General features: G+C 38.1%; 1 protein-coding gene across 2 annotated transcripts; it reads right to left on the bottom strand.

Annotated features, from left to right (window-relative positions):
• Positions 1–76270: 76270 nt before the first annotated feature.
• On the bottom strand, positions 76271–140338 carry LCA5 (lebercilin LCA5). 2 transcript variants are annotated; one of them, XM_060167475.1, is made up of 7 exons: positions 139901–140338; positions 135139–135668; positions 89554–89691; positions 88528–88624; positions 87674–87816; positions 84994–85126; positions 76271–77192 (listed from the first exon to the last, which is right to left on the bottom strand). In XM_060167475.1, exons 1-7 carry the CDS (start codon positions 140097–140099, stop codon positions 76327–76329), a joined length of 2106 nt encoding a protein of 701 aa, XP_060023458.1. In that variant the 5' UTR covers positions 140100–140338; the 3' UTR covers positions 76271–76326. The 2 variants fall into 2 exon arrangements, with proteins under 2 accessions (XP_060023458.1, XP_060023459.1); XM_060167476.1 differs by lacking the exons at positions 84994–85126; positions 87674–87816.
• Positions 140339–144179: the final 3841 nt, after the last annotated feature.

Below are 144179 nucleotides of genomic sequence, written 5' to 3'. Positions count from 1 at the left end.
CTTATTTTTGTTTATTTCTAGTATTTGAATATGTCCTAAAATTTAATTAGACTCATCTGACAGGATAGTAGACCCTTTGCTGTGGTTCAGAAATAAAGGGAATGGACAGTATATAATCTGGCAAGGAGGAAGGAGTACGTGTTCTTAGCAATGAGGAGAGTGAATATTTTCTTAGAGGAGGTGACTCTGCAACTTGGAATACATTGCTGTCCTATTTGGTAAATATAAAACGTATTTCTGTGTCTATATGCACATGGAGACGTTTTGCATCCAAGGACTGTAAGAATATGTGTCAAATAGGGAAACTTTAAAGTTTCTTTAAAGACAAACAGCTTAAAAACAAAGCCATCTCTGCAATTAAAGCAGCATGTTATCTACAGAGTCAGTAAAAGGAAGAGGATTTGTCTGAACATAATATAGTCGGAGCAGCTCCCCCATTATCTTTCACTTGTGTCCTCATTTGGAAACAGACAGTGAAAACCACACTAATGGCAAGTTGAAATACTATTTAAATTTCCACTTTATTTCCCTCAGAGCAAATTCTTAAATGTTCACCATCATTAAGTGATCAAGTTGATGCTTTAGCTGCAGAATTTTACATTTTCCCCTGGAAGATAGAGACACAACAATATGGAACATACTCCTAATATTCCACTCTTTCTGATCCCTGCTGTATTTAAATGTTGAGAAATAAATATTCGTGACTTGTTCCCTTTAATATTAGATATAAGATTGGTAGATGGTTTACATTAAACATTGTAAAATATCTGGTCCCATATTTAATATTCTCTTTGAATTCAGTTTGAATTCTTCATTGCTTAAGTCGCGTCCTGATGCAGGTCAACCATTTCGGAAAGTGCGTGATCTCTTTCAGGATAGTGTTTGAAAGAGTGGATATATTTTCAAAACTGTCCAACTTAGTTTCCAAGTTCAGAAAATCTGATTCAATGTGTCACCCTGTGGATTTGAGGCTACTCATGCTGGTGGCATTTCTTCTCTATCATGGGAAGACTTGAGGACCAGCTCTCTCGTCTGCCTCTGTCTGCAAAGAGGATCCCTGAAACCACACTGGGAGCTTCCTAGGGGGCCCACTGTTCATAGGCAGGTGGCTTAGAGCTTTAGGAATACACCCATATTGGGCTGAGGGAAACTGGAGACAAAATCTGGGAGAAGTCCCAGGGTCTGTCACAGAAGCAGCCACATACAGCCTGTGGAAACCTCAGCGTGCCCCAGCTTTCCTTCTTAATATCCTCTCATTAACTTCCTGTTCTCAGGTGAATAAAGGTCAGGGCTGGTCATGCCTAGCTTGTCTGTAGAAGGGAGGCTAATCTTTAATTTATTCATCCCGTCATACTTTGTTTTTTAATAGAAAACTATAAAACCTTGCATGTGGGTGTACTTTTGGTGTTCTAAGTTTTTTTGTTCTTTGAGTAAAATTGCATTTCAATTTTAGAACTCAGTAAGAAGAAAATGACATCAATAATCATTGATTGGGGCCAGAATAATAGTTGCTAGGCTAAGTCCTACAGATGAATTAATTCTCACACTGTCACTAGGAAGTAGAGCCAGGCCTTTCTGGTGCTCTATAATTAAGGAGAAGAGATCATACCACACCCTCATTAAGAATAGATTAAACGTCTTAGTTAATTAGCCAGGGATAAAGAAACTCTCTGAGGCAGTGACCAATGTGGCCTGTCTTGGCAAGGAATTCCCTGGCCTCTGCTCCCTGAGAAAGTCCACCTGGAAGGCTATAGCCACAGGAAGTGGAAAAAAAAAAAAAAAGTCAGTGTCCAGGTGTCCCTAATAATACATCAGCCTCCAGCCTCCCAAATAATTATATCCTCATAATCAGGTATTATTATTTTCCAAATCCCATGGCCTTAACAATTACAGTAGTTCCCTGAATATTACATCTTGGCAGTGAGATGAGTCCTTTGAAAACAGGGGGACAAAAACTTATTTATTAAAAATAATCAGTTGAGATGAAAATACAGTTCGGTTTCAGTTCAATGACTAGGGCAACGAAAATCTGGTTGTTAGAAGAACTTGGGAGCCTAATGTCCAGTATAAAGATAAAAAGCTAAAGTGTAGAGATTTGAGACTATAATATTGGAAGTTGTCAGGATAGTTCGGGAGCGGTTCTTTCTAGATCAATGAATGGACTAAATAAGAATGTCCTTGACTTATGATTCTAGGATATGGTACTAGCCGTTTGCATATTGGGACTATCTTGGGGAAATGCTTTATTATAACATTTTCTCCATAAAGCTAGATTATACCTCTATTGAGAGGACCCATATGAGTCTAAAACGGAACAGGCAATACTTTCTTGGATCAACGTGATATGGCTTCCATACGTATAAGTTCCTTAGTGCCAGATATAGTAACATGAAAGAGTGCTTCCATTATTAGGAAAAGATACTCTTCCGTTGTCAGGTCTAAGGGGCATTGTCTAATTTATTAGCTGCCAGCCATATGTGGTCCTTTAAATTTAAACATAAATTCAATTAATTAAATTCAAACTTCAGCTCCTCAGTCATGCTAGCGTATCTCAACTGCTCAACAGCCACATGTGGCTAGTGGGTACCATATTGGACGCCCAGATAGAGAAATCTTCTGTCATTATGGAAAGTTCTACTGGACAGCGCTGGTCTAGAAGTTAGGGAGGTTTTTTTTTTTTTTGAATAAGTTCAATGAGAGCTTTTAATCATATACTTTCAATAAAGTCATCCTTGAACCAAGTTCTGTGGTAGATGATGAGAAGCGGGCTATATTATTATGCTCTCCACACAGAGATTCGATTTCTAATTAGAAGTTGAGGAAGTTCCTTCATTTACTACAGTGTCATTGGCACCACATTTTCCAACTGCAGTAAGAAGTTCAATTATCTCCCAGAAGATAAAAGATAGGGGAATTTATTCAACCATCTAGAAAAAATAAATATCTATGAGAGACGTGTCTGTGTGTGTGTATGTGTGTGCATGTTTGTGTTGACTGGAAACCAAGCTTGAGGACAGCGTGTCGCTACCTCCTAAAGTGAAAAGCTAGACAAACTGTGCTTATCTTGCAGCACTGCCAGGACTCTTCAGTCGAGTCCAGTGACCATCCCTGTACTTCTGGCCCCCATAAGGGAATCATTGGAGAGGATTCTTAGAAGGAATTACAAGGAGCAAAGAATTACCAGTGGCTCCTAAAGCTTCTGTTGGGAAGTGGCATACTGCTCACATTTCCCTGGTCAAACCTAGTCACATGAAACCTGATGTCCATGGGGTGGAAAGCACAGTCCCCGCACAGAGAGCAGTAGCAAACAGCTGGGGACAAGAATACATCTGACCATAAGGCCCTTTGCTACCAGTAAAATAAACAGCTCACTCATTCTCTTCTGTGTATCCTTTTATAATGGAATGGGTTCCATTATCTCTGACTAGAAAAAGGAATCTCATTTTTAGAACAGCTGAGGTTTTTGGTTCTTCACCATGATCCACCATAGGCCCCTGTGGTTTCTGGAGTCTGATCAGCTTCAATCTCTGGTCAGCTGCACAGGCCTCCCCCCCTCCTGTAATCTGAATCTGTAGAAGGAATGCAAAGCAGAGAAAACTTGTTCATAACACTACCCATTCCAATTGCAGAGGACCTCATCTAAAGTAAAAAATCCGTTACTATATGATTTGTTTGTTTGTTTTAATTTTATTTATTTATTTTGGTTACGCTGGGTCTTAGTTGCGGCTGGCAGGCACCTTAGTTGCGGCCAGTGGGCTCCTTAGTTGCGGCTCGCAGGCTTCTTAGTTGTGGTATGCAAACTCTTAGTTGCAGCATGCATGTGGGATCTAGTTCCCCGACCAGAGATGGAACCCATGTCCCCTGCATTGGGAGGTGGATTCTTAACCACTGCACCACCAGGGAAGTCCCGTGTTACTATATGATTTGAATAAAAGGTGTTGCTATGGCCATGAGGATGGAGCGAGAGTAACTGCCCCTGGGAACCTTTACAAATGATGTCATATTTCTTTCTCATTATCAGCATATTTCAGAGAAAGATGTACAGTGGTAGCTTTATATAGGCAAATGTAACCTGTCATCTTTTAGAAAAAGCTAGTATTAATCCACATGGAAATGATACCTATGAGACAGATGTTTTTATCCCTGTTTCGCAAAAGAGCCAACTGAGTACAGACAAACTGAACAACTTGCCCGGGGTCTTGCAACCCTCCAGAGCCAGATCTGAGATTTGAAATCTTCCTGATTCCCGATTTACACAGGGATCTGGTGAGCATCCTCCTACTTATATCAGGAAGTAGCATCTGGCAGGGGGGTATTCCTGCATTTGCCAGGACCTTTGCCAAGGGCATTACCTACATAAATTCATTGATCCTGAAAACCACCCTATAGAAATAAATATGATTTTTTCCTATTTTATGACCAGGGAAATTGAAACAGAGAAAGTTAAACACCATGTGCAATTTACACAACTACTAAGTGTTAGAGACAGAATTTGAAACCCAGTCTAACTCTAAAGCCAGTGTTCATCATTGCTTACTAACCTCTGCTGTTAGGGCTTCTCTGCAATGCTTAGATCTGCATCCGGAACTCAGGGTGCCCTGAAGGGGAGAGAGGCAGTAAACCCAAAGTGAGACCAGAAAGATAAATAAAAGGCCAGTAAAAAGGAGAACTACTTGAGAAACAATGTATGGGACTGGATGATGCTGTAGGTTTATAGCAGAAATGAGAATATTAAAATAAGAATGAGAAAAGAAAATAACTTAATCATGAAATAAAAATGGACTCCTGGGCTTCCCTGGTGGCGCAGTGGTTGAGAGTCCGCCTGCCGATGCAGGGGACATGGGTTCGTGCCCCGGTCCGGGAGGATCCCACATGCCGCGGAGCGGCTGGGCCTGTGAGCCATGGCCGCTGAGCCTGCACGTCCGGAGCCTGTGCTCTGTGGTGGGAGAGGCCACAACAGTGAAAGGCCTGCATACCGCAAAAAAAAAAAAAAAAAAAAAAAGGACTCCTGTCTCAGAAGCTCAATCACTAATTTTAACTTTCAGATCGAATTTTTGTCTTAAGCATGCTTATTTTGATTCTAATCCAGTTGGAGCAAGCTTATAGTTAAAGTGGCATTTACTCCATTGCGTATTTTTCAGAGTGATTAGATTGGAATGTCTAGAACAGAGGAAGGCCCTGGGATCCAGGCACATCCAATGTCTCGATCACACGATAGAAACAAGCAGCTGAAAAGCAAACTTGGTGGGTGACCAGTCTGAGTCACAGGCATTTTTAGATGGTAAGCTCAGGCAGGAGCCTTGGAGCTGAGGTACCTGGGACACATTCATTGCTAGCAGCTCTGTGTTTATTACATTCTCATCAGTGACCATTAAGAGAGGCAGAGCAGGAAAAATGAATAAAGGACTATCAGGATGACTGAATCATGTAACAATCGTGCACAGCTCAGACACGTCTGAAAGATGGGCTATTCTGACTGAGTTAGCATAGCTGACATCAGTTCTTATTACAGAGCATCTTAGAACCAATTTCTTTTTAAAGAATTGCTACCCAAAATGGTAAGATATTGAAAGTGGAATCCTTACTAGGCCAACTCTGAAAGGAGTTGGTATATAATTTCTTACCATTTCAACTAGACCTATGTACTGGGCTGCGTAGCTGACATCCAAATGACACCCGCAATGCTTAGAAGTCCCTCCTCAAGAGAATCATTCCCATTCCATACATTTCTGGAATGGTGCCCAGAATTTAAAATAATAGCCCTGTGTCTTGCTATTCATTTTAAACCAAGACATAAATGTCCTTGATATTGGCTTACTGGGAAAAAGGCAGAAAAACTGATAAAGATTTCTCTGGAAGACAAACAGTCCTACAGACCTTCCGCTAGGCCAGAATGGAGATAATTATTTACTGTTGGTGAAGCAGTTGGAGCTGTGGTTCTGGGCTTAAGGAAGATACATTTTTGGCCTTGAGGACCTAGAGAGTGCCCCTTGGAACAACTGGTTTTCCAGGATACTCACCAAAGTCTGCAGGCATTGAAAACACTGCGAAGTCTACCAGGTGTCGGATTCCACAGGAGAGGACTCTGTCCTTCCTGAGAGGAGCAAACAACCACGATGGAGATCCCAGACTCTGATCCCCCACTGAGACCAACAATTAGACAGCGATCCCTGAGTAAAAACAGCTCCAGGAGAGTTCTGAAGTCCACTAAAGATGTTTTAGTAACACAGTGAAGAAAAAAAATGGAGAATAAAAGCACATAAGGGGAAGGAAGAATAGCTTCATTTTGTCTGCATTATCCCATCCCCCAAGCCGGCGTTGCTCAGCACCAAGAGGAAACTCCCCAACCAGGAAGAGTTTTCCTTGCAGGGAAAGGAAAAGCAGGGTGGATGACCAGCTTTTCCCCAGCCTTCTGGGGGCACTGCACAAAGGTCCCACTTCAGTTTCACCGCACTCAAAGACCGGCAAAGCTGAGATGCATAGATGGCTAGAAACAAGGAGGGAAAGCATTAGCCACAGAGCAAGAGAAAGACTGAGAATTCCCGTGATCTGCTCCGCAAGTGACCTCAGTAGCTTTCGCCACTGAAGAAACCAATGGCCAGCAGCGCTGCCACGGACCCCCTGCAGATTTCACCAGCTTTTACCCCACAGGTATTTGTGTTGCGTGACACCAGCCACCTAAGTCCCACCCAGCTCTCTCCTCTTCCCTGCCCCCAGCAGAGCCAGGGAATCACACTGGCAGCCCAGGCCTCTGCAGTTGTGCAAGGGCAAGATGCCAGCCTAGACCCCACAGCTGACACTCACTACTGTGTATGCACTCAGGGCTAGCCCCTTCAGCTGTGCATTTGCACACCACGGGCCTCCACTGCCCCGTGCATAGCTGGGGAGGACTGTGAAGCCATAGTAGGAAACACCAGCAGCCAGGGTCCCCACAGCTGCCAGTGCACTTACAGTTAGCCCTGGCCTTTGCTGCTGGCCCTGGACCCATCACTAAATGTCTGTTTGCAATCAGCCCCTACCTACCTGCGGCTGGCCCTTATAGCCAAGTGTGTGCACACCACCAGCTCTGGCCAGTACTGCTGCTTGCCCTGGTCCCTAACCACTGGAGCTCAAGGCATCGCTGAGGACCCCAACATCCCTTGCAGGATCTGTAGATATGCTGCAGATATGCTGCATATAAGGGCTATGAAGTTGTCTGTGATGTGGACCTCTAAACCCTGAGCCAAAGAGTCAGCCTGCTCCCCCCACACCTGGTGCCACCACACACCCCAGCACTTGGTGTCCTACGTCACTAGACCTGTAGTTACAGAATGCTCCAGTATGGCCCCAACCACAGGTAAAAGTCATTTCCTACCAAAGTCAGTCCAGAAAGTCTGAAAGAGCTGACTGCTTCTTCAAATGTGTAGACACCTATGCAGGACTACAAGGATCCTGAACTATCAGGGAAACATGACTCCACCAAAGGAATATATATCAATAGTAAACCTCCAGTAACTGGCCCCAAAGAAATGGAGATGCAGGAATTTCCCAACAAAGAATTCAAAGTGATTGTTCTAAAGATGCTTAGAGAGCTACAAGAGAACCTAGATACACAATTTAGTGATATCAGGAAAACAATATAAGCACAAAATGGGAAGTTCAGCAAAGAAAGATAGAAAACATAAAAAAGAACCAAAGAGAAATTCTGGAGCTGAAGAATGCAATGACTGAACTGAAGTATTCAATAGAAAGCCTCAACAGCAGACTAGGTCAAGCTGAAGAAGGAATCACCAAGTTCAAAGATAGATCATTTGAAATTGTCCATTCAGAGAAGAAAAAAAAAAGTAATGAAGAATACCCACAGGTCTTATGGGACACCATTAAGAAAAACAATCTACATATTATTAAAGTCTGAGAAGAAGAGAGGAAGAAAGGGCTAGAAATCTTATTTAAAAAAATACTGGCTGATCCAGCAGTTGAGCGAGTAGACTGCATCAGGATCGCTGGATGGCAGGGACTCATTGCCGGAGCCCCAGGTGCATGACCTGATCCCAATACTCCTGGTGCGCATTTCTCCACTTGGGGCCGTGATGGGGACCTGGACCCAGCATGTTTTTCTTTGAACATCTCTGGGTGAGGTCCAACTGCTGGGTCGGGATGTGTTAACCACCATATAATATTATCACAGTAATCTAAAGGTTGAAGTACAAAATATAAATATGAATATAAAGGTTGAAGTACAAAAGTATTCAGAGTAGATATAGCTACAATAACTTGTTAATGGATACATAATATAAAAAGATGTGAAGTTTGACATCAAAAACATAAAATATGCAGAGGAAAAATAAAAGAGAAGAGTTTGTGTGTGTGATGAAAGTTAAATTGTTATCAGTTTAAAAAAGACTGTTATATGTGTAAGAGGTTTCAAGTAAGCCACAAAGTAAACCCAAAATGAAAACCTACAGTAAATACATATAAGATAAAGAGAGGGGCTTCCCTGGTGGCACAGTGGTTGAGAATCCACCTGCCGATGCAGGGGACATGGGTTCATGCCCTGGTCCGGGAAGATCCCACATGCCGTGGAGTGGCTGGGCCCGTGAGCCATGGGCACTGAGCCTGCACATCCGGAGCCTGTGCTCCGCAAAGGGAGAGGCCACAACAGTGAGAGGCCCACGTACCGCAAAAAAAAAAAAAAAAAAAAAAAAAGAGAGAAATGAATCATAGCATACCACTATTGAAAATCATCATTTCATGAAGGAAGACAGCAAGAGTGGAAGAAAGGAGCAACCAAACTAAAAAACAGCCAAAAAAATAATAAAAATTGACAAGATGGCAATAGTAAGTCCTTACCTAGCAATAATTGCTTTAAATGTAAATAGATAAAATTCTCCTATCAAATGGCATAGAGTGAATGAATGGATTTTTTTTTAAAGACCCAGCTATATGCTGCCTGCAACAGACTCACTTCAGCTTCAAAAACACACACAGGCTCAAAGTGAATGAATGGAAAAATATATTCCATGCAAATTAAAACCTAAAGAGAGCAGGGGTAGCTGTACTTGTATCAGACAAAATAGACTTTCAGTCAAAACCTGCAGCAAGAGATAAAGAAGGTCATTAGGATATCTGCCTGAACATATTTTTAATGCAGAGGAAAGAGGCTTATTCTGGAAAAATAATGCCACAAAGGACATTTATTAGTAAGGAAGAGAAGCAAGCGCCAGGATTTAAGGCAGGAAGGGAGAGACTATCTCTACTGTTTTGTGCAAATGTATTTGGGTTTATGATTAGGACTGCCCTTATCTGTAAAGCTGCTATTCCTTGAGTCATGAAGAGAAAATAAACACCAGCTGCTGGTCTTTTGGTTGTACAACAAGAAGGCCTAGACAATAAGAGCACTTTTTCTGGATTGGGTCCATCAATGCTTGGTCTCTGAGGACAAGAAATACCTTGCGAGTAAGAAACTGCCTTTTCAAATTCTCTTGATATTGGACAATGCCCCTGGGCACCTAGAACCCCATGAGTTCAACACCAAACATGTTGAAGTGGCCTAGTTGCCCTCAAACACAGAGTCTCTAGTTCAGCCTCTAGATCAGGGGGCCATAAAGACCTTTAAGTCTCATTACACATGGTACTCTATGGGAAGGATTGCCAACACTATGGAAGAGAGCCCCAATAGAGAGAATATCATGAAAGTCTGGAAGAGTTACACCACTGAAAATGCTATTATTGTTATAGAAAAAGCCATGAAAGCCATCAAGCCCAGAATAATAAATTCCTGCTGTGTCTAGATGTTGTGAATGACTTCACAGGATTTATAACAGAGAGCCAATCAAGGAAATCATGAAAGACATTGTGGATATGGAAAATTTTTTTAAAAGGTGGGGATTGAAGGGTTTCAAGATATGGCCCTTGGAGAAATTTAAGAGTTAATAAACACCAGATGAATTAACAGAAGGCAACTTGATGGAGTTGAGTGCTTCTGAACTGGTACCAGATGATGAGGAAGAAGACATATAAGGAGCAGTGCCAGATAATGAACTGACATTAGTCAACCTGGCAAAAGTGTTCTGATTATTCGAAACTGCTTTTGACTTCTTTTACAACATGGACACTTCTATGATGCAGGCACTGAACCTAAAGCAAATGGTGGAAGAAGGATTGGTACCATATAGAAATATTTTTAGAGAAATCAAAAATCAAAAATGTCAGAAAGAAAATTATGATGTCTTTGCATAATACAAGTGTAACTCCCCTTTTACCTCCTTCAACTCTTCCACCTCTACCGCCCCTGAGACAGCAAAACCAACCCCTCCTCTTCCTCATTCTCAGCCTACACAATGTGAAGATGACCTTTATGATGACCCATTTGCACTTAATGAATAGTAAATAATCGTCATGCCTTACAGTTAATAAGCTTATCTGTTGCGTATGTGTGTGAGTGTCTTTGTGTGAAAGTCTAATAACTGCATGACAAGAACTGTATGAGATGTTTTTGTGTCACCATCATCATCAGCATTGCTTAAGTACTCATCCTGTAGAACACTGTGTGCAAGACTTGTATTGAAGTGCATAGCCTATTGTTATATAGGCATAAAGTGAGTGATATTTAATATATAATTAATAATGTGTTAGTTTTCTTACTGTTTTATAACTTTCAGAGAATTACATTACCATACAGTATACCTCTCTCTCTTGTAATTGGAGAAACTACATATCAGCCTATCATCACATGTAAATGGTTTTTTAAAAAATGTAACAATGTTTCCATACTGTATTATGAATATGACTGTAATACTGTATGCCATAAAAATGTGGTAATGATTTATTCATTAATGAATAGACTAGGCTACTGTGAAGCAAGTATATTGATTACACTAGCCTACCATAAAGCAGTCATATTGATGCTTCTTCTTTATCAAGGCATGAATTTTTATACCTGTAAGTAAATATGAATTTCTTTTTCACATCATCTTTTCATTTTTCATGTCTGGTGTTAGTAATGTGTATAATGTCTACAGTATTCTGTATCATATAAGGCAATATGGATACAGGTACTTCAAGATGAATGACAGATGATTCATCTTGTAAACAGACGATGTAAACTCACAGCATCAATGAATACAGTACAGTACTGTAAATGTATTTTCTCTTCCTTGTGATTATCTTAATAGCATTTTCTTTTTTCTACCTTACCTTATTTTAAGAATACAGCATATAATACATATAACATACAAAATATGTGTTAATCAGCTATGTTATCAGTAAGGCTTCCAGTCTACAGTAGGCTGTAGTTTTGGGGAAGTCAAAAGTTATACCTGGATTTCTAACTGTGTGGGGGAGGTCACCATCCCTAACCTCCCACATTGTTCAAAGGTCAACTGTATGTGGAAATTAAACAACATACTCCTGAGCAACCAATGGGTCAGAGGTAAAAGCAAAAGGAAAATCAAAACGTCAAAATGGAAATATAACATACCAAAACTTATGAGATGCAGCAAAAGCAATGCTAAGGGAAGTTATAGTGATAAATGCCTACATTAAGAAAAAGGAAAGATCTTAAATACACAACTTAAATTTACACCTCAAAGAACTAGAAAAACAAAAACAAAGCCCAAAGTTAGCAGAAGAAAGCGATAACAAAGATCAGAGAAGAAATAAATGAAACATAATAGAAAAACAATAGAAAAGATCAACAAACTGAGTTGATTTTTTAAAAGATAGATAAAACTGATAAATCTTTAACTAGACTTAAGAGAAAAAGGATTCAAATAAATAATATTATAAATGAAGGAAGAAACATTACAACTGATACCACAGAACAACAAAGGATAATGAGATATTACTATGAAAAATAATATGCCAACAAATTGGACAACCTAGAAGAAATGGATAAATTCCTAGGAATATAAGACCTAGGAAGTATGAATCACAACCTACCAAGTATGAATCAGAAATAGAAATGAAATAGAAAACCTGAACATAACAATAACAAGTAATGAGATTGAATCAGTAATTAAAAACCTCCCAACAAAGAAAAACTCAGGACTGGATGGCTTCACAGGTGAATTCTACCAGAAAGTTAAAGAAAAATTAATGCCAATTCATCTCAAACTCTTCCAAAAATCAAAGAGGAGGAAACAGTTCAAATTTATTTTACAAGGTCAGCATTACCCTGATACAAAAGACAGTTAAGTATACTAAGAGAAAACACGTATATGTATAACTGAATCACTTCATTGGACCCCTGAAACTATCACAACATTGTTAATCAACTGTACTCCAATATAAAATAAAAAGTTAAAAAAAAAGAAAGGAAAAGAAAACTACAGGCCAATATCCCTGATGAATATAGAGGTGAAAATTCTCAACAAAAATATTAGCAACCAAATTCAACAGTACATTTAAATTCTCATACACCATGATCAAGTGAGATTTATCTCTGGGATGCAAGAATAGTTTAATATGTGTAAATCAATAAACATATATCACATTAACAAAATAAAGGATAAAAATCATATGATCATCTCACTAGATGCAGAAAAGGCATTTGACAACAATTCAACATCCTTCATGATAAAATGCTCAGCAAATTGGATATAGGAACACCATACCTCAACATAATAAAGGCCATATATGACAAGCCCACAGCTAACATCATACTCAATGGTGAAAGTTTGAAAACTTTCCCTCTATGGTTAGGAACAAGACAGAGGTTCCCACTCTCACTACAATTCAACATAGTACTGGAAGTCCTAGCCAGGGTAATAAGGCAAGAAAAGGAAATAAAAGAAAGAAAAAGAAATAAAGAATTTCCATCTAAATCAAAAAGGAAAAAGTAAAATTATCTTTTGCTGATGACATGATCTTGTACATAGAAAATCCTAAAGACTCCATGGAAAAACCGTTAGACCTAATAAATGAATTTGATAAAGTTTCAGGATACAAAATCAACATACAAAAATTAGTTGCGTTTCTATACACTAACAATGAACTATTTGAAAAAGAAATAAAACGATCCCATTTACAATAGCATGAAAAAGAATAAAATACTTAGGAATAAATTTAACCAAGGAAATGAAATATATATACACTATTACACATTGATGAAAGAAATTGAACACACAAATAAATGGAAAGATATTCCATGTTCATGGATCATGAGTTAATAGTGTTAAAATATTCATACTACCCAAAACCATCTATAGATTCAATGCAATCCCTATCCAAATTCCAATGGCATTTTTCACAGAAATATAAAAAAATCGTAAAATTTGTATGGAACAAAAGAAGGTCTCAAATAGACAAAGCAATCTTAAGAAAGAACAAAGCCAGAGGCTTCACACTTCCTGATTGCAAACTATTTTACAAAGGTGTAGTAATCAAAACAGTATGGTACTGACAAAAAACCAGATACATAGACTAATGGAACAGAAGAGAGAACCCAGAAGTAAAACCACACATACTTGGTCACCCAATGTTTGACAAGAGAGCCAAGAATACCCAATGGGGAAAGGATAGTCTCTACAAAAATGGTATTTGGGGAAATGCCCTGGTGGTTCAGTGGTTAGAACTCTGAGCTTCCACTGCAGGGGGTGCAGGTTCAATCCCTGGTTGGGGAACTAAGATCCCACATGCCATGTGGCACAGCCAAAAAAATTTTTAAATGGTGTTTTGAAAACAGGATATACACATGTAAGGATTGAAATTGGTTCCCAATCTTAACATTACTCACAAAAATTAACTCAAAATGGATTAAGTACTTAATTGTAAGACCTAAAAACCACAAAACTCCTGGAAGAAAACATAGGGGAAAAGCTCCTTGACATCAGTCACGGCAATGATTTTTTTAATATGGCACCAAAAGCAGAAGCAACAAAAGAAAAAATCAACAAGTGAGACTATCAAACTACAGATTGCTGCACAGCAAAAGAAATAATAATATGAAAAGGCAATATGCAGAATAGAAGAAAATATTTGCAAACCACATATCTGATAAGGGGTTAATATCAAAAATATATAAGGAACTCATAACAATAGCAAAAAATAAAAACAATTTAAAAACGGACATTTTTAAAAATAGACATTTTTCCAAAGAAGGCATAAAAAGGGGTCAACAAGCTTATGAAAAAGTTCTCAACATCACTCATAATTAGGGAAATGCAACTCAAAACCATGATATATCACCTCACACCTGTTAGAATGGCTGTTATCAAAAAGACAAGAAATAACAAATCTTGGGGAGGATGTGGAGAAAAGGGAACTTTGGTGCACTGTTGTTGGGAATGCAAATTGGTACAACCACTATGGAAAACAGTATGGAGTTTCCTCAAAAAAAATTAAAAATAGAACTACCATATGATTCAGCAATTCCAGTTATAGGTGTATACTGGAAGAAAATGAAATCACTATCTCAGAGAGATACCTGCACCCTCATGTTCATAGCAGCATTATTCCCAGTAGCTGAGACATGGAAACAACATAAGTGTCCCTCAATAGATGAATGGATAAAGAAAATATAAGATACATATATAAAATGTGAGATATGTACAAAATGTATTCACATATATAAATAAATGAAATATTCATAAAAAAGAAAAAAATTCTGCCATTCCGCAACAACATGGATGGAACTTGAGAGCACTATGCTATGTGAAAGAAGTCAGACAAAGACAAATACTGTATGATCTCACTTATATGTGGAATCTAAAAACATCAGCCTCATAGAAACAGAGAGTAGATTGGTAGTTGCCAGGGGCTGAGGGGCAGTGGGGGGAATAGAGACATGTTGGTCAAAGGGTACGAACTTTCAGTTTTAAGATGAATAAGTTTGGGAAATATAATATACGGCATGGTGACTATAGGTAACAAACTGTCTTGTGTGTTTGAAAGTTACTGTAAGAGTAGAGCTTTAATGTTCTCACCATAACAACAACAACAATAAAATGGTAATTGTGTAAGATAAATTATGTGTTAACTAACCTTATTGTAAACATTTTGCAATATATATGTGGATCAAATCATTACATTATATACTGTTTAAAAAAGTTTTATTGAAGTATGGTTGATTTACAGTGTTGTGTTAGTTTCAGGTGTGCAGCAAAGTGGCTCAGTTAAATATATATATATTCTTTTTCAGATTCTTTTTCATTATAGGTTATTACAATATATTGAGAATAGTTCCCTGTGCTATACAGTAACCCCTTGTTGATTGTCTATTTTATATATAGTAATGTGTATTTGTTAATTCCAAACCCCTAATTTATCCCTCCCCCCCGTTTGGTAACCATAATTTTGTCTTTTATATCTGTGAGTCTATTTCTGTTTGATGATAAGTTCTTTTGTACCATTTTTTTAGATTCCACATATAAGCAATATCATATAATATTTGTCTTTCTCTGTCTGGCTTACTTCACTTAGTATGATAATCTCTAGGTCCATCCATGTTGCTGCAAATAGTATTATTTCATTCCTTTTTATGGATGGGTAATATAACATTGTACATATATACCATGTGTTCTTTATCCATTCATCTGTCGATGGACATTTAGGTTGCTTCCATATCTCAGCTATTGTAAATATTGCTGCTGTGAACATTGAGGTGCATGTATCTTTTCAAATTAGAGTTTTCTCTGGATATATGCCCAGGAGTGACATTATACACTTTAAATTTACACAATGTTATATGTCAATTATATCTCAATAAGCTGGGGGAAAAAGAATATGAAGGATTTGGGGCTTAATTTTTAAGTACTCCGATCTTGGAGGCTGATTGTAAAGCTTGGCATCCCGTACCCATGGTGATCTACAGGTGGATTGGGTCATTAAGAATCTCCCCTCCTGTAATATGCTACTACTTTATGTAATGAATGACCCCAAGCATAGATTCTTATAGGTATTTAGAAGAGAATTTCAAACTAAAAAGAAAACATAGTAATTTTGTCCCACCACAAATCAGCCCATCTGTGATTTGTGTATCGAGACTTCCCCAGAGAGATTTAGGCAATTAAAAATTGCAAGCCCTTAATTAGGATGAAAGAGTCAGAGATGGTAGATGAAGATGCTGATGAGTTCCAGAAGGGCTCTGTGCATTGGAAGAGTTGGGTAGTCAATGCAATATTACATGTAAAGCAGAGTGGAACATTTCATTAGCAAACAATGTAATGATGCCCAGAGATTCCCCAGAGGGGCTCCTCGTGTGTCCTGATCTTGGGGGCCTGTTTCTTCTGGTGTGCTTTCGGGACCATTCAGTGGGTGGACGGCCCTGCTTTCCCCCAGTGGAACTAAAGAGGGCGTGTCGAATCCAACACCTTCCAGAGCTTGCACTGGACTTTGTCAGCCGTGACTTTGTCAGCCGTATGCTTTCTATAATCATCCATCATAAGCAAAGAAGAATTGTTTCTACCCCTCTCTCTGCCAGGCCTGCCTCTAGTACCCAAGATTCCCCTCTGCCACTGGGTGGTTTACATATCATTCTTTCTGTTTGGAACAACCTTCTCTGTTTTCCACACCTAAGTCTCTCCTGTTCTTTGATAGACAGCTTGAACTTCACCTCTTCCAGCAAGTATCTGCGGGTTAGCCTCACATTCTTAAAAAATTCTATTGTGAATTCCTTGATTATATGGTGGTGTAACTGCCTGGGTTCATGAAAACAGTACTAACCAGGGGTCTTTAATTAAAATGCAGTAATGGTGAGGCACAAGTGAGATGCCTGCTGGTCTGGAATTTAGGAGAACAAATGTCTGAAGGGAAAAGGAAAGTAGGATTCAAGTAGACTTTCTAACGATAAAGACTCCAAAGAAAAGACTGCATTTAGGAAATTTAAAATACTGTTAATCATAAATAGAAATCTAAAAATAAGTTTGGACGGGTATATGTGGGAGAGAGTGTAAAAGAATAACAATTAAGACTTCTGCAAAGTGACACAGGAAATGGAAATAATAATCTGAATATTTTAGGCCAACACCAACAAAACACCTAACAATTGTTTTTGATGTACTGGAAAAATAAACAGATTTCATCTTTTAGTTCCTGGGCAATATTAAAAAATTTTATTCTACCATTAGATATTCCCTCTGCCAACTTCCTAAAATGATTCTAGAAGTATTACTGACTCTTCTAACTTTATTTCCCCTGCTACTATTATTTTGTATGTTATTCTGTAAGCACCTTGCTTATTTTCTTGCCTATAGGGAATACTTTTACCTAAATATTAACATTAGTCATTTGAGCATAGTATTTCACAAACATTTTTACCCCTCTGCTTTTCTAAGACCATCCATTACTTTTATTCTGTTTCCTGCGTCGACATTTTTCATGCTGTTTGCAATGATTTTCAGTAGGAGAAAAAAGCTCAAATGCATACAATGATGCTTCCGTGAGACGGAATTTTCAAAGATATTTGTTGCCTGGATCTGTTGCTACAGTTTTAAAATAGTAAATGTTATACCCAGGAAAATAAGGGCGTATTTTGCCACTGTAGGTAGGTTCAAATTTCCCCAAATATTTTTATTGCTTTCTTTCCTTTTTTTTTTTTTTTTAGTTTCACAAGAAACTATTTGTGCATTCAGAATTTCTTTCTATTTATTGAGATCGTTTTTTACTCATTGTTCCTTGATGTCAGCTCACCAAAGTATCTGATTTCAGTATGTTTTCTGGTTGGATTCCTCAGAGCTGGCAACCTCAAACAGGTTTGTTTAGCCGTGTGATGCACAGAACTGCAGGAAGGAAGCAAAGACTGTTAGCAGAAGCCAGGAGGAAATCTTTAAAAGTGTGATGAGCCATGTCACACACACTAAGGACACAAAGAAATTGCATTCTGCACCCTCCTTAGAGATATTGATGGTAAGTAACAGAATGTTGGGAGCCAGAGTGCTTACGGAGGATCAATGCAGCCTCGGCTGCAGGTGAGAGGGAGCTGAGGATGCCAGAGCCGCCGGACACCAGGGTCAGAACTGCTGGTCCTGCAGCCTGGAAACTCTGTCAAGCTAGCCTTGAGTGAGAGCGTTTTTTTTTTTTTTTTTTAAGCTGGAGCGAGACAGCTCCTTGAGTGCAATGGCATTCTGGTCATCAGATCCAAATACGAGCTCAGCAGCTCTTTAAAAAAAAAATAAAAATAAAAAAGAATAGCAGATAGCTGCAGGGCCAGCCCTTCCCCCTGATGACTGTACACATTGATTTGCTTTGCAGATTGATTGCTTTTGGCATTTGCAGCCCTCCTGAACAACGGGGGGGAGAAATCCAGGGACTGGGCCAAATTCACAATGATGAATGTGTGTGAAGACACATGTGGCGTCACATAGCTTGCTCTGGATAACAGCACTTAAGAGTAATAACAGCTGGATTCAAGTTTTTTAAATGAAGGCCATATTATTATTGGGGGGTATTGGATCGATGGGAGTCAGAGGGAGATAAAAAATTATTTGACATGAATGGGTTGTACCTTGGGATAGCGGCCACCAGGCGGGCATGACACACTGCTCTGGGTCTTTGTGGGATGACTTTTCTCACCTGGACTTGGGTGTTATGCCTTAGTTTGCAACGAGGGCACAGAAGGAGCACAGAACCTCTTCCGTATTTATTGTGGGGATTTTGTAAAGTATATTGTCCAATAAATCTCACGCTGCTTTCTTCACGAAGATATGCAAGAGAAATTCCTCACAGACCTTAGAGACAGGAAAAGCTATGTTCTCCAGAGGAATGGTGCTGTTTCCCCGTTACAGGCGCTGCCTCTGGTGACTGCCAGGGTTTTCCTTCTGCTTTGACCCCTAAGACATAGGAACTGGGTTGAGGGTTAGGATCGGACGTTCCACACACCTTGTTCACTACTTTTATTCCTGACTTCATTTTGCTATCTTAACCTCATTTTCCTTTTAGTTTCATCTCTCTTTCTCATAGGCGTTTTTGCAATATAGCAGAGTATAAATGAAGAGTAAATACGAGTTCTATTTTTAAGTGATAAATTGTCATTTAAAACTTTGCCCAAGTGACGTTGTCATCATGAAGGAAATATCCTTAATTTTTAAGAGATGCACGCTAAAGTATACATGGGAGTAAAATGATATGGGGCTGTGATTTGCTTTAAAATACTTCAACAACAGTAAAAGGGGTAGATAAAGCAAGGATGGAAAATTTTTTTAAAGTGTTGAATCTAAGTAGTTTCTTTACCGTTCCCTCAATTTCTGTGTATGTTTAAAATTTTTAATTAGAAAATGTTTTCCATTTGGATCAAGTTTCTGACATAGTGGGAGGCCAGGCTCTTTGTGAACTTAACAGTTACATTTCCATCAGGAAATGCTTTGTTTATTCGTTGTTCATATAGTCTTCTGAACTGGCTTTGGTTGTTGGTTTGGTTGTTGTTTGGTTTGGTTTGGGTTTCCTCTCTGCCTACTCAGTTGACGCTTCAAGTCAAAATCTAAGACAGAATGAAGGCAGCAGGTCCGTAATCCAAGGCTACTTAAGTTGTGCTAAACTGAACATAGAAACCCTCCCATGTGCTTAGAAACACATCCTGCTTTCCTCCTTGATTGCCCAAATATGCCCTTCTGAGCTGCCTTTTTTTTCCCTCTCCACCCAATCCAGATCCAGATCTGGGAATTTAAATCTAAAGAAGCAGGAAGTGCTGATTCATGACAAAAGTGCTACACTAACTTACAAAGTTGGAAGCACATAACATACCTTGTGCTCTTCCTGTGTCATGCATGTTACTGAATTTGGTTACTTTCTCTGTCTCTGTGTGTTTCCACTCCTGTATAAGAGTGAAGATTTGAGATAAAGACTGGAATTTAAGTGTGCATTAGGAAGGAATGCATCTTGGTTTAAATATGAGTCTGAAAAAATCTGTCATGGGCACTCAGCTAGCTGCTTACTTAGGGAAATGGTCATCTTAAGAGAAATTTATCATATGGCTTCATTGTAGTCACCCCTCCATATCCATGAGTTCTGCATTGCAGATTCAACCAACTGACCAAGGATCAAAAATATTCGGGAAAAAGAATTCCAAAAGTTCCAACAGGCAAAACTTGAATTTGCCGTGTACAGGAAACAATTTACATAGATTTACATTGTATTAGGTATTATAAGTAATCTATAGATTATTTAAAGTATACTGGAGGATGTATATAAGTTCTATGCAAACACTATGCCATTTTATATACGGGACTTGACCGTCAGTGGATTTTGGTATCCACAAGGGTCCTGGAACCAATCCCTCCTCGATACCAAGGGACGACTGTATTGTCTGGGAACTGATGAAAGCAGGAGTAAAATAACCTCTGCTTTCTCTCCATCTGGCGATGGTATAATGGTTGAATAAATGCACTTTGCTTATGGCCTTGAAAAGCACAGGGGACTTCATCTTTCCAAGTGCTTTCATGCAATGCCCAAGGCTTATTCTTGGCATTTCATGCATAACTGGTCCTAATGTTTTATTTTCTTAACACCTGCTGGATCAACAAGAACCCACAGGATCATTGCTCCAAATTGTCTGAAAGAATTCTGACTATGAACCATTGATCACAGTGCAACCCCTTAGGCCACTAAAAGTAAAATGTCCTATCATTTTCAGCATCATCCACAAAATTTTACTTTCCTCTTGCACAGTCGTCATTCCAGATGTACTTTTTTTTTCTTTTCTTTTCTTTTTTTTTGCTGTACGCGGGCCTCTCACTGCTGTGGCCTCTCCCATTGTGGAGCACAGGCTCCGGATGTGCAGGCTCAGCGGCCACGGCTCGCGGGCCCAGCCGCTCCGCGGCATGTGGGATCTTCCCCAACCGGGGCACAAACCTGTGTCCCCTGCATCGGCAGGCAGACTCTCAACCACTGCGCCAAATGTACTTTTGGGGAAGCCCCAAATGTACTTTTTAATGAGCCTGATAGTGCTATTCTTATTATGATTTACAGTGGTAGCATTTCACCTAAAAACCGGTGCTATGCACACTATTAGTTAATAAACTTTGGGGAAATATTAGGTTGAACCATAGAAATTGACATTTTTACGCTTCAAAATGAACGAATCTTGAAAATTTGACATGGCTCAACTTAACAGTGATATCTCTTTCACGCAGATTATTCTGTTTGTTATTTTACTTTTCAGGACTTTCTTAGGTCAACCCCAGGCCGTTTCTTTCAGTCATGGCCTGATGGGCACATGTCGATTTCCTGGGTGTCATCAGTATTCTTGAGCCGTGAGGCCAGAGCTTCAGGGGCCAAGAAATGTGCTTTGTCACCTGCCATGTGGGAGGCAAGGACTGGAGTTCCCTGCAGTTGTCAGTGGGCCCTTCAATGTCCATGTGCCCTAACTTTATTCCCTCTCTTTGTGTTTGAGAGAGATCTAACAGCCACACAGAATGCTAAGGCTCTTAATCCTTGAGGAGATTACCTACCTCAAATTTTAAATTCCTGTCATCATAGGCCATGTTTCTCAAACTGGTATAAATTGTATGTCATGCAAAACCAGAAGACGCTTGGAAATTGTAGTCAGTCCTACCCAGTGATGAATGACTTAAATCACCAGTTTTCTTTGTGTTGAAAGAAACATAAATATACTATGAAATAAAATACAAAAGTCATGTGAATTTTTAAGACTAAATATGACACTTGTTAGACATGTTTTTCTTTTAGAGCTATTGCCACTCCCAGAACCATGCGATGGGAGTTCACTGTTCTCGGCCAGTAGAGGGACTTTAGTGGAAGATTTGAGACCCTGAGTTTAGGAAATGCTTAGATTTGACAGCAAAGCCCATGCAACACTCTGTAAAATTACACTGTAAAATTAGCATAGAATATTAGTCTATAATCATTTGTGGAATGAGTGAGGGTGTATATGACGATTATCATGATAAGAAAAGCCAGTATTTATTGAGTTCTTACAGTGGGCCAAAGTATGCGTGCACCAGTATCCCAGAGGCTGGCAAACTATGTCCTGAAAGCCAAATTCAGCCCACTGCCTGTTGTTACAAATAAAGTTTTATTGGAACACAGTCACGCCAAATCATGTACCTCTTGTCTCTGGCTGCATTCACTCTTCAACAGCATATTTGATTTGTTGCAACAGAGACTGTATGTCCTGCGAAACCTAACCTATTTATCATCTGGCTCTTCATAGAAAAAGTTTGCCAACACCTGTATTAATGCATTTATTCCTCAAAGCAAGCTTCTGAAGGACATTCTATTATTGACTTCATTTTCTCATGAGAAAACTAAGGCATGAGAGGTTATATAACTTACCCAAGGTCATAGAGCAGGTAAGTGGCAGGACAGGGTTTGGAATCCATCAGTCTGGTTCCAAAACCCATATGTCTTAACTCATTATTAGAGATCCTTCTATCTAAGAAGAAACATCTTCAAGGTCATCTTAAAAAAGCAGACCTTAAGTTGATAGCTCCCTAGTAGGTGACGCTGATATATGTATCTATAACTAAAAAAAGGTGCCAAGTCAGAAGGTGATCAGCAAGAAGCCTAGCACATAGCAACAGTGGTGCCTAAGAAGATCACAGCTCATCCACGTGCTGCCCATTCCCCTTCTGCCTGTGGGTAGACCAGAGAGTCTGAGATACCTGAACAAAGCCCCGTGGAAACCTTGGCTCCAGCCAAAATCACTCTTCCTGAACTTGGCTCATAAATCCCAATTCCACGCTTGTACGTTCCCCAAGTTGTTCTTTTCTACTTTAATGCCCTCCCAATGCCCACAGTGAAAGAGGTGGGGAGTTCAGACATTATGTGAGACGACGTTGATAATGGTGGGGAATGTCAGGTTTACCCTGTGGTGGTCATGACAGTGGCGTTCTTTTTTTTTTTTTTAAAGAAGATGTTGGGGATAGTTGTTTATTAATTAATTAATTTATTGTTGCTGTGTTGGGTCTTCGTTTCTGTGTGGGGGCTTTCTATAATTGTGGCAGTGGGGGCCACTCTTCACCACGGCGCACGGGCCTCTCACTATCGCGGCCTCTCTTGTTGCGGAGCACAGGCTCCAGACGTGCAGGCTCAGTAGTCATGGCTCACGGGCCCAGTCGCTCCGCGGCATGTGGGATCCTCGCAGACCAGGGCTCGAACCCGTGTCCCCTGCATTAGCAGGCAGACTCTCAACCACCGCGCCACCAGGGAAGCCCAGGGGCGTTCTTTTAACTTAATATTATTAATCTTTCCAGAGCACAAAGGTTATGACGACTTCATAAAATTCTTAAGATCCTGCAGTGTGCATGTGACCACATCATAAACAGAACAAATGATCTCGTAGTCAGGCTTCTATTAACTGAGATTGCTCTGTTCATTGGTATTCCTGTGCTTATAGAGTGGTGATCTCAGGAATTGTTGAGTGTGCTTCTTCATTCAAACCCTGCATTCATCATAGTTTCAATATTAAAGGTATTTGACTCTTCCTGATTCTGTTTAAAATGTACAATACATATGGTGAGCTATTTTCTTTTTAACTGGAAACAGGTCACTTAAAAAGCATTGGCAGTTTTCTCTAATGATGAAAATGGCGGCTTACCTTTGGAACTGGCTTCCTTTGGGGGGCGGACAGGGAAAGTCCCAAATAGTCCCTTGTGTGATATAAATGTAAAGGAAATAGCCACCCAGGTGTTGAGGGAGGAGATAGCCAGGTGTTTGTGGGGTTGAGCCCCAGGCTCTGGCTCTGTAGGTAGATGGGGTCTCATAGCCTGTCAGTGTCCAACTGGTTCCTCTGCTTTCAGGGTCAGAGCTGTCAGAGTGGCCTGATGGGACTCAAAAGCCCCAGTGGAGGCCAGATGGCCAGGCGGGGTCATTAAGTCCCAAGGTACAGTTTGCCATAAGCCGGGAGAGTTTGCACTGGTGACCCTGTTTCAAGGTCAGGGCTTTAATCAGCTGAGTGGAACACTAACTCTGAATTCAGTGCGTAGCCTATACTAGAACCTCTTTGGACCAGTAACCCAGTACTGTGTGTGCGTCCTGTGTAGAAATGGCTGTGGGTGTGATTCAGCAGAGCTGATTTCATAAAGTCCTTGAAGTCCAGGCCATATCTGTTGTGGGCCACGCATGGCTGAGTCTACGGAGGAAGATGCATCCCTCACTGCTCCCCAAGGAGCTCTGTGCAGAACAGGGACAGTGGGAGTGCAAACAGTGGACTGCCCTGTCCACCTGACTTCCTACCAGGGAGTGAAGGGGTGGGGGATGTCCAGAGTTGGGGTGTCCTCTTATAGATGGACAAGGGTCTTAACTTTTGACTTGGAGTAATGAGAAGATCCACTCATTATTATTCTCTAAATGATGTTATTTTCTCACCTCACTGTACTATGAATACTTCTGTGTACATGAATTTACTGGGCCCGTTGAGGACTCTTCATGAATGGAAATCTCTGCTGCTCCCTTCCTTCCAAAGAAAGAATGGATAATCTGCTCTTTGAAAATGTTTGAGTCATGAGTCTACAGTCATTTGGAGGAACTTTAAAATATAAAATTTATACTAAATAGAGTATGAGGCATAATTCTTTTCCACTGCTATGGGGTGTATGGATGTTTGGTAGACACAGGGATCTTACTGAAATAGTAAAGAGAAATCTTAAGCAGATAAAACTTTTCGTGTATAAGCCAGGAACAATCTAAAATATTTGCCCCTTCCACAATAAATTATATATGTAAAATCTATGTTTAGTTGAGTGCCTAGCAGTGTAATCTAATATTTTACTGATCATCTGATATTTCATCAGAATGAATATGTAACTACAACTTCAGCTGGGTAGTTCTATTAACAGTTTTTGGTCCTCTTCAAGGATTGCTACCTAAGGTTAGCATTTAGATAATAATGCCCCTTCTTCATGTCCAAAACAAATTTTTTTCAGTGCTAGCTATTTCTCTAGGAGTTAAGAAATATGTTTACCTTATGGTAACAATACACAGTCAGGAGTCTCTCCCCTTGCCTTTGCCCCTTACTTGCATAAATCTTTATAAAAGAACATCTTACTTAGAAAAAAACAGAGATTCCATAACTGTCACTGGGAAGTTGGAAAAAATTTCCAGTGCTTCAGAGCAGCTTCCTTGTACAGAGAGGCCCTACCTTATTATTATTATTTTTAACATCTTTATTCGAGTATAATTGCTTTGGCCCTACATTATTGATCCCTGCATGTCCTGGGGACATGGCACATAGAAGGTCCTCACATCTGGTAAACTGCCCCTTTTTGATTTTTTTAAATTGAAGTATAGTTAATTTATAATGTGTTAATTTTGGGTGGCCTGCAAAGTGATTCAGTTATACATACATATATATCTATTTTTTTTCAGGTTCTTTTGCTTATACACTGTTGCAAAATATTGAGTATAGTTCCCTGTGTTATACAGTAGGTCCTTGCTGGTTATCTATTTTATATACAGTAGGGTGTATATGTCAGTCCCAAACTCCTAATTTATCCCTCCCCTGCTTTCCCCTTTGGTAATCATAAGTTTGTTTTCAATGTCTGTGGGTATATTTCTGTTTTGTATATAACTTCATTTGTATCATTTTTAAAAGATTCCACATATAAACAATATCATATGATATTTGTCTTTCTCTGGCTTACTCCACTTAGTATGATAATCTCTAGATCCATCCATGTTGCTGCAAATGGCATTATTTCATTCTTTTCTGTAGCTGAGTCATATCCCATTGTATATATGTACCACATCTTCTTTATCCACTCCTCTGTCAATGGACATTTAGGTTGCTTCCGTGTCCTGGCTATTGTAAATAGTGCTGCTATGAACATTGGGGTGCATGTATCCTTTCGAATTATGGTTTTCTTCAGATATATGCCCAGGAGTGGGATTGCAGGATCATATGGTAGCTCTATTTTTAGTTTTTTAAGGAACCTCCATACTGTTCTCCATAGTAGCTGCACCAATTTACATTCCCACCAACAGCGCAAGAGGGTTCCCTTTTCTCCACATCCTCTCCAGCACTGATTATTTGTAGACTTTTTGATGATGGCCATTCTGACCGGTGTGAGGTGATACCTCATAGTAAACTGCCCCATTCTGAACACGATCATAGCTGGATAGATTTTGTGTTAGAACTCATTCAGGTGCAAGTGACAGAAAAACCCAAGTCAAACTGCCTTAAGCGAAGAATGAATTTTTGGTTCACGTAATTAAAATACCCCAAACCAGGTCTTTCGCCCCCTACCCCTCCCCTTCCCCCTCCCCATCTCCCTCTGCCATATCTCAGCTCAGCTTTCCTTTTGCATGTTATCACCATGTAGTAATTCCAGCAGTTCCTGGTAAAGATAATTTTTTTCTTTTCTCAACTGTTCTATAAAAGTCCCAGATTTATTTCATTGGACCAGTTTGGAGCATGTGCCTTTCCTGAACCAATCACAGTGGCTGAAGAATTTGAATCTCTTATTGGCCAACCTAGATCATAGGCCCAGCCCTGGAGCTATTACTGTCACTTGGATAAGATTGGAAAAGTTGTGGTTCTTCCCCCCAGTATGGGTTTTTTTACTAGAAAAACATAAATGGATACCAGGCAAACAAAAACAACTGATTCCAGGTTGCGTTTTGTTTTTTTTTTCCTTTACAACAGGTAAATATGTCTATGTCTTTCCCAAGTTAAGTAATCATTCCTCCATTTCCACAAGAAGGAAACTGTTCGCACAAAGACTATAGAGAAAAGGGAAACACGAAAGAGGTGAGAGCTGTAGCCAGGCTGACTTCACGTGCATATGCAGCTCTCCTCTTAAAATTGGAAAGCCCTTAAACATTCAAGGCTTTGATATTTTGGCTCAAATTATACATTTCAACACCTTACTGTTTGTGTTTGATGTCTGGGTTAGTAATATTAATGCAAAAAGAACCATCTGGGAAAACATTTTTTTCCTTTCTCACGTGGCTTCTTAATGGATAAGCAAAATGTTAATTATTTAAGCAAAAATGTTTATAAAATGAAGCTGCAATGTTGTTTTGAATAAGGGGTTTTATCACTGTACTATCCACTTCTAGTTACAGAAAAACAGAAGCAGATTGCTTTGTACTCATGGGGAAAGTGTGGAGATCATTGCTAGAAACGCATTTTAGAATTTGCCCCAAATATTAATCTGTAAACACCATTCTTTGTAATTAAGCTCTGTTATAGCATAAGAAAAAAACTCAGTAAACCCTTTTAAGTGATATCTCATAAGATTATAAAATTTCTGAAACCATTTTTGGATTAAGAAAGCCACAGACACACAATATTCACAGGGAAAAGAGGATTTTTAAAATAAAATTCTTGAAACTAACAGATTGGCATCATTAAATCAGGTGAGTTCTGGTAATTACTGAGAAATAAGACACCTGGATTCAATAAATATGGAAGCATTTAAGCATGTAGGAAAGCACAGAGAGACAGAGTAAAATGTGTAAATTTGAATTCTTATCCTATTGAAAGTCACAACAATAAGAATCACGTGAAATACTCTTGGCTTCCTGGGCAGAAATGAGCACATCAACACTTCAGGCTATGGCAATACGTATTAATGCATTACAGATAAACCAATTAAAGGGCTTGATTACCAAATGTAAGACAATGAAAAGCAGTGCTTCTCATATAAATGTATGTGGATATTAGCGTACAGGACACTGGCCCTAAAAGCCCTAAGGATCTAGATCCTCACTCTTCACACAAATTCTGTCCTAAACCCATCTGCCTACGGACACCCATCTCCTCCGCCACCACTATCCTCTTTCTCCCACTTCACCAAAGAAGAACAAACCTCTTATCTTCTTTTTTCTTGAATCTAACCATCCTGCATTCTCCCAGGGTAGAAAAACCTCTCATCTAACCAAAGGGACTACTTAACATATAAAATATAACGGGGACTTATAACGGTGGTGCAGTGGACAAGACTCCGTGCTCCCAATGCAAGGGACCTGGTTCGATGCCTCGTCAAGTAACTAAATCCCACATGCATGCCACAACTAAGGAGCCCACGAGCCGCAATTAAGACCCGGTACAAGCAAATAAATAAATAAATGTGTTTTTTTTTTAAGTAGGAAGCTCGTTTATAGAGAAAGGAAATTAATTTAAAAAAACAGATAAAATATTGCCACAGGAAAAAAAAATCATCAGCAAGAAATGAGGATCTCGATGCCTTATTTCATGCAGGTGACAAATGTATGAAATGATTTTTTTCATCAAAGGTTTTTATCTATCACAGAATTAGAATATTTAACTGTGAAAAACATGCTGGGAATTTACAGTCAGCTAAGAAGTGCGTTCTGTCTGCATTTTTACGATTCTCCACTGCGAGAATGAGCTTTGGTGATTCATGTTATTAACCTGTGTCTTGGTCTGTGTCTCAGTTGCTTATTTTGCATGATTTCAAGGAAGGATAAAAATGTCCATATTTACTTGCATCAGATTTCTAAAGGTTATAATATAATAGAAATCTTTGTGTTTTTTTTTAATATAGGCACACATCTCCTCCTGTCACTCTTCATTCATTCCATTTATTTATGTACTTAACATTGCTGTGCTGTAGATGGTGCACTTAACAGCAATCATTTTATTCACTTTTTGTAAACTCTACAATTATTAGGGACTAAATACCTTCTCTTTGCTGTTAATTCCCAGAAGAGTTAACTGCACTCTTTAAAGTAAAACATCTATTTAGGTATGGGTGTACGACAAAATATTCTCAAAATGCAATCTAGTGTGTAATACCCTGAACTTTAGAAAATCATCTTTATTTAATAAGGATTAGTTCCTTCCACTCAGATGTTGATATTTTAATACTGTCAAGTGTGTAATCATAAACTTAATAATTTTCATCCAGGAAATGAAATTCTTAAGCAGTCCATATGTAATAATTCTCAACTGTCTGTCTTTAAAGCCATCTGTCATGCCTTTGTAAGGTCCTTCAAATCAACCTAGAATATTGAAATTGGCATAAAATAGGGCTTTGTTCGTGAGCGACAGAAAAATTCTTATAGTCTCCAGTTTCATGAGGTTGTTTTTTACCAGGTTTGGTCCAAACCCAGCTCCACAAACAAGATGCCTCTAAAGAGAGTATAGCAGGTGTAACTAACCATCAATTGGTTAAGTCTTGATATAGCATGAAGGTATATTTACCAAAAACTGAGAAACTGAAAGGCTTTTAGTTTGTCTGGCAAAATACTGGATGATGTCTTGGATATACTGGGATATGTATCCCAGTATTATTACCAGTAGTTGAATGAAACTCACCTGGAATGGGTTTGGTAGGCCTCCACTCAGTACTTCCAACTTCTGACAGGCGTGTGCAGGGAAGAGAGCTCTCACTTTAGATCTGAAACATGGGTTAGATCTGAAAGACAGTCCATTCTCTCTTTTACTGACCCTCTTCAGACTGACATAACTAATACTCATCACCCATCAAAGACAGCATGCAGAGCTTTCCTGATAAAACAAACATGGTATCTTAGTCTTCTTGGGCTGCCGTAACAAAATACCATAAACTGGGTGGCTTGAACGACAGAAATTTATGTCTCGCCATACTGAAGGCTGGGACGTCCAAGGTCAAGGTGCTGGCTGATTTGCTTCCTGGTGAGAGCTCTCTTCCAGGATTGCAGATTGCACCTCCTCACTGCATCCTCACATGGCCTTTCTTCTGTGCTCATGTGGTGTCTCTTCTTATAAGGGCACTAATGCTATTGGATAAAGGCCCACCCATATGACCTCATTTAACCTTAATTACTTCCTTACAGGCCCCATCTCCAAATACAGTCACACTGGGGGGTTAGGGCTTCAACATATGAATTTGGGGGCGATGCAAATATTCAGTCCGTAACACACGGGAAATGATAATTAAGTGCATGCCAAATAAATGCAAAAAATAGAAACTGAGCAGTCCTGCATAACAAACCACTCCAATACTTATTGACTTAAAATAACTGTTTAATACTCACAATTCTGTTGTTCAAGGATTCAAAGAGTACTCAGAAGGGAAAGTTTATTTCTGCAGTTTGTGGTGTTGGTTGGAGAATCCCTGATAGCCTTCCTCACGTGTTTGGTTTCTTAGCTATTGCCTGAAATGGCTGGGGGTTGGCTGGGTCTCTCTCTCTCTCTCTTTCTCTCTCTCTCTTTCTCTCTCTCTCTCTCTCTCACTTCCCCACTCCCTCCCTCCTTCCTAATAGGCTTTTCTACTCCAGAGCCTCTTTCTTTCCACATGCCTCTCTTTACAAGGATTCTTTAGATGTCCTCTGATTTCCCCCATGATTGAAAACAGAAGCTATACAACCTCTGAAGTCCTGGGCTCAGAAATCCCAAACTATCATTTCTGCTGCATTCAGTTTGTCAAAATGAATCACAAGTCCAGTTCTGATCCAAGATACGGGGAGATAGACCTACCTTCTTGGTCAGAGAAGTTGCACAGGTGTACGGGGATGAGATTAATTGTTATTGGCTCTAGTTGCAGACAAATCTACCACAGTCTGCCCTCGGGCCACAAAAGTTTACATCACTTCCACATGTAAACCATAATCAACTCCTCCAAAGACTCCCAAAGTCTCATCCAATTTGACATCAGGTTCTATGCCCAGAATTTCTTGATCTGTGTTGACATATATTTTTATTTATTATTCTTTAGAAAAATTTTCTTTTTGAAAATGGTTTTTGAATTGAATGATTTTATAGGTCAACAAATATAAGAAAAATAATTATTTGTTTCATAAGTGAATTTTTCTAAAAACTGCAAATGTCCCGGTATAGATTTTTAATGTCATAGTCACCATTCCACAGTTGTCTAGTACACTGCTTTCTGCAGTGATAGAGATGTTTTGTAGCTGCACTGTCCAATGCTGTAGCAATTAGCCACATTCAAATATTGAGCACTTGAAATATGGTTTATGTGACCGAGGAATTAAATTTTAAATTGTATTTAATTGAATCAAGCCAAATGTGACTAGTGGCTACTATACTGGATGGTTCAGGTCTAACAAGTCCTTTTGCTAGTTAAGAGGTATATAATTCTTTTCTTTCAACAGACTTAAAGAAGAACATTATTGTGTTGTCCAGTGATAGACTGAATGAGTCATGGCAACCACCCATGGTCACATGGCAAGAAAAGTATGGCATATGCACATTAGAATAATTCCAGGAAGATTTAATACATGGACTATTGATAAATGTAAGCAGGATGTAGGGAAACTCCCAAAATAGTGTAATACATTAGGGATAGTAACAGGAAAGTTGTTACCATCTTTGGGCCAGAAGGAGTAGGAGAGGGAGAGTTGACCAGAACCCAGAAGGAAACAGGCAATGTAGAGAGGGTCACCTTGAAAGGAGAGAGACCCTTGCAGGGAAGGAGCTAGTAGAACAAATATTCGTCTCTTCTCTTCCTATCACCTCCTGCCAAAAGATCTTCATTGGCCAAATCCGACTGGAAGCAAGAAGGAAAGAAAGTACATTGGTGTAGTCTGTACAGGTCAGCCTCTGGACAGAAAGTGGGGTTAAAGAGGATGGCATCGATGTAGAAGGATAAGTAGAAGATGCCCCATACATAAAAACATTAAAATAATTTTGTACTATAAATTATTATATGTTTTTGGCATCCAACTCAAATGGAATTCAAGGAATTGAGTGACATTGCTATAATTAGACTCTTTCTATTTCATTTACTTATTTATGTAAGTAAGATTTTCTCAATCTGAGCTCTGTATAATTTGAGGAATAAGTGATTCATCCAAAGGTATACAAACTGAGTGGAAGGGAAAGCTCCATTCATCTCACATTTTACAAAAATATAACTAGACTTGGCAAATGTTTTGTGTATTTAGATTCTTAAATCAGTGATGAGTTTTATTATCATAATTATTAGCTTCAGGTGAGTGAGACTTTTCAAAGGAGGTGAATGGAAGCATCAGCAGTCCGTGATGAGAGGCAGCCAGTAGGGGCTCAGACTCTGGGCTGGGTGGCCTCGATTCTAGTGTGCCACCACTTGTTTGCTATGGAGTTTCAGGCAAGTTCATTAACTTCTGTGCCTCAGCTTCCTAACCATAAAATGGTGATGATACTAGTACTCACCTCATAGGGTTATTGTGAGGAATAAATGACCTGATGAACATAAAGAGCTTTAGACAGTACTGTATAAATATGTGTTGTATCAGTCAGCCATTGCCACAATAACACTGAGTAACAAAAAAACAAAATTTCAATGGCATAAAACAATAAGCATTCATTTCTCACTGTGCACTTGTGGATTGCTTAGAGTTGCCTCAGGCTTCAGGTTGAGCCCAGATCTGCTCCAAGAGTCTCTGATCCTCCTTGGACCAACAGCTAAACAGAGCATGTTCTTCTCATGGCAAAAAGCAGGAACATGAGGAGATCTTAATCTCCTTCTCTGAAGTTAAGAACTTTTCTGAAGTAACTTTTTGCTTAAGTTTTAAATTTTCTTTTGTTGCATGTGTCTTTCTGAAATCTTGTATTTTTATTGGAATCTCAATAGAGAATACATTGTTAACTGAAAAAAATTCCTTGATTTTGAACCAAATTCATGCTTCATTCAAAAGACCAGTATATTCCATTCTTTGCAAGAGTCTCCATCGTGTCTGCAGCAAACAAATGACATGAATCCTGGACAACATAAAAGAAAATGGAGAGAGATCATTTTCCTTGGATTCTAGATTCGTTTTGAAAATAATTTTTTCTCTCCTTCTTTTGATAAACCTGTCTGTGGACTATCTGAGCAATTTCATAGCATCTACTGAAGATAAATAATTTGGCAAACACATCACATGTGCTAGCTAAGAGATTAATTTTGCCCCTGGGCAGATGAAGTAGGATTCCAGGGGAAATTATGGATCTGTCCATCGTTTGGCCTGCATGTTTTATTATCAGAAGCCAACGATGTTTTAATTTCACCTTCTTCTGTTTTCTGGTGAGTAAACAACAACTGTAAACAGTGAGGCAATGAACACTGGGGGGCATGTCTCCTTTCGAACCATAGTTTTCTCCACATATATGCCCAGGAGTGGGATTGCAGGATCATATGGTAGCTTTATTTTTAGTTTTTTAAAGAACCTCCATACAGTTTTCCATAGTGGCTGTACCAATTTACATTCATACCAACAGTGTAGGAGGGTTCCCTTTTCTCCACACCCTCTCCAGCATGTATTGTGTGTAGACTTCTTTGATGATGGCCATTCTGACTGCTGTGAGGTGATTGATATCTCATTGTAGTTCTGATTTGCATTTCTCTAATAATAAGTGATGTTGAGGATCTTTTGATGTGCCTCTTGGCCATCTGTATGTCTTCTTTGAAGAAGTGTCTGTTTAGGTCTTCTGCTCATTTATTTTTTTTTAACATCTTTATTGGAGTATAATTGCTTTACAGTGTTGTTAGTTTCTGCTGTATAACAAAGTGAACCAGCTATATGTATGTGTATATCCCCATATCCCCTCCCTCATGCATCGCCCTCCTATCCTCCTTATCCCACCCCTCTAGGTGGTCGCAAAGCACTGATCTGATCTCCCTGCACTATGCAGCTGCTTCCCACTAGCTATCTATTTTATATCTGGTAGTGTATATATGTCAATGCTACTCTCTCACTTCGTCCCAGTTTACCCTTCCCCCTCCCTATGTCCTAGAGTCTATTCTCTACGTCTATGTCTTTATTACTGTCCTGCCCTTAGGTTCATCAGAACAATTTTTTTATTTTTTTAGATTCCATATATATGTGTTAGCATATGGTATTTGTTTTATTCTTTCTGACTTACTTCACTCTGTATGACAGACTCTAAGTCGATCCACCTCACTACAAATAATGCAGTTTCGTTTCTTTTTATGGCTGACTAATATTCCATTGTATATATGTGCCACATCTTCTTTATCCATTCATCTGTCCATGGACACTTAGGTTTCTTCCATGTCCTGGCTATAGTAAATAGTGCTGCAGTGAACATTATGGTACATGACTCTTTTTGAATTATGGTTTTCTCAGGGTATATGACCAGCAGTGGGATTGCTGGGTCATATGGTAGTATATTTTTAGTTTTTAAGGAACCTCCATAGTGTTCTCCATAGTGGCTGTATCAATTTACACTCCCACCAGCAGTGCAAGAGTGTTCCCTTTTCTCCACACACTCTCCAGCATTTATTGTTTCTAGATTTTTTTGATGATGGCCATTCTGACTGGCGTGAGATGATACCTCATTGTAGTTTTGATTTGCATTTCTCTAATGATTAGTGATGTTGAGCATCCTTTCATGTGTTTGTTGGCAATCTGTATATCTTCTTTGGAGAAATGACTATTTAGGTCTTCTGCCCATTTTTGGATTGGGTTGTTTGTTTTTTTGATATTGAGCTGCTTGTATATTTTGGAGATTAATCCTTTGTCAGTTGCTTCATCTGCAAATATTTTCTCCCATTCTGAGGGTTGCCTTTTTTTTTTTTACGGTTTCCTTTGCTGTGCAAAAGCTTTTAAGTTTCATTAGTTTATTAAGTTCATTAAGTTTCATTAGGTCCCATTTGTTTATTTTTGTTTTTATTTCCATTTCTCTAGGAGGTGGGTCAAAAAGGATCTTGCTGTGATTTATGTCATAGAGTGTTCTGCCTATGTTTTCCTCTAACAGTTTGATAGTGTCAGGGCTTACATTTAGGTCTTTAATCAATTTTGAGTTTATTTTTGTGTATGGTGTTAGGAAGTGTTCTAATTTCATCCTTTTATATGGAGCTGTCCAGTTTTCCCAGCACCACTTATTGTGGAAGCTGTCTTTTCTCCATTGTATTCTCTTGCCTCCTTTATCAAAGATGAGCTGACCATATGTGCATGGGTTTATCTCTGGGCTTTCTATCCTGTTCCACTGATCTATATTTCTGGTTTTGTGCCAGTACCATACTGTCTTGATTACTGTAGCTTTGAAGTATAGTCTGAAGTCCAGGAGACTGATTCCTCCAGCTCCCTTTTTCTTTCTCAAGCTTACTTTGGCTATTCGGTGTTTTTGTGTTTCTATACAAAGAGTGAAATTTTTTGTTCTACTTCTGTGAAAAAATGCCATTGGTAGTTTGACAGGGATTACATTGAATCTGTAGATTGCTTTGGGTAGTATAGTCATTTTCACAGTGTGTAGTCTTCCAGTCCCAGAACATGCTATATCTCTCCATCTGTTTGTGTCATCTTTAACTTCTTTCATCAGTGTCTTACAGTTTTCTGCATACAGATCTTTTGTCTCCTTATGTAGGTTTATTCCTAGGTATTTTCTTCTTTTTGTTGCAGTGGTAAGTGGGGGTGTTTCCTTAATTTCTTTTTCAGATTTTTCATCATTAGTGTATAAGAATGCAAGAGATTTCTGTGCATTAATTTTGTATCCTGCCACTCTACCAAATTCATTGATTAGCCCTAGTAGTTTTCTTTAGGATTCTCTATGTATAGTATCATGTCATCTGCAAGCAGTGACAGCTTTACTTCTTTTCCAGTTTGGATTCCTTTTATTTCCTTTTCTTCTCTGATTGCTGTGGCTAAAACTTCCAAAACTATGTTGAATAATAGTGGTGAGAGAGGGCAACCTTGTCTTGTTCCTGATTAGAGGAAGTGGGTTCAGATTTTCACCATTGACAATGATGCTGGCTGTGGGTTTGTCATATATGGCCTTTATTATGTTGAGGTAGGTTCCCTCTATGCCTACTTTCTGCAGAGTTTTTATCATAAATGGGTATTGAATTTTGTCAAAAGCTTTTTCTGCATCTGTTGAGATTATCATATTGTTTTTAATCCTTCAGTTTGTTAATATGGTGACTCATGTTGATTGATTTTTGTATATTGAAGAATCCTTGCATTCCTGGGATAAACTCCACTTGATCATGGTGTATGATCCTTTTAATGTGCTGTTGCATTCTGTTTGCTAGTATTTTGTTGACGATTTTTGCGTCTATGTTAATCAGAGATATTGGTCTGCAGTTTTCTTTTTTGTGACATCTTTGTCTGATTTTGGTATCAGGATGATGGTGGCCTTGTAGAATGAGTTTGGGAGTGTTCCTCCCTCTGCCATATTTTGGAAGAGTTTGAGAAGGACAAGTGTTTGCTCTTCTCTAAACGTTTGATAGAATTCGCCTGTGAAGCCATCTGGTCCTGGGCTTTGTTTGTTGGAAGATTTTTAATCACAGTTTCAATTTCAGTGCCTGTGATTCATCAGTTTATATTTTCTGTCTCTTCCTGGTTCAGTCTCGGAAGGTAGTGCTTTTCTAAGAATTTGTCCATTTCTTCCAGGTTGTCCATTTTATTGGCATATAGTTGCTTGTAGTAATCTCTCATGAGCCTTTGTATTTCTGCAGTGTCAGTTGTTACTTCTCCTTTTTCATTTATAATTCTGTTGATTTGAGTCTTCTCCCTTTTTTTCTTGATGAGTCTGGCTAATGGTTTATCAGTTTTGTTTATCTTCTCAAAGAACCAGCTTTTAGTTTTATTGATCTTTGCTATCATTTCCTTCATTTCTTTTTCACTTATTTCTGATCTGATCTTAATGATTTCTTTCCTTCTGCTAACCTTGGGTTTTTTAATTCTTCTTTCTCTAATTGCTTTAGGTGTAAGGTTAGGTTGTTTATTTGAGATTTTTCTTGTTTCTTGAGGTAGGATTGTATTGCTATAAACTTCCCTCTTAGAACTGCTTTTGCTGCATCCCATAAGTTTTGGGTTGTCATGTTTTCATTGTCATTTGTTTCTAGGTATTTTTTGATTTCTTCACTGATCTTTTGCCTATTTGGTAGCGCTTTGTTTAACCTCCATGTGTTTGTATTTTTTACAAGTCCAGCCTGTAACTGATATCTAGTCTCATTGCTTTGGGTCAGAAACAATACTTGATACAATTTGAATATTCTTAAATTTACCAAGGCTTGATTTGTGACTCAAGATATGGCCTATCCTGAAGAATGTTCCATGAGCACTTGAGAAGAAAGTGCATTCTGTTGTTTTTGTATGGAATAGCCTATAAATATCAATTAAGTCCATCTTGTTAATGTGTCATTTAAAGCTTGTGTTTCCTTATTTATTTTCATTTTGGATGATCTGTCCATTGGTGAAAGTGGGGTGTTCAAGTCCCCTACTATTATTGTGTTACTGTCAATTTCCCCTTTTATGGCTGTTAGCATTTGCCTTATGTATTGAGTTGCTCCTATATTGGGTGCATAAATATTTACAATTGTTATATCTTCTTCTTGGATCGATCCCTTGATCATTATGTAGTGTCCTTCTTTGTCTCTTGTAATAGTCTTTAGTTTAAAGTCTATTTTGTCTGATATGAGAATTGCTACTCCAGCTTTCTTTTGATTTCCTTTTTCATGGAATATCTTTCTCCATCCCCTCACTTTCAGTCTGTATGTGTCCGTAGGTCTGAAGTGGGTCTCTTGTAGACAGCATATATAAGGGTCTTGTTTTTGTATTATTCAGCCAGTCTGTGTCTTTTGGTTGGAGTATTTAATCCATTTACACTTAAGATAATTATCGATATGTATGTTCCTATTACCATTTTCTAAATTGTTTTGGGTTTGTTTTTGTAGGTCTTTTCCTTCTCTTGTGTTTCCTGCCTAGAGAAGTTCCCTTAGCATTTGTTTTAGAGCTGGTTTGGTGGTGCTGAATTCTCTTAACTTTTGCTTATCTGTAAAGGTTTTAATTTCTCCATCAAATCTGAATGAGATCCTTGCTGGGTAGAGTAATCTTGGTTGTAGGTTTTTCCCTTCATCACTTTAAATATGTCCTGCCACTCCCTTCTGGCTTGAAGAGTTTCTGCTGAAACATCAGCTGTTAACCTTATGGGGATTCCCTTGAATGTTATTTGTTGCTTTCCCTTGCTGCTTTTAATATTTTTTCTTTGTATTTATTTTTTGATAATTTGATATTTTTTGATAATATGTTTCTCGGCATGTTTCTCTTTGGGTTTATCCTGTATGGTACTGTCTGTGCTTCCTGAACTTGGTTGACTATTTCCTTTCCCATGTTAGGGAAGTTTTTGACTATAATCTCTTCAAATATTTTCTCAGACCCTTTCTTTTTATCTTCTGCTGGGACCACTCTAATTTGAATGTTGGTGCATTTAATGTTGTCCCAGAGGTCTCTGAGACTGTCCTGAATTCTTTTTTCTTTATTCTGCTCCCTGGCAGTTAGATCCACTATTTTATCTTCCAGCTCACTTATCCGTTCTTCTGCCTCAGTTATTCTCTTATTGATTCCTTCTAGAATATTTTTAATTTCAGTAATCATGTTGTTCATCACTGTTTGTTTGCTCTTTAGTTCTTCTAGATCCTTGTTAAATGTTTCTTGTATTTTCTCCATTCTTTTTCTGAGATTTTGGGTCATCTTTACTATCATTACTCTGAATTCTGTTTCAGGTAGGTTGCCTATTTCATCTTCATTTATTTGCTCTTGTTGGTTTTTACCTTGCTCCTTCATCTGTAACATATATTTTTGTTGTTTCATTTTTTTTTTTTTTTGATGTGTGGTGCTTTATTCCTGTCTCACTGGTTGTTTGGCCTGAGACATCCAGTACTGGAGTTTGCAGAAGGTTGGATAGAGGTGGGCCTTGGTGCTGAAATGAAGACCTCTGGGAGGCCTCACTCCAATTGATATTCCCTTGGGTCTGAGGTTCTCTGTTAGTCCAGCGGTTTGGACTTGGAGCTCCCACCACAGGAGCTCGGCCTGACCTCTGGCCTGGGAACCAAGATCCCGCAAGCTTTGTGGCATGGTTAAAAAAAAGGAAGAAAGAAAGAAGAAAAGGAGCAGTACAATATCAAAGAATAAAAAACAAAATAGAATTAGAAAGATTAAAATTACATTAGGAAAAATAAAACTGTAATTGAGACAACTGCAACAAGGTAAAATAAAACCACAACAGAAAAAAGGAAAAAAAAAAGAAAAGGAGGTTACAAGCCAAAAGGAGAGAACAATAATGAAGTATAAAGAATAAAACAAAATTAGAAAAATAAAAGATATATTAGAAAAAATACAAAAGAATCAACAACAGTGAATCAACAAGGTAAAACAGAACCCCAATCTAAAAGTGGAGAAAAGAAAAAAAAGCCTTGGCTATGGGGACGGAGTTTAGGCGGGGGTGGAACTTAGAGGCAGAGTTTAGGTTGGGACGGGACCTAGGTGGGTGGGGGGCTGATGTTTGAGCGTGGGGCGAGGCATTGGCAGGGCGACGTTCAAGCGGGGGGCGGGGCCTCTGCTTAGGACCTGAGTGGAAGGGGAGAGGCAGCATGTCAAAAGGAGGGCCTCTGGAGTGTGGAGTTCAGGACTTTGGAGCTAAGGCCCTGAGTGAGGGTGTGTGGGTGGGGTTTAGGCCCAGCTTGTTGGAAGGAGTCTCCCAGTGTAGAGGTGGGGCCCTGGGTGGGGCTGTAGGGGCGGGGCTTGGGTTCTGTGCTGTAGGAGGGAGGCTCGGAGGGCAGAGGATTAGGCCTGGGAACCCAACAGGCTCCTTGGTGCCTAAGTGGACAGGGAAAGCACTGGCCGCGTTCCCTTTCATTCCTCTATGCCCCTCCCCCATCTCCCCCACAGTCTCCCCCATCACTACTGGACCCCTAACCATGGGTGCGTCCTATTGGGTGTAGGAACTCCTCCCCTCCCCCAGCCACCCCTCAGGGGTGCTGGTTCCAGAGGTCCAGCCTTTACTTTTGCTCCCCCTTCCCTCCCTCCTACTCCTTCAGGACCCGCGTGGCTGGAGGGGGCCTAGGTGGGCAGAGGATCAGGCCCAGGATCTCAGCAGGTTCCTGCGGGCCTATGTGGGCAGGGGAAACCTGGCCATTCTCCCTTGTGATCATGTGCCCTCGCAGTGGTTCCCCAGTTTCCCCCTTTTTCCCTCCCCCAGCTGCCCCTCAGGGGTGCCATTCCTGTCCCGCCTCCACTTCTCCTCCCCCTTCACTCCCCCCATGCCCCACATCCTACCTGTTTGCTGGGGGTTCCTCCCATACCCTTAGTTGTCCGTGGTCCCCCTCCAGGGCCTGGTAGGTAGTTGTCAGGAGACATGAATTCCACATCCTCCTAGTATGCCATCTTGACTCAGCCCTGCTAGGTCTTCTGCTCTTTTTTTTTTTTTTTTTTTTTTGGTGTGTGAGTGTGTGTGTGTGGTACATGGGCCACTCACTGTTGTGGCCTCCCCTGTTGCGGAGCACAGGCTCCGGACGCACAGGCTCAGTGGCTATGGCTCACGGGCCCAGCCACTCCACGGCATGTGAGATCTTCCCAGACCAGGGCACGAACCTGTGTTCCCTGCATCAGCAGGCAGACTCTCAACAACTGTGCCACCAGGGAAGCCCCTGCTCATTTTTTGATTGGGTTGTTTTTTTTTTTAATATATTGAGCTGCATGAGCTGTTTGTAAATTTTGGAGATTAATCCCTTGTTGGTCGTTTTGTTTGCAAATATTTTCTTCCATTCTGTGGGTTGTCTTTTTTTTTCACTTAAGGTTTCCTTTGCTGTGAAAAAGCTTTTGAGTTTAATTAGGTCCCATTTGTTTATTTTTGGTTTTTTCTAGGAGATGGATTGAAAACAGTATTATGCAATTTATGTCGAAGTGTGTTCTGCCTGTATTTTCCTCTAAGGATTTTATAGTATCTGGTTTTACATTTAGGTCTTTAATCCATTTTGAGTTTATTTTTTTATGTGGTGTTAGAGAATGTTTTAATTTCATTCTTTTACATGTAGCTGTCCAGTTTTCCCAGCCCTATTTATTGAAGAGACTGTCGTTTCTCCATTGTATATTCTTGCCTCCTTTGTCATAGATTAATTGACTGTAGGTGCATGGGTTTATATCTGGGCTTTCTATTATTTTCCATTTATCTGTATATCTGTTTTTGTGTCAGTACCATAATGTTTTGATTACTGTAGCTTTGTAGTATAGTCTGAAGTCAGTTAGGCTGATTCCTCCAGCTCCATTTTTCTTTCTCAAGATCGCTTTTGCTATTCAGGGTCTTTTGTGTCTCCATACAAATTTTAAAAGTTTTTGTTCTAGTTCTGTGAAAAATGTCATTGGTAATTTGAATCTGTAGCCTGCCTTGGGTAGTGTAGTCATTTTGACAATATTGATTCTTCCAATCTAAGAACATGGTATATCTTTCCATCTGTTTGTATTATCTTCTATTTCTTTCATCAGCATCTTATAGTTTGTCAGAGTACAGGTTTTTTGCCTCTTAGGTAGGTTTATACCTAGGTATTTTATTCTTTTTAGTGTGATGGTAAATGGGATCATTTTTTAAATTTCTCCTTCTGATCTTTCATTGTTAGTGTACAGAAATGAAAGGGATTTCTGTGTATTAATTTTGTTTCCTGCAACTTTACCAGATTCATTAATGAGCTCTAGTACTTTTCTGGTCTCTTGTGATTTGATGACTAACTTTACTGTTGTGTTTGGATTCCTTATTCTTGAGTGTGTGTGTATCTATTGTAGATTTTAACTTTGCAGTTACCATGAGGTTTTGATATAGCAGTCTGTATATAAACAAGATTGTTTTAAGTTGCTGGTCTTTTAATTTCAAATATATTTCCAATATCCTGCACTTGTACTCTCCTCTTCTCATGATTGCTGGTTTTGATATCATATTTTCGTGTGGATGATTTTCTACCTTTACCGTATGTTTCCCTTTACTGGTGAACTTTTCCATTCATAATTTTCTTGTTTCTAGTTGTGGCCTTTTTTTGCTGCCTAGAGAAGTTCCATTAGCATTTGTTGCAAAGCTGGTCTGGTGGTGCTGAATTCTCATAGTTTTTGCTTGTCTTCTCCTTCTCCTTCTCCTTCTCCTTCCAGACACTACCTCTTGCAAATGCTTTTGTTAAAGGAATTCTTGCCAGGAGGCTCGGTGTGAACAGTAGGTTAAACACAGGGCTGCTTTGGTAGAGGTGAAGCGGAGATCCCCGCTTACCCTTCCCCCTTCCCACACCCGAGGGATTCTGCACAGACCAGCTTTCAAGGGCCATGTGGGCAGTGGGCCTGCGGACCTGTCTAGAGGTGGGTTGGAGAGGAAAGAGATTCTATTCATAAAAATGTAACATGCTCAACAATACCCCCCCCCTTTTTTTCTTTTCTAAATTACTTGCTTTTGTATTCTGGGCTCCCTAGCACTTAGACTGACTTGTAACTGAGCAAATACTTGTTTAGTTCTTGCTGAGCTGCTATCATGATGTGAGGTTTTAGAGAAATATATGGAGCAGTCCTGCCCCCAGAAAGTATATAATCTAATTGGGAAGCCAAGACGGTCACCGTCCTGAGAGTGGTTCCAAATTTACAGGTTTTCATTTCTGATCTCTTGCCTGAATTTTAGCTCTACTACTTTACCTGTCTGTCTGCCTCCTGGACAGTCTCTGCTTGGCTGTCCCACTCTCACCCGAACTCAAAATTTCTAAACCTGGAGCTATGCTCTTTCTCAGAAAACCCAGAAAGTTCACAACATCAACATCAGAGTTGTCTGCTAAGAGAACAAAAGCACTGAGGAGCATCAGGAGACAGCAGGGATCCTCAAAGTGACAAAAGCAACACAGATAATTGGGGAGAGTTGCCATTAAATATGTGAAGCCCATCATGCATGACAGGGAAGAGGTGTGTCCTGCAGGGAATGTATACGAACATCATCTCGACTAGTCTCAGACGTCTTGTGAGACTCTCTCTCTATTAATGTGATGGTAGTATTAAAAAACAGGTGTTTTATATATAAATGGCCTTTAATTGCTTGTCAACAACTACCACCACTGTTCAGCCACAGAAGTAGAAATCTGTTCCAAAAATGGAGGGAAAACTGGCCACGACAGATTTTCTCCAAGATGGTATTATGTACACAAAACCGTATTTACTATAACTTCTGGGTGGTGACTGGGATTTTCAAGGGTAATATTGACCTCGTCTGCTTACTTTATTTTTTAAATTTTTTATTGGAGTAGAGTTGATTTACAATGTTGTGTTAGTTTCAGGTGTACAGCAAAGCGAATCAGTTATACATATGCCTACATCCACTCTTCTTTAGATTCTTTTCTGCATAAGCCATTACAGAGTATTGGGTAGAGTTCCCTGTGCTATACAGTAGGTCCTTATTAGTTATCTATTTCATATATAGTATCATCTGCTTACTTTAAAATGAAAATACTCCATGAATTGTGACTTCATTGTATTTGATTTTGCTATAGAGGACAAACCGAGGCTGCAGGTAGCAGACAATTGCTCGGGGTAAGGGAGAACTGCTAACAAGACAGCTGCCCAAAGGCACACTGGGTGGCGGCGAGAGCAGTGTGCTTTCCTCCCAATTCAGACACAGGCCAGGATGAATTCCTGCATTTGGAGGGAGGCTGAATTGAAAAGCCTCCCAAGTTCCTTACAACTAAACATTTTATGAGTGTATGAATATGAGCTCCTTTGGAGGTCAGAGAGGTGAGAAACTAAAATTAGGAGACGTTTTCGCAGAGGGGCCTTCCTGATGGAGGAGGTTATTGGGGCTTGCTTTGAAGGACTGCAAGGTTGGGGAGGTGAGGCAAGGAAAAGCGTTATTCTGGGTGTCAGAGGTGTGGAAGAGACTAGGCAGGGGCAGGGGAATGAAGAGGCCAGCTGATGATGATGGAGGAAGAAAGAAAGATGCTAGAAAGAGCCCCCTTGAGAGAGAGGATGAGTTGAACTGTGTTTGAGGCAGTGGTGAGCTTAGCCAAAACCTGACAGCTGTTCATACATTATCTGAGAGACCTGACAGTTGCCTAAGGACACGTGAAGTTTGGAGCAGCTCTGAAATGAAAAGAGGTGGGAAAACTGTACGCTGTGTTAAAGCTTCCTCCGTAGAGCTGAAGAACTGGGGTTTTCCTAAACACGGGGCAGGGCTACCCATCAGAACTCCCAGTAGGTCCAAGGCCAAGTAATTTGCTCTTTTTAGGTATCTCACCCCTCTGTCTATATTGAGATGAAAGGGCAGCGAGAAAAATCTGTGAACATCCCACTAAAGTCAGGACATGACATTTTAAGAACTTTATTTCCCCACAGAGGTGAAAAGGATTTTTTAAGAATATGATAAAGATGTTTTGTTCGTGAACAAACAAGTACAGAAATGGTACAAGATCATTTATAACATAACTGAAAGCAATCCTGACATGGAACTGTTTCAAAAGGACCTTTGAATGATTATCCATTTAGTAACTCTACTCTTGTATTTATAATGAAAATCATACAATAAAACCATTATTGGATAGTTTGCAGTAGTGTGCAGCTTTGAGCGAGGGTGTATCCTCTGGACTATAAATGACCAATCTCTGTTGTCACCCAGTCCCACCTGAGCCTCTAGAGATATGGCTGTGCATGTTATGTAGGTGATCAAAGAAATATCATGATGGTCTTGTCAGAAACTCAAAAGCTGTGATGGTTCTAAGTAGTTTGCCTGTCCATGTTTTCGTGTTATTGGGTTACCACTGTGTAACTCTGTATTTTTATTTTATTCCTTTTATCTATACAAAGGAAAGAAAGGAATACATTCAGAAAATTGGGAGCGACACAAATAACGTTTCAATCAAAGAGACCTCAAATCTAGAAATATCATTAACCTGGAGCAGGTGAAGTCCCAAACGATCTACTACGACCATCCTGTTGTCCAGGTGTGAGGAAAACACTGGTGTGAGCACAGAGGACTAATCACAGCACTCATCATTGGGATAATGAGGCTCCTTGGTAGAATAAAACATCAGGAAATTATGCTCACTCTGAGGAATAGACATAAGACTTTTGTAGCTTGGATGCTGGCAATACCCAGTATTGTTTATATCCCATTACCTTCTGCTATAGAATATTATCTCTCCTTGGGTCCTACCAGTTTATGATGAACCTTGATTTCAAATGAGTTTTCCAAGACATTGTAGTTTTTCCTCCTCTCTTTTCAAATGTTCATACAAGTAGGATTTGGATGAGATGAGGGGAAAGGGACACTCAGGGCAAGGGAAGCAGCCTGAGTAAAGACAGGATATTCAGGTAGGAGGGAAACCAGAGGGGGAGCAACCAGGTTGGGACAGATGATTCCTCCTGGAGGGGGAATAGTGGAAGGTTAAGGAGAAATATTTTGGTGGGCGATCTTATATAGCAGTGGACATGCTGGGTTATAGAGCAGTGAGATGGGGGCCAAAGAGGGGATGTGGCAGAGGAGAATATGACAACTCCTAGGCGGGTCATTATGAGGAACAATGTGGGCAACTGGGTGGCTACTAAGTGCGGAGCTAGGGAACAGTCCACGAGACCACCCTCATGCAGACAACGAGTTCAAGTTTGGGGGACCCCAAGACCAACTTCAGTTTCAATATTTTGCTAGCAAGACTCACAAAACTTACTGAAAGTTGTTATACATGTTAAACCATGGTTATGACGTATTACAGTAAAACAATACAGATGAAAGTGAACCAATGGAAGAGATGCATAGGGAAGAGTCCAGCAGAGTTCCAAACTCAATAACTTCCAAATGGAGTGTGGAAAGCATTAACATTTCCAGGAACAATGTGAGACAATGAGCACAAATTATTGCCAATCAGCAAAGCTCACCTAAGCCTTGGTGTCCAGAGTTTTTATGGGAGCTCAGTTACATAGACCTGAATGGCCACCCACATTGCTGACCTCAGTATCCAGCCCCTCTGGAGGTCTAGCTGGTGCCACAGGACCCAAAGCCTCCATCCTTAATCACATTGTTGGAGTATTGGTGTGGCCCATGGCCCTCAGACACTCTGATCAGACATGACATTCCAAGGGTTCAGAGGTCACCTCCCAGGGACCAAGGGAAAAAGCCAGACCTCCCTTTCGGGTGCAGTTAATTCTTTACTACACACTGAGGTAACACACTTTTGCTCCTTTTTTCTTCTCCCTCACATTTCTGTCCCTTCCTTCTTCCTTTCCCTAAATCTTTTAACGTTCAAAATGATCAATGTTCCTAAGGACCTCTTCTCAGCTGCTGTCAAGTCAGGCTACAGTCATAGTGACTGGCCTCCAAAAAATGAGAGCAGAGTCAGTGGCGTGTCTTCCTCCTCAGCCTGACAAACTCCATGGAGGGCACTGGGTAGATCTCGTGGTGCCAGGTCCCTGGAGAATGTTATCTACAAGGATGACTTCTACTAACTTGGGAAATCACAACAAATAGAAATTACCTCCGAGGCCAAGGACTAAAAGTCTGATTTCCATGGTAACATAGAGATCGCACCTCTCTGCGAGGGATGGAGAATATATGGCCCCAGAAGACTTATTCTGGGGCCATATATCCTCAAACAATGAGATTTCTTTAAAACAAAAATTACCCCAAAGAAAGTGACGATGTGATTTAGATCAGGCTGCCTCAAAGCCTTAGGACAGTTCCCTTTAGAGCTCTCCCAGGTGGCTTTTTGTTTTACTTACGATTTCTTTCTTGGTCAACTTGTTCCCTTCATTGAATGCTTAGCCCAGAGAAAGCCTTCTCAGATAATGGGGAGCTTTTTCTGCCTGCAGATGTTGCCATCGTGAATCATAGTTCATCTTCAGGCTTGCTTAATCATCTGTAGAGATTTCTATGAGGGTTGCCTGCCTTAAACATTTTTTTTTAATTATTTGGAAAAAGCAGGTTTGTCTCAGCTTTGGGCTTAGGGCTGCATGATAAATGCTAAAGGGCTTTATTTGCAAATAAAATGTTTTCCACAAGCACTTGTCTAACCAAATCACAGAGCACAAAAATAAGAGGACTTGAATTGACAAAAACGATCATTATTTGCCAAGGGAAACTCTTTCAAATGTGCTTATACCTATCCACATCTGGTTTTTGATCTTGGGGCCCAAAACCCTCTTGATTTAAGTGTTTTGCCTAGGGTGCACTTATCTCAGAATTGTGACATGAAATAAATAGGGAAAGTAAACAGCATTATTTTAAAATAATGCAATTTGTACCTAATGTGGTCATGTGTGGTACTCTAACTTATTATGTGGAGCTGTAATTTGAAATACTTCATATCCTACATTTTAAAACTAACCTAGGGTTTTCTCCGACGTTTTCAAAAGTCACTATTATATTTTCATATTGTCATTAACATTGATTATGCTACCATTCTAGTGTTCTGCTTTATATATTTTAATTAAATGTTTTATATTGTGTACTTGAACCCTGAGGCAATTTTAACATGAAGGGGACAATTTTATAAATGGAAAAAAATAAAACCTTACAAAATGATTGGTGTGTTCCCTGCTGCACAGAACATTTAAGAGCCAGAATTCCTGCCTCAAAATGTTTCCAGGCTAAGTAAAATTATAAGGAGAATTAGGTGCTTTCAAAATGTCAAGAGTTAGCTCTTTTATTTGGTTTGATTTTTGGTTTGTTTGATATAGGCATGAAACCTTTTCTCCTTAAAGAGGAGTCCCTTTTTGCTGAAGAGAAGGTAGTATAAAGGTTTATTATATGATTATTTGTAATCATTTAAAAATTGGATACAATATAGGTGTCCCAAAATAGGGGGCTAGTTGCATGGTTAGGTAGCATCCACACCACATAATAACACGTGTTTACTATATGTTCAGAGAAAAAATCAGATCATAATCAGTATGCACAGAAGAGTCCTTATTTTATTAAGAAAAAATATGCAGAATATGAATAATATGTGTAAATATGCATGGAAAACCCTGAAAGTCTATTTACACCAGGTTAGTAGTGGTCTCTCTGCGTGAACGTGACATGATTTGAACGATCATAAATCCCTAAATCTTAGAGTTGAAGGGACTTGGAGATCATTTAATTCAGTTTCTCATTAATTCACCAGATAGCTCATTCCATTTACAGACTGATCCAAGTATTCGGGAGTTCTCTCTTAAATGGAATTCCTACCTGCCTCCCTGTAGGTTCCACTAGCTGCTGCTCTCTCTGCCCTCGGGAGACGTGTGGAATAAATCCAGTTCCTTATACATCACTGCTCTTGAGCTATTTAAAGACTGCTACTCCTTCTTCCTAAATCTTCTTTTCTTCAGGGTAACATCCCTAATTTATTCAATCATTCTTTGTGATTTCCCAACTCCTCCTATGGCCCCGATTCATTTTTCTGGAGGTCAGGGAATTGTTGGCATATCCCTCTTAAGATGGGTCATCCAGAACAGACCCCCATGTTCAAGTGCGCTCAAGCCAGCCCAAATCCAGTGGACCTTGTTTGCTCCTTTGATCTCTAACCAGTAAAGGCCACGGTTTGTATCAATTTGAAGTCAACGAAAACTTTTCCAGAGATCTTCTATATGAGCGACTGTTAAGGGCCATGTTCCCCAATTTGAATTTATTCTATTAATTCTTTGACTCCAAAGCAGGATCTATACAGCTATAACAAGCTGCAATTCAGCTTCCAGCCTTTCTAGTAATCCTTACTAAGCCATATCTTATTTGTTTTATTCTATATCCAAGTCTGTCAAACTCATTTCAAATCTTGATTCTGTCCAGCAATGTGTTACCTCTTTTTCAGGTTTTTGTACTTCCTAGATTGATAAGTAAACCATCTCTATCTTTAGTCATCTCTGAAAATCATTTTTAAGGGCAAAGACTAGAAGTCTCTGAAATCCCAAATCTGCTTTTCACACAGCACTTGATGGTACAGTATTCCATTGGATGTCCCCCTCTATTCACGACCTACAGCTCTGGGGTGAGCCAGCAAGCATCCCCGATGAGATGCCACGGGCAGCAGCTGGGGAGGAACGCAGCCCTGAATTTCCTACCACTGGGCACAGTAAAAATGTCTTGTGCTTTTCCCACCACCAGGCACTGGAAAAAGAATATGAAAGCCAAAAGTGGAGACAAAACTAAAGAGAGGGTATTTTCCTGAAAGAAAGGAAATGTAGTAGAAGAACGGAGTTCCTGGTATCAATCAGCGCTTCCATGCCACTGACAAGCTAAGACCCTATAAACAGAGTAACGGGTTGGACCCCTGCCTAGTTTCCCCTGTAAATGCCACCCATGTCTGGCCCATTTATTTGAAATGTGGTCTCCAGAAAAATCTTGGATGGGGGAACCAAGTTCCTGGGAGAATTAGTCAGCTGTGAGTTTCACAGACTTTTGTCTTTACTGATTCTGCAGCGTCCCCATGGAGCTCTGGTTCCACACGTCCAAGGTGAGGGAGTTGAACGTGACCCGGTGACCTTCATGTCTTCTCCGTTCAATACTTTTGATATGCAGATAAGTTTGATGCATGGTCAAGGGGCAATTTCCAGTTTTTCCTCATTATGCTGTTCAAGGTTATCTGTGGAACACAGATTTGATATTTCCAGAGCTTCTCTCCTTTTAAAAAAATTTTATTTTATTGAAGTATAGTCGATTTACAATGTTGTGTTAATTTCTGCTGTACAGCAAAGTGATTCAGTTATACACACATATCCAGAGCCTGTCCCTTGCTCAGCAGTTCTCTCACATATCTCAAATAGGCTCCCTTCTTTTTCCACGTCCCTCAGGCACTGCTTTCTGCCCCTGCATCCTCCCTGTTTCCTGAGAAAATCGCAGAGATCTAGCGTGATGGCTAAGGGCAGCTGCGGCAGCCTCTCAGGCCTGGACCTCTCAGGCCTGGACTGCACGCCCCTCAGCTGTGAATTCTGCTCCTTCCTGTGAGGGACCCAGCCCACCACTAAATTTCTTACAGCCTCAGTTTACTTATAGAAAATGGGGATGATAATTCTCACAGGACCATGGTGAGGCTATGTCAAAGAAGGAGTGTAAACTGTTAAATAAATATATTGTCTGGCACATAGAAAACACACACATAGAGGTTAGCAAAAAAAACCAAAAAAACTTCACATTTCTCTGCATCTTCACCCTATCTGGTCCGAGAGGAAGTAGGATACATATTCTTTTTCTGAGGTGATCACAGTTCCATTTGTACTGATTACTGGCTTAAAACAATAGAGAGGAATTACAGGTTTATGTAAGCGGAGGTCCAGAGAGAGGACAGAATACTGACAGCAACTTGAGGTTCAGGTGAGGGCCCCTCGGGGTCATGAGATGGCTGCAGAAGTTCCAGCACCTCATCCTTCATTTTGCACATTCAGCAGAGAAAGAGAGTTGCTTCCAGAACTTCACTCAGAAGAGCAAAGCAGCTTCTTTTTCAAAAGTCTAAAGAAAACTCGTCTCGTATCTCACTGGTCTAAATGAGATGAAATGCCTTCCCTGGGCTTCCCTGGTGGCGCAGTGGTTGAGAGTCCGCCTGCCGATGTAGGGGACACGGGTCCGTGCCCCAGTCCGGGAAGATCCCACATGCCGCGGAGCGGCTGGGCCCGTGAGCCATGGCCGCTGAGCCTGCGCGTCCGGAGCCTGTGCTCCGCAGCGGGAGAGGCCACAACAGTGAGAGGCCCCGGTACCGCAAGAAAAAAAAATGCCTTCCCTAAATCAGTCGGGTGACAAGTTCATGCTATTTTAGGCTTGAACCCCATACTCTATTTCTAGAAACAGGGTGGAGTCAAATTTCCCCATTGCATATAGGGTTTGGGGTACCCAGGCAGCATTGTCCAATTATACAGTTTCAGGAGGCCTGATCCCTATGGATTTCTCTTCTGGAACTGTGTTCTATGCTATCCACATAAAATGCAATGGGAATAGTGCTCTGTGGAGTTACTCAGCTGGAAGCATTGGACTTGGAAAGAGGTACATAAGTCCCCTACCTACAAACCTTCAAATTGTGAACTTTCAAAGATGTGACTATGCGTTCGTATGTCCAATCACGTAAGTTAGTTCATGTGTCTGGTGTATATTGTCATGTGCGTGCATCCTCTACAAGTGGTTGTGCTTTTGTATCGATCTGCAAGAGGATGACTTCATTGAACTCCTTGCTGTGCAACACAAGGGGCTTACTAATGAAGACCTGATGGAATTGGAGGCCCAGAGAAGGGACGAAGAGAGACAAGAGGAAGAAGAAGTAACTGAAGAACTGAAGAGATTCACGTTGCAGGAAATGGCAAGGGGATTTTCTGTATTTGAGGAGGCACTGTTAGTTTTTGAGGCACAGGACCTGAATGTAGACGGTACACGAAGGTTGCAGCAGCCGTTCAGAATGCAGTCCAGTGCTACTGTGTCATCCATGGTGAGAAAAAAAGAGCTACTACCCAGACATCCCTGGGTCATTATTTCAAGAGGGTAGATAGAATTGAATCCAGCAAGGAACCAGAACCTGTGCCGTCAGCGTCAGGTGTGAGTGAAATTGAAGCCTTCTGTCTCCTGTTGCTGACGATCCTTCAGCTCTACCATCTCCCACCTCCTCTCCCTCCTCCAGTCAGGAACTCTTCTTGCCTCTTCCCTCGATGCCAGCCCCTGCATGCCAGCTGTTGTACTGGACTACTGTACTTTTCAAGGGACTGTACTGTAAGATTAAAAATGTTTCTTTATTTTTGTGTTTGTTTTTTATGTATTATTTGTGTGAAAAAGTATTATAAACCTATTACAGTACAGTACTATATAGTCGATTGTGTTAGTTGGGTACCTAGGCTAACTTTGTTGGACTTAAGAATAAATTGGACTTACGAACGTACTCTTGGAATGGAACTCGTTCGTATGTAGGGGACTTACTGTACTTGAAGTTCAAGGAAGTTACCACAGAGGTACTAGATATTGGCTAGCTCATCACAAAGGTCATTCCACTAGGTGCCTGACTCCATCTCCTCCTCCTTTTCCTACGGAACATTCTCCTGTTAATTTATCCTTTTTCTTGAATTGGCATCAGCTCCCTTTTTTATTGGGTCACTTGCTTATGCTGATTCTTCTTCATCCAAAACCAAACAAAAATTAAAATTAAATTAAAATTAAAAAATCAAAGCTTCCCCAAACCTGCTATTCCACCAAGCTACCTTAACTTCCCTATCACAGTTCCTGAAAGCACGGTCTGTATTCATTGCCCCAGGTCAATCATCTTGCTTCTGCCTCAACCTCTCCGCTGAATCTGCTCTCTCAGAATCATTTCTCTGTAAACTAATCGAAATGTCAGGCCAGTTCCAACTTCTCTGATCACCACATCCTCCTTCGTGAAACTCTCTCCTCCTTCCTATCCATTTATTTGATCAATATTTATTGTTCACCTGCCACATGTTAGACACCGGGGTAGATGCCGAGAATGCAAAGATTAAAAGAATCTGGTTCTCAAAGAGGTTATAAGGCAGTGGAAGGGCAGCCAATGAAACAACAGGTGAGAGCCTGAGTGGAGGAAACATCTAAATCTACTAGGAATAGGAGAAGCTTCTAAAAAGGCAATTCTTGGACTGTTTTTAAAAAGCTAGGCGCCTGTTGATTGGAAAATGTCAAAGGCACAGGGAGAAGCATGGTACAATCAGGAAACTACAAGTGGCTTGGTATGGTGTGAAGGATGGCAGAGACTCTGGGGCGGGAGGGAGATAAAGTTGTTCAAGAAGGTAGAAGCCAGGTCGGTCAAGGGTTTGGACAATGTGACGTAGATCGTGGGCAGCTGCTGAAGAATTCTGAGCCTTTTAATGACATGATCCAATTCATATTTTACGAAGATCATTCCAGTGGAGGACAAAATAGGCAGGCCCAGAAGCTGGAGGGCAAGTAAGGAGGTTGCTAAAGAATTTGGATAAAAATGATGATGTTTCTGAACTACAACTATGGTGGGGGGGCTGTTAAGGTGGTAGAACAAATTCAAAAGATATTGAGGAAATGAAAATATACAGCATATAATATGGGATAGGAAGGTAGGACCAGTAAAAAATGTGAAACCAAGTGGGAAGAGAAATGCAATAATATAGTGGAGAGGTTAGTCAAGAAAAGAACATAGAATATTCTTGGTTTCCTCGTTACTTCTATGATCAGTTCTTACTCATGCTTGGGTTCTTAGCCCTGCCCCTGAGCAGGGGTGCTTCCCAGTGAAAAAGCCGGAGCAGATCTGCATTCTTCCCTTCACAACACCATCTGATCTTATGGCTTCGACCATCACATCTATGTCCTAAGCGCCGATTCTACTCATCTGAGTCCAAATTGTTTCTCAAATTCCAGTGTCAGTTTTCAGTGCTTCCTCGGTGTCTTTTGCTTGGATGTCCATCTCTGCATTCTAACTAAACTGAAATCATTGCCTTTTCTCCAAACATATTCCTTCTCCCCTCTTTCTTATTCTGTTAATGCTGCTGCCCTCCTTTTAGCTGGACAATTTACTGTCACCTTTGCATCCTTATTAGTTCATTCATTCACTCATCAAATATTATCGAGTGACTATGATATCTCTTGAACTCTTCTAAGTGCTGTAGATATAGTGATGACCTAAACAAAGTTCCTGCCCATATAGAGCTTCATTCCAGTAAGGGAATACATATCGTATTAGATAAGTGCAAGAGGGTAAGAGTGACAGAGTGCTTGCTTGCGACATTCAATAAGTTGGTGAGACCTTTCACTTTAATGTCTTTTGCATTTATCCTCATCCTCTATTCCAACACTGTACCAAAGTTCTGCCTTCAGCGTCCCTCAGACAAATGGTAATAGTGTCTCAGTTTAATCCAATTCATTTGAAGTAATACGTAGGGAGCCCTTACTACATGCTGGATGCTTGGCTCGTTACAGATCCCGAAATGAACTCTAAAAACTTTGCAATTTAGAAAAAGTGATGAAATGACCACCTAAACCACTTAAATACAAAACATTGATAAAATTCCACATGGAAATTCTACCTAACTAGCCAGGGAAATTCACAGGATGGGTAGATCACTTCTGAAGTGGGCTCAGTTGAATTAGGGGTATTCAAAATGCCACTCAAAGGATAGATTGGACTTTTATTGGGTCTGGGGTGGCAGCTGGGGAGGAAAATGCATTCCAAGGGGAAGACACTGGGTGAGTAAAGGAAGGAATGTGGGAAGGCATGAGTGTCCAGGTAATAGTGGGGAGTGCCATTTTCTGGGAGCGTCAGTTACTGATAGAGGAAGCTGAGGCTAGGAAGACAGACTAGGACCATCCTGTAAAGAAGCATAAAGGCTGGTCTGATGAATTTATATTTAAATTATGAAAATCCATCATTTTTTCTCTTATTTTTATTACACACATGACCTTTTTATTTGTTAATTTGCTTATTTATAGAACACTTGTGGAATTACTACCCACTACTATCCCAGAATATTGGTAATTTAGTAAAAAATTGCTATACAAGACCCATGTGTTGAAATAGTATCTTATGATATGAAAGTTAAATGAACTCTGGTAGACGGTGGCATGAATGTATTTGTAATCTGAAAAATTATGTTTCTGAGCTTTGAAATATTTTGGGTTTCCCATTATTTTGAAACTAGATAAAGACTAATTTGGACGCTAGCAGTGAGCTAGCTTCCAAACTTCTATTTTTGCTAACTTCGTAGAATGAAAAAAAAGAAAATTTCTCTCCTGTGGGCTTTATCAAAATTCTATGAATTGGCAAAGGCTATGAAACATGAGAAATTTGAAGAACAAATCTGAGTAGAATATCTCCAGACTTTAATAAATGTCTGAATGAAAATACCAAAACTATGGTTTCTTCCAAAAATATGTTAATAATTATCCATTTCTAGAATGAGACATTAGTTTCTAAAGAGGTGCTAATTTGTCTTTCTAAATAAAAGATTGAGTTGTTTTAAGTTTTACATCACCTTATGAAAGGAAATTCCCATTCGGAGGATTTTCAAAAACAAATAAACCAGTTGAAGTTTCCAAATATAGAACTATGTGTGTTCTATTGATGACATCTCCTAACAACCAGCTTTCTGGTTTAGCTTCTGAATTATTCTGTACATGGACAATCTCTTGAAAGTATATATTTGGTAATGAGTATCATACTAATATGCTCCTATGTGAGTAGATTTGAAACCCAATATGATTTCAAAATTGGCCAACTTTACCAAGGAAACATGAAGGTTTCCATGGTTCCAGAGAATCAATAGTGCCCTCTAAAGGAAATCCACGTGAGGTGCAGCCCATATCCAGGTTGAATTCAGCAGTTAATCTGCCAAAACGTTACTCAATTGTAAATCCAAAAATGGATTCAAAATTATAAAAAGAATGCAGGCCAGCCCTCATCGTAAGTCCCCTAGGTAGCTGCCCACCCCACTTTGGGACTGTTGGAGCAGAAAGACCATTCTTCAGCCCTAGTTGCTTCTTCGTGCTGAGAACTGTTTGTCACCACCCTGGGGGAAAGTTCCTGGAAAGGGAAAAGGTGATGGTTTCTAAAGGGAATCCAGGTACGTGTCTTGGGAAAGTGTGTTACGTGTAAGGAAAAATGTGTAGGATAGAGTTTCAAGGAAGCCTTGCCAGCTTTATGCCCTGGGCCAGCTCAGAAAACCCGAATATCGGGAAGAGAGCCCGATCAGCTGAATTCCAAGGGGACAGACAGTGTGGTCTGGCTGAAACGCATGGAAATAAGAAGAAGTGATAGGAAACATTTGTGGATATGTGTCTGTCCATCTAATTTTGTGGTTTAATCTTACATTTTTGTCTTCTATCCATCTTGCATGATACACAGAGAAATAGCCACAAATGACTTGATAATGTTACAAGAAATATTGGGCAAAATTTTATATTGTTACTATTGATCAGTAGCAGGAGAAGCCTTGGAGATTAATATCTGCCTTAGAGGCATAAAAAGTCAATAAGTACAGAAGATGTTAATCCCAAATATAAATTGCTGAAGCAGGTTATTATTGTCATAATGAGATGGCTGAGAATGAAGTTTACAATATTTCCTTTCTTCTGTTGCCAAAACTACATGTATAGAGAATTGGTTATATTTTTAAGATTTTCCTTCAGCATTCAGGTCCCGTTTTGTCAGACAATAAATATCACGGTGAAGTTGGCACTCGGCACATACACCTGTAACAGGTGAGACAGCTTACCTGGCACCTCCAAATGTAAGACTTCACCTGAGCCTCACATTGACCTTGTAAGGTCAGCAGGTCAACTATTTATTTTCAATTAGTTAATTATTTATTTTTGGCTGCATTGGGTCTTCGTTGCTGCGCGCGGGCTTTCTCTAGTTGCGGCGAGCGGGGGCTACTCTTCGTTGCAGTGCGCGGGCTTCTCATTGCAGTGGCTTCTCTTGTTGCAGAGCATGGGCTCTAGGCACATGGGCTTCAGTAGTTGCGGCACACGGGCTCAGTAGCTGTGGCGCATGGGCTTAGTTGCTCCATGGCATGTGGGATCTTCCCCGACCAGGGCTCGAACCTGTGTCCCCTGCATTGGCAGGCAGATTCTTAACCACTGCGCCACCAGGGATGTCCCAGGTCAACTATTATCATAGCAGAGATGGAAAGAAATCTCATGAGCATTTAATTTCCCAAGATCCTTTTTTCTACTTATTGATTAGAATATTAAAACACCTGAAGATACATTAGGTTAAAGATGAAGGGAATTTTAAAATCTGCTAAGATGATCCATCAGCCACAGCAAAGCTTTCCCCTACCTTTCGGGACAGTCCAGTTGAAGGGACACATTTCCACAGATATGGCTGTGGTTAGTAGAGTGAGTACCATCTTAATTAGACGTGACCCATTCGTCTAAAGGAATCTGAGAATTATGGCAATTAGAGTCATTCTTAGCAGGTTCCTCAAACTACGAGCCAAGCTAAAAGGTGCATCGTCAGAGCAAGCAGGTGTGCGAGAGCTGACAGGACATGCTGGCTCACTTATAGCACTACGTCTCCTCACAAGCCTCCTAGGATGCATTTGAACTTCACAGGCTAGAAGTTAAAAGGGGTTTTAAGTGTTCATTTAGGTTTCCCTTCCAAATGGCTCTTGGAAAAGACAAATCCTGGAAACTACAGATTTCTTCAAATCTCCAGGGCAGGAGGTTACACAAAATCCCTCCTCCTATGACTTATCCTTTTCAGCTAAGAGGCTATTTTAAAGTAGGTGCCAAAGATGTACTTCTAAGGGTTTATCACCACCACAGCCCCGCACAGTGGCTGGCGGGGCCAGGATCACAGAGCTCCCTGGGTCTGACTGCCCGTCTCAGTGTGGAGTGGGATGTGGGCAGCCTTCTTCCAGCATTTTTGGAATTCTTTTCTGGAACCAAGGCCCCACTTTGGGAACAATGGCTCTTGATGGAGTTTCTGCTCACGGGGGGGCCTCTGGCGGGGTGAGCAAGAAAGCTTCTAGCCTGGGACACACAGAAACAGCCTAGGTACAACCGAGGGTCAGAAGCCGTCTGCCTTCAGTGCCTTGGCCACTGAACAGAAACAGTACTTTCTATTTTAGGCACTAAACTCTGTATGAGGTCAGAGCCCATGGCTCCGAGAAGGGTGCTGTTCAGTTCGTACTGACTCCGTAACTACTGGGTCTTCTCACTGTCACAGACCAGTTTCTCCTTGTCCTGAGAATTATTATTATCATGCTGTTCTGTGTGGTTGTCATACTTGGACATGGCATGGACGGCAACTCCGGAAGTTAGGAGGGCAAGGACTATTATCCCCACCTCGCTGCTGGGAAACCAAGGGTGAAATGAAATGATTGGGCCTGAGGACACTCTGCTGGCTGAGGACACTTGGCCCCACCCTGTAAGCAGTGCTCTTTGCTTTATATCATCTACCCACCCGCCTTCCCTCCTGGGCCATGTGTCCATGAGGCAATGTGATAAAAGAACTAACACGGATAGGATGAGATCAAGTGATTCCCCCTTGGTCTCTCTTCTTTAAGATCTTTCTGGAGAGAGTATCTTTAAGTGTTCACTGTCTTGGTAAGAATTTGAGGCTGGAAAGGATAGCATTTTCTTGTGGCTTTTGGGGATGATGAAAAGCAGTGAGGAAATGCGCACCTTTAATTTTCTTGTATAGGATGTTCAGGAACACACTACAGGTCTTCCGGCTGTTCAAGAAAACTGGCCCAGGTACTAGGATTCTGCTCTGCGTTGGGCCAGGGGGACTGGGTGACAGGGCATGGGCGCTACATCGGTTAGACAGAGGATTGGGACCTGTATGTATGGAAACCTTCTGCCAGAACACTGTAGTTGTTCAATGATAGAGTCACTCAGGATGTTTCGTGTGGATAATGGGGCAATGATCGCTCATTTCATTTCTATTTTACTGGATTTGAACATTGCTTTGGTGACTGGAAGAGCAGGAATAGTTTGGGGGACGGTTTTGAAGTGCAGTGAGAGGGTGAGGAAAGAAGAGCAGGCAGGAGTCAGTGGACCCTTTACCTAGATGAGTGGTTCAGAATATGCATGGCCCACAGAATTGCTTTCTCAGTCTGCTGCTAGAGAAAGCAAATAAACCCTGAGGACTATTTCTGAAGTCTTACCCGTTACAGGGTCAATCACTGGAGGCACTGGCCTCCATTAAACTGGCTCATCCCAGTAGTCTAAGATTCTACCAATCAGAAAACCACCATTTTCCTGACCTCCCCAAACTGGAAAGCGAAAAATGACATTCCCCAGACTTGTACGTACCTAGGCTTCTGGACGCAATGAGGTGAAGGTTATCTTCTTTCAGTTTGGGGCACTTTTTTTTTCTGCTGGCAGCCAAGACTGTGGAGACCTCTACATATACCCTCTAGATGCTGTAGGGGCAGCAGGAACTAGACTCCAGGCTCCAGTGTCCAGCAATTGTGGTGATGTTGCTTTCCAATAACGGCTTTTAATTCCCTGAATTGAAGCAGGGATAACGCGTTCTTGAAGTCGGAGGGCCCTGCCTGTGGCGAGGAAGGGGTGCCCTGGGGGATGAGTTAGGCAGTGTTCTGGAAGTCAGCTGTAGGAGCCCAGTCTACAGTCCACTCCTCCAGTTCTTCTGTTTTCATAAGCACTTCATTCCCAGTGTTAAATCCTTTCTGTTCAAGATCTCTCGAGTGGTTTCTGTCTTATGCTAAACTTGTTCTGATACGCAGGGTACCAGAAAAAATAGGAGAGGCCTTCAGTAAACATGGCCCATTGACATCTTTATTTCAGTAATAAGGAAAGAAAATCTAGGCAAACAAAGAAGTTACTAAGGGGAGGAGATTTGAATTAGAGTAATAGTTCTCTATAATACTAAATAGCAAGAGAATTGGAGTGCTATCAAATTTAGGAAATGACGCACACTCCACTTACAGATTCATAATATGTAATTGCCTGGTACAGACTCGGAGAAGCTTGCAACAAAGAAGCATGCTTAATTTTGTTTACCCTTGTATTTCCCAAAGTCATTCAGAATGACAGTCATTATTTGGGAAATGCTAGTTTACTTCAATCTGAGGTAAAAAATATAGTCTTAATAACTATTCTTAAAGTAGATTAGTACTTTGTAGTAACTTACTAAGGAAATACTTGAAATGCACACACACACAAAAATCATGATTTAAAAAGCAAAGACAGGCTATAGAAGAAAAGTCAGCAAGCCATAAAACCAATAAAATAGTGAATGTTGAACTAATTGTTAATGTGGCTACTAAACTTAAAATGCATATTAAGCAAAAGTCTTGAAAGATAAAGTAAAATGCTAATAATAACTATAAATTTAAAATCCTCTAATATTTGAACAAAAAACTAAGCAGTAGGAAAGGAAGAATGAAGAAAGTATGTTAATGTTTATATTCTACACTGGGGGGCAACAGATTTGGATTTGTTCTCGATGCTGATAGGAAAATTTAGGAAATACATACATACATACATATTTAATGCTTTAAGTAACAGAAAAGTATTTGGATTAATAGCTTTTTAAAAAAGAGAGAGAAAGAAAGAAAACCTAATAGAGAAATAATATCAAGAAATTCTAGCATTAGATGACAAACATAAAATAAAACCCAGTAGTGACACCTGTAAGTGTAAAAAGCAAAAACACTTACACTGGCTTTTAAAGAAATCCAAATATATGTTCTTTATAAGCAATCTATCAAAACCAAAATCATATAGAAAGCAGAAAATAAATCAAGGGATAAACAAAGATATCACGAGAAATGCAAACCGAAAAGAAGTAGGATGTCTTGGTATCAACACCCAAATAAAACTCAAGGTAAAAAAAATTAACTGGAGAAAAAAAGGAGATTTTAATGTTGCTAAAAATTACACAGTGATGACAAAGGGGAGAGATGCCATTGTCTCCCTCTCTGAAATAGGAGCTCCCCAGCTCTCAGAAGTGTTAAGGCCCAAGCCTTCAGAAGTGCTTTCCCCTTTGCTCTCCTATGTCCCTTCCAAGGGATGCCTCATTTGATCAATGAAATCAGAAAAGGATCATGTGTACTCATGGACTCCACTCTTGGCACACTTTCTTAGAGCCGCCTACCTAAAAGCACAATGAGTTCCACATGGAAATCTCCCTGGAATATAGAATGATTCCATTGGCGAGTGGCTTTGGAGAAATCCAGCCCCTGCTCACTGAAGCTACTAGAATGAAGAGTGAAACAGTGTGCTTGCTCTGCAGACACGGCTTCAGGATCTGCTCCCTGGCATGCTGTGCCAACCTCACTATACAGAACCACCCCAACTATATAGAAATTCTGGGCTACTGCCTTTTCTGTCCTGGCTACTCCGTTAATGACTAAATGAATTCAGTGAGTAGAGGAAGGTCTATTTTGGCTAGAAATCCAAGCTAAATCCTCCAATTCAGTTTAGTATGCAATGAAGCTAATATTTTATCCCAATCTGATTTCTGAGTATCTTTACCAATTAGTTTATAAACTAGAAAGGAGAGAGCTGTGGGTACTTAGAGCCTCCAAACCTCCAAAATGGGGGCCATTAACTTTAATGAAAATATATTAAAGCAATATATAAGAAGAAATTGACAAAACCACATTCTAGAAGGGATACTTAAAACACTCTGTTTCAATCCTTAACTGAACAAAAGGACAAAGATTACGACAGGAGATAGAGAATTTGAACAAATAATAAGAATATGAATACATCAAAATTTGTGCTCTATGAACAGAGAGGATATGCATTCTTTTCATATATTTATGGAAAAATTTACAAAATTTGATCATATACTAGCCCCAGATAGAAACTCAATAAAATTCAAAAAGTGACAGTTCTTCCTGCTATATTCTCTGACTGTAAAACTAAAACTGAAGATTAACAATACAAGCAACAGTAAAATAAAATTTTAAATGAATTAAAAATATTGAGTAATCCTAAACTTCCGGTCAAAGAGACAATTCAAATCACAGTTTCAGAAAGTTGAAATAAATTACATCAGATGCCGCCTGTGTACCTTACATCCTTCTTGGTTTCACCTCTGATTCCATCTGTATCTGAGACAGATATTTCCACACAGGTTTCAGCCTGTTATGTGCAGATAACCATGCCCCTCAGGGTGGGTCATACTTAGTACTCATGGATTCTCAACCAGGACGTGTGGGGAAGTTAAGGCCTCAACCAATGGGGATAGGAGTCAGTGGAGAAATAGTTCTTCCTTTTGTCCTTTGGGGAGACAATTCTACGACACTTTCAGTACAGTCCTCAGAATGTCCCTATGGGATCAAGGACCACTTTCACATACTGATCATCAACTCAATAACACATACACACCTTAAACGTCCCTCTTTTCCCTGTTTCACTCTCCCTGGTCTCTCACTCCTACTCCTGGTATCACTTCCCAAATAAACTACCTGTACACATCTCTTGTCTCAGGCTTGCTTTTCCCTTTCCCAAGAACACAAGGTAGGTGAAGCATGGTCCTAGAAAGCTCACCCTTGGGATGGTATCTGGAACCCAATTCACCAGGCAGATGGCAATAAGAACCCCACTGTGGTGAAATGAACTTCAGGTAACTGCAGGAGGACTGAGAATATCACCACGAAAGGATTGCTCCCTATGAGCACTGAGTATATTTACCTATAGAATTAAGACTAAAGCAAATGAAGTATAGGGTATCAGAACAGAGTGTAAATGTTTTATGTCCTGATATTACGGAAATTATTAAACTTGGGAAAGGAAGGGAGAAAAAAATAGGAGCTATTGTAAGAACATTAATTTCTTAATCTGTAATAGTTTAGAGTTAAAAGATATCATTTAAAGCTGATGACCCAAGAATCAGAAATATAATAATATTTAACAATACAAAAATAAGATATTATCAACTAAAATTTGTTTTTAGAGAAAAGGGGATGGGGGAAGAAATATGCTATTTTTTTTTAACACTGCAGGGTAGGAAATTAATAGATATTGTCCAAAGTAGTAGAAGACTAAGTAAGGGTATTAGGTAGTAGGGAAAAAACTCACAAACCTTTAATATCAGAAAAAGAAAACACACACACACAGAGGCATATGCATGTACAAAGAAAACAAGCCACATAATGAAAGACATTTTAAAAACTGCTAAAATAGAGTACATAAAATAATACAAAGATCATCTGAATATCAATAAATGTAAATTTAATTTACATATTGAAAGAAAGATTTTCAGATTAGATCACAGAATAATCCCCAACTCTATGCTTTATACAAGAGGCATATCTAAAACAAAACAATCTAGAAAGGTTCAAAATAAATACTAAGCAAACACTTCCCAAAATAAAAATAGGGTCAGGATCTTAATATCAAAAAAGGTGGAATTCATACCAAAAATCAGTAAACAAGACACACAAAAAAGGACTTTTTTAAACCTAACGGGCACAATCCACAGTGAGTGTATACTTAAGAATCTTTCATGTACCAAATAATGTTGCTGCAAATGTTATAAAGCAAAAATTGCAGAACCTACAAGGAGAATTAGAAACACAGTCTACTAATATCGTTCACCACGTTATTAGACCATTCATATAATCCTATCTATTGTTACGAAAAAAGCATTTGGAAAACAACTGAACAATCATTCTTGATTACAAATACTTAAGTAAAATGGGAAAATATGATTACTTGCTTAACATGATAAATCTATTTCAGCCCAAAAGTCAGCATCATGCTTAAAGGGAAAACAATAGAAGCATTCCTACCAAAAATTATGTGCAAAACGAGTATGACCACTGTCCTGACTATTATATAAAACTGTGCTGGAGGAAGGAGCCAATGCAATCAACCAAGGAAAAGAAATTAGACACATGTGGAATGAAAACAGATAAAGCTACCGTTACCAACATGATCACAAACCTGGAAAACTCAAAGAGTCGCTTTGACATATACAAATAGTAATCAGATAAAATATATGATATGAAAGTAAAGTTGCTATTTACAGTAGCAGCAAAAAGATTAAAAACCTAGGAATGAACTTAACAAGAAATGTGTGAGACCTTTACAAAAACAATAACAACAAAACTTTAAAACATACTGAAAGATACAAAAAAAATTGAACAAATGGAAACACATACTATATTCTTAGATAAGTCAGCCAAATATTAAAAGCATCAATTTAACACAGTTTTAATAAAAATACCAAAAATTTTAAAAAAATAGACAAAAATGATTCTAAAGTTTTTAAGGCAAAAAGCAATATATATCAAGCAAAACTCTGAAAAACATGAGGTGAGAAATGCGGTGGAGGGTCTAGTACCACTAGATATTAAAATATATTTTATAGTTTCAAAAGTTAAAACAATGTAATATTGGCAAATGAATAGACAGACAACCAAAGGAACATAGAAATACCAGAAATACATTCAAATACATAAAATAATTTAGTATATGATAAAGGTAGAATTTCAAATCAAAGTTCAAAAACAAACTTTTAACAAATAGTGTCAAGACAATTGGATAGCCATCTTGAAAAAAAAATTACGTTGAAACCCTGTCTCACAGTATATACAAGTATTGATATAAATTCTATCGAAAATGAGACTAAAAATTGTTAGATGAAAATAGAGGATTCTATTATAACTCTGTGATTCAAAACAAAAGACTGATAAATTTTACATAAAAATGAATCATGCATGGTGAAAAGAAAAAAACACATAAGCAAATCAAAAGACAAGGGATAACCTGGGGGAAAAGTTTCCAAGTCATATCACGGGTAAAGAGCTAATCTCCCTAATATGTAAATAAATCCTAGAAATAAAGAGTAATAACCTAATAGAAAAATGGAAAGATTATGAACAGTCAGTTCAGAAATGTAAATGGCTCTTAAACACAATCCCACACTTACTAAGGGAAATGCAAATGAAAACCATATTGAGAGATCTTCAGAAAGGCAAAACAGGCACTTACATTGCTGAGTGTGTAAACTGGTTAAAACCATGGAGGGTAATACTGTAGTATCCATCAAAATAACAAATTAAATATCTTCTGGCCCATCAATTCCACTTCTGGGACTTTGTCCAAATGAAGATATACTTAGATATACATAAAACTGATGTACAAAGTCATTCAATGAAGCATTGTTTGTAAGAGCAAAGACTGGAACAATACAAATGCCCATCAATAGAGGACCAGTAAATTAACTCTGGTTATTCCTCACAATGGAGTACTGTGAAGCTATTTTTTAAAAGCAAGGATGCTTTCTATGTAATAATGTAAAAAGATCATCGTACTAGTTTCTCAGGGCTGCTGTAACAAATCACCACAAACCGGGTCGCTTTAAAACAACAGAAATTTATCCTCTTACTGTTCTGGACATAAGAAGTCTGAAATCAAGGTATTGGCAGGGCCACATACCCTCTGAAGACCCTAGGAAGCATCTGCTCCATGTCGTTCTCCTAGCTTCTACTGGTTGCAGGCAATCCTTGGCGTTCCTTGACTTGTAGGCATCACTTTAGTATCTGCCTCCATCCTCTTATGGTGTTGTCTTCTAGATTAGTGTTTGATTGAACAACTGGGTACTACAGCTAGCCAAGTTGACACATAAAATTAACCATCACAATCACCAAGAAATATATTAAGTGAAAAATAATTCAAGATACACAGTAGTATGTAAAATATGCTACATTTTATTTACAAAAGGGTAAGAATAAGAATTCATATTGCTTGTATTTGCATAAGTTCCGGAAGGATTCTCGTGGTTATCTGTGTGCATGTGTAACTGGTTAGATTAGGGACAAGGAAAGGAACAAGAATTTACTATAAACCTTTTCATATTATTTTAATTTTTGAACCATGGAATGCATTACCTAGGCAAATGTTTAACTTAAAAAAAAGAAGATGCGACAGTGAGATCTGCGGTACTGATGTAAGAAAAGGCAGATCATTAGAACAAGATACAAAGTCCAAAAATAGACACATACACACACCCCGTTTAATTTTTTTTCCTATCCGTATTTTTTATTTCCTCAGTGAACTTGTTTCTTCTGTGGCGCTAGAAAAACAATTAAATGTCCTTAATCCCTCTCGGAAAGTTTAGCAGAGACGATGATGGATCAAAGCCTTTTGAGAATCAGAGAATTAATCTTCACAAAAGTGTTTAAAAACTGATAGCCTCTCCTATTTTTTTTAAAAGATATACATTTCTTACCTTGAAGGATTTGAAGGGTGAAAGAAAACAGGTCCAGCAACTTCATTATCTGTACAGTTCATGTATTTATGAAACTCAGAATTAAAAGTGAGAACTGATCTTTAGGGAAACTGACACGATCATCTCTGCTATTACCGACGTTTGCATTTGCATCTTTTACATATTTCGTAACCTTGTGCACACCCATGGCTACGAATTCCAGACATGTGTGATTGAGTCCCAGATCAGTATTTCTGGTGTGTCTCTTCCTTCCGTTTGCCAGACATGTCCATATGGACAACAAACTCAACATACTTAAACTGCAGTCACCCACCCCACCTCCTACCTCACACACCTGCTCTTTTCAGTCCCCATTTCAGTCTGTGTCACTCACCTCCTCAGTGACTTGGGGCCTCTTCTCTCTCCCGCCCTCCTGTATCTAATGGATTACCAAGTGCTGTCAATTCTCTCTTAAAAAATAACTCTACAATTCATCCATAGTGTAGTCCTATTGACTCTGTCTCTTGTTATTTCTATTTTTCCAGTTTTATTGAGATATAATTGATATACAACACTGTATAAGTTTAAGGTGTACAGCATGATGGATTGACTTACATGCTTTGTGACATGATGAGCACAATAGGTTTAGTTAACATCCATCATCTGATAGAGTTCAATAAGAAGAAAAAGCAAAAAAAGGAAATTTTTTTTTCCTTGTAATGAGAACTGTTAGGATTTAATCTTCCGAGAACTGTCATATGTAACGTACAGCAGTGATAGCTACAGTCATCATGTTGTACGTTATATCCCTCATACTTACGTTTCTTATAACTGGAAGTTTGTGTTTTTGACCACCTTCCTCCAATCGCCCCCGCTTCACCCTGCCTTCTTTGATAACCGCATACATCACCTTTTTCTATGAGTTTGTTTGTTATTATATTCTACATATAAATGAGATCATATTTATATAGTCATTTATAGAATGACTTATTTCACCTAGCACAATGCCCTTGAGATCCGTCCATGTTGTTGCAAATGGCAGGATTTCCTTGTTTTTTATGGCTGTTTTATTATATCTGTATATCTACAGATACAGCTATAGATATATCTATATAAATATATAAATATAGATATATCTATAGTTATGTCTCACAACTTCTTTATCCATTCATCCATCAATGGACACTTAGGTTGTTTCCATGTCTTGGCTGTTGTAAATAATGCTGCTATTACATGGGGGTACAGATATCTTTTTGAGTCTGTTCTCATTTCCTTGGGATCTAGTCCCAGAAGTGGAATTACCAGGTCATATGGTAGTTCTATTTTCAATTTTTTGAGGACCTTCCATACTGTTTTCTACAGTGGCTGTACCAGTTTGCAATCCCACCAACAGTTCACAAGGGTTCCCCTTTCTCCACACCTTCGCCCGCATTTGTCGTCTCTTGTCTTTTTGATGGTGGTCATTCTAACAGGTGTGAGGTGATCTCTTATTGTAGTACTGTTGATTTGTATTTCCCTAATGCCTAGTGAGGTTGAACATCTTCATGTACCTGTTGGCCTTACATATATCTTCTCTGGAAAAATGTCTATTCAAGTCTTCTGCCCATTTTTAAATTGCATTATTTGAATTTTGCTATTGAGTTGTATGAGTTCTTTATATATTTTAGATATCAACCTCTTATCAGATATATGGTTTGCAAATATTTTTTCCCTTTCCATAGGTTGTCTTTTCAGTCTGTTGATCTGTTAAGAAATCTGCTCGTTGTCTTACGGGGTTTCCTTTGTATGTAACTTCTCACTTTTGCTGATTTTAAAATTCTTTGTCTTTGACTTTTGACAATTTAGCTATAATGTGTCTCGGTAGAGCGTATTAGGGTTCAACCTATTTGCATCCTTTGGGCCTCTTGGATGCAGAGGTCTATTTCTCACCACAAGCCTGGGAAGTTTTCAGCCATTATTGCTTTAGATATACTTTCTGTCCCTTTCTCATTCTCTTCTCCTGCTGGAATTAGCTTCCCTACCCAGGCTCATCAGCTAAGTATCTCTAAGGCCACTAATGATCTTTGTGGTCTTGACTCAAGTCAGCCTGCACCCCAGTTTCACTGGCTGAACAGGTGCTACTGACTTTGCTCTGGGGGCCACCGGTTCTGCCCACTCACCTGCCTGTCAGCTCAAGAGTTGCTGGGTTGTGAAGCTTCCAGATGTTCTTGTCAGCCCTTCCCGTAAGATAGGAGTAGGTAAAGACCACACTCTACGGTGGGCGGGGCTGTGACCCAGACTTCTGCCTGGGTGGGACTGGGAGAGCCCACTTCAGGCAACTCCCTAGTTTTTTCTGAACAGGATTTCTGGTAGGGAGGCTGGGGGAGGAGCTAAGACTCAGCTCTTCTGCTGGGCGTGGGCAGACCAGGCTCCAGGGCTGGCGGATCTCCTCACTGGAAGACCCGAATTAGGCAGACTTGCGCCCCAGCAAGCTCCGTCGTCAGACTGTGCCACCAAATGGGCTGCAGAAGAGCAAAGCTGCTGGTTGGGTTGACTCTTTGGGCTCTGCAGGCAGGAGCTCAGTCTGCCAAGATCCGAGTGCTGCTTGTTGGAAGCCCCTCCTCCGTTTCTCCATCACAATCAGATTCCCAGTGGTTGAGCCCACAGATGCTCCTGTGAGCCCCATGGGGTGAAACCAGAGTAGGGGTTCCCATGAAGTGACCCCCGGTGCTGGCGGTGCTGGGTGTCACCGCTGTGTTCTCTTTTGCCACTGGAGGAGCTGTAGGCACGGTGCTGTGCCGGCCCAGGGAAAGGGCCATGCGGTCAGCGTGTAGCTGTTCCTCTCACCCTTGAATTCAGTCTGTCTTGGTCTGTGTGGTGCAGGAGGTGCTTCAACCTCACTCCCGTGTTCTGAGATTCTCTGAGTGATGTTTTATTCTTGCATAGTTCTTAGTTGTTCTTCTTGTGAAACGGAGTCAAATCAGGTATGACCTATGTCACCATCTTGGTGATGTCATTCTCTCATTATTTCTGATCTGCAATTCCTTAACAGTTTAATCCATTTTCCACATTAGTATAGAAGTTATTGCTCCACAATGAAACTCTTATGTCATCAAAACTCCTCTTTTGACTTCTATTAAGTTCCATTTTGTATAATAGAATCTCCATAAACTCTTGTTAAATGAATGCAGAAGTGGACAACTGGATGATGGGCAGTGAGTAGATTTAGGCACAGTTATTTTCAGACTTATTAGCCATAAAACAACTGTTAGAAGAAATGCCAGCTAGTTAAACCATTTGCTAGAACTTAACCTCTGAAACAACTGTCCATATCACATCAAACTATTACAGATGAAGTTATTTTTCTTTGTAAGTTTCTTGATTTTATTTCATTAAATCAACCAAAGACAATGATGGCAACTTTATGAAATGTTGGAATTGAAAAGACCAGTAAATAATAATCATAATAATCACAATAGGATTTCTGCAGTACTATAGACACAATGGAGATGTATTTCCTAGTGGTGATTTAAAATTCAGAATTCTTTCAGCTCCAAATCCATATATGTTGTGCAACACAAAGGAACACTCTCCCTCAAAAGAAGTGACGAATTCTCATCCACTAAATTGTTTCAAAACACATTCTTTATAAGTGTACCTGCACACATTTCTGTAAAGCTAAAAGCGTCCAGAGATATAGAGCGCTCATCTTGCTATAAATTTAAATGTAATCCTGACCTGTATTTTTATGAATTAATAAAAATTTTACTTGGGCCATCTGGGTTTTGCAGTTAATCAAGAGAATTGTACCTTTAAGAGAGTATCCTAGCAACCTCTCAGCAGCTAAGGAAAGACCCAGCTGACAATATACACAGATTTAATTACTCTGCTGGTCTCCATCAAACTTCGCAGTTAATCAAAAAGATACTTAAAAACAGAAACAGAAATTAAGCCACAGCTGAAAATGAGAACTATTGGTAAAAGGGCATAAGGGAAGAATTATCTTGACTATAAAGAGAACTTTTTATTCTGGAACATGTTTATCAAGAAGCAGAGGAGCAATGAAATTGGTAAAGTTATGATTGCAGTAGGGGTGTCAGAACCAATATATTATTACTCTAAGAGATTGCTAGTTCCAGGGTCAAAATTACATTGGAATAATCATAGCTTTATAGATATTCTCAAACTTGAAACCCCACTACATTTCAAGGCACTGTCTAAATGTACACTTTCTAGTGGTGATGCATTTTAAGGGAACTAAGCCCTGGAGAAACATGTTTCCCTGGAGCACACATTTGGAAACAGAGCTAATTTCATCACCGCTACGTCCTATGTCCTTCAACCACCAGTCCAAACTCCCCATAATCACCACCGTTATTCTACATGGCCTGATATTCGGGCCCATCTTTATCTCTTTATATCTATATATGTTTATAACAGATTACACAGAAACAGGTCTGTCCGAGATGAGGTAGGGGATTTTTGGGTAACAGATGCATAAATCAAGGAAGCCAGAGAAAGACAGATGGAGACTTTGTACAGCAAACAAAATCCAAACTTGTGAAAACATGGCCTACTTTGTCTAGAAATAAAAACTTCCCCTGGATGTATATAGGCATTCTTGTTTATATACATGTCTTCAGCAACGCTAAGGAGTGGACATGAGAAATCTGAATACTTCTAATTTTTCTTTTATTTAACATATTCCCTGTATATAGGCTAATTTAGATAATTTTAATATTTCTTAAACCTCAGGCACAGAAAGCTACTTGCCTGGATCATCAGGTACACACACACACACACACGCACACATCTGAAACTCTGAGAAAGCTGAACTTTTAGATGTAATGTCAAATTTAAACCACATTGATTAGTTTTCCTTCAGGGAGTGCTGGAGGATGTTTGGAAAGTTTTTCTGGAAGCTTGGGGGTTATAGGCTGTGATGGAGGAATGACATATGAACTAACTAATCTTTTTGGTGCTGGTTGTTCCAAAGGCGTTTCTCTTTCTGACTAGTTCAAATCTTCTGATATATTAGCCACAGAGAGCTAACAGTTAGACCATATCTGGTTATAGCCATAAAGAAGTGGCTTATTTCTAGTCTAGGTGGCACGCAGTGTGAGGGGCAAAGGTGAGTCCAGATCCAGCACCTGCACACTGTAACGCCAAGCCCTCAGTGCTAAGATTCGAATTTGCAAAAACTTGCAGGCAGCCACTTCTGTCTGTGTAGGAACGTTTCCCCTCACCACCACCTCCTATTGTTAGCTTAGAGCAGTAGTTCTCAAACTTCAGCTGCAGTGCGATCTGAAGGGAGGTGGAGGGCCTCTTCAAATACAGACTGACCCACCCCTGGACTTTCTAATTCCAGAGGTCTGGAGTAGAGCCCGGGAACTAGCATTTCTAACAAGTTCCTCAGGGGACACTGCTGCAGCTCTGGGTGGGTTTGGGGACACACTTTGAGAACTACTGCCTCAAGTTTAAAGCAAATGTGTCTATTTAAATGATGCTGAATCTGTTCTTCAAGAGAAAAACCATGGTTATTGTTCAGAGAGATGCCATTATTTCCTGCTTAGAACCAAGGACTGCGTATTTATGATAAAGCTCGACTTCAGAGTTACGCGTGCCATTGTTTCTGGACCCCGGTGATAATGTTTGAGGTGATAACATGACAGATGTTCCTGGCCCCTGTTCTTTGGTTCTACTGATTCTAGTTTTTACTGAAAATATTTTAAATAAGGAACAGATACGTGCTGATTAAGTCAAGGAGGTCCTCTGTAAGTGCTTAGGAGAGTAAATAGTACAGATACCATTGAAATTAGAAGCAAATATTGAAGCGGAATTTAAGATTTAGGGGTAAGTTCTTACAGAAGAACAAAAGGACTTCAATCAACCTTTGTTCCCAGGTGTACCCAGAAATTTTCAGTATCCACGATTGCCTAGGTAGGGTAACTCTTGGGTTCTTTTTATCAGGATAAAAAAAAAAAAAGATGTGAAATCTATGATGTCCTGTTATATATATAGATTGTATGAAAAGTATGCCTAGCCAGGATCAATACCCACTGGGACAGGAGTTCTGAAATTTGATATTTAGGTCAGTTACACAGAGAGAGGCAAGGCAGCTGCTTTCGGCCATGCTATTCAGGGCGATCCTCGCTCTGTGGCAGGGAGGCTTCACCCTGAATTTCAATGCCCTGTCTTCAGAACACAATGTGGGCTCCGGATTTCCATCTATTCCTCCTCCATGGAAACGGCTAGTGAAGCAAAACTATGTGTGTAAAACTGCTTCTCCCACAGGCGGCTTGTTCCCAGAAGCAGCAAAGTGCCTTCTGTGGAAAAACTGTAACCTCCGCGTGGCTCTGTAAAGACAAGAGCCACTTCAAAGATGGCAGGTTATAGGGTGAAATAGCACGTTTAGTTTTTAAAATTCCATATTAACAAGCATCTGCTATTAAACAAAAGTTTGGGGCGTTGATACGGAAGTAAAATACTGACGAGGTGACGCTCTCCCTATGCTGACATGCCACACTGTTTCACTTATTCTCTTCTCTCAAGAATACATCCTTTTATTAATCCTCACAATAACCCTTGTAAGATACGATCTGCCCTACTCCCCATCCAAGGAACCTTAAGTCAAATTATTTGACCAAGGTTGTAATTAGCAAGTGACAAACCCCAAAGCCTGTGTTCTTTCTACCCTACCCTGGCTACCTATTTCTAATTTTTGTTTTGTGCTGGACTGAGACAGAATGTCTTCATTTATATACAGATACAGATTTCGCAAATGTAGCATTTAGTATGGGAAAATATGTATCTGGATCTCTAAGCCTTTTCTATGAATGTAGAAAAGTGTAGTTTAAATGTCTTGCAGACTCACCTACCGCTGAAATTGCTCACCTTTAACAACAAAGTGAACTTCATAACACGAGCATGGTGAAATGCTATCTTATCACAGAAATGGCCTGTTTCTAGGAATAAGGCGTATGGAGTAAGCAGCTAAAGCTTATTCAATTAAGAGCCTTTCAATGTTGTTTTCTGTTAAGAGCCATTCATTTTTTTAATTAATTGGGAAATACAGTAAATATGATTTTCTTTTTTATGCCCAAAGTGTCTTCATCAGGGAAAAATGCCTCCCCCACTCCACAGAAATACCAATCATTCCAGGAAGAGGGCTAAGAGTAGGGAGTCCACGCCTCCCATGCACATGCCACCAGCCCTACAGGCGAGCACGTAACGTAAACCAGCCAAGCAGACCTTTGCCAGAACTACAGGAAAGATTTTCTCTTTCTGAGGTGGGTGCCAGCTGAAGGGATGCTAGGGCTTGGGGCTGCCAATTGCAATACTGTCAGCAAATGCAGAAGTTATCGGGAAATGGTACCCAGCAAATGATATGCTAAGACGTGGACAGAGTAGGCACTACCGTTTCAACCTCCAGAGCAAACCACATTTTCTTGAGCTTTCCAGATTCAAGCCAAAATTAATTTCCTTGCTCTGCTTCAGCTAGTCTTATTTGGGTTTCTGCCACTTACCACTTAAAGAGCACTACTGCAAAACTCTTCCTAAAATACTTTATTTCTTTGGACTTCTTAAATTGAGAATATTGAATGCAGCCTGTTGCCTGTGTAATCTATCATATATTACAACCCGTTAGTCTCAACTGTCACATGGGAGCAGTAGTAAGCGCCTTTAGAAAAAGCTTTGGGAGCATCACGTGAAAAAAGCACCAACCGCCAATTCTATATATAGAATTCAACAATACCACTTCATCCCCCCTTTTCTGCGTTACCTTTCCAGACATCAACAATTTGTGCATCAAATGGTTCTAAGTTTTTTCATGTAGCAACTCATTTACTGTATGCAACTACCATGAGGTAGGTACTGTCATTAGCCCCACCTCATAGAGGGGAGGGGCGGTATGCAGAGGCTTTGAACATATCCAAGGACACACGCAGACACTGACGGGGGAGGGAGCTGGGCTACAAATGGTCACATTCTGCAATCCAAGTCCGGTGTTTTCTGGATTTCATTGTCTTTTTGCTATGAGGCTAACTCTCTACCTCTCCTTATGTCACTAAGACTGTCTTCAGAAAAGCTTTCCAAAACTTAGCTGTTCTACTTACTCTTTTGTAGATTAGGAAGCCAGCTCATCAGTCATACACAGTTAGTGCCGAATAAAGGGACATTCTAAGTGCAGACCTAAGAGGCACACTATATTCAGTACAGATATTGTATGTTAATTTGGAGGTTGAGAAGCTCTTTTTGCTTGTGTCTTACTCAAAGTATAATGTCAGTGTATTTTGTATACATTACCTATGCTCTATTTTTTCCAAGTAGTCCCTAAAGGAAACTCGTAACAACTGTGATAACAACAGCTGATGTTTACTGAGTGCTTATAATGTATCATGCACTCTGCCAAACATTAACCTAAGTATTTAAGGTACTCCTCACAGCCACCCTAGGAAGCATTATAAAGCATTATAAAGCCACCCTAGGAAGCATTATAAAGCATTATAAAGCATTATAGCAAGCACTAGTGATTGCTAAGTAGCCCAAGGACGCCCAGGGAGTGGATGGAAGGGCAGGGATGCAGCCCGGTTCGTGTCCACACTGAGGGAGAGGCAGGGCCTTACTCTCCCGGCAAGGTAGTGCCGCGCACCCCGCAGGGAGCATGCAAACAAGCAGTCGGTGAATGAATACATGATGTGCTCTTTGCTCAAAACCCAGAACAGAAAAACACTTTCAAGTGATACGAAAGGGGACTTGAAGGTGAAAGGGGCATTTACTGTGTAGAAAGGAAAAAGCTTTAAAAGCAGATCTTTTCTTGACAATTTATGGTAACTTCTTTAATCCTAAAAAATCCACACTGTCACCGTAATACAAGTTTCCCATCCCCTTTTCACCAGACGGACTTGCAGGCTCTACCCAGGTTAACACCCAGCCAGGGACAGCAGAAGTTTCAGCGTGTCTGAAAGTGAGGTGGGGATGAGCATCAGAAAGCCAGCGCGTCAGCCCTGAAGTGTTTATTTTGATTCAATCTAGTCCCCCTTACCGCCGCCTTTTAATATTATAAGCAACATATGCCATTATGACAGCTATTAAGCGTGAAAGAATTCATTAAGACTATAATTATCTGATAAGGCTAAGCATACTGTCTAACCCGACTTAGGGCAGATTCATCTACTTCAACTAAAAATACTGAATAGGAAAATTTTAAAAGGTGAATAATGAAATAAAAACCCTGCAGGTCCTATTTCCACTATATATTTCCCAAGTGACCTTAAGGAAGGTACCATTCAAACAAAGAGTCAGTGTGTTTTACATTTTTATTAATAAGAGTTCTGAGTGCAAATAAATTTAACTTGACATTTAGAAAAAAACAGTTATTCACTAAGGTTTGTTCATAAAGAAAAACTTGTTCTGTATAATCTCCAATTTTAATGCTTAACACTATAATGCTAAGTCTATAACTTAATTTTAGGTTTAATTTAATAATTCTGCCTTATTGCATCTGGTTAGAAAGACTAGAAAACATCAGGTAGAAAAAAGCAAGAGACTAACTAAAATGACCTGAATATAAAACTTTACTAAAGGACTTTTTACAAAAGCCTTTAGAACAAAAAAAACCCCTAAAAATTAGAATACTTTTGGCTGAAAAATTAGCAGCTATGAACAAAATTAACATTACATAATAATATTTTATCAAGAACTGCACTACAATAATATTGTGGTTTACATATATTAGAATGATTTACAATATACTAAATGCTTATTTATATCAGTCATAGAAAACTCTTTATTAAAAAAATTTTTAATATAGTTTAGCACTTTTGAGAGATTCAGTTCCCAGTAAATAACAGGAACACAATTTAGAAGATGCTAGGTGGTAACATCTTTTAATTAGAGACCTAACCAGGTCAGTGTTGTCAAAGAATTATGAAATTATATTCAATAATAAGCATTTATAAGAACTCAAGATAAAACAGTAACTCTAGTCCCCTCATCAGTATGTATGCTTGGCATGAGAAATCGTACTATGAGCAAATATGTAGTAAATTCTTGAAAACAACAGTTCACTTTAGAATTAGTGCCAATCAACATTATTTATTCTTCCCCTGACGCACTATTTCCACCACTCTTCATCTGAACTGTGTTTTCTCCTTGCTTGGTGGTGTATTACTGCTTCTTAAAGACCAATCATGCCCAGCATAACCCAAGGTCATCAGCTCCTTTGCAGCTGAAGTGAGCTACAAACAGCAAAAGACCAAACACTTTTCAACAGAAAATCAACCACCCTACTCCGCAAGGCAGGAGCCCCATCTCTTAAACAATTTTTACCAAGGTTGCTTTAAAATTAGCCCTGTAAGTCCAATAGTATCACACTATCGTTGTCTCTTTGGTTTGACAGTAAGTTCAAATCTTAAAAGTACGTATTAAAATTTCCTAGTTATGTTACTCTGGAAACATAATTGAGTTGAAAATCTTGCTATTTTGGGATGAAATTTCTTCTATTCCGTGTATTTGGTATGAACTCTCACATCTAGTCACTGAGATATAAAAAGCGTAGGAGATCAAGAAGACGAATTACTGATTACACTGCACCCAAGCCTCTGGGAGCCATGACAGGGAACTGTCCACCCAAACAAACATCTTCTGAATTCAACCTAGTGTATTAGCACAGTTGTAGGTAAGTGATTTAACGAGACTCTGTAATTGGGAAATGAGTAGCATTTAACTGTGGTTGCTTCCAGAGGAATGGGAAGTCCCCATGTTGTCACTGTTCCACTTAAGAGTACCCTCAGCCTTGCCACACTTCCCAACAGAGCCTCTCACTCTTCATTTCCATTCGACAATCAGCAGGAAGACTGTATTTAGCTCGGAGAGGATAGGGCCAAAAATAAAATAAATAAATAAATAGGGATAAAATAGAAAATGAATACGTACGCCAATGGAGTAAAACTCCCCACTGAGCTGATTCAGAGGTAAAACCCATTTGTAAAAAGAAAGTAAGATGCAGCTCTATTTTCGGTTTCAGTCAAGAGAGCATGCTTCATTCTTGGCAAACTAGCTATGCGGTGTGATAGGATCTACTTTTTATTTCCGCTGTATTTATACTTTAAAAACTATTGCTTAATAAGGACTTCTTAATATTTATTAAAAACTCTGTTTATAATAAATACCGTATTAAAACATTTTAATATTTACAATTGGAAAAAATATATACTCTAGTCAGTCATCTCAGTGCTACTTCTTCAATTTCATCTTCTACAGAATCACCTTTTACTGCTGGTTTATTGTTTGCATGTTTTAATTGGTGTCTATTTGGATTAAAACTTCTTCCTTCGCTGAAGAAAAGGTCATTGTCATTGTCATCATCATATTCCCTACCCCTGCTGCTTTTATCCCCAGGGAGAAACTTTAGAGGGTCAAAGTCTCCACTGGTGGCAGCCAGAGAATGTGGGCCACTGCGTTTAGAGGAAACGCTGCTGCCACCACTGGCACCAAATAGCTGTTCCATCAGATTAGCTTTTTTCTCTTTTCTTGTAATTAAATCGCCACTGTCTTTACTAAATTCCTCTGTATTGTTTCTTTGGAAATCCAAAAGGCTACTCTTGTGGCTAACTGGACTTGACTTGCCTAACGTTTTCGCAAATGAAGGCACATAGCTACCAAATGCAAGCCCATCTGGCGAGGCTGGTTTTCTGATACTGCCCGGATTCTGACCATCGCCTTTTGTACTGAAAAGCCTGATGTCTTGCAAATGATGCCCATTAAATAATCTCTCCGAGGATTCAAAGAATGTGTGTGTTTTGGGGTTTCTCTCTGGGGAGCGCAGTTTTGATTCCAAATCACGAAGCAATGGCAGAGAAGGATATTTTAGATTCCGAGAACCTTGGAGTTCTCTGCTGATTTCATTCAGTTTAGCAAGTAGCATTTCTCTCTTTAGCCTTTCTTCTTCCTCTTCTTCCAATTTGTCAGTATTTTGAATTTGGTACGTTTCCATTCGGTATCTTCCAGTTTCCAACACTGGCTTTTCTTCTCTCTCCAACAAAGATGTCTTTTCCTTTTGCTTTTTAGCAAGTTCTTCTCTTTCCCGCTCTGTATAAAATCAAATTTTAAAAATGGGATTTTACAGTAGTCAGTATTTTCAAATAAGAAAACTCAACTCTCATCTTTTACAAAACAATAGCTTTATCTAATTTGTGTATGATCAGTACATTGAGGGTGGACACCATAAATTTCATTTTTATACTTGATATTTAGGGTTTCAAAAAATAATATATACTTAACATATATTTAAGATTCACAATTATAGAAAAAATTTTGTTCTTCAAGTTAGGGGTGAGAAAGAAGGTTCTCTGCCTATTTTTTATACCTAATAGTGTGCTGTACACTGAATGGAGGATGGTGGGATGGGTGGAGCAAAAACTTTTAAATTTAAAAATAAATTGAACCTTTGGATGTCATACCCAGAGAGGGACACAACATCACTTATGTAGTGTTCTGACAGAAGATGCAATAACCTGAATTTAATTAACAGAAAACTTCAGATAAACCCCAAACAAGAAACATTTTATTAAAAAAAGGGGTCGGTGTTCATGAAAAATGTTAATCTCACAAAATATTTTTAAAAGGCTGAGAAGCTGTTTTAGATGAAAGCAGATTGAAAAGATATGAGACCTGAATGCAATTCATGATCACATCCTAAAGGGAAGAAAATGCAGAGATGGCGAGGAAGATGGCAGACGAGTAAGACACGGAAATCACCTTCCTCCCCACAAATACATCAGAAATACACCTACACGTGGAACAACTCCTACAGAACACCTACTGAACGCTGGCAGAAGACCCCAGACCTCCCAAAAGACTCGACTGGTGACTGGTGTCTGAAGCAGGAGGGAGGGCAGTCGCAAAGGACCGAGCCCTGGACCCGTGGAATCTGATGCCATCTCCAGCCATGTGGATGAAAGGCTCTTGGTGCTACAGCCAGGAATCAGTGCTGTGCCTCTGAGGTGGGAGAGCCAACTTCAGGACACTGGTCCACAAGAGACCTCCCAGCTCCACATAATATCAAACGGCGAAAATCTCCCAGAGATCTCCATCTCAACACCAACACACAGCTTCACTCAACGACCAGCAAGCTACAGTGCTGGACACCCTATGCTAAACAACTAGCAGAAGAGGAACACAACCCCACCCATTAGCAGAGAGGCTGCCTAAAATCATAATAAGTCCCCAGACAGCCCAAAACACATCACCAGACGTGGACCTGCCCACCAGAGAGACAAGATCCAGCCTCATCCACCAGAACACAGGCACTAGTCCCCTCCACCAGGAAGCCTACACAACACACTAAACCAACCTTAGCCACTGGGGACAGACACCAAAAACAACGGGAACTACGAACCTGCAGCCTGCAAAAAGGAGACCCCAAACACAGTAAGATAAGTAAAATGAGAAGACAGAAAATCACACTGCAGCTGAAGGAGCAAGATAAAAACCCACCAGACCTAACAAATGAAGAGGAAATAGGCAGTCTGCCTGAAAAAGAATTCAGAATTATAGTAAAGATGATCCAAAATCTTGGAAATAGAATAGACAAAATGCAAGAAACATTTAACAAGGACCTAGAAGAACTAAAGATGAAACAAACAACGATGAACAACACAATAAATTAAATGAAAAATACTCAAGATGGGATCAATAGCAGAATAACTGAGGCAGAAGAACGGATAAGTGACCTGGAAGATAAAATAGTGGAAATAACTACTGCAGAACAGAATAAAGAAAAAAGAATGAAAACAACTGAGGACAGTCTCAGAGACCTCTGGGACAACATCAAACGCACCAACGTTTGAATTATAGGGGATCCAGAAGAAGAAGAGAAAAAGAAAGGGACTGAGAAAATATTTGAAGAGATTACAGTTGAAAACTTCCCTAATATGGGAAAGGAAATAGTTAATCAAGTCCAGGAAGCACAGAGAGTCCCATACAAGATAAATCCAAGGAGAAATACGCCAAGACACATATTAATCAAACTGTCAAAAATTAAATACAAAGAAAGCATATTAAAAGCAGCAAGGGAAAAACAACAAATAACACACAAGGGAATCCCCATAAGGTTAACAGCTGATCTTTCAGCAGAAACTCTGCAAACCAGAAGGGACTGGCAGGACATATTTAAAGTGATGAAGGAGAAACCTGCAACCAAGATTACTCTACCCAGCAAGGATCTCATTCAGATTTGATGGAGAAATTAAAACCTTTACAGACAAGCAAAAGCTGAGAGAGTTCAGCACCACCAAACCAGCTTTAAAATAACTGCTAAAGGAACTTCTCTAGACAAGAAACACAAGAGAAGGAAAAGACCTACAATAACAAACCCAAAACAATTAGGAAAATGGGAATAGGAACATACATATCAATAATTACCTTAAATGTAAATGGCCTAAATGCTCCCACCAAAAGACAGATTGGCTGAGTGGATACAAAAACAAGACCCATATATATGCTGTCTACAAGAGACCCACTTCAGACCTAGATACACATACAGACTGAAAGTGAGGGGATGGAAAAAGATATGCCATGCAAATGGAAACCAAAAGAAAGCTGGAGTAGCAGTTCTCATATCAGACAAAATAGACTTTAAAATAAAGACTATTAGAAGAGACAAAGAAGGACACTACATAATGATCAAGGGATCGATCCAAGAAGAAGATATAACAATTCTAAATATTTATGCACCCAACATAGGAGCACCTCAATACATAAGGCAAATACTAACAGCCATAAAAGGGGAAATCGACAGTAACACATTCATCGTAGGGGACTTTAACACCCCACTTTCACCAAAGAACAGATCATCCAAAATGAAAATAAATAAGGAAACACAAGCTTTAAATGATACATTAAACAAGATGGGCTTAATTGATATTTATAGGACACTCCATCCAAAAACAACAGAATACACATTTTTCTCAAGTGCCCATGGAACATTCTCCAGGATAGATCATATCTTGGGTCACAAATCAAGCCTTGGAATATTTAAGAAAATTGAAATTGTATCAAGTATCTTTGCCGACCACAACGCTATGAGACTAGATATCAATTACAGGAAAAGATCTGTAAAAAATACAAACACACGGAGGCTAAACAATATACTACTTAATAACCAAGTGATCACTGAAGAAATCAAAGAGGAAATCAAAAAATACCTAGAAACAAATGACAATGGAGACACGACGACCCAAAACCTATGGGATGCAGCAAAAGCAGTTCTAAAAGGGAAGTTTATAGCAATACAAGCCCAACTTAAGAAACAGGAAACATCTCGAATAAACAACCTAACCTTGCACCTAAAGCAATTAGAGAAAGAAGAACAAAAAACCCCCAAAGTTAGCAGAAGGAAAGAAATCATAAAAATCAGATTAGAAATAAATGAAAAAGAAATGAAGGAAACAATAGCAAAGATCAATAAAAGTAAAAGCTGGTTCTTTGAGAAGATAAACAAAATTGCTAAACCATTAGCCAGACTCATCAAGAAAATAGGGAGAAGACTCAAATCAATAGAATTAGAAATGAAAAAGGAGAAGTAACAACTGACACTGCAGAAATACAGAAGATCATGAGAGATTACTACAAGCAACTCTATGCCAATAAAATGGACAACCTGGAAGAAATGGACAAATTCTTAGAAATGCACAACCTGCCAAGACTGAATCAGGAAGAAATAGAAAATATGAACAGACCAATCACAAGCAATGAAATTGAAACTGTGATTAAAAATCTTCCAACAAACGAAAGTCCAGGACCAGATGGCTTCACAGGCGAATTCTATCAACCATTTAGAGAAGAGCTAACACCTATCCTTCTCAAATTCTTCCAAAATATAGCAGAGGGAGGAACACTCCCAAATTCCTTCTACGAGGCCACCATCACCTTGATACCAAAACCAGAGAAGGATGTCACAAAGAAAGAAAACTACAGGCCAATATCACTGATGAACATAGATGCAAAAATCCTCAACAAAATACTAGCAAACAGAATCCAACAGCACATTAAAAGGATCATACACCATGATCAAGTGGGGTTTATTCCAGAAATGCAAGGATTCTTCAATATACGCAAATCAATGTGATACACTACATTAACAAATTGAAGGAGAAAAACCATATGATCATCTCAATAGATGCAGAGAAAGCTTTCGACAAAATTCAACACCCATTTATGATAAAAACCCTGCAGAAAGTAGCCATAGAGGGAACTTTCCTCAACGTAATAAAGGCCATATATAACAAACCCACAGCAAACATCATCCTCAATGGTGAAAAACTGAAAGCATTTCCACTAAGATCAGGAACAAGACAAGGTTGCCCACTCTCACCACTCTTATTCAACATAGTTTTGGAAGTTTTAGCCACAGCAATCAGAGAAGGAAAGGAAATAAAAGGAATCCAAATCGGAAAAGAAGAAGTAAAGCTGTCACTGTTAGCAGATGACATGATCCTATACATAGAGAATCCTAAAGATGCTACAAGAAAACTACTAGAGCTAATCAATGAATTTGGTAAAGTAGCAGGATACAAAATTAATGCACAGAAATCTCTGGCATTCCTATACACTAATGATGAAAAATCTGAAAGTGAAATCAAGAAAACACTCCCATTTACCATTGCAACAAAAAGAATAAAATATCTAGGGATAAACCTACCTAAGGAGACAAAAGACCTGTATGCAGAAAATTATAAGACACACTGATGAAAGAAATTAAAGATGATACAAATAGATGGAGAGATATACCATGTTCTTGGATTGGAAGAATCAACATTGTGAAAATGACTCTACTACCCAAAGCAATCTACAGATTCAATGCAATCCCTATCAAACTACCACTGGCATTTTTCACAGAACTAGAACAAAAAATTTCACAATTTGTATGGAAACACAAAAGACCCCGAATAGCCAAAGCAATCTTGAGAACGAAAAACAGAGCTGGAGCAATCAGGCTCCCTGACTTCAGACTATACTACAGAGCTACAGTAATCAAGACAGTACGGAACTGGCACAGAAACAGAAATATAGATCAATGGAACAGGATAGAAAGCCCAGAGATAAACCCACGCACACATGGTCACCTTATCTTTGATAAAGGAGGCAGGAATGTACAGTGGAGAAAGGACAGCCTCTTCAATAAGTGGTGCTGGGAAAACTGGACAGGTACATGTCAAAGTATGAGATTAGATCACTCCCTAACACCATACACAAAAATAAGCTCAAAATGGATTAAAGACCTAAATGTAAGGCCAGAAACTATCAAACTCTTAGAGGAAAACATAGGCAGAACACTCTATGACATAAATCACAGCAAGGTCCTTTTTGACCCACCTCCTAGAGAAATGGAAATAAAAACAAAAATAAACAAATGGGACCTAATGAAACTTCAAAGCTTTTGCACAGCAAAGGAAACCATAAACAAGACCAAAAGACAACCCTCAGAATGGGAGAAAATATTTGCAAATGAAGTAACTGACAAAGGATTAATTTCCAAAATTTACAAGCAGCTCATGCAGCTCAATAACAAAAAAACAAACAACCCAATCCAAAAATGGGCAGAAGACGTAAGTAGACATTTCTCCAAAGAAGATATACAGACTGCCAACAAACACATGAAAGAATGCTCAACATCATTAATCATTAGAGAAATTCAAATCAAAACTACAATGAGATATCATCTCACACCAGTCAGAATGGCCATCATCAAAAAATCTAGAAACAATAAATGCTGGAGAGGGTGTGGAGAAAAGGGAACACTCTTGCACTGCTGGTGGGAATGTGAATTGGTTCAGCCACTATGGAGAACAATATGGAGAACAGTATGTAGTTTTTTCCTTGAAAAACTACAAACAGAACTACCATATGACTCAGCAATCCCACTACTGGGCATATACCCTGAGAAAACCATAATTAAAAAAGAGTCATGTACCAAAATGTTCATTGCAGCTCTATTTACAATAGCCCGGAGATGGAGACAACCTAAGTGCCCATCATCGGATGAGTGGATAAAGAAGATGTGGCACATACATACAATGGAATATTACTCAGCCATAAAAAGAAACGAAATTGAGCTATTTGTAATGAGGTGGATAGACCTAGAGTCTGTCATACAGAGTGAAGTAAGTTAGAAAGAGAAAGACAAATACCGTATGCTAACACATATATATGGAATTTAAGAGGAAAAAAAATGTCATGAAGAACCTAGGGGTAAGACAGGAATAAAGACACAGACCTACTGGAGAACGGACTTGAGGATATGGGGAGGGGGAAGGGTGAGCTGTGACAAAGCGAGAGAGAGGCATGGACATATATACACTACCAAACGTAAGGTAGATAGCTAGTGGGAAGCAGCCGCATAGCACAGTGAGATCAGCTCAGTGCTTTGTGACCGCCTGGAGGGGTGGGATAGGGAGGGTGGGAGGGAGGGAGACGCAAGAGGGAAGAGATATGGGAACATATGTATATGTATAACTGATTCACTTTGTTATAAAGCAGAAACTAAGACACCATTGTAAAGCAATTATACCCCAATAAAAATGTTAAAAAAAAAAAAGGGAAGAAAATGCTATAAAGGACAATACTGTGTCAACTGACAAAACAGTACTGTGTACTGCAAATTGAAGAAATGTGTTGTATCAAAGTTAAATTTCCTGAAGTTAAACTATACTGGAATGATAGAAGAGAATGTCCTTATTTTGGAGAAATACATATGATAGTATTTTAGGATATGGCCATGAAGTATACAACTTACTCTTACGTGGTTCTCTGGCTATTATTGCCACTTTACTATAATTTTGAAAGGATTTCTAAAAGAAAAAACTAAAAATATTAAACATGTAAGAACACTATGCATTTGGTAACTTTATAAATGGCACCTATTCTCACTGATAATCAGATCATTCCACACAGACTCCAGGAAAAAAAAAATCAGTCAAAAATGACTAAGAAGAGACAGTCTTCTGCTACTTTATTCCTTTTCCTGGTTCCTAGACAGAACTGACCATAATACCTATTTTCTACTCTATAGTTTAATATGTTGCAAGCGTGTCTTCCTTTGTGGTTTAGCCAACATTGATATAAATGTGGCTTATATTTCAACTGTTAGATTGTTTTAAATACACACACAAAAATATACATACTCTAAGCAATAATTAGGTCATGATTTTTTGTTAACTTTAAGGGAAAAACAGTATTTCTCTGTAAGCAGCTAATACATAATTAATAAAATACATGCAAAGGATTAGAGTCTGGGATCCTTCTCGCTTATACCTTTAAGACATTTTATCCAAATGGAAATGAATTTATTCCTAAACTTCATTTCCAGTATCTGAAACTATGTGAATTGGTTCACTAAACTTCCACATTAATGGCTGAATATGTTAAAGGTTTATTTTATATATTAAAACTGAAGAAAAATTATAGAAATATATTCAAGGCCTCACAATTCATTGATTTTAATGTTTGGGCTGGTCTACAGACTAGACAGGCTCAAGGTCAAGCCAATAAACAGGGCTGTCTTTCAGTTATCTCTTCATCAGGCTTTAGTTATACATAAAGAATTTTTTTCCCCTTTCAAATGAATTCTACTTTATCTGAATTTTCTGAAGGTAACTTGTTTCTATCCCCTAATCCCAAATAGCAACTGACTTACAGTCTTCATTCTTTTTCTTTCCTTAGTAACTTCATTCAAAGGTTTGTGACTGCTTGATAGACTCCCCCCACTACTGTATCAACCTTTTCTTGTTCTGTATAACCAATTCACTGTTCAGCTGGAAGATATTAGGGGATATTAACCCTTTCTTTTCCAAGGCATGCTGACTTATCACTTGCTTAAACTCTTTCTTACCATCCTCCAGCTTCTCAGCCTCCTGTTTCACAGCATGGAGTCCTTGATCTTTAACAAATTTGTCTTCTCTTTCCACAATTGGGTTTAGAATCCCAGCTTCTTCATGATCACCTCTCTCTTGAGATTCCAGATCCTATTATACATTTTTTTTAAAATGCAAGTTCACATGCAGGAAAAGGGGGAAAAAGCAATTTAAATATCATAGATTTATCTCCCATTAAGCACAATCCCAACTGTTAGAAATTAAAGCAAATTTTCCATTTCTAAAGCAGCAAGCTACAAGTTACCACCTTTGAAAGATTTTCAAAAGCACACAAGATTATTTCTTACTTTAGTTAAAATTTTTAAAGAGGCATTTGGAAAACATATCAGAACCAATATAATGGAAGCAAAGCCAATGCCCTACATAAAATTCTTAACAGACAAGTATCAGAAGTATCCTTACTGGGCTTCCTTGGTGGCACAGTGGTTAAGAATCCACCAGCCAATGCAGGGGACACAGGTTCGAGCCCTGGTCTGGGAGGATCTCACATGCCGCAGAGCAACTAGGCCTGTGCGCCACAGCTACTGAGCCTGCACTCTAGAGCCCATGAGCCACAACTACTGAAGCCCATGCACCTAGAGCCCATGCTCCGCAACAAGAGAAGACACTGCAATGAGAAGCCTGCGACCGCAACAAAGAGTAGCCCCCACTCGCTGCAAGTAGAGAAAGCCTGCACGCAGCAACGAAGACCCAACACAGCCAAAAATAAATAAAATAAATGTTTATTAAAAAAAAAAAGAGGTATCCTTACTTTGCATATTTCACAACAAAATCTGATGAATTCAGTTAACCAATAAAGGCTATTCATCAACTATTAAAGGCCAAGTGTTATGGTGCTGAGCTGTAACACCGACAGTGACAATGGCATAGAATCTTTCAAGTTTATACTATGCCCAAGGTCTCCAATTAATAAATCTTATAATATTTAAATCAAATAAAAATGTAAACTTAAAATTTATTGTTTCTTCTGGTCCCTTTCACGTGTGTGTGTAATTTTTCTTAATAAAAGTAAAATTTATTACTAGTGGATTTGTAGAGAATTGTCTCCTAGTATCCATTTTCCCCTTCTTCCTTTTCGTTACAGAATCCCTTAAGTTTTAGCAGAGCACAGGGCTGCCTAACTGGAGACCACATTTGCTAGCCTCCCCTGCAGCTAGACAGGACCAATGGAATGTAAGTGGACATATGTATGCAACTTGTGATCACATTTATAAAAACAAAAGCTGCTTGCCCTCCACTTCCTCATTCCTCCTTCTCCCAGGTATGATAAGACAATTGCAACCACACAGATGTGGTTACACGCTTCATGAGAAAAACAATGAGATAGAGAATGGCTACCATGGAACAAAGGTGTCTACCTATCCTGGGGACTACCCACTGACCTTCAGTTTATTACAAGAGAAAGAATCTTATCTCTTACTTGAGCCACTGTATTCTGGGTCTCTTTCCAATAGCAACAGCCTATACTTTTACTAACAGAGCTCCCATTTGCTGGGACCCCTCAAAGTGACAGGATTAGTCTTAATGGCTTTATAAACTTCGTGATTAGTTATTACCACAACCCTGAAGGGTAACCCACCCTTGTTTTATAGATTAGGAAACTGAGGCTCCAACAAGTCACACAAGTCACTAAAATGTTAGAACTGTAATTTAATTAAAATGCAGTGCTAACTCCAGGGCTATATCCTCTTTCACTATATCAGGTTGCTGCTTCTGCTGAATCTTATAAAGGGCAAATTTTTTAACCCTTCTAAAATTAAGAATTACTTTGCTATTCCACAATTTGCCTTTTAAAAAAAAAAATTAACATGATCTAGTCTCAAGGATTTGTAAATATAGGAAGAAACACACTTAGCAGATACAGCTAACTTATCTAAATTGTAAAACAAAAACAAAATAAAGGAAAAAAACAAAACAAAACTAGAGTACACACAGGAATCAATTCAGTCCACACACAGGTGATCTCAGGATCCCTGGGATACTTACAAGTAGTATCAAAAATACAGCATTATATGAAATATGCAGGATCCCTCATATATTGTTTTCTTTAGAGTTTCAACTGTAAACACTAAAGATAAAACCCTATTAGAGAAAAGGACCTTCCAGTACTCAGTATGAGTTCTTTTAAATGAAGATGCAACACAGACCTCCTGAATTCCACTCTAATTTGAATGATATAAAGTCAGATTCCACTGCAATTACTTTGCTCGACATTCAGCTAAACTATAAAATTCTCTTACATAGGAAGCCAAAAAAATTAAATGTAGTCAAATTCTAACAAATCATTTGAAAGCTACTATAACTTGCTATTAAACATAAAAGCCAGAAGGATTTTTAGAGACTATCTGGTAAGAGACATAAAAGGTAAGAAACTTAGATAATTTTTTCTTCTTCCTCCAACCTAGAGAGTACAATTGACATTTCTGAAGCATCTGAAAGATGCAGTGTTAACTAAGTCAATCCAAAGGAGTTTAATAAAATGCACAGATGTTATCTCTCTCCCTGTAAAAGGCTAGTTGCGTATTTATACAGCTATGGCACTAGCTTCATTGCTGAAATTTTAAAATGTTTGATATTGTGCATTTAGGAATAACTTCAAACCTAGAGTTTCGTACCTAATCATATTGCTAAACTCACCAAAGAAAGACGTTCAGGTTCTTTCCATTTGTTTTCATAACACATAACTGTTTGTGCTGTTATAGGATATTCCTCCAGCTCGAAGTCTTCACTGGTTTGTACTTCTTTTGTACACTGGTTTGTAAAATCACTCTGGCATGCAGCTACCACGAAAATTATAAAAGAATTTTTCTAATCGTATTGAACAGTGCTAAGATATATGGAATTCAATTGGTATATGTTCACCCTCTAAATGAGAAAATGCACATTTCTCAGCTCCATTGACTACTCACTATTACTGTTTTTATTTCTAGGATTTACTGGCAATTTTGTCATTTGAGGACAACTCTGAGGGATAAATCTATTAAACTTTTACAAAGTTTATGTTTTTAACTTTTTGCAAACCAGAGAAGAAGGAAATTATACTTTTGTTTTTTGAAAAGGTAAGAATATGCATAAAAATAGCAAAGTATTTATGAGTGAAATGAAATGACAGCTGGGATTTGCTTTAAAGTACTCCAGAAAAAAAGTAGAAAAAATAGGTGAAATAAAATTAGTAAAATGTATAACTGTTAAAGGTGGTGATACCTAAATAAAGGTTTATCATACTATAATCTCCTGTTTAGGGTATGCTTATAGTTTTTCATAAAAGTTTAGAAAAATAAGTTATAATTAGAAAAAACATTTTAATTATGTAAAACATAACTGTAATGACCTCAAGGGAAAAAACTGAGAAAGTGAAAGGATTTCTGAAAAGTACCTATAAGGAAATCTATTTTAATAAAGTTCTTTCCCTTCATCTTCCTTCTACTTCAAAATTAATTTATTTTATTATTAATAACTACAATATTTTTCAACAATAATAACTACTATACCATTTTTTTTTGATGTAATTTCTTTTTCTTTCTTTGGAGAAGACTTCGGCAGACGATTAGAATATATGTTTTTTAAGTCCAGTTCTCTCTCCTTTTCCTGAAAACAAACCCAACACAATTAAGAATGTAGAGTCTCAGTTTAAAATAAAACAAAAATCCTCATCTTTTCAACTGGTATTTTCCTCACCAAATTGGAATATACCTAAGTTCAGCTTCCCTTTGTAACTACCAATTATAGAAAGGAATGTCTTTAGGACATTTAGGTTATGGTAGAGCAATGATTCTCCATTGAAAGTCCAATATGCACTAGCAGTCATGAAAATCAGAATAAGGCCGAATTCATTTTCTACCCACTCCTATAGTGGGTATAGGATATAGTAATGTCTTCAACTGACTTCCAGGCTTAGCCACACAAAGAATTTAATTAGCATCTCTCAAATGTGGGTTCCAAATTAATGGCGAGTTAAAAATTAGACCATTTTTTAAAACACAAGTGTTCTTCACCATTTTGCAGCTACGGCTTTCTCTGAGAATTTGATTAACAAAATGAAAATTCTATGCAAGATAATGCATAAACACTTAATGTTGCACAAAATTTCAACCCATCAATGACCTCTGGATAGAATTAAGAAACACCTACTTTAACAGAATTAATTAATTCTAATGCTTCTTCTAAACACTGTGAAAAGGAAGGGCATTATTTAGAACAACTTTAAAAATAATCAGTCATGGGGTTATCTGAGGAAGAACACTGAACTATTCAACCATGCAACACAGAAAAACTCTAGTTCCCATAACTTTCTTGCAGGATTTTATAACTTTTTTCAGTTATATCATTCCTATTAGTGTATCTAATGTCTCATTTTAACAAATATTTTCTTTATAAGTGCCAAAGAAAATATTAGAATTTTGTAAATGATATTGTACCAAAGTTGCAAATATAAATGATAACAATGTTTTAAAATAGAGTCTTCATCTAATATATAACATAGGGAGAAATGATGACATTTAAAATAAAATGCTTACCTTTAATTTGTGATGTAGTTGTTGTAGCTCATTTTGAAGAATTTTATTTTCATCATGCGCCTCATATGCCCTTTTCCTTTCAGCAAGCAACTGTCGCTGGAAACTGTTAGTACTTAGCTCAAGGTTTCTTGATAGTTCCTATGATATGTGTATAAATACATTAAAAAATAGTACCTAAAAAATAATTCAACAGTAAAATACTGCACTTAGTGTCAAAATGACATTTTTAGTAGTACTAAACAAGACATACAAATCAGGTTGGCCTTAGTGTTCATAAACATACAATAAAACAGAATATAGATTTACCAACAATTTAGTAAGATACTTCACCTATTATTCCTCTCTTTGTTTTCCACAATGATTTGTAGATAAATTCTTAAGCAGTTGCATCCAGAGCACAGGGATAGTCATTTAAGTTGGGAGCAAGAGACAGCCAAAGGATGTGACGAGAAGCACTGGCTTTTGGGAATCATTGTTTGGGCAAACAGAACCTGAGGCAGCCGTGTAAAATTACACAGCACTATTCAAGGTGCAGCGACCATCATCCCAGTTTTTACTTATTTCAGCTCTAAAGACACACAGGATCAAAGTGAAAGGATGGAAGATGATATTTTAAGCAAATAGAAACCAGAAGAAGGTGGGCATAGTCATACTTAGATAAAATAGACTTCAAGGCAAAAAGGGTAACAAAAGAAAAAGAAGGTCATTATCTAATGATAAAGTGGTCAACACATAAAGAAGACAACAATCATAACACATACACTCCTGGGACTTCCCTGGTGGTCCAGTGGGTAAGACTCTGCGCTCCCAATGCAGGGGGCCCTGGTTTGATCCCCACATGCATGCCACAACTAAGAGTCTGCATGTCGCAACTAAGAAGTCCACATGTCACAACCAAGAGTTTGCATGCCACAACTAAGAAGTCCTTATGCCACAAGTAAAAGATTGCACATGCTGCAACTAAGACCCAGCATAGCAAAAATAATAAATAAATAAATATTTTTTAAAGAACACATACACTCCCAACACGCAAGCACTGAAACATATTAAGCAAATACTGATAGATCGTAAGGGAGAAATAGACAATAATACAATAATAGTAGGGAACTTCAATACCACACTATTAGCAATGGAAAGACTGTCCAGATAGAAAATCAGCAAGGAAATGTTGGAACCACACTTTAAAACAAATGGACTAACAGACATATACAGAACACTACATCCAACAGCAGCAGAATACACATTCTTCGCAAGTGCACATGGAACAGTCTCCAAGATTGATCATACTGACCACAAAACAAATCTTAGCAAATTTAAGAAGAATAAAATCATACCAACTATCTTTTCTGACCACAATGGTATGAAAATAGAAATCAACAACAAGAAGAAAGTGAAAAGATTTATAAATATGTGGAAATTAAACAACACACTTCTAAACAACCATTAGGTCAAAACAGAAATCAAAAGGGAAATTTAAAAATTATCTCAAAACAAATGAAAATGGAAATACAACATACCAAATCTTGTGGGATGCAGTAAAAGCTGGAAGTTTAGAGCATTAATGCATATATTAAGAAATTAGAAAGATCTCAAATAAACAACCTAACTTTACACTTCAAGAACTCGAACAAGTTAAGCCCAAAGTTAGCAGAAGGAAGGAAATAATAAAGATCAGAGTGGAAATAAATGAAATAGAGACCAGGAAAGCAATAGAAAGGATCAACGAAACTAAGAGCTGGTTCTTTGAAAAGATAAAATTGACAAACCTTTACTTGGACTAAGGAAAAAAGAGAGAATTAGAAGTGAAAGAGGAGACATTACAGCTGAACTACAGAAATGCACTGAATCATAAGCAACTAGTATGAAAGATTATATGCCAAAAAGCTATGTAACCTAGAAGAAATGGATACATTTTTAGAAACACACAACCTACCAAAACTGAATCAGAAAGAAACAGAAAATCTGAACAGACTAATGAGTAATGAGATTGAATCAGTAATCAAAAAACTCCCAACACGGAAGAGAAAAGATCAAGATGGTGGAGGTAAGGGGACGTGGTGCTCACCTCCCCCCATGGACACATCAAAAATACAGCTACAGGTGGAACAATTCTCACTGAAAACTAACTGGAAACTGGAAAAAGGACTGAACAAGGCTGTAAGGAAGAGGTAATCACACAGGAATGGAAGAAAAGCGATCAGGTAGGGACCTGTGCTCCTGGGAGGGAACTCAGAGGAAATAAGAAATTGCAAAGGTGGATACCCACCCTGGGTATCCAGGAGTGAGTGGGTCAAGCCACAGACTGGGTGTCCCGGTCCTGGGGTCCTATGTGGAGGAGACAAGCCTCCTGGACTGCTTGGACAGATAGAAAGGCTGGAGAAGCCTGGACTCTATTCATGAGGTGTGAGCACTGGCCTGCCTCTGAAGCAGGGTGAAGAGAGGTCTGCTCTAGCAGCTGCCGGATTTCCCACAACCGTGCCACTCTGGGCCCCACTGTACCACACCTCAACACCTCCCTACCCCATAAACGCAGAGAAACCATTCAGGCTCCCCTCCCCTGTAGAGCACAGTGGAGGCTGGGAACAGCAACCAGCTGTGAGGGGAAAAGGGGTCTTGCCTCTGAGGAGAGGTCTGGGTGGTTGCTGGGTTTCCCACAGCCACCTCACCGTGCACCAGTGAATGCTTTGGCTCTACTCAGTCTGTGCCACAGTGCGGCACTGGATGTGGGACAGCCACGACCAGGAAAGACTCTACCATGGGTTGCATCTGAAGGAGCCACAGACACCTACACAAGCAGTGCGTTGAACCTTTGTATGTGAAAGGCCCCACTTGCTGCAGCACTCCCTACTCTGGGGCAAAGGTCTTGGTGCTGGGAGAGAGAAAAACACACACGTAAAGGGAACAGAGGCAGCTTGAGCCTGACACAAAGGGCTTCTGCTTCAGCAACTTGGGATCAGACCCCGCCCCTGACAGAGAGGTGACAGCCACTGAACAGAGAGAAAGTCCCGTCTCACACCAGGAGCCAGCTCTAGCCCCTCCATCCCCAGTCACACCCCACTACCAAGGTAAGAGCTGCCAGCACAACATCAGGAAAGATGTGACTGGCATCCACATCAAATCCAGCCCTCCCACCAAAGGCACTGGGCATGTGCAGTCTGCATAGGGACACTCCCAAATAAGAACACCCCTTCAAGTCCACAAAAGGTCACTGCTTCACCTTAGTTCATAGAAGCAGAGAAAAGTAAAATTAGGACTTCCCTGGTGGCACAGTGGTTGAGAGTCCGCCTGCCGATGCAGGGGACACAGGTTTGTGCCCCAGTCCGGGAAGATCCCACATGCCGAGGAGAGGATGGGCCCGTGAGCCATGGCCGCTGAGCCTGTGCGTCCGGAGCCTGTGCTCCACGATGGGAGAGGCCACAACAGTGAGAGGCCCACATACCGCAAAAAAAAAAAAAAAAAAAAAAAGAAAGAAAGAAAAGTAAAATTAAAAGGCAGAGGAACTATTCTCAATTCAAAGAGCAAGAAAAACACCCTGAAAAAATAATGAAATGGAAATAAACAACAGATAAGTAATTGAAAACAATTGGTAATAAAAAGCTTAACTGAATTAGGTAAAACAATTGATCTAAACACTGAACATTTTAACAAGGAATTAGAAACATTAAAAAAACCCCACCAATCAGAAATGAAGAACTCAACAGCTGAAAAAAAACACACTGAAAGGAATGAATAGCAGGTTAAGTAATACGGATAATTGCATAATTGACCTGGAAGATATAATCATGGAAATCACCAAATCAGAACAGCAGAGAGAAAAACACATTTTATAAAGTGAAAGCAATCTAAGAGATCTCTCCAATAACATTAGGTGTTCCAACATTTGCATTATAGGGGTTCCAGAAGGAGAGAGAGAGAAGGGGATCAAAAATGGATTTGAAGAAATTATGGCTGAATACTTCCAAAACCTGAAGGAGGAAATATCCAGATACAGGAAGAAGAGAGGGTTCCAAACAAGATGAACCCAAACAGACCCACACCAAGACACACAATTAAAATGGCAAAAGTTAAAGAGAATTCTAAAGGCATCAAGAGAAAAACAAAGTGTCATATATAAAGGAATCCCCATCAGGCTATCAGCTGATTTCTCTGCAGAAACTTTGCAGGCCAAAAGGGATAGGCATGATATATTCAAAATCCTGAAAGGGAAAAACCTGCAACCTATGATACTCTGCCCAGCAAGATTATCATTTAGAATAGGAGAGATAAAGAACTTCTGAGACAAGCAAAAACTAAAAGAATCCAGCATACTAAACCTACTCTAAAAGAAATGTTGAAGGGTCTTCTCTAAATGGAAAAGAGGTAAGAATCTGTAGGAAAGGGAAAATCCCAGTAGGAAAGTCAAATACACAGTAAGGATTGAAGATCACTTAAATAAGCCAGTATGCAGATTAAGACAAAAAGACTATAAAAGTAACTATAACTAAAATTAAATAGTTAAGGGATAATCAAGAAGATGTAGAATATGATATCAAATACACAAAATGTGGGTTACGAAGGTAAAACATGTAGATCTTTTAGAATGTGTTTGAATTTAAATGATTACCAGTTTAAAACAAGTAGATATAATTGTGAGTCAACATATATGAACCCCATGGTAACCACAACTGGAAAACAAGTAATAAAGTGGCAGTAAGTATGTACCTATTAATAATTACTTTAAATGTCAATGGACTAAATGCTCTGATCAAAAGACATAAGGTGGCTGACTGGATTTAAAAAAAAAAAACAAGACTCTTGAATATGCTGCCTACAAGAGACTCACTTCAGGGGTGAAGACACACAGAGTGTGAGAGGATGGAAAAAGATGTTTCATGCAAACAAAAATGACAAAGTGTGGGTAGCAATACTTATATCAGACAAAATCATATCAGACTTTAAAATAAAGACTACAATGAAAGACAAAGAAGGCCTTATACAATGATAAAGGGATCAATACAAGAGGGTATTACACTTGTTAACATAAACACACCCAATACAAGAGCACCTAAACATATAATGCAAATACAGACATAAAGAGAGAAGTTGACAACAATACAACAATAGTATGAGATGTTAACACTCCACTGACATCAATGGACAGATCATCAAGACAGAAAATCAGTAAGGCACAGAGGCCTTAAATGACACAACAGACCAGTTAGACTTAATTGATATCTACATGAGACTACATGCAAAAAAAGAATGCACATTCATATCAAGCACACATGGAACGTTCTCCAGCAGAGATCACATACAAAGTCACAAAACAAGCCTCAACAAATTTAAGAGGACAGAAATTATTTCAAGCATCTTTTCCAACCATAGCAATATAAAACTAGAAAATCAACTACAGAAAGAAAAGTGGATAAAGAACAAACGTGGAGATTAAACAACATATTACTAAAAAAAAAAAGGTCACTGACGAAATCAAAGAGGAAATAAGAAAATACCTCAAGACAAATGAAAATGAAAACACAACTTTCCAAAATCTATGAGATGCAGCAAAAGCAATTCTAAGATGGAAGTTCATAGCAATACAGGACTTCCTCAAGAGCAAGAAAAATCTCAAACAACCTAACCTACCACCTTAAAGAATTAGAAAAAGAGCAAAGCCCAAAGTCAGCAGGAGAAGGAAATAATAAAAATCAGAGGAAATAAAGATTTAAAAAATGTAGAAAAAGATCAATGAAACCAGGAGCTGCTTTTTTATAAAGATAAACAAAATTGATAAATGTTTAGCCAGGCTCACCAAGAAGAAAAGGGAGAGGACCCAAATGAACAAAATAAGAAATGAAAGATGATAAATAACAACCAATACGACAGAGATACAAAAAATCCTAAGAGAACACTGAACAGTTATATGCAAACAAACTGGACAATCTAGAGGAAATGGACAAACTTCTAGAAACAAAAAGCCTGCCAAGACTGAGTCAAGCAGTTTTTTTGTAATAAAAAAAAAAAAACCCAGCAAACAAAAGTCCAGGACCAGATGGCTTTACAGGGAAACTCTACCAAGCATTTAAAGAACTTATACCTATCCTTCTCAAACCATTCCAAAAAACTGAAGAGGAGATAACACTGCCATATTTATTCCACAAGGACACCATTACCCTGATGCCAAAACCAAAAGAAGACACTACAATAAAAGAAAGTTACAGACCAATATCTTTGATGAATATAGATGCAAAAATCCTCAGGCAAAGTACATGCAAACTGAATCCAGCAATATGTAAAAAGGACTATACAACATGATCAAGCTGGATTTATTCCAGGGTCACAAGGATGGTTCAATATTTGAAATCAATGTGAACACCACATTAACAAAAGGAAAGATAAAAATCATATAATCATCTCAAAAGATACACACAAAAAGCATTAGATAAAATTCAACATGCATTCATGATAAAAACTCTCAACATAATAATGGCTATTTATGACAAACCCAGAGCCAGCATACTCAATAGTGAAAAGCTGAAAGCCTTTCCACTAAATTTAGGAACAAGACAAGGATGCCCACTCATACCACTTCTATTTAACACAGTATTGGAAGTTCTAGCCACAGCAATCAGACAAGAAAAATAAATAAAAGGCATCCAGATTGGAAGAGAAGAAGTAAAACTGCCACTATTTGCAGATGACATGATACATTACATAGAAAACCCTGAAGTCTCCAACCAAGAACTATTAGAATTAATGAATTCAGCAAAGTTGTAGGATACAAGATACATATACAAAAATACATTGCGTTTCTATACACTGATATTAAACTATCAAAAAGAGAAAGTAAAAAAAAAATCCTGCTTAAAATTGCATCAAAAATAATAAAATACCTAGTAATGAACTTAACCAAAAAGGTGAAAGACCTACACTCTGAAAACTATAAAACACGAATTGAAGATAAAAAAAGAAATGGAAAGATATCCCATACTCTTAGACTGGAATAATTAATATTGTTAAATGACCATACTACCCAAAGCAATCTACAGATTTAATACAATCCATGACATTTTTCACAGAACTAGAACAAGTAATCCTAAAATTCATATGGAACCACAAAAGACCCCAAATTGTCAAAGTAATCTTGAGAAAAAAGAACAAAGCTGGAGGTATTACCCTACGAGATTTCAGATTATATTACAAAGATACAGTAATCAAAACAGCATGGTACTGGCACAGAAACAGACACATAAATCAATGGAACAGAATAGAGAGCCCAGAACTAAACCCATGCACCTTTGGTCAATTAATCTATGACAAAGGAGGCAAGAATATACAATGGAGAAAAGACGGTCTCTTCAATAAGCTGTGCTGGGAAAACTGGAAAGCTACATGTAAAATAATGAGATTAAAACATTTCCTTACAACATATACAAAAATAAACTCAAATGGATTAAAGATCTAAATGTAAGAACTGAAACCACAAAACTCCTAGAAGAGAACATAGGTGGAAGCCTCTTTGACATAAATCCTAGCAATATTTTTTTGGATCTGTCTCCTATGGTAAAAGAAATAAAAGCAAGAGTAAACAAATGAGATGTAATTAAACTTAAAAGTTTAAAACTTAGAACCCATTCCATAGGTTGTCTTTTCATTTCAACAGAAATGAAACAACCAAAACCAAACAATCTGATCAAAAAATTGGCAGAATACCTGAACAGACATTTTCCTAAAGAAGACATACAGATGGCCAACAGGCACATAAAGAGATGCTCAACATCACTAATTACTGGAGAAATGCAAATCAAAACCAAAATAAGATATTGCCTCACACTTCTCAGAATAGCTATCATCAAAAAGAATACAAATAATAAATGTTGGCAAGGATGTGGAGAAAAGAGAACCCTTGGTGGGAATGTAACTTGGTGCAGCCACTATGGAAACCAGTATGGAGTTTCCTCAAAAATCTAAAAACAGAACTACCACATGATCCAGCAATTCCACTCCTGGGTATATGTCCATAAACAAAAACACTAATTTAAAAAGATACATGCACCCAATGTTCATAGCAACACTTTTTACAATAGTCAAGACATGGAAACAACCCAAGTGCCCATCAACAGATGAATGGATAAAGAAGAAGTGGTATGTATATATGTATGTACGTATGTGTGTGTGTATACATGCACACACATAATGGAATATTCCTGTCATAAAAAAGAATGAAATTCTTCCAACTGCAGCCACGTGAATGGACCTAGAGGATATTATGCTCAGTGAAAGAAGTCAGAAAGACAAATACTGTATGATACCACTTATATGTGGAATCTAAAAAACAATACAAATGAATGTGTATGCAAAACAGAAACAAACTCACAGATCTAGAAAGCAAATTAGTGGTTACCAAAGGGGAAATGGAAGGGGAGGGGGCAAATTAGGGGTACAGGATTAAGAGATATAACCTACCATGGGTAAAATAGACAACCAACAAGGACATATTATATAGCATAGAGAATTATAGCCATTATCTTATAACAACTTTTAATGGAATGTAAACTGTAAAAATACTGAATTACTATGCTGTACACCTGAAACTAATATAATATTGTAAATCAACCATACTTTAGTTTTAAAAATTTTAATTAAAACAAACCAGGGCTTCCCTGGTGGCGCAGTGATTGAGAGTCCGCCTGCCGATGCAAGGGACACGGGTTCGTGCCCCGGTCTGGGAGGATCCCACATGCCGTGGAACGGCTGGGCCCATGGGCCATGGCCACTGGGCCTGCACATCCGGAGCCTGTGCTCCGCAGCGGGGGAGGCCACGGCAGTGAGAGGTCCACATACGGCAAAAAACAAAAAAACCCCAAAAACCTCCCAACATGGAAAACTCCAACTCCACGATTTCACCGGAGAATTCTACCAAACATTTGAAGAATTAACACCAATCCTCCTCAAACTGTTCCAAAATATCGAGAATGGAACACTTCTGAACTCGGAAATTCTAAGAAGCCAGAAATATCTTGATACCAAAATTAGATAAGGATACCATATAAAAAAAAGAGAAAACTATAGACCAATATCCCTCATGAATATAGATGCAAAAATTCTCAACGAAATATTAGCAAACTGAATTCAAGAACACATTAAAAGGATTATACACCATGGCTTAGTGAGATTTATCCCTGGGATGCAAAGATGCAAATACAAAGATGCAAATACATCACATCAATAAAATAAAAACTAAAATTCATGTGATCATCTCAAAAGATGCAGATAAAGTATTTGACTACAATATCCTTTTATGATTAAAACCCTTAACAGATTGGGCATAGAGAGGATGAATGCATCTCAACATAATAAAGGACATATACAACAATACACCACAGCTAACAATATACTCAGTGGAGAAAAACTGAAAGCATTTCCTTTAAATCAGGATCAAGAGACAAGGATGTACACTCTCACCCCTACTATTCAATATACTACCAGAAGTCCTAGCTAGAGCAATTAGGCAAGACAAAGAAATAAAAGGCTTCCAAATCAAAAAAGAAGAAATAAAACTGTCACTATCTCCTGATAATATAATCATTTATATAGAAGACCCTGAAGAGTTAATCAAAAAACTGCTGGATCTAATTAATGATTTCAGTAAAATGGTAGGATATAAAATCAATATACAGAAGTCAATTGTGTTCCTTTACACTTAAAATGAAGCAACTGAAAAAGAAATAAAACTATTCCATTCATAATAGCATCAAAAACAATAAAATACTTAGGAAAAAATTTAACAAAGGATGTGAAAGATCTGTACAATGAAAACTACAAGATTTTGCTGAAAGAAACCAAAGAACACACAAACAAATGCAAAGACATAACATATTCATAGATTAGAAGAATATTGTTAAAATGGCTATACTACCCAAAGCCATCTAAAAATTCAATGCAACCCCCATCAAAACACCAAAGACATTCTTCACAGAAGCAGAAGAAACAATCCTAAAATTTATGTACAACCACAAAAGAATCCAAAAAGGCAAAGCAATGCTGAGAAAAAAGGACAAAACCAGAGATATCACACTTCCTGATTTCAAACTATACTACAAAGCCAAAGTAATTAGAACAGTATGGTACTGGCACAAAAACAGATACCAGGATCAATGGAACGGAACAGAGAGCCCAGAATTAAGTCCCAGCACATACGGTCAACTAATATTTGACAAGACAGCCAAGAACACACAATGGGGAAAGGATACTGTTTTGAACAAATGGTACTGGGAAAACTGGAAAAAAGACATGCAGAACAATGAAGCTGGACCTTTATCTTACACTGCTCACAAAAATTAAACTGAAACGGACTAAAGACTTAAATATAAGACCTGATACCATAAAACTCCTAGAAGAAAATGCAGAGTAGCTCATTGTTATTAATCTTGGCAATGATTTTTTGCAAATGACCTCAAAAGCGCAAACAATAAAGCAAGAAATCAACAAATGGAACTACATTAAATTCAAAAGCTTCTGAAGAGCAAAAGGAACAATTTACAAATTGAATAGACAACATACAGGATGAGAGATATACAGGATAAGAGGTCAATATCCAAAATATATAAAAAACTCAGTCAACTCACTAACAAAAATACAAACAATCCAATTTTTAAAATGGGCAGAAGAACTAAATAGACATTTTTCTAAAGAAGGCATCAAAATGGCCAACAGGCACATGGAAAGATGATCAATAAAGGAAATACAAATCAAAACCACAGTGAGATATCACCTCACACCTGTTAGAATGGCTCTCAAGAAGGCAAGAGACAATAGGCGCTGGCAAGGATGTGATGAAAAGAGAACCCTTATACACTGTGGGTGGGAATGTAAACTGGTCCAACCACTATGGAAAATGATAGGGAGGATCCTCAAGAATTTAAAAATAGACCTACCATACAAACCAGCAATTCCACTTCTGGGTATATACCCAAAGGAAATAAAAACAGGATTTTCATGAAATACATGCACTCCAATGTTTATCACTGCATTATTCACAATAACCGAGATGTGGAAACAACCCAAATGTCCATCAGTGGATGAATGGATAAAAAGATGTGAATATATATACACATAACAAAATTTTTTTAGCCATGAAAAAGGAGGATATCCTGCCATTTGTGACAACATGGATGTACCTTGAACACAATATAGTAAGCAAGATAACTGAGACAGAGAAAGACAAGTACTGCACAATATCACTTATGTGTGGAATCTAAAAAAGTCAAACCTGTAAAAACAGAGTGTAAAATGGTGGTTACCAGGGGATGAGGGCTGGGGGGATAACTGATGGTGTTTAAGGGTACAAACTCGTAATGAGGAGTAAATAAGCCATAGAGATCTAATACATCATATAATGAATGTAGACAATAATACTGCACTATAATTATGTAACACTGATAAACATCACTACAGTGAATCATATTACAATATTTAAGTGTTATCAAAGTAACACACTATACACCTTAAATTTATTTAAATTTATTATACAATGTTACATGTCAAATTTATTCAATTAAAAAATTTTCTTTTAAATAACTTAAGTTGTCAAGATACCATTTCTAACATCTGGATGAAAAAATGCCTTTTATGATATAATTATAAAATTTTACTACAAATGTAATAAGTGTTTACTTTAAAATATTAAAAAATCACAAAGAATAGAAAATTTTAAAAAGTGACAGTCTATCACTCTGTGATAATCACTGCCACCATTTTGGTGTGTATAATTTGAGACTTTTATACATTTTTCTCAGTAAATAATATCATAAATGTTTTTCTATGTCAATAAAAACACTAATATCACAAAACTTTTTAAGGAGATAACATTCTATATTATAGATTATTAAAATTTATTTAATCATATTCTGCTCAACATTTGAGTACTTCCAATTTTTCCTATGGTGAACATCCTATTACACATAAATTTAAGCTTATTTTTTATTATTTCCTCAGGGTAAATACTAAGAAATTAAGTTTCTGGGTTGACAGACATTTATACGATTTTAACGCTTTTCAAAAGCATTACCAAAATGACTGCTGGAAAGATTGCAACAATTTACATTCTCTTCAAAAGTCTACTAGCCTTTATTTTACTATATTCTTGAAATAACTGGATATTGAAATTTTTAAATCTATTGGACTAGCAAAAAAGGATATTAATATTTTAATTTGTATTTCTTGGATTAATACTTAAGTTAATTTTTATGTTTATTGGCCATCCATATTCTTTATAAACTTTTTATATAGTGTAATAGGAATTTAAAAGATAATGACACAATAGGGGAAAAAACAATATTGAAAAACAAAACAAAAAGACTAAGAATTTCCAGAAAGAAAAATATAAAAAGAAGATATAAAAAGAGAGAGCTGGAAAAACCATCACAATTAAGACTGGATCAGGAAAGAATCATCAATGGATGTTAAACTTTGATGGGAAATAAGATATATAAATTCCAAGTGGCTCATCACAGACTGCTTATTGGTTTCACTGAAGGGGAAAAATAGTAATTGTATATATGGTGTACAAATCAAGAAACATCGGTAAAGTGATCAAAATTAACATCAACAATAAAGGATAGGTGAAGATCATGTACCTCCAGCTGTGATATCTTAAGAAGGAAATTACATCACCTATTCAGTATTCTAGCCAAGAATACAAAAACCTCAGTCTAATAACAATAAAACATCAGAGGGCTTCCCTGGTGGCGCAGTGGTTGAGAGTCCGCCTGCCGATGCAGGGGACACGGGTTCGTGCCCCGGTCCGGGAAGATCCCACATGCCGCGGAGCGGCTAGGCCCGTGAGCCATGGCCGCTGAGCCTGCGCGTCCGGAGCCTGTGCTCTGCAACGGGAGAGGTCGCAACAGTGAGAGGCCCGCGTACCGCAAAAAAAAAAAAAAATCAGAGAACTGCAAATTAAGAACATTCTATTAAATGAAAAGGGATGGGGTACCATATTCTTCAAAAAGGTGAATGTTGTAAAAAAGACAACAAAAGTATGAGGAAATGCTCCAGATTAATGAAGGCTAAAGACATCTAGACAACCAACACACTACCTGACTCTAGACTGGACCTTGTACTGAAGGAGTAAAGTGGCATAAAAGACAATATTAAGTCAACTGAAAAAACTATATTGTGGAGAGATTCGAGAAAATTATTTTACAAATGTAAATTTATATCATAATTATACTATGTTTATACAAGGGCATATCCCTATTATTAGGAAATAAAACCAGTGTATTTAGGGGTAAAAAGCATGATGTGTGGAACTTGCCCTCAAATCGTTTTTTAAAAATTTACCTATGTACATGTATGTCTGTGTTCACATGACAGAGAGATAGCATGTGTACATAAGACAAATGGGGTAACATGTTAACAAAAGGTGAATCTGCGTAAAGAGTATGAGAGTGTTGTTAGAACTACATATATATTTACAACTCTCTGTAACCTTAAAATTAATCCCATATAAAAAGTTTATTTAAATAAGTGTACCCTTCGATATTTGGAGGCAAAACAGGAAACCACTATACATAAAGAAAAAATGTTGAAAGCTACTGGAATTAAAAAAAAATCAAGTTCTAAGTGATAATAACTGTCAACCTAGACTCCAAGACCCAGTAAAATTATCATTCAAGAGTGAAGATAAATTATGTACAAAGACTAGAAAATTTTACCACTCAGAAGCCCTCACTGAAAGAATCACCAAAAGATAAGAAAGACAATGAACCGTGAATGAAAGGTGCAGTAATGAGCAACGATGATGTGCAAGTAACAATGGTGAGCAAAGAAACTAATGGTAAACCTCATAAGCATGGTTTAAAAATTGAGGAGTTTCAAAATAAGGTAAATTAAGACAGACAATAATAATGTGGAAGATGACATGAGAAGAGACTGGAGAAAGAAAGTGTTCTACTGTCCTGAGAGAATTTGAAAAAAAAATAGATATTGATTGCTTTAGATTTCCTTAATTCAAGTACACATATCTTAAAAATTCAAGGCTAAACTCTAAAAGAATAGTAGAATCTGTCATTCTGAAATCAATGGAAAGTCAGGGTAAAGGGTTAAGAAGCAGGAAGTAAAAAAAAGCAGAGAGAAAAATGATAATTTTGTTTTTAAAGATAACCCACGTAGATCTAACAATCTCAGTAATCCCAACAAACGTAAATAAATAATTTTGTGGAACGAGATATTCTTATGTTGGATCCTTTTTAAAAATGAATTTAGTCAAATATTGTACAAGCACAGAGATAAAACATTCACACACAAAAAGATGAAAGTAAGGGGCCTCCCTGGTGGCGCAGTGGTTGAGAGTCCGCCTGCCGATGCAGGAGACACGGGTTCGTGCCCCGGTCCGGGAAGATCCCACATGCCGTGGAGTGGCTGGGCCCATGAGCCGTGGCCGCTGAGCCTGCGTGTCCAGAGCCTGTGCTCCGCAACGGGAGAGGCCACAACAGTGAGAGGCCCGCATACCGCAAAAAAAAAAAAAAAAAGATGAAAGGAAAAGAAAAAATATATTACGCAAAAAAAAAAAAGTAATGTAGATTAAATAGGCTTTAAGACAAAAAGCATTATTAGGGAGAGAGAGGAATTTTTATTCAACATTGAAAAAAAAAATCACCAGAAAGGCAAAACAACCCTGAATATGTTTTAGTTTCAATTCTGAACCTATAAATAACACAGCTTCCAAACATGCTACGTTTTTTGGCAAGCTTTATCAAGAAAAAGAAGAGGTACATATTAACTACATTAGGAATAAGAGTGGGGTATGTAACTATAGAAGTGACAGAAATTTAAACATCATAAATACTATGAAAAACCTAATGCCAACAAATACAAAACCTGAGATAAAATGAATAATTTCCCAGAAAAATATAAATTATTAAAACTAAAAATATAAGATCTGAGTCAATCTACAAATGAAGTGAATAAGTAGAAAAAATTAAAAAAAACAAAAACTAGATCCAGGTTTCAGAAGTGATAATCTACAAATTTTAAGATAGAGATATTTCCTATCTTTTATAATCTGTGAAAGAGAACAGAAAGAAGAAAAAGCTCTCCAAGTCATTCCCTGTGAGAACTTATATAACCTTGATGCCAAAACTGGATCAGGACAGCTTGAAAAAATACATCATTTTTACATATCATTTTTATATTTTCCATTCTTACATATGCATATTGCTGCAAAAATCCCAAATATTAGCAAAAGGAATTCAGCAATGTACAAAAATTACATCACAAGCAGCACTTCTCCCATAAAAGCAAAGCGTAAGAGTAATGTAACAGTAAAAATATATAAATGTAATTTTCCATGTTAATTAAATGAGGAAAAAATACTTGATCACTTTAATAGTCGCAAGAAAAGGCATTTGAACATTTGACAAAATTCTCCACTATCTGTGATTTAAAACAAAAATCTTAGGAAGCTAGTAATAGAAAAGCTAGTAATTCTTCATCTATAATACATATTATACACATACACAGAAAAGATCAAGAAGGATATACGGGCTTCCCTCGTGGCACAGTGGTTAAGAATCCACCTGCCAATGCAGGAGACACGGGTTTGAGCCCTGGTCCGGGAAGATCCCACATGCCGCGGAGCAACTAAGCCCGTGCGCCACAACTACTAAGCCTGTGCTCTAGATCCCACGAACCACAATTACTGAGCCCATGTGCCACAACTACTGAAGCCCGCGCGCCTAGAGCCCGTGCTCCGCAACAAGAGAAGCCACTGCAGTGAGAAGCCCATGCACCACAACGAAGAGTAGCCTCCGCTCACCGCAACTAGAGAAAGCCCACGCGCAGCAACGAAGACCCAACGCAGCCAAAAATAAATTTAAAAAAAAAAAGGATATACACTAAAATGCTAAAACTGATGATATCTGGGTGTAAGAATGTTTTTATTTTTCTCAAGATTTTAAAAATGTGTATGTGCTACTTATATAAAATAAAAGGACAATTTCTAAAAATACATTTAACTGTAAAAAGTCAAATAGGAAGAAGATATATCAACTTCAGAATAGTTACTTCTGAGGAGGGAGAGTAGAAGAGAGATGTTTTGGAGAAAGTGTACAGGGAAACTTTAACATCTTATTTTTTAAAATATGACCTAAAGCAAAATTAACAAAATATCAAGTAGGTAGATGAATGTTTTAAATATTATTCTTTTTATACGTTCAAAATATTTCATAAGAAAAAAATTAAAAGTGCTTTAAGAAATTAAAGATATGGAATAGAAAAAGAGGAAAAATTTTTGGCTGGAAGGACTATGGGTGTTTTTCCCCTACTTCACTGTAAGTCTAAAAATGTCTTTAACAAACATTTTTATAATACAAAAAAAAAGTTAAATAACTTATTTTTTTCCAAAAGGAAAGAGCACAGAATTCTAACTGTTTAAAAGAGAGAAATAAAGGTTTACATAATTTAATTTTTGCAAGCAAACCCAAAGGATAACTGAACTTACCTTCACTTATTTTATTAATTAATAGAGCAATACATACTTAAATAACAACACTCCATTTGTTAAAACAGGTCTATAAATGTCAGTTGTTTTATTCATTGCTCAGTGTTACTGTAACTCAATTCTGAAGGCTTAGACCCTTCTATAAGCAAGGAACCTATAGCTGTGGTCCCCAACCTTTTTGGTACCAGGGACCGGTTTCGTGGAAGACAATTTTTCCACGTACTGGATAGGGATGATTCAGGCGGTAATGTGAGCTTCACTCACTCGCCTGCCATTCACCTCCTGCTGTGCAGCCCGGTTTCTAAGGGGGCGGGGAACCCCTGCCCTATAGGAACAGTTTTTACATTCCTAGTAGGTGGTCATGCAGCCTCTGTACAAATACCTGTGGTGGCAGAAAAGCTCAATAATATAAAGGGTACTGATTTCATTATCATTGGACAATTCCAACTATTAGGAAGCTCTTGTTTATAAATGAGTGGAAACCTGCTTCCCAGAAATATCCATTAGGTTCATGTTGCCTTCAGGAACATCCAAAAGCATATCTGTTTCTCCTCTTTCACACAACAGCTCTTTAAATACTGAAGTTACATTTTCCCTTAATTTGAATCTTATCCATAATTTCATGCTTCTTCCACTGTTCCTTATATGCCAGTTCTTTGACCCCTTGGTTCTTCTGCTTGCTCTCTACAGGTCAGTTTGTTACCTAAAATTGGGTACCTGTTATCAGATGTGATCTGGCCAGTAAAATAAGTTATTATTACCTTGAGAGCCTGGGCACCACCATACTCAATTAACTTTTTTCTTTCAGTTATCTTTTTAAACAGTTATATGATTATAGGTTCCTCAACTGAAACCTTAGACTTTTTAAAAAACTGAATAACTTTCAAGCCAGGTCTCCCCATATGGTATCCATAAAATGGATGGAAAAAAATTGAGGACTCAACAGTTAACTTGATTAAATTTTATCTTGCTTGTTTTTTGCCAGATTTTGAACCTAAGGAGATCAATTCAATCTCAGTCTTCTCATCCATCAAGTTAGCTGTCCCTTCTATTTGTGAACCTGTCCACGAATGCCACTTTATTTTATTGATCTATCCATCCATTCATTCCTTTAAGAGACACTAAGTCTAGCCAGATAGTGTATCAAATGTTGCAAATACAAAATCAAATAAGACTTGTTCTTGTCCTTAAGGAGCCCACTCAAATACACTGATAAACATGCTGAAAGGGGCAGGGCCTAACATGGCACCCCAAACACCCACCTAGAAATGTTCTCTCCAAGCTGACAGCTGTGTGTTTATTTGCACTCTCTGGGTTCAGTTACTGATCCAACTGTAATGCTTTCTAACATTATTTTCAACCAGTCCACATTTCTCCACTAAATCACAAATATGAAAGATTTACTGTATCTACTGTATATCAAGATATATTCTACTTATTATATATCAAGATATACCTATTAGAATCCAGTAGATATAGTATATACCTACAGAATATAGATGTATGTAGTATATATACTATATAAATGGTATAGTATAATCTGTAGTATATATTGTATAGTATAGAGCATATAGTTTAGAATATGGATGTATACATATACTATATGTAAATAGTAGAATATAATAAAGTATACCTCACTGTACCAATCTACCAACCTCATGGGGAAAAAAGTGAGGATACTTCTAAGTGAGAAATATTTTCCAAAACATACTCAAAAATTTGGTAGAGACTGGCATTAAGTATACTGATTGATAATTTCTAACATCTACTTCCACCTATCTTTGAAAACACTGGTACTTGTTTTTTGTTACTTTTCTTGCCTTTCTTACTCTTCCTAACTCCACAAAGAATACTGACAAAGATTCTGAAATCACATTCACAGGGTTCTTCAGTCCTCTGAGGTATAATTCATCTAAATCTGGAGACTGAGATTTTTAAATGAGTTACCCATCACTTATTATTTCTTCATCTGCCTCGAGCAGGAAAAGAAAGAAGCAAAACATAGAATCCAAAAGTTATGTTTCCTTTGAGCATTTCAAGTGTTGAGTTTTGGTAGAATTACTCTAATGAAACTTCTACTGTTTTCTTTTAAAATGTTTGCAAGCCTTTGCTTACTCTGAGTTTTTGTCTTCCAACATTGTTAGATTTTACTCCACAGTATTCACCACAGTTAGCGCCAAAAATAAAACAGATTTCCGAAGTGTTACCTACTCAACAAACTGCATATAGAAAATTAATATGAGAGATTCTGAAAAAATGATTTGTTTCTTTAACAGCATGTGGATACTGATAAAACAGCCAAGGTTAATTTTAATCTTAATTCATGCTATCGTTAAAAATTATGAAAAAAACACAAATGCACTATAAGAGGAACATATTATTCAGCATTTAGATACATGATAAAATCCTAAGGCTTTTACTAAAATGATAATAAAATAATAGAGCAACAGAATGGGAGACAAAAGACTGCAGCTCTAGTTCCAGACATGTGGTCCTAATGACCTGTGCGACTCTATGTAACCTAGAACATGGTAAATAACATCTGTCTGTCATAACCTCCTCAACTGTAAAATGCTTGAGTTGGACTAGAGAGTGCCCCATGAAGGAGCTTCATGGGCTGCCTCAGATTGCTGGGCAAGTGACTTTCTAAAGCCCTCTCTGCAGCCTGACTCACCAATCACCACACAGAATAGTTCAAGTTCACCCTTTGTCTGGTTTTCTATGAAGAACTGCTAAAATTTGAAAAACAGATGGACCAAATCAGTAGTTGTAAACTTAAAAAAAAAAAAAAAGAACGCTTAAAGTCCACTGAGCTCAATTTGAAAACCAATGCACTAAACCATTTCTATGGTCCTTTCAAATTGTAGGATACTAACTGTAATGTACTTATTTTTAAATAGTGTACTTTTCCCTCAGTGTATTTTTTCTTTTTCAATTCATATATTAGGTGCCTGATAAATACCAGGCACTAAGCCAGACTCTTTATGAATTTTATCTGTAAAATGGTTCATCACCACCTGCAAGGTTTTACAGACTGAAAACAGAGGTTCAGATAATCTAAGTGGTAAAGCACATCATAAAGCTAGCCCGGTATAGAACAAGACTTGGAACCTGGTTTATATAATGTATGTCCATAAAATTCCAAGTTTCATTAGGATATAACAGCTTAACAGGTAGGTATTAATTAACAGAATAATTAAAAGAAATAATTGTTATGTGGCCTTGAATGCTAAGGCCATATTTTCTAACAACTAAGTTACAAAATTCAACAGTTTTCATATTAAAGATGCTTACATAAAAATGCATATGTTTTAAAATCTTAGGTGATATTAATCACAAGGAAGGCCAACTTGATCCTTCAAAAAACAGAATAATTTACTTTATTACTCCAAGAAAAATAATTATCCAGCAACATTCTTTAGGACCTTATATTAACAAGTAGCAAAAATGATTTTTAAATGACTTGCTGATCCAGAGACTTTAACTTGCAGAAATTTTGCATTAGTATACTTATATATGCATGCAAAGACTTATGTTCCCTGCCATGTATATTAGACTACCCCCAAAACAAGAAACTAATATATATATTAATAAGGAAAAGGGTCAACATAATATATATACACAATTGAATAATACAAAACCTTTAAAAAGAATGAGAAGGTTAGAATGACATAACCAAGATGATGATGTAAGTTGTTCCTGACTTGGCTCTGCTTTACAAGAAAAACAACTAACAACTATGCAAGAATAAGACATTACTTAGAGAGTCTCAGAACACGGGAGTGAGGCTGAAGCACCTCCTGCACCACACAGACCAAGACAGACTGAATTCAAGGGTGAGAGGAACAGCTACACGCTGACCGCATGGCCCTTTCCCTGGGCCGGCACAGCACCGTGCCTACAGCTCCTCCAGTGGCAAAAGAGAACACAGCGGTGACACCCAGCACCGCCAGCACCGGGGGTCACTTCATGGGAACCCCTACTCTGGTTTCACCCCATGGGGCTCACAGGAGCATCTGTGGGCTCAACCACTGGGAATCTGATTGTGATGGAGAAACGGAGGAGGGGCTTCCAACAAGCAGCACTCGGATCTTGGCAGACTGAGCTCCTGCCTGCAGAGCCCAAAGAGTCAACCCAACCAGCAGCTTTGCTCTTCTGCAGCCCATTTGGTGGCACAGTCTGACGACGGAGCTTGCTGGGGCGCAAGTCTGCCTAATTCGGGTCTTCCAGTGAGGAGATCCGCCAGCCCTGGAGCCTGGTCTGCCCACGCCCAGCAGAAGAGCTGAGTCTTAGCTCCTCCCCCAGCCTCCCTACCAGAAATCCTGTTCAGAAAAAACTAGGGAGTTGCCTGAAGTGGGCTCTCCCAGTCCCACCCAGGCAGAAGTCTGGGTCACAGCCCCACCCACCAGAGTGTGTGGCCCCCAGCCCCATCTGGAGGAAGGGCTGACAAGAACACCCAGAAGCTGCACAACCTAGCAGGTGAGTGGGCAGAACTGGTGGACCCCAGAGCAAAGTCAGTAGCACTGTTCAGCCAGTGAAACCGGGGCACAGGTTGGCTTGTGTCAAGATGACAAAGAGCATTAGTGGCTTTGGAGATACTTACCTGATGAGCCCGGGTTGGGAAACTAACTCACAGCCCCACTTATTGCTGAAGACAGACTTCAGCCCGCCTGACCAGGGAACCTCACCAGAGCACACAGGGGGGCTGCAGAGCCCAGCCAACATCCCTGCTGACAGTGGCACTTGAACAGAGAGCACGGCCCGTGGCTTTCCCTGTCTGCAGAGCAAAGCTGATGGCCTCACCTGATTAGGATATTCAGCGCACACTCTTGCCTGATCTGGGTCCCCAAACAATGAGGCACCCAGGCATCCTGTTACCCCGCCAGGGCAGGGCCACTAATTCATAGTCCTATCCACTGCTGAGTGTATCTCCCAGTCTGTACTGTCTGGTAAGCCTCTCCAGAGAATCCAGGCAATAGCGAGGCCATCCTACAGCCTCACATGGTCAGGGAACCAAGCCAGCAGGCCTACCCGGCTGCTCTCCACCAGTGGCACACCCCGCCACTCCTGACCTCAGAACTCAAGTAGTTGCCTCAGCCAAAAGTAGACCCTAAAAGCAGGCCCTGCCTGCTCAAGGATGTGACCAGCAGAAACATCCAGAAACCCAAACTGAGCTGACGGGTGAAGAACTGTCTCTGCCAAAGCAAAGCTGCAAAGTCTGGAAGAAGGCACCACTTAACGCAAATGCACAGACAACCAATGCAGGAATCAAGGATCTCACTCACACACACACACACACACACACACACACACACACACACACACACACACACACACACACACACACACACACACACACACACATCAGGTAAATATGACACCACTGAAGGGAACTATTAAAGCTCTAATACCTGACCCTAAGGAAACGGAGAGCTATGAACTGTCAGACTAAGAATTCAGAATAATCTTCTTAAAGAAGTTTAGTGAACTACAAGAACACACAGACAACTAAAAATATTAGGAAATCAATGCATGAACAAGACAAGAAGTTTATCAAAGAAACAGAAACCATAAAAAACAAATGAACAAACTGAAATTCTAGAGCTGAACAATACAATAACTGAACTGAAGAATTCAATAGAGAACTTCAAAAGGAGAGTCAACCATACAGAAGAAGAAATTAGCAACGTGGAATTAGGACACTTGAAATTATCCAGTCATAGGAGTCAAAAGAAAAGGGAATGAAAACAGTGAAGAAAGCCTATGGGACTTATGGGACAAAATGAGAAGAAACAATATTCAAATTATGGAAATTCCAGGAGAAGAGAATGAGAAAGGGACAGAAAGTATATTTAAAGCCATAATGGCTGAAAACTACCCAAGCTTGTGGCGTGAAACAGACCTCTACATCTAAAAGGCCCCAAAGACCCCAGATAGTCTGAACACTAATAAGGCTAGACAGAGACACATTGTAATTATATTGTCAACAGTCAAAAACAAAGAATTTTATAAACTCAACAACAACAAAAAAAGAGACGCTACATACAAGGGAAACCCCACTAAGACTGCTGGCAGATCTCTTAACAGAAACTATTCAGGTTGGAAGAGAATGGAATGACATATTCAAAATATTAAAAGAAAAAAATCCCAACCAAAGATACTATACCTTGGTTATAGGTTATAAAGTTATCCTTCAGAAGTGAAGGAGGGAAAAACACTTTCCCAAACAAATGAAAGCTGAGGGAATATATGTATACCTGAATCACTCTGCTGTACAGCAGAAATTAACACAACATTGTTAAACACTTATACTTCAGTATAATAAATTTTGAAAAAAACTGAGGAAATTCATCACCAATAGACTTGCCTTACAAGAAATGACTACGGAAGTTCTTTGAGAAGAAATAAAAAGATGGTATTAATGTCATAAAAACAGAAGGTAGTAAAACTCACTGGTAATGGTAAATATATAGTCAAATTTGGATTCTGTAATATGGTAATGGTGGTGCATAATTCACTTACAATTCTAGTTTAAAGTTAAGGAAACAAACTCAGTAAAAATAATCATTACTACAATAATCTGTTATTAGTTACACACTATAAAAAGCATGTAAACTGTAACATCAATAACCTAAAATGGGAGGTAAGAGAGAAGTGAAAGTGTAAAGTTTAGGAATTTTACTCAAATCAAGTTGTTACTAGTTTAAAATACAATGTTATAACTTTAAGAAATTTTATGTAAGCCTAGTGGTAACCACAAAAGAAAACTCTACATTTATTGCCTCAGAGAACATGATAAAGTCAAAGCATAATGATACCTCAAGATATCAAAACACACACACACAAAAAGACAGCAGGATAAGAAACAAGGAAGAGTGGATCTACAAAACAACCAGGAAACAGTTAACAAAATGGCAATAGTAAGTCCTAACTTATTAACAATTACTTTAAACATAAACAAATTAAATTCTCCAATCAAAAGACACACAATGGCTGAAAAATTAAAAACAAGATTCAACAATATGCCACCTACAAGAAGCCATTAGCCTTAAAAGACATACATAGACTGAGAGTAAATAAAGGGATGGAAAAAAATATCTCAAGCAAACGGTAATAAAAACAAAGCAGCGGAGAGAGGGAAGATGGCGGAAGAGTAAGACGTGGAGATCACCTTCCTCCCCACAGATACATCAGAAATACATCTACATGTGGAACAACTCCTACAGAACACCTACTGAACGCTGGCAGAAGACCTCAGACCTCCCCAAAGGCAAGAAACTCCCCACGTACCTGGGGAGAGCAAAAGAAAAAAGAATAAACAGAGACAAATGAATAGGGACGGGATGTGCACCAGTGGGAGGAAGCTGTGAAAGAGGAAAGGTTTCCACACACTAGAAGCCCCTTCGTGGGCAGAGACTGCGGAAGCTTCGAAACTGCGGAGGAGAGCGCAGCAACAGGGGTGCGGAGGGCAAAGCAGAGAGACTCCTGCACAGAGGATCGGGCCGACCAGCACTCACCAGCCCGAGAGGCTTGTCTGCTCACCCGCTGGGGCGGGCGGGGCTGGGAGCTGAGGCTCGGGCTTCGGTCGGATCGCAGGGATCGCAGGGAGATGACTGGTGGTGTGAACACAGCCTGAAGGGGTTAGTGCACCATGGCTAGCCAGGAGGGAGTCCAGGGAAAAGTCTGGACCTGCCAAAGAGGCAAGAGACTTTTTCTTCCCTCTGTTTCCTGGTGCAAAATGAGAGGGGATTAAGAGCGCTGCTTAAAGGAGCTCCAGAGACGGGCACAAGCCGCGGCTAACAGCGCACGCCCGAGAGACGGGCATGAGGCACAAAGGCTGCTGCTGCCGCCACCAAGAAGCCTGTGAGCGAGCACAGGTCACTATCCACACCTCCCCTCCTGGGGGCCTGTGCAGCCTGCCACTGACAGGGTCCCGGGATCCACGGACAACTTCCCCGGGAGCTGTGCAAACAAAGAAGGGAAAGGGAAATTTCTCCCAGCAGCCTCAGGAACAGTGGAAAAAATCTCCACAATCAACTTGATGTACGCTGCATTGGTGGAATACCTGAAAAGACAACGAATCATCCCAAATTGAGGAGGTGGACTTTGAGAGCAAGATTTATTATTTTTTTCCCCTTTTGCTCTTTTTGTGAGTGTGTATGTGTATGCTTCTGTGTGAGATTTTGTGTGTACAGCTTTGCTTTCAACAATTGTCCTAAGGTTCTGTCCGTCCATTTTGTTTTTTTCACTTTTTAAAAAATTTTTTTCTTAATAATTATTCTTTATTTTAATAACTTTATTTTATTTTATCTTACTTCATTTTATTTTATCCTCTTCCTTTCTTTCTACTTTTTCTCGCTTTTATTCTCAGCCATGTGGATGAAGGGCTCTTGGTGCTACAGCCAGGAATCAGTGCTGTGCCTCTGAGGTGGGAGAGCCAACTTCAGGACACTGGTCCACAAGAGACCTCCCAGCTCCACATAATATCAAACGGCGAAAATCTCCCAGAGATCTCCATCTCAACACCGACACCCAGCTTCACTCAATGACCAGCAAGCTACAGTGCTGGACACCCTATGCCAAATAACTGGCAAGACAGGAACACAACCCCTCCCATTAGCAGACAGGCTGCCTAAAATCATAATAAGTCCACAGACACCCCAAAACACACCACCAGACGTGGACCTGCCCACCAGAGAGACAAGATCCAGCCTCATCCACCAGAACACAGGCACTAGTCTCCTCCACCAGGAAGCCTACACAACCCACTGAACGAACCTTAGCCACTGGGGACAGACACCAAAAACAACGGGAACTACGAACCTGCAGCCTGCAAAAAGGAGACCCCAAACACAGTAAGATAAGCAAAATGAGAAGACAGAAAAACACACAGCAGATGAAGGAGCAAGATAAAAACCCACCAGACCTAACAAATGAAGAGGAAATAGGCAGTCTACCTGAAAAAGAATTCAGAATAATGATAGTAAAGATTATCCAAAATCTTGGAAACAGAATAGAGAAAATGCAAGAAACATTTAACAAGGACCTAGAAGAATTAAAGAGGAAACAAGCAACGATGAACACCACAATAAATGAAATTAAAAATTCTGTAGAAGGGATCAACAGCAGAATAACTGAGGCAAAATAACGGATAAGTGACCTGGAAGATAAAATACTGGAAATAACTACAGCAGAACAGAATAAAGAAAAAAGAATGAAAACAACTGAGAACAGTCTCAGAGACCTCTGGGACAACATTAGACACACCAACATTCGAATTATAGTGGTCCCAGAAGAAGTAGAGAAAAAGAAAGGGACTGAGAAAATATTTTAAGAGATTATAGTTGAAAACTTCCCTAAAATGGGAAAGGAAATAGTTAATCAAGTCCAGGAAGCACAGAAAGTCCCATACAGGATAAATCCAAGGAGAAACACACCAAGACACATATTAATCAAACTGTCAAAAATTAAATACAAAGAAAACATATTAAAAGCAGCAAGGGGGCTTCCCTGGTGGTGCAGTGGTTAAGAGTCTGCCTGCCGATGCAGGGGACACAGGTTCATGCCTTGGTCTGGGAAGATCCCACATGAGGCGGAGCGGCTGGGGCCGTGAAACATGGCCACTGAGCCTGCGCGTCCAGAGCCTGTGCTCCACAACAGGAGAGACCACAACAGTGAGAGGCCCGCGTACAGCAAAAAAAACAAAAGCAGCAAGGGAAAAACAACAAATAACACACAAGGGAATCCCCATAAGGATAAGAGCTGATCTTTCAGAAGAAACTCTGCAAACCAGAAGGGACTGGCAGGACATATTTAAAGTGATGAAGGAGAAAAACCTACAACCAAGATTACTCTACCCAGCAAGGGTCTAATTCAGATTTGATGGAGAAATTAAAACCTTTACAGACAAGCAAAAGCTGAGAGAGTTCAGCACCACCAAACCAGCTTTACAACAAATGCTAAAGGACCTTCTCTAGGCAAGAAACACAAGAGAAGGAAAAGACCTACAATAACAAACCCAAAACAATTAAGAAAATGGGAATAGGAACATACATATCGATAATTACCTTAAATGTAAATGGATTAAATGCTCCCACCAAAAGACATAGACTCACTGAATGGATACAAAAAGAAGACCCATATATATGCTGTCTACAAGAGACCCACTTCAGACCTAGGGACACATACAGACTGAAAGTGAGCGGATGGAAAAAGATATTCCATGAAAAAGGAAATCAAAAGAAAGCTGGAGTAGCAATTCTCATATCAGACAAAATAGACTTTAAAATAACCACTATTACAAGAGACAAAGAAGGGCACTACATAATGATCAAGGGATCAATCCAAGAAGAAGATATAACAATTGTAAATATTTATGCACCCAACATAGCAGCACCTCAATACATAAGGTAAATACTAACAGCCATAAAAGGGGAAATCGACAGTAACACATTCATAGTAGGGGACTTGAACACCCCACTTTCACCAATGGACAGATCATCCAAAATGAAAATAAATAAGGAAACACAAGCTTTAAATAATACATTAAACAAGATGGACTTAATTGATATTTATAGGACATTCCATCCCAATACAACAGAATACACATTTTTCTCAACTGCTCATGGAACATTCTCCAGGATAGATCATATCTTGGGTCACAAATCAAACTTTGGTAAATTTAAGAAAATTGAAATGGTATCAAGTATCTTTTCTGACCACAATGCTATGAGACCAGATACCAATTACAGGAAAAGATCTGTAAAAAATACAAACACATGGAGGCTAAACAATACACTACTTAATAACCAAGTGATCACTGAAGAAATCAAAGAGGAAATCAAAAAATACCTAAAAACAAATGACAAGAGAGACACAATGACCCAAAACCTATGGGATGCAGCAAAAGCAGTTCTAAGAGGGACGTTTATAGCAATACAATCCTACCTTAAGAAACAGGAAACATCTCGAATAAACAACCTCACCTTGCACCTAAAGCAACTAGAGAAAGAAGAAGAAAAATACCCCAAAGTTAGCAGAAGGAAAGAAATCATAAAGATCAGATCAGAAATAAATGAAACAGAAATGAAGGCAATGATAGCAAAGATCAATAAAACTAAAAGCTGTTTCTTTGAGAAGATAAACAAAATTCATAAACCATTAGCAAGACTCATCAATAAAAAAAGGGAGATGACTCAAATCAATAGAATTAGAAATGAAAAAGAAGTAACAATTTACACTGCAGAAATACAAAAGATCATGAGAGATTACTACAAGCAACTCCATGCCAATAAAATGGACAACCAGGAAGAAATGGACAAATTCTTAGAAATGCACAACCTGGGCTTCCCTGGTGGCGCAGTGGTTGAGAGTCCGCCTGCCGATGCAAGGGACATGGGTTCATGCCCCGGTCCGGGAAGATCCCACATGCCACGGAGTGGCTAGGCCCATGAGCCATGGCCGCTGAGCCTGCACGTCCAGAGCCTGTGGTCCACAACAGGAGATGCTGCAACAGTGAGAGGCCTGCATACCGCACAAAAAATTAAAATCTTCCAACAAACAAAAGCCCAAGACCAGATGGCTTCACAGGAAACTTCTATCAAACACTTAGAGAAGAGCTAACACCTAACCTTCTCAAACTCTTCCAAAATATAGCAGAGAGAGGAACACTCCCAAAGTCATTCTACAAGGCCACCATCACCCTGATACCAAAACCAGACAAGGATGTCACAAAGAAAGAAAACTATAGGCCAATATCACTGATGAATACAGATGCAAAAATCCTCAACAAAATACTAGCAAACAGAATCCAACAGCACATTAAAAGGATCATACACCATGATTAAGTGGGGTTTACTGCAGGAATGCAAGGATTCTTCAATATACGGAAATCAATCAATGTGATACACTACATTAACAAATTGAAGGAGAAAAACCATATGATCATCTCAATAGATGCAGAGAAACTTTTGACAAAATTCAACACCCATTTATGATAAAAAACCCTGCAGAAAGTAGCCATAGAGGGAACTTTCCTCAACATAATAAAGGCCATATATGACAAACCCACAGGCAACATCGTCCTCAATGGTGAAAAACTGAAAGCATTTCCACTAAGATCAGGAACAAGACAAGGTTGCCCACTCTCACCACTCTTATTCAACATAGTTTTGGAAGTTTTAGCCACAGCAATCGGAGAGGAAAAGGAAATAAAAGGAATTCAAATCGGAAAAGAAGAAGTAAAGCTGTCACTGTTTGCAGATGACATGATACTATACATAGAGAATCCTAAAGATGCTACAAGAAAACTACTAGAGCTAATCAATGAATTTGGTAAAGTAGCAGGATATAAAATTAATGCACAGAAATCTCTGGCATTCCTATACACTAATGATGAAAAATCTGAAAGTGAAATCAAGAAAACACTCCCATTTACCACTGCAACAAAAAGAATAAAATATCTAGGAATAAACCTACCTAAGGAGACAAAAGACCCGTATGCAGAAAATTATAAGACACACTGATGAAAGAAATTAAAGATGATACAAATAGATGGAGAGATATACCATGTTCTTGGATTGGAAGAATCAACATTGTGAAAATGACTCTACTACCCAAAGCAATTGACAGATTCAATGCAATCCCTATCAAACTACCACTGGCATTTTTCACAGAACTAGAACAAAAAATTTCACAATTTGTATGGAAACACAAAAGACCCCGAATAGCCAAAGCAATCTTGAGAACGAAAAACGGAGCTGGAGGAATCAGGCTCCCTGACTTCAGACTATACTACAGAGCTACAGTAATCAAGACAGTATGGTACTGGCACAGAAACAGAAATATAGATCAATGGAAGAGGATAGAAAGCCCAGAGATAAACCCATGCACATATGGTCACCTTTTCTTTGATAAAGGAGGCAGGAATGTACAGTGGAGAAAGGACAGCCTCTTCAATAAGTGGTGCTGGAAAAACTGGACAGGTACATGTCAAAGTATGAGATTAGATCACTCCCTAACACCATACACAAAAATAAGCTCAAAATGGATTAAAGACCTAAATGTAAGGCCAGAAACTATCAAACTCTTAGAGGAAAACATAGGCAGAACACTCTATGACATAAATCACAGCAAGATCCTTTTTGACCCACCTCCTAGAGAAATGGAAATAAAAACAAAAATAAACAAATGGGACCTAATGAAACTTCAAAGCTTTTGCACAGCAAAGGAAACCACAAACAAGACCAAAAGACAACCCTCAGAATGGGAGAAAATATTTGCAAATGAAGTAACTGACAAAGGATTAATCCCCAAAACTTACAAGCAGCTCATGAAGCTCAATAACAAAAAAAACAAACAACCCAATCCAAAAATGGGCAGAAGATCTAAATAGACATTTCTCCAAAAAATATATACAGACTGCCAACAAACACATGAAAGAATGCTCAACATCATTAATCATTAGAGAAATACAAATCAAAACTACAATGAGATATCATCTCACACCAGTCAGAATGGCCATCATCAAAAAATCTAGAAACAATAAATGCTGGAGAGGGTGTGGAGAAAAGGGAACACTCTTGCACTGCTGGTGGGAATGTGAATTGGTTCAGCCACTATGGAGAACAGTATGGAGGTTCCTTAAAAAACTACAAATAGAACTACCACATGACCCAGCAATCCCACTACTGGGCATATACCCTGAGAAAACCATAATTCAAAAAGAGTCATGTACCAAAATGTTCATTGCAGTTCTATTTACAATAGCCCGGAGATGGAAACAACCTAAGTGCCCATCATCGGATGAGTGGATAAAGAAGATGTGGCACATATATACAATGGAATATTACTCAGCCATAAAAAGAAACGAAATTGAGCTATTTGTATTGAGGTGGATAGACCTAGAGTCTGTCATACAGAGTGAAGTAAGTCAGAAAGAGAAAGACAAATACCGTATGCTAACACATATACATACAATCTAAGAAAAAAAAACAAATGTCATGAAGAACCTAGGGGTAAGACGGGAATAAAGACACAGACCTACTAGAGAATGGACTTGAGGATATGGGGATGGGGAAGGGTAAGCTGTGACAAAATGAGAGAGTCATGGACATATATACACTACCAATCGTAAAATAGATAGCTAGTGGGAAGCAGCCGCATAGCACAGGGAGATCAGCTTGGTGCTTTGTGACCACCTAGAGGGGTGGGATAGGGAGGGTGGGAGGGAGGGAGACGCAAGAGGGAAGAGATATGGGAACATATGTATATGTATAACTGATTCACTTTGTTATAAAGCAGAAACTAACACACCATTGTAAAGCAATTATACTCCAATAAAGATGTATAAAAAAAAAAGCAGGGAGAGCTATACTTACATCAGACAAAATAGTCTTTAAACTAAAAATGGTAAAAATAAATAAATAAATAAAAACTACATCAGTTTGCACATTCTAATCACTTTCCAGTATCAAAAGGGAGATTTTTACTTATATAATAGTCCTAGTGTATGCAGCTGGTAAAACCAGAGGCTACAATCCAGTATTACTGCTAAGAGACATTTTTCATCCACCAATGTTGTATATGTATGAAAATGGTGTACAGTACAATAATGTAAATCCTAAAAGCACCACTATTTTAGCATATAGAAGAAAGTCCGAAGAGCTCCTATACAGACTACTGTAGATGACTTCACTTCTTTGATACTTGTAGCTTATTGTAATTTTTAAAAAATAAATTCAGGGTCATTCATTGTAAAAAAAAAAAAAAGACAAAGGTCGTAATATAATGAGAAAGGGTCAATACACCAAAAAGATATATCAGTTGTAAATATTTATGTACCCAACATCAGAGCACCTAACCAAAAGGAGAAATAAACATTAATATAATAATAGTTAGGGACTTTAATAATGCACTCCCAACAACAGATAGCTCATCCAGACAGAAAATCAGTAAGAAGACCACAGATTTGAACAGTACTATAGACCAAATGGACCTAACAGACACACACAGAACATTCTATCTGACAAGAGCAGAATGCACATTCTCCTCAAGCAGACATGGAAAACCACATGCTAGGGCAGACCACATGCTAGGCCACAAAACAAGTCTTAGCACATTCAAGAAGACTGAAATTATACCAAGTATCTTCTCTGACAATGGTATGAAATCAGAAATCAATAACAAGAAGAAAACTGGGAAATTCACAAAACATGAAAATTAAATAACATTCTCCTGAACGACAGATCAAAGAAAAACTAAAGAGGAAATTTAAGTGTATCAAGACAAACAAAAATGGAAACACACCATACCAAAACTTACAGGATGCCCCAAAAGCAGTTCTAAAATAGAAGTTAAGAGCAATAAATGCTGACATTAAGAAGCAAGAAAGATCTCAATAAACAATATAACTCCATGGCTAAAATAACTAGAAAAAGAAAAAACTGCGCCCAAAGTTAGCAGAAGAAAGGAAATAATAAAGATTAGAGCAGAAATAAATGCAGTAGAGAACAGGAAAACAATAGAAAAGATTAACCAAACTAAGAGTTCGTTCTTTGAAAAGATAAAATTGATAAACCTTTAGCTAGACTAACCAAGGAAAACAGAGGATCCAAATCAACAAAACTGTATGAAAAAAGGAGACATTACAACTGATATCACAGACATACAAAGACTCCTAAGAGGCTACTGTGAACAACTATATACCAACAAACTGGACAACCTAGAAAATGTACCAATTCTTAGAAACATACAAACTACCAAGCCTGCTAGTTCTATTTTTAGAGAAACCTCCATACCGTTTTCCACAGTGGCTACCCCAACTTACATTCCCACCAACAGTGTATGAGTATTCCTTTTTCTCCACATCCTTGCCAACATTTGTAATTTGTGTTATTTTTGATGACAGCCATTCTGACAGGTGTGAGGTGATATCTCATTGTGGTTTCAATTTGCATTTCTCTAATGATTAGTGATGTGAGCATCTTTTCATGTGCCTGTTGGCCATCTGTATTTCTTCTTCGGAAAAATGTCTATTCAGTTCTTCTGCTCATTTTTTAATCAGGTTGCTTTTTTTTCATGTTGAGTTCTGTGAGCTGTTTCCGTAGATTGGATATTAACTAACCCCTTATTGGTCATATCATTGGCAAAAACTTTCTCCCATTCAGTATGCTGTCTTTTCATTTTGTAGATGGTTTCCTTTGCTGTGCAAAAGCTTTAACTTTATTTAGGTCCCATTTGCTTATTTTTGCTTTTATTTCCTTTGCTTTAGGAGACAGATCCAATATTGCTACAAGTTATGTCAAAGAATGTTCTGCCTGTGTTTTCCTCTAGGAGTTTTATAGTATCCAGTCTAACATTTAGGTCTTTAATCCATTTTTTTAAATCCATTTTGAGTTTTTTAAATCAATATATAGTGTTAGAGAATGTTCTGATTTCATACTTTTACATGCAGCTGTTCAGTTTTCCAAGCACCACTTACTGAAGAGACTGTCTTTTCTCCATTGTATATTTTGCCTCCTTTGTCACAGATTGACCATAGTCTGTAGGTTTATTTCTGGGCTCTCTATTCTGTCCCATTGATCTATGTGTCTGTTTTTGTGCCAGTACCATACTGTTTTGATTACTGTAGCTTTGTAGTATAGTCTGAAGTCTAAACTACCATATGACTACCATATGACTACCATATGACCCAGCAATTCCACTCCTGGGTATATATCCGAAAAAAACAAAAACACTAATTCAAAAAGATACATGCACCCCAATGTTCATAGCAGTATTTACAACTGCCAAGATATGGGAGCAACCTAAGTGTCCATCAACAGATGAATATATATATACCACATCTTCTTCACACACACACACACACACACACACACACACACACACACACACACACACAATGGAATACTACTCAGACATAAAAAAGAATGAAATTTTGCCATTTGAAGCAACATGGATAGACTTTGAGGGCATTATGATAAGTGAAGTAAGTCAGACAAAGACAAATACTGTATGGTATCACTTATATGTGGGATCTAAAAAATACAACAAACTAGTGAATATAACAAAAAAAAAAACCCCACAGATTCACAGATATAGAGAACTAGCGGTTACCAGTGGGAAGAGAGAAGGGAGAGGGGCATTATGAGGGTAGGGGACTAAGAGATACAACCTATTAGGAATAAAATAAGCTACAAGGATATACTGTACTACATGGGGAATATAGCCAATATTTTATAATAACTATAAATGGAAATTAACCTTTAAAAATTTTGAATCACTATACTGTACACCTGTAACTTATACTGTACAGCAACTATACTCCAATTATAAAAAACAGACAAGGGGCTTCCCTGATGGCACAGTGGTTGAGAGTCCGCCTGCCGATGCAGGGGACACGGGTTCATGCTCCGGTCTGGGAAGATCCCACATGCCGCGGAGCGGCTGGGCCCGTGAGCCATGGCCGCTAAGCCTGAGAGTCCGGAGCCTGTGCTCCGCAACGGGAGAGGCCACAGCAGTGAGAGGCCCGCGTACCGCAAAAAAACAAAAACAAAACTACCAAGACTGATTGAAGAAGAAACAAGTCTGAATAGACCGATTACTAGTAAGGCGATTGAATCAGTAACCAAACTTCCAATGAAGAAAAGCACACGACCCAGATGGCTTCACCAGTGAAGTCTGCCAAACATCAAACTCTTTCAAAAACTCAAAGCAGAGGGAACACTCCCAAGCTCATTTTACAAAGCCAGCATCACCCTAATACTAAAGACAGAAAAGAACAGTACCAGAAAATAAAACTACAGATCAATATCCCTGGTGAACACAGATGCAACAATTCTCAATGACACACTAGCAGACCAAAATCAGCCCCATATTAAAAGGAACATTCACCATGATTAGGTGAGATTTATAGCTAGGATGCAAAGATGGTTCAATACATGCAAATCAATAAATGATATACCACATTAATAGAAGGAAAGAAAAAAATCATATGCTCATCTCAATAGATGCAAAAAAAGGAGTTGAGAAAATTCAACATTTGTTCTTGATAAAAACCCTTAACAAATTAGAAGAATTATTCCTCAACATAATAAAGGCCATGTATGACAAGCCCACTACTAACATGATACTCAATGGTGAAAGCTTGAAACTTATTCTCTAAGATCAGGAATAAGACAAGGATGCTCACTCTTGCCACTCCTATTCAATATAGTACTGGAAGTCCTGGCCGGAGCAATCAGGCAAGAAAAAAATAAAAGGCATCTGAGGGCTTCCCTGGTGGCACAGTGGTTGAGAATCTGCCTGCTAATGCAGGGGACACGGGTTCGAGCCCTGGTCTGGGAGGATCCCACATGCCGTGGAGCAACTAGGCCCATGAGCCACAACTACTGAGCCTGCGCGTCTGGAGCCTGTGCTCCACGACAAGAGAGGCCGTGATAGTGAGAGGCCCGCACACCGTGATGAAGAGTGGCCCCCACTTGCCACAACTAGAGATAGCCCTCGCACAGAAACAAAGACCCAACACAGCAAAAATACATTAATTAATTAATAAACTCCTACCCCCAACATCTTCTTAAAAAAAAAAAATTTTCTAATTTCCAAATTAGAAAGAAGTAAAACTGTCTCTATTTGCTGATGACATGATTTTATATATAGAAAATCCTAAAGACTTTAGCCAAAAAACCGTTAGATCTATTCATTGAATTCAGCAAAGTTACAGGATACAAAATTAACATACAAAAAATCAGTAGCATTTCTATACACTAACAAATTAGCTGAAAAAAAAAGAAAATAAACCCATTTACAATAGCATCCAAACAATAAAATACTTAGGAACAAACTTAACCAAAGAAGTGAAACATCTCTTCTCCGAAAGCTAAAAGATACTGACAAAGAAATCAAAGAAGATATATGTAAATGGAAACGTATCCAGTGTTCATGGAATGGATGAATTAATATGTTAAAATTGTCCACACTTACCCAAAGCCATATACTGATTCAACGCAATGCCTATCAATATTCCAGTGGCATTTTTTTTTTTACAGAAGCAGAAAAAGAATCCTAAAATTTATAATGAATGGCAAAAGACCCCAAATAGCCAAAGCAATCCTCAAGAAGAACAAAAAGCAGGAGGCATCACACACATCCAGACTTCCCGCTAATACTATAAAGCTACAGTAATTAAAACAGTACAGTAGTGACATAAAAACAAAGAGATCAGTGGAACAGTACTGACAGCCCAGAAGTAAACACAAGCACACACAGTCAAAACTAATATTTGACAAGGGAGTCAAGAATACTCAGTGGAGAAAAGACAGTCTCTCCAACAAATGGTGCTGAGATAATTGGATATTCATATATAAAAGAAAGAAACTAAACCCCTATATTACACCACTCACAAAAATTAACTTGAAATGGATTAAAGACTTAAATGTAAGACCCGAAACCATGAAACCCCTAGAAGAAAACATTGAAAATAAGCTTCTTAATATGGGTGTTGGCAATAATTCTTTGGATATGACACCTAAAGCACAGCAACAAAGTAAAAAATAAACAAGTGACACTACATCAAGCTAAAAAGCTTCTGCACAGCAAAGGAAACAACCAAGTGAAAAGACAACCTACGGAATGGGAAAAAAATATATGTAATAAGAGAATAGTATCCAAAATATATAAAGAACTCATTCAACTCAACAGCAAAACCCACAAATAATCCAATTAAAAAATAGGCAAAAGACATTAATACACTTTTTTCCAAAGAAGATATATGAAAGGCAAACAGGTACATGAAAATGCTCAACATCACTAGTCATTAGAGAAATGCAAATCAAAACCGCGAGTTATCACCTCACACCTGTTAGAATGACCATCATCAAAAATTGAGACAACAAATGTTAGTGAGGATGTGGAGAAAAGGGAACCCCTGTGCACTGTTAGTAGGACTGTAAACTGGTACAGCCACTATGGGAAACAGTATGGAGGATCCTCAAAGAATTAAAAATAGAGCTACTATATGATACAGCAATTCTATTTCTAGGAATATATCCTAAGGAAGTGAAAACACTATCTCAAAAAGATATCTGCACCCCATGTTTGTAGCGGCATATATTTACAATACCCAAGACATGAAAACAACCTTAGTATCCACTGATGTCCATTATTCATCAATGGATAAAGAAGTTGTGGGGTGTGTGTATAAATGATCTTAAAAAAAAACAACAACAACAAACAAACTCACAGAAAAAGAGATCGCATTTGTGGTTACCAGAAGTGGAGGTGGGGCAGGGGGCAGTGGCGGAATTGGATGAAGGCAGTCAAAAGGTACAAACTTCCAGTTACAAAGTAAGTACTAGGCATATGATGCATGTATAGGATGATGACTATAGGTAACACTGCTGTAGAATATACATGAAAGTTGTTTAAGAGAGCAAATCCAAAGGGTACTCATTACCAAAAGCAAAACAAAAAAAAAAACCTTTTTTGCTTTTTATTGTATATATGAGATGATGGAGGCTAACTAAACTTGTTGCAATAATCATTTCACAATATATGTAAGTCAAACTATTTTGCTGTACACATTAAACGTATACAGTAATATGTCAATTGTATCTCAATAAAACCTGAAAAATAAAAATGAGGCCGATTTAATATATGTGTATGTGAGTGTACACACATATATATATTACATATACATCCACAATGATATGTAAAGAACACCAAAATATGTGAAAAAAACACATATTAAGCAATGTGTATGGTACACTTTCATTTGTAGTTAGAGAGTAAAAAAGGGACATACACATATACATGTATGAATTTGTGCATGTAAAGACGATTTCTTTACAGTGATTACTTCTTGAGAAGAGGCCTACAAAGGCTAGCATAGAGGGACACTGATGTTTCACTGTATACCTCTCTGTATTATTTGAATTTTTAGGCCCTTTTTTTAGTACTTCTATTACTTTTTCGATAGAAGGTTTTTACTGTAAATATTAACACAAAATTGCTGTAATAATTGTTCTACCTAAATGGCTAGTTTCTAAGCACCCTACCAAATTTATTCTCTGCAATGGTTTTAAACTTTACCCTTCAATCACAGATCTCATAATTTCATTGTAAATCTTCTTCCACCAAAATAATAAAAATTTTGTAAATAATATAATAAAATCTAGCCAATTAAGGATCTCAATGAATGCTATTTTATTTCACAATCAGTTCCTTTCTTCAATATTAGAAATCTTCCATTTCTCCAACTTCAATAATAAGCCTAATAAGGACTTAATTTTTTTTTAATAAATACGGTTTACCATGCTAAAAATACTTTTGACACATGAAAGGTTTAAAAACATGATTTAGACTCTGATTCAGATTTCAGAACTGAGAGGGGCCTCAGAATCATTTAATTCTGCAAACAAAGCAACCAAAATCTGGGCATTAAGAGGGCTGCACAACGTCAGAATAGGGCAAAAACTGAGCTGAGCTCCTGGTCTGACCTCCATTACTCTGTCCTAATTAGCTTTTTTTTTTTTTTTTTTTTTTTTTTTAAGAAATAAAGCAGGTAGGTGAGGCAAAGGCAGGCCTTCTGGATTTGGGTTTCTGGAGAGTGAAAGGGCAAAAAAAAAACATTTAGAGCAGAGACCTAGCCACTGGAGTAAGGTATGGCAGGGAAAGATACAGGAAAAGGAATCTACGTAGCCAACACTACACAGCTCAATTCTCATTCTCAATCAACTAGGAAGGGTAAGGGAAGACAAAGCTGAATCAATTCTTACTTTTGAAAATGATTTACAGTGGAGGACAATATTATTTTTTTATCGACAAGAAACAAATACCTACTTGAGGGCAGCTCTAGGGCCAAGGGAATTTGAATGCCAATCTGTTACAAGAAAAACTATCAAAAGAAAAAGAAGTCTATTCAAACTTCATTTTAGAGCTCTATGATATTCAGGCTACTCAAATCATTCCCCAAAATCTTCAGAAATTTCTAAAAAGTGAGAGAAAGCCTTGTTAACAGTTTCATTATATTTTTCTGACAAGGTAATTCACTCTGTGCCAATTTAATGTTAAAACAGAGTTGGATTTTTTTTTTTTTTTTTTTTTTTGCGGTACGCGGGCCTCTCACTGTTGTGGCCTCTCCCGTTGCGGAGCACAGGCTCCAGACGCGCAGGCTCAGAGGCCATGGCTCACGGGCCTAGCCGCTCCGCGGCATGTGGATCTTCCCAGACAGGGGCACGAGCCCGTGTCCCCTGCATCGGCAGGCAGACTCTCAACCAGTGCGCCACCAGGGAAGCCCTAGAGTTGGATTTTTTAATGCATTAAAATGTGTGCCCTACAGCTTACTGGAGTATTTTAATAATTATGTGCATGCTATTACATTTATGATCTTTTCATAAAACTTAGTAGATAACTTTTCATTTAGTGATTAAGGATTCTTATGATAGTTAGCAATTCATGATATTTGCTTTATGACAGACTGTTGATCATATCTCTGACTAATCTGCTACTGCATCCTGAGATCGGGAATGCAACCCCAGCTGTAAGCCTTTCTTATGAGGGACAGAATCGGTGCCTTTACCTCCAGCCCCTACTGGAGGACAGTTCCAGGCCCGGTAAACAATGGTGCAGTTTGGCAGTCATTAACAGAAACTGCAAACTGGGGGAATCGCTAATGAAGTTGCTAACAAAGAACCACTGATACTCAATCAGTGATTCTCGAAGAGTGGTACAGGGACCCCTAAAGGTCTCTGAGACACTTTCGGGAGTTTTCAAGGTCAGAACTACTTTATAATACAACATTATTTGCTATTTTCACTCACTGTCATGAGTGTACAATGGAGCTTTCCAAAGGCTATATAACATGTGATATTATATAACGAAACATGTCAATATTTGGAAAGTGTGCCTAATGCAATGAACGAACATTTTCCAAATAACGAACATTTTCCAAATGACTAATCCATGATATTACAAAATCATTCATGGGTAAAACATTCATTCAAAGGAGAAGACCGATGGATTTTAAGGCGACAGAGTACAAAAAATTCTTTGACACGGTTTTAGATTCCACATTGCAACAAACCTTTGAGAACACCACTTACTAAGTTTTGATGTAGTATCAAAGAATATCCAGTTATCTGAAAAGCTTTTAAATATTCCTCCATTTTCTAACTCCTATAGACATCTGTGTGAGGCTGAATTTTCTTTTATTTATCAACCGTAACAACATATTGCAACAGATTGAATGCAGAAGCAGCTATGAGGACCCAGCTGTCCTCTATTAAGTATGACACTGAAGAAATTTGCAAATATATATCAATAAAATGATGCCACTCTTGTCCCAATTTATTTTGGGTTTAGAAAATAGATATTTTGCATTAAAAGATTTCATGATACCATTTAGTGAGTTATTGTTTATTTTAAATAAATTAAGAAATATTTTTGAATGTTCTCAATTTTAATTTCTAAAATGGTAAATATCAATAGGTATAGCCATATAAACAAAAGCTCCTGTGGTAATGGTGGGGGGGGATCTGCAATAATTTTTAAGAGTATAAAAGGGTCTTCAGAACAAAAAATTTGAGAATCACTGCATTATATAACTAAAAATATTTTACTGCTGCAAATGTTAGCACTTTAACAGTTTTTTGCAGCTTTTTTACAATTTGTTGCAGTTTTATTTAAATATTAATATATATAGCTATTAATATTAAAATAAACATATTTAACTGGGGCTGCTACTTTGATAGGACCCTACTCAATAAACTTATTGAAGTAAAAGCCTAAATGAAGGTATAAAGCCAACCCTAAATAAAGAAATAAACATGTAGTCTGATTTAGCTGTCTGTACCTTTGTACAGAGCTCAACAAATTTAACCCTATCAAGCAGCTCTTCATTCCTGGTATAAGGCCCAGGATCCGGCAGACCACGGGGCACAAGGCTGGTGAAAAACAACTGCTATGGGTGATTGATTGTCCCTACTCGTATTTTAAAAGGTTGTTTGTCTAACCATGTGTCCACTTCTAAACCACAGTACTCTTAAATTACTCAGACTATGCATTCTGTCACTTCCATCAACTAACAAAATAAACTTGTATCCAACTTACAGAGGGTGAAGAGGGAAGTTTTTCACAGCTCAACTATTTAGAGGTAACCTTGAAGAATGCTTCCCAGCCGCCCCTCGCCCCCCGACCCCCCAGGAAGAAAATATAACACAAGGGGAATAAGAATTGTGGCCTGAAATCCTTTCTGGGATAAGGCAATCTATAAACAAATAAACAAAGTTGCCTGTCACAAACTCCAGCTTAAGGACATATTCCTAAAATAAACAAACAACACCGTACAGATAGTCATCCTTAGTAAAGAATAGCACAAAACTTAAAGACAGCACTACTAGGATTTTACTGCAATTTCAAGGGACACTCGGGACTTTCTCAGGTTTTAGTTAATTTGCAAAATGAAACACCACAATTGAGCTCCTAGATTCCTCCCTTACCCTTAAAGTCAGTGGTACCGAGTCTGAAGAAAAAAGATTAACTTAGTGTTAAATAAAATTTGAAAAACTGAATGAGGCATGAGAACAAAAGCTAACAAAAGCTAAATTTCACACTAAATTAAGACACTCAATAGTAAATATTTTGAATTCTGGATTGATTACTGAGATTATGAAAGATAATTTTCTTTCAAAATGAAAACTTTAGGAAGTATCAAAACTTTAGGAAGTATGAAAAGGTAAGCTAAAAGCAGAGAATAATTACCCTCAGGTGGGTTGCAGAGGCTCCTCCATTCATAAGAGAGCTAGCTTGATATGACAGCTGACTTGAGATTGATTTGAGAGTAGGTTCATAATAACGTATTAAATGTTGATTCCAATATAATTTACAACAGAAATGAAGCAGTTTAGATCTCCCAAACAAACTTTGAGGCTTGGAGCTAATAAATTTAACATTCCTGAAACTTGCGAGTAAACTTCTAAAGCTAAGCCATTCCTTTATGTGCATTAAATAGTCATAATCCCTTGTGAAAATGATTTTTGCAATAAAAATGAGCTTTGAAATTTGAAAATAAAAGTTCAAAAATAATTTTCTCATCCAGAAAAAAATGAGACTATTTACAGTTGCTTCAAACAAAATGAAATATTTAGGTATAAATCTAACAAAACCTGTTTTGATCTGAATCCAGAAAATTAAAAAATGATGATGAAAGTAATCAAAAATGGAGAAATATACTGTGTTCAAGAATTGGAAGATTCGGGGCTTCCCTGGTGGACCAGTGGGTAAGACTCCATGCTCCCAATTCAGGGGGCCCAGGTTCGATCCCTGGTCAGGGAACTAGACCCCGCATACATGCTGCAACTAAGAGTTCACATGCCGCAACTAAGAGTTTGCATGGTGCAGCTAAGAGTTTGCATGCCACAACTAAGGGTCCGCATGCCGCACCTAAGAGTCCATATGCTGCAGCTAAAAGATCCCATGTGCCGCAACTAAGACCCAGTGCAGCCAAAATAAAAAAATAAAAAATAAATATACTAAAAAAATTGGAAGATTCAACATAATAAGGATGTCAATTCTCCACAAATTGATCCATGTTTAATGCAATTCTTATCAAAATCTCAGGAAGGTGTTGGTAGACAGAGACAAGTTTATTCTAAAGTTCATTTGGAAAGGCAGAGGACCTAGAGTAGCTAAAATAGGTAAAATTTTAAAAACAAAGCATAACATGAGATGAATCCCTCTACCATAATCATATATATACGGTTTACTATGTAGCCTGTAATGAGGAGAGTGTGGTATCGTCAGAGGGACAGACACATATATCAATAGAATAAAGAATCCAGAAACAGACCCACAAAAATAAGCCCAACTGATTTTTGACAAAGGTGCCAGATTCAGTGGAGGAAGAACAGTCTTTTCAACAAATGGTACTAGAGCAACTGGGCACTAAAAGGTGGGGAAAAAAAAAAATGAACCTCGACCTAAACCTCACAACTTATACAAAAATTAACTCAAAATGAATCATGGACTTTAAAACATAAAACCATAAAGCTTTTGGATAAAAACACAGTAGAAAATCTTTGGAGCTACAGACAAAGGGTACCAGGGATAGCAAAGAATTCTTAACTTGACACTAAAAAGCACAATCCATGAAAGAAAAATCTGATAAACTGGACCACATCAAAATTTAAAACCTTTCTTCTGAAAGACCCTGTGAAGAGGATGAAAAGACAAGCTACAAACTGGGAGAAAATATTTGCAAACCACGTATCTGACAAAGAACCTGCATTTAGTATATATATAAAGAACTATCAAAATTCAACAGTAAAAGCACAAACAATCCAATGAGAAATATAGGCAAAAAACAAACAAAATGAATAGGATTTTCTGATGGCAAATAAGCATATAAAAAGATGTTCAACATCATTAGCCATTAGGAATAATGCAAGTTAAAACCAAGAAATAGTGCTAAAAACCTGTAAGAATGGCTAAAATTTTAAAAAGTGATAACACCAAATGCTGGCAAGGATGTGGAGAAAGTGGATCACTTATACATTGCTGGTAAAAATGTAAAATGGTACTGCTGCTCTACAAAAGAGAAAGGCGGTTTCTTACAAAACGTGTGCTTATCGTACAATCCATCAAGTATACTTTCATGCATATATTCCAGAGAAATGAAAATTTATGTTCACACAAAAATCTGTACATGAATGGTCATAACAGCTTTATTAGGTAATAGCTAAAAACTGCAAACAATCCAAATGCCCTTCAACGGGATATACCATAACACTCTGTTGTATATCCATGCCATGGAATACTACCTGGGAATAAAAAAAGGAACACGCTATTGATATATGCAACAACTTGGATGGAGCTCAAGGGAAAAAATGAAATCTGCCAACCGCAAAAGGTTAAATACTGTATGATTCCAGTATTTATATTACATTCTTAAAATGATGAAATTATAGAAACGGTGAACAGATCAGTGGATGCCACAGATCACAGAGCTGGGGAAGCCACGAAGGTAACTGTGCCTATAAGTTGGTAACACAAGTTCCCTGTGATGGAACTGTTCTGCATCTTGACCACGGTGATGGTCACATGAATCTACACGTGATAAAATTGCATAGAACTAAATACACACACACACACACACACACACACACACACACACAGAAACAAGTCCAGGTAAAACTGGTGAAATCTGAATAAGGTTGATGAGTTGTATCAATGTATTACCACCAATTTCCTAACTGCAATATTATATTGTAAGTATGCTATATGTTGCCACTGGAGAAACTGGATGAAGGATCTATGCGATCTCTCTACATAATGTTGTTAAAACTTCATGTCAACCTAAATTAACCAAAAATAAAGTTTTTTTAAATTTCTTAACTCCACTAAGAAAAAAAAGTAAGAATTGAGGACACTATACAGTTAACAAGTATTTCAAAGACTTATCATCACAGATGACTGATTTTCAGCTCTCAAGTGGGTAGCCACATAATTCAACTCCATCTACAACTCAGAAACCACAGACTTATTCCATTTTTCCTCTCTTCCTTCTTTCTCTTCCCTCCTCTACCACTCCATCAACCCCCTTCCTAACTGGCTATAAGAGAGAACTGCAGTATGTGTATGTGTGTGTGTGTGTGTGTGTGTGTGCATGCGTACTGCAACTCCGTGTTCTCTCTAGTTTTATATAAACACGCACAGAGGTGTGGGTTGTTTTCAACCATACTTATTAATTAGCATTCTGTGCTCTTGGTTCCTAATTTTAAAATCCATTATGTGGCACATTTTATACTTCCCTTTAAAAATAATTAAAATGTCAGCTATTTGTTTATGACAATAGTTGCTTCCATCCCTACCCCCACCCCACTACATAGGAAAGTGGTCCTTAAAAAAAAGTTTTCGTATGTTGCTCTGAAGTTCGAGTTGATCACTGGTGGAACCTATACAATAAGATATCTTCTGTGCACTGAAACAGAAGTTAATGATTGCTAATTTTGGAGAATAAGCTAGGCACTTTTTCTGGTCACTGATATACACTCCATTTAATAAGCCACTGTCTCTGGGCATGGCATTGGTAGATTGAGCCTGGCATACTATACAGACTACGAAGTACTATTATCATACCATGTACTAAAAACATCTAATTAATACACTGCAGAAAGCTAGTTTATTTATAGTTCTGACTTTCCCTTGCTCAGAGAGCTCTCACAGCAGGCATTATTCTCATACTTTTTCCCTAGCTTTGCTTTCTAAACTACTTTGTCAATTCTAAGTAATTCTAAGCCCTGACTCAGGGCTTCTGTTTGATACACACACACACACACACACACACACACACACACACACACACACACACACACACACACACACACACACAGCACCACATTTCAGTGGATGTTTAACTCCGTGGATCTTAGTCACTTGCGGAAAATATAATATTTGATTTGAGATATATATGTGTGTGTGTGTGGGTGTGGGTGTGGGTGTGTGTATGTATCTCACAGGTATCATCTAATATAAGTTTTCCATATAACAGTCATGGGGTAGGACTCTTTTCCTCTCTAATTATAAGAAAAAAATATTTTTATAAGATCTGCTGTATTCTCAGACCATTAACTCAACATCATTCCACCCACCTCTCACATCAGTTTTTATTTGGGGGAGTAGAGGCACACCCTGTCCCAAAATATATCTTTCACAAATGTTCAAAGAAATAAAAACAGAAAGTATTATTCATGTGGCATTTCTTACACAATGGCCCCAAAATGTCAGTTTTCTACACTATAGCTCTTATAGTATCATTTTCAATTTCAGAGAAACAATCACATAATCAAATAGTATATTTCCCCCAAATGGCCAAGATCCATGGAATTAAATATCCATTAACATGTGGCCCATTAATGTGCACAATCCTTTACATCTTGCTCTTAAAGATAAAATCTTAAGTTTTTCCTAATCTCTTACTCAGAAAGGTAATACCAAAAAAATAGTTTTCATTTCCAAGCAATGCAGAACTGCAATAAGCAGTCTTAAAAGAGCACATTAAATGCCCAATGAAGAATAACACAAAACAGCACAATTAGAAACTGTAGAAATTTTACCTTAATTCTTCTCTCGGTGTCATCTAATTTTAACTCTGCTGAAACGAGTTTCTTTGCTAAGTCATCTCGTTCAGGTAGGTGTCTAGCTTCAGAGATCTTTTTCAGTTTCTGTAAGGAAAGTTTTGTCCTAAATAGTTCACCTTCTGTATCTTTCACCCTTTTCTCAGTTGCCCGTTCTTTCTCTCGAGATTTTCTTAAGCGTTCTTTGAGTGCTGTAATCTCATTGTTATGACGAGCAATAAGTTGTGAGATTTCATTTTCTGTATCTTCAAACTTATTCAGGGCTTTCTCCTGCCGATACTGAAGCCTTTTCAAAGCCTTATTTTCTTTTAGCAGCTCAGCTAACTTGACCTGGAGTTCAGTTACTTCATTCTGCAATTCATTGATTTTTAGCAGTCTTGCAGAAAGAACCCGTTTTGTAACAAGATCAGTATCTTTCCGAAGTGGCTCCCTATTGAGGCCCTGGGAGTGAAATCCCGCTGGGACTCCCCTTCTGTTTGGTGGACCCTTAGGGCTTGGTTTCCTAGGGACTAAAAAAGAAACAGTAATAATGTAAAGTGAAAGCTGTACCAGATGTAGTATTATTTACTCATCCTAACACAAGTGGATCCACAACATTCTTTAGTTATCTTGTTTCCTTAAAAAATGATTTTACAATATTTAATTAGATATCAGGTTTTACCTAGAGCTCTTAATATAATGGTTTTATAAGAAAGGTTTGAAATCTTTTAAGAAAGTTCAAGAATTATATTCTGATCCAGCAAAATAATATCCCCATAGTTTATAGGGAATTATTTTACCATTTTTAACTTTACAGATAAGATAGCCAGCCAGCATTTGAACACAGGCACCGTCAGCACTAGCATGGTGCCTAATAAATACTGGACAAAATATTGTGATACTCAAGTCATTTGTCCCAAGATATTTGGGATCATTATTTAAAATGTGGAAATGTATGGGTTCTTTAAATTAGTTAGAAATCTTTATTTGGGGAAAGAGGATGACAACATGACAGCAAGAAGATTTGCGACTCAGATTTACCACTTAATAAATCCTTGAGCAATTCAACTTAAACCTTTTCCAGGTCTATCTTCCCTACCCACAGAATGAGGATAACAACTCATTTGTTGTCGTGAGGATTAACTGAAGTTTGCATGTAAAACAGAAAGTTCTCCACAAATATTCTCTGTCAGCGACAAAAACTTAATCCCAGGTATCAGTGATTGGAAACAGAAAACACTTCAGCAGTACAGGTGTGATTCTAAATGCTTTCTCAGAGGCTTTCTTTTGTGTGATGTTCGAATCAAAAACATCTGGCATAATTTAAGAACAAGATAAACAAAAAACTCCACCCTAAAAAGTACAAGCATGTGAAATCTTTAAAGTTAACTAATACACATTAATCACAATATTTCACAAAAATTTGGAATTTTTTTTTTTTCTTTTTACTAAAAGTTCATTAAACTTAAGCCTCAATATACAAAGCACCTGCCCTTTAAAAGAGGCATCTGGAAGTCTGCCACAGTTGAGAATAACGAACTTTAATCTCCAAGGTGACTGCATTTTTTCAAGAAGGAAATGCATTCCAGAGGGAAAAAAAAAATGAAGAAAAACTAGAAAATCCTACCCATTTCCCTACCCATTTTACCAGCCATGGATACCCTGATTTCATTATGTAAACAAGGGTAAGAGTAATATTTACAATTTAACACTATAAAGTTTCATTAAAGAGATGGAAGTTTTATAGAAGCTATTTTGAATGTGTAACTGATTTGGGATTGCAGCTCTATAAATGCTTGAATATATGAAAGGAAGTGGTAATAAAAAGAAATGAGGGAAAACCTACTTGTAACTCTGAAACTATGCTATCCAATATAGTAGTCACTAGCCACATGTGCCTACTGAGAAACTTGAAATGTGGGTGGTCCAAACTGAGACACCCCGTAACTATGAAATACATACCAGATTTCAAACACTTAGTTTAAAAAAAAAAAGGAATGCAGAATATTCCACACACTATGTTTTATATTAACTATATTTAGAAATGATAATATTTTGGATATGTTGGGTTAAATAAAATATATTATTAAAATTAATTCCACCTGCTTTTCTTTTTAAATGTGGCAGTAAAAAATTGTATATGTGGCTTGCATTTGCGACTTGCATTATATTTCCATTGGAGAGATTGCTCCAGTTTTAAATTGGAGCACCCATCATTTCAATTCTCTTTCTTTCCCAACATACTGAATTAATAGAGTTTTAGTATCTATATGCTATTATAGAATATGTATTCAGCTCTTGGAGTGACAGAAACTTTATACATAAAAATGACTGTACATAAGGATGAATGTTAATCATTCCAAATCTCTGATTTTTATGTATAAAATTATATTGCTCAGCAAACAAGACTTCATACAAATGGAAACTTAATTTGAAAAGTTAAAGCCTAGATATTATACGAATCAGGATAAAAATTTTCCACTAATATTTTATTGAACAATTTAGCCAGACAGAAAGGGCTTCCACAACGAACTTTTGACATCCTAAAAATCTGAACATTGATTTTTAGCATATTCTATTAGTACATCTACAAACAAAGTACACTTAACCAGAACTCAAAAATATTTCTTAGCGTTCATCTACCTCTTTCATTTTTAAAACTATCAAGATGAAATACAGGGCTAATAGGAGTCAGAACAAAGATGACTTATTGTTGTGTATATCATTCTTCATCTCCCCCTTGTTAAGTCACCACCAAAAAGAGGGTGGGCAAATAACTGCTTTTTTCCTTCCGTCAGGTGTTAAAATTACGGTATGACTCATTTAAAAAACATGTAACGAAGATAAACTATGCATCTACCAAAAACTCAGTGTTCATATTATTGATAAAACAAGAAATAGAATAAGTATGTAATATGTAATACACAAAGATGCATAAATTTTAAATTTTATTATCATATAACTTCTGATAGAGCACAAATTTTACTTCTGATAGAGCACAAATAACTTCTGATAGAGCACAAATAAAGCATGCTGAAATTTAAAAGGAGGAAGAATATGTTATCAAACATGAAATTCCACAAATTCAAGTGTTAAAGATGCTTTTTTAATCACATTTGTTCTTTCCTTAATTTAGTCTACACTGATGATTGTGACTTAAACCAAAAGGAATTAACTTAGTGTTTAAGGAAAGTTATCAGTTTGGTTATGTTGTTTGATCTGAGGTAGACAAATTACCACAGATTTTAATTCAAAAGATAATGCAAAGCAGAAAACAGTACAAGTCAGATTGAAGACAATAACCGAAATTTTTCTGGGTGATATTAGAACTGTTTCTCATAGCTTTTTCTCAATTATCTTCTTAAATAAGATAAGGCGTAAGAAGTTCTGACTCCTTAATTGGGTAGCCTCCTAAACTGCTTCTGGGTAACAAGTGAAAAAGTATTCTTGCCAGTAATTCCCAAGGTATGTAAATGATTTCTTGGGAATAAATAGTCATTTTCTAAGGTTCAATCCTAAGGTCTGTTTGTTCTTAATTATATAGCAAAAGTTTAATATCAGATCATGTTCTCAGCCACAAAATCAAAACAAGAAAACTGCACTGAGACAGATTTGGAGGAAGAGACTAAGAAACCTGCAGCATTGTACTTGCAGGACAAACAGACAGACAAACAGAAGAAGAAAATGCACCCAAATTGTTCAAAGTATCAACATCCCTGGGAAGCTATATCAGGGATCCATGAGAGGGCTGCTTTCAAAAGGAACATACACTCTTCTGAAAAAGCAAATGTTACTTTTCAAAGTAAAATCTGTAAAGGCAAATTTAATCAAACTCCTGATTAAAACTTTTCAATAGCTAACTATTCTCCTGTACAGAAACAGTCAATATCTTAACACAAGATTCCAGGTGTTTCATTGCCTTGCCCCTGTTTTCCTTTTCAACTCCCAAACTTACCACTCCCTGCCTTGCAATCTTACCATTCTAAGCTACTGCTGTTATATTGTGCTGTATTTATTAACATATATTATAAAACCTCATTTACCTTAGCTTACTTTTCTATGATATACTCATACTCCTTACATATTTTGTTACTAAGTACACCAGGGTTTTCTTGACCAGGGATTTATTAAGATGAAGAAGAGATTTCTAGAACATTATCTAGTCAAATATATATTAATAACTAGTTCCAGACTAGTAACATTTTAGTTAGAAAAATTATTTCTAATGATTTATGTTGTTTCCATTATAACACAGCTTAATAGAAAACAGACTGGTGGACCCAAGCCCCAAATTCCAATTCTAGGCTGAATTTGAACTTTTGTAATAAGTAGGGAAAGTAATTTTACTCAATCTATAAAAATGCCCCTTAACCACTTTATATCAATGCTTCTCACTACTTTTTGAAATTGAAGATAAAGGAAGGTCCACGTGTTTTGTGGGGCTTTTTGTGGTTTTTTTGCCTTTACAGTACCTCACAAACTCCAAGATAATCATTTATTTAGGAACAAGAGAAAACAAAATGAGAAGCCTCAGTTATGGTTCTTTCTTTGGTATACCGTATGACTTTGAATATAACAAAGGATAATACACAGTACCATAAGCAACATTTATAAAAATATATCCTATTCTAAATGTAAATCATCCCATTTCCATGCACATATCCATATACATATTAATAGAAGCGTTTCATTCATACATGTTTTCCTTAAGCATTCAAAATGAATTTTCTAGATCTACTGGACTTTTTTAAAGGACGCTTACCTTGATGACACACTTGGCTGTCTGAAATTTGTTTTTTAGGATTTTTTCTCTTAATACTTGCCGGTGAGGACGGATGGACCAGCGATGACCGGCCAGAAGACTGTGGTGTAGCTCCAAAATCAGATGAACAGTAAGAGTAATAATGTCTGCCTGCCTTACTTTCTTTACCAGTACCTGGACTTCTTTCTCTTTCCCCCATGGCTTTGAAAAATGGCCTCTATTCACATAATTTCACAGATTCTTTTCTTCAGAAAAATCCATGGCAATCCTGAAGAGCATTTTTTAGAGTCTTCAGATCCCGGGGATAATATTCATGTATGTGCAATTTGTTTTCTCTCTGTATCTGTGGTCCACAATTCACAGGAGGGACCAGAAAGTACACTTTTTCCCCTACAATTAAGGAAGGGGGAAGGAAACTCATCATATTTCATGAAATAGATTTCTACAGTTAATTACAATGAAATATACTAAAAGCAAAATAATATACTGCTTATAATTTTTAAAAGAGGCTGTAATTTAATTCATCTGTATTTTCACACAGTTGTTTACAGTATTTGGAGAAAAGACAAACTGTCATAGCCTAGACAGAGAACATATAAAGTACCTGACATATACTTGCTTCTGAATAAATGTTAACTGCACTTGACTCCCTTGAATCTTAAGATTTAAAATAAACACAAGTGCTGATTTTTAACAGGTGAATTATGATCAAATCACCAATTTCTTTCTTTTTTGGGGGGGTGGGGTGTTGGGGGATGGTGGTAAAGGACAAGACTGCTAACAAAACCAAAGAAAAATATCTAAAATTGCATAAAAATGTAAAACTGAAAGTATGTAAAAAAATTAATCAAATTAAAGCACCTGATGAAAAAACATTTGCAACATGACAGAAAAATGGATACCACCCTTAACAATAAATACCTCATATCATGCCGTAAGAAAAATATGAAGTCCAAAGATAAATGGCAAATACATATTAAGACCCACAGCAAGCAATACAAACTATAGGCACATAATAACATTCAGCCTCAGATACCATTTTTAAACCTATCAAATTGTCACAGATTTCTCAACACTCAATGCTTCCAGAATGGCTGTCAAGAAAATACTGGCAAAAAAGTTGGCAAAATATATTAAAACTTTAATTATGCTTTTAACCTTTGATCTGATAATTCCATTGCCGGACACCAAGAAAATTACCCTAAAAATAGGGGGAAAGTTTATGCACAAATATTTAATGCAGTACAATTAAAAAAAAAAACCAAAAAAGGAAGCAACCTAATCTAACCACTGCAAAATAACTAACAAAATTAAGGAAAGTATTGAAAAAATCAATATAGCCTAGTATCATGCAACTGTTAGAAATGTTTACAGAAAGTTTGTGTTAACAACAAAGATGCTTATACTATTACAGTAAAAGGAAAAATTCAAACTGGTGTATAAATATGATCTCAACTACACACAGTCATTGAAAAATACTGAAAACACTGAGTATTCTTTTTAACTGAACTCAGGAACTGAAAAAAAATTGCAAACCAAGGTATACATAATATACCAAAATAACGTCTGGAATTGGATTACTTTTATAATTATAATTGTTCTTAATATTTACAAGAAATGAAAAGCCCATTGATGAAATTAGTGTTAAAAGTATATACTAGTAATAAATGAAAATGACACATGCACAAGGTAGCACTACTACTATTCATGTAGCACTTTTGTAGTGGCAAAGGACTAAAACAATCAAAATGACCATCAATAGGGAACTGGCTGCATACACTGTAAACCTCCACACAGTGAATGAAGTACAGTACTATGAAGCTATTAAAGGAATGCGGATTACCTCTGTATATTCTCTGCAGTCTGAAGTGATCTCTAGAATATATTAAGGAAGAGGGAGAAAAGCATGTATAGTACGCTACCACTGAATGAAGAAGGAGGGTTATAAATTTATATACACAACTTTTTATATTTTTAAAAAGTAGAAGAACAAATTAAATAATGAACAAACAATGGGTTCTCTAGGGCAGGGCTGTCCAACAGAACATTCAGCAAGAATGGAAATGTTCTAAAATCTGTTCAGTATGATAGCTAGCCACATGTAGCTACTGAACACCTGAAATGTGGCAAGTGTGAATGAAGAACTAATTTTTAATTATGCTGAATTTTAATTAATTTAAATGTTAAAAGCCGCATGCACTAGTGCTTAGCTGATTGGACAGTATAGCTGTAGAGGAAAGCAGGAAGCAGAGTTCAGGGATAGGGATAGGAGTTAGACTTCTTTATCTATAACTTTTGTAGACTCAACTTTGGAAATAATAATTTTTAGAAATTAGATTTTTTAAAAAGCATTTCCTATGAATCCAAAGAAAATGAAACAAATAAATGTAACTATATATACAGTTGGTGGCAAAACCACACAGATTAACCAGTTCTAATGACTTTAAAACACAATCCCTAGTGAGATATATCCTACTGACAAAAAGGTACAAAATTTTTCTAAAAACTAGTTTCAATAATCACATTGTTGGCATTGTTATTCTCAGGCTACTACATGTGCACTGTGAGATAAAGCAAACAAGTAATTACATTGGTTCGGTTAGGTATTAGAATTTTCTAAAACAAACAAGTATAAGCCAATACAAGTTTTAAAATTCTGGAGCCCAAAATGTGAATTTTGAGTATCAGTATGAATTTATAATGGATTTTACATTTTAAAAAAAAAAAAAACACTGTTTCCCAGCTCTGTCCACTGAAAAACCCTAGAAGCAAGAAACGAATTAATAGCAACAAACATTCCCAGCACTCAAATGTAGTGTCTAAATACCGTTTCCCTTAGAAGAAACTAGAACTCCTTGTAAAACGTCTTATTCCACATCTAAGAGAGGAAACATACAAGATGAATCTAAAAATCTAGAAATTTGGTCATACCAGAAAGCGAGAAAGCTGTGAGGCACTCCTGATGGAGCATCAGAAGGGCTCAGGAGCGCACTCCAAGAAGCTCCGACTAGCCAACAGTGGGACAATTGCATCATCAATAAGAATTATATCAGCAAAGGATTAAGACACATCAAATATGTTTAAATTCATGAGGTCATATGTTATTTTAAAAAAGCTAATTAGTTACCTCTGAAAGACACTAGGCAACCAACTCATTCATATGAAATTGATACATAAAGAGAAAAAAATCAAACATGTATCCTACCTATACTGTTAAGAGCTGTATCTTAAAATAACAAAACAGTAGATAAGGGGAAGTATTGGGTTGGCCAAAAAGTTTGTTTCTTTACAGAATTATTCTAGCTAATAAATTAAAAAGGGAATATCAGAATGCCAGAATTAGAATACTGCCACTTTGTAGCCACTAATGAAATAATGAAAGTAGACAGTGCTCACTAATGGCTGCTAACACCATAGAAAAGAAATAATCAGACACTGTGTGCCTTCCAGAGAGGACAAGGATACCTCTGAAGTAATCTGCTCCTCCTACAAGAAAAATAAAATCTGATTCTGGTCAAACTTCTAAACTGAAATGACAATTTATAGAAAATACAGGGGACAGAGGTACAAGGAAGCAATCAGCAAAATCCACACTGTGGCAAATCCTATAGGACAAACTGTCTTCTTTAACGCATAAATTGCAAGCAGGAAAAGAAGAGATGGCGAGAGGGTTTCTATATTTTTTAAAAGTCTTAAGGAAAACAAACAATTGCAATCTATGAGCCTTGCTTCAATCTTGATTCAAACAAATTATATAAAAGAAAATTATAAGATAATTTAAACACTGACTGGATATTTAATGATATTAAGGAATTGCTATTGCTTTAGGTGAGATCATGATATTGTGGTTACTTTATTTAAAGAGTCCTTATATTTCAGAGGTAGATGTTGAGATATTTATAGGTAAAATTAAATAATGTCTGGGGTTTGCTTCAAAATAATCCAAGGGGAAGGAGGTAAAAGTAGAAATTAAATAAGACTGGCCATGAGTTAATAAAACTATGTAAAAACTGTGGAGACTTGCAGCTTCACTATTCTACCTCTGCTTTCATATTGTTTCAAATTTTCCTTAACAAAAAAGATTTTTTCAAAATCAAGCAAACAAACTTAGAATTTTGTTTTACTTCCTGGTAGATTATTAGTGCCTGGCAATCTCAGTCTCTGTTACAATTAGCTATCTGATCTGAAATCAGCAACAACTACTAATATTAAAAAATATATAAATCAGTCTGAATCTTTCACTTTGCAATCATGACAGAAAATATTTACACATTTAAAA

The sequence above is a fragment of the Lagenorhynchus albirostris genome, chromosome 12 (genome assembly GCF_949774975.1).
Source record: "Lagenorhynchus albirostris chromosome 12, mLagAlb1.1, whole genome shotgun sequence".
NCBI classification, from domain to species: domain Eukaryota; kingdom Metazoa; phylum Chordata; class Mammalia; order Artiodactyla; family Delphinidae; genus Lagenorhynchus; species Lagenorhynchus albirostris.
This window is presented reverse-complemented; position numbering and strand designations above follow the sequence as displayed.

What these genes read in the sequence shown, in the direction of transcription:
- LCA5 (XM_060167475.1), bottom strand. Translation starts at nt 140,099, where the DNA reads ATGGGGGAAAGAGAAAGAAGTCCAGGTACTGGTAAAGAAAGTAAGGCA. An exon ending in AACTACATCACAAATTAAAG is followed by an intron (nt 88,625 to 89,553) that starts GTAAGCATTTTA and finishes GTTTGTTTTCAG; the next exon opens with GAAAAGGAGAGAGAACTGGA. An exon ending in GGCTGAGAAGCTGGAGGATG is followed by an intron (nt 77,193 to 84,993) that starts GTAAGAAAGAGT and finishes GATTTTATACAG; the next exon opens with AGCGGGAAAGAGAAGAACTT.